Genomic DNA, 144,179 nt, shown 5'->3' with positions numbered 1-144,179 from the left:
CTGTGAAAAGGATTTGTACATCTGCAGGGAATCCTAGCAATACTTAAAGCTGTACATCACTGGCATTAAGAAAAAAACAAGTCTTCAATCTGGATCATGAACTGTGCTTGGGCTATTTCAAAGTCAAGAGTTCTTCATCATTTTAAGATGTGCTTATGGCCCTGTCTGTCTGAGGACGAGGGTAGAAGGTGACGTTCAGTGTCTGTAGCAGCAACTGTCAGTTTGTATCAATTATGAACAATACGCTCAGATTGGGCTTTATGTTACAGATTGCATCCTGCATTTCTGCACCCAGAACACTAGGAAACCGGTGACAGATGATCGAAAAATTACACACCAGCAAGGTCAACGACAGATTTAATAATTGACAATAGCCAAGAACTTTTCTGTCCAGAAAGAAATAGCCACATGACATAAAGAAACGCATAATAATTGAATGTGTGGAGGCTGTGACTAAGCGGTAACCTGCTCTCCCTGTGCTGTACTTGTGAAGCAGGGAGAACAGTTTGTAGCTCGTGACTCAACCCAAAGGCATTGTGTTGCAGTCTCGGTCACTGTGTTTATAGAGTTTTAGGTCTCTTGTGTGATTTGCTGTGGAGCTGCATGGAAATGCATGTTATTTTAAAAGAAGCGGCATTCATTCCAATAAAAAAAAGGTTTCAGGACTGATCTGGATAGTTTTATTTGATCCTTTTTAATTCTAGTGTTTTTATACTGATTATTGGTACTCCTGACAGATTTAGCGTGTGGATAAATGTTTATACTCTTCTCTAAAATAAATGGAAATAGATATATATATATTAGTATTACAACAATCAATCCGTTCTTCTAATAAAAAAACAAACAAACAAAAAAACATTCACAAACTGGTTTTGCTCCAGTCATGACTTTTTATAATGAAAGTAATCAACAGAAAGCACCTTTCCTTCAGTTATTATGGCTGTGTTTCATCTGTGAGCTTGTCTTTGGACCCTTTTACCCTGTCTGCTCATGGCAGGACTATTGGGCCATTTTTGTTCATTAGTGGTTATGTGCAATGATGAGAACATTGTTATGGTGTTTTTCTCCAGCGGCAGACAGAGAAGAGTCAATAAATGAGCTAACAAGACAGCTTAGAGATGGGAACACATCACAGTGAGCACAATGCTGCGTATTTACAAACTGCATTTTGGAAAACAACAACAGAGCACCAAGAAAGACAAATAAGTAAAATAATAAGTATTAGACTTTATTACATCCAATAAAGTCTAATATAGAGTAATTGTGATTGCAGTGTGGACCTTAGCAGCAATAAAGTCAGCAGTTTTCTTCATTTTTAAGCTACACACGTTCCTTTTTCGTAAGACAACAAAATTGAACCTTCTTGCTGCTTTTCACAGTTGACAAAAAACATTTTGACCAGCACTGCTACTCTGAATCACACAAGCCTCATGGGAGTTTGTTACGTTTACTTGGTTGCATTTACTTAAGCAACTTTTTGAAAGTGAATGAAAGTATGTAACATGATTCTAAAATATAGGAATGTAGGAAATGTACAATATATGAAGCTTCATGAGCTTTATATGTTTATAAAAGCTTTGGAAAAGTGTTTTACCTCTTCATAATTTTATTGTTATGTAATAGTGTTAAGATGTAATAATTTTTATTTTATTCTCCAAACTTCAAGATTTATTTGATTATTTTTTTTACCTGGCCTGATAACATAACTTTCATAAATTACATCAAACAGTTCCAGCAGTTAATCGGCAGTCAGGCAACTTTTTTAGTGAAAACTTTTGCTTTTATTTGATTCTGTTTTTGGATGACCACTTTGTACTTCTACTTGAGTAAAAATATACTGTTACTTGAATACAGTTTTTGGTATCCACATTTGCAGAAATCGGTTTAACAACTTTGTCATTAGAATACTTTTTGTCAGGAGTGGTGCAGTGCCTGTTTAACAAATTAATGAACGCAGCTTAAATCATCAATTTCCTGCACATATTCAATCTATTTGTGGATATTTCTTTAAAAACATTGTAAGGAGACTATATTTGACTTAAGGTTGTCTACCCTTTGTTTTGTTGCAGCATATTTGGGCCTAAAAAGTCACCCTAAGCTAATGGCTCACAGGCTATTACTAGCTCAAACAAATGTCATTCATTTGGCTCAAATACTTAGAAGAAACTTGCTCCTGCTGGTTCCTAAGATCATTGATTTAGATATGGACTGTGTGGAGAGAACAGCTTTTAATTAAATTTCTTAAAGGAAACTGAATGTCTGCCCACATTTTGAACTCACACATAAGATCTAGAAGCATCCCAAATACAAGAGCACATTTTCTGCAGACATGTTATATCTATAAACACATCTGTTGCCTCTCTGATGCAATGCTAGAGTCATAATTCATTTTGTTCATAACATGAACAAAGATCAAGTATCTTTCAGTTGCAGGGAGGCATCACTCCATAGAGCTCTATTTGTGTCAGAAAAGTGTTTTACAATTATTTCTCTTCTTAAAAAACATGATAAAAAGGCTGATGTCCATCTATGTTAAAGATATGAAGATTTTCTTACTAAAATATGACATTTATTCAATAGGGCAAAAATGATGATTTTTTTTTGCATATACAGTAAAATATTTTATTCTAAACATTCTGAAAAGTGTCATGACTTTAAAGTGACATAGCAACATCAACGTATTAACATACAGGAAACAAACAAGAATCATCCTTTTTAAGAGTCAATGCAAAGCCTGGCATAGTACATAATACCTCCAGTGTTTATAAATTCATTGAAAGTAGCATGCAACAATTGGTGAAATCATGTTGTTTCGAAAAACTTGACTGTGTGTGAATGAGGCTCCACAGGTTGGGCAAAAGATTTACAAGATTCTCATGCAAATACTCTAGCCAGGTTTAAGTCTGTAATGGGACTTTGAGAACATTGTAAAAATGTTTAAAGATTAAAGATTACTATGACTAGATGGAAAATAATTGCTGTATAACACAATGCATGTGAGCCAGGGCTTCAAAAAGGCATGTTTTCACAGTTAAAAGACACAGATGTTTACATTCAGAATGAGGCTTTTCTCGTGAATAGGTAGATACATTCAACATGCTTTATGAGAGTCAGACCTAATTACTGTAAAATGGCTACCTAAAGAGAAGAAAATGTTGCAATATTAAACCAAAACCCATCCGTGGGTGCAAATATCACATATTTCAAGTTTTTGTCAAATTCACACACACCATCACAATGCACATGTATATCATCATAATATTCAACACCTTTCTTTGAATGTGTCCTCACATGGTCTGATGCCTTATGTAACAACTCACCATCAACATGCTGTGACTTTCTTCCTCACTGACAGCTTCTCAATCACAGAATTGACTGACAAAAAGCAACATGATGACTTTTTTGATTCCTTTGATTTCTGAACCAAGACGTGTATAGATTTCCCTAAGGCAACTCAGCTTTAAAGTGTCTTTCACTTCAAATCTATACCTTAAATTTAAATAAGCTATAAAACACTTTTAATAACAAAATATTATGATATTTCACCTCCTCTTCTTATTTTCATAATCTAAAGTCTTAACGCCAACACAGATACTGCAAGAACAGAGAAATTTGTTCTTTTGCTGGAGGTAGCAATGACACACTTCTTTCAGGATGTTCAATACTTAACAAGAAGGTTTGTACATGGGAAGATATATATGAGAAAAAAAATAAATAAATACTGTCCAGAAGCTGGAAGAGATCCAAATTTAATTTGGGAGAGAGAACAAATATCTCTGTTCTTCTAGGTTATGTATGGGCCTTAAGTGAAGATATGATATGATAACACATGACAGCTCCTGCCTTAGAGGACCCATGTTACACTCTGCACAAATCAGTGCTCTTGCTAAGGACAACCTAAGAAAAATAGGGGCAAAACTTTGACTTTAAATATGCCATGTTGCACACACCTACTATAAATTCACAAGTTTAGTCTATTTATTTGAAACTGGGACTTTATATTAGTAAGTAATGTCAGCATTTATGATTATCTACAAATGCAGAATGGTTGGAAAATTACATTTATTTGAGAATCATTCAATGTTTTTGGACTTGATGTATAAAAAACTCAGTTTGAAAAATTTTATTGGCTACACAGTATTTGCTGACCTTTGTGTGGTATTAATACTAATAAATTTTTATTAGACATATAGAATGTATGGTGTGACCTTTATGTTGTTGTGGAAACAAAAATCTGTATCTCTTGTTCCAGACATCAAAAAACATATATTTAACTTATTGCCAGAAAGCGTCTGGGTGGTTATGCATAATCCATTTACATAAATGTTTTTATACTGTGGACGATCATTCTCTCTTTAGCAAATGAACTTCGAATAGATTGAAGCTATTCATGTAACGTTCTGAGATTGCTGTACATTAGCAATTTCTTCACTTTCCTTATTTAGTTAACCCCTCAGTTTTATATTCTGTTTGTATTTATTTTCTGCTGAGTTGCAGTCTTTGGTTATAGTTATTCCCTTTAGAGAATAATAATTGGCTAAAATAAGACTTTATCAACATTTCCATGAGCTCTCTGTGTATTTAAATCACGTTCCTGTTGCACCTGTTTCTAAATTTCTGTGTGACTTTTTCTATTTTTTGTTGTTAATCTTAATTCATTTTACTGGATTGTGCCCTCTTTCTGGTTCCTGGTACTCCAACCTGGTTTCCAGTGTACTCTCATTTCCATTGTTTTACCTCAGTTACCTCTGCATGTTCCCCTCACAGCTGACATCCATTCTGCTAATTAGACCCATCTGTGTTCACTTCAGTGATCACATTCCCCAGTATTTAAGTCTTGATTTTTGCTCTCATCCTGGTTCTTGTGTTTCCTCATTTGTTGTAAGTTTGGTCCCTTTTTCCCCCCCCCCCCTTTCCTTTTTGACCTCCCCTCTGCCATGCGAATCTATTTGTCTGCTGTCAATTGAGTAATCCAATAATAGCAATAATTTTTCTGCTGTCTTTAACACATTATGTGACTTTTCTATAAATGATATCAAGTAACACATAAAATCATTTTTTGAAGTATTTGCTGTCAGAGTATAAACTTGCTGGCCAACACAGAGGGATGTCAAAGAAAGGCTAAAAACAAAAGTGTCAAAAGAAAAAATTTGGACAATCAGAGAAAGCATGATTTGCTGCAGTGATCACCCAGTGGGCCTAAAAGACAGATGCACAAATTTTCTCACTAAGAAAGCCACAATGAGGCATCATTCATTCAGTTCATCCATTCCTAAGTGCAGAACCTCATTTGCTGCTGAATTATTGGCTATTGAGTCGGTGCTGTAACATGCAACAGGCTAAATGAAAGGTTTCGTGTGGTGTACATTCGGTATTAGCAAAACATTAATACTCCATCTACTTTAACCAGAGAAATATTCGCAGACAAATTCAGTCAAACAGAGCAACAAATGTGCCTGAAATGTCCCTGGATTTTACTGCTACAGCACCGTACAGAGCCTTGCAAGAGCATTCTTACCTCTTAAGCTGTTGCACGTTTTCTCAAATTCCAAACTCAAAGTTAAATATATTTTAGTAGGAATGATGGAAGGAAAATGATGCATGGTAAGCATTTGTATTCAGCCCCCTTTACTCTAGTACACGCCACAGATTTGTCTTTTTATTTGTAAAGCATTTTTTTAAAGTATGTTCTAATAAGACAAAGTTCAAGGTGTAAATATACTTTTGCAAGGCACTCTGTATGCATTAATTTCTATGGAAAACAATATGTGATGACACACATTGCTGTGTGTTTTAATATTATGGCGGAAGTGTGATTACTCATTCGGAAAATCTTGAAGACTAAGACAAATAACTCATAAAGCCCTGCTGATGCTCTATTCAGACCCAAGACATAAACAGATGGTACTTTGACTCAGGGGAAGGTTGGAGTTTGATGGCTGAAACACTTTACAGTATGGAACTATTTAGTGTGTCAAAAAGACATTCACCTTTAAAACATTATGTTCTCCGCTTTCATTTATAAATGTCCTATATAAGTATTTTAAAAAATTCTTTAAGTGTCCACGATGCATTTCAAAAATGTCCTTATTACTACTGTGATCAAAATTAACACATGAGAAGATGGACATGAGTCTTTTGTTGCCCTCATATGTCCAGTGTTTTCAATAAGGCACCAGTGAATTATCACTCAGGATAAATAGTTCATGGAGAAAGCAAAATGTCAACATTCGTCTCTTTAGTAAAGGGTTGATTAAGTGGCAAATGCAAGGCAAATAAAGTAAACAGAAGATGAGCGACGAGAAAAGGAACATTCCTTCCAGGATTTCTGCCTGTAAAGAGCCACAGGATAGACCCATGATTGATAATTTGGTGTTTTTAACTATTGGGATCATTGATCCAATCCCAGTTTTAGGATGGTTGTCACGAGGTGAGTGCAGATCCCTCTATTGCTTCTGACGTTTTGTCTTTCCCAGGGAATACTGTGGGAAAAGAAGACTAGTGTGCTGCCTGCAGCTTCAGGGTGGACTTTTATTTCCTTCCAGCTTCAGCAGTGTTTGAACTTGCGCATTAAATTCAATCTCGTTCCATTTGGCTCAGGTACAAACACATCTTCAATAAAGTCTGACTTCTTCTATAGATTCAATGCAATTTGTTTTCCTTTTTCTGTGCAAGAGATAAACATGGACAAAAGTGAACAGCTTGATGACATTTCTGTGCTTAGGTGGTTAAATCACGGGAAAACAATCTGCTTCATTCAGGTACCTCATCAATGTCTGGCATCAGTCAATGATCATTGAAGCCTCGAGTTTGTTTTCAGTCTCACAGCTGCAATGCTCAATACGGTGAATCTCCTTCATTGTACTGATACTCATTTGAGGTTTTCGATTATGGCAATTTCCTGTCGATCAGCGTAATCTGGACTGAGGCCGTTCAGATACAAGCTGCCGTTCCTGGTGAGAGCCCCTGGGACGGGACTTAGAGAAAGCGTCAAGGAGGGGTACGTGTCTTTGTCCTCGCACAGGTTGGCTGACAGCGTCCTCTTCCCAGGGGTCATCTCCTGGTTCATGGTGGCGTTAATTCCAAGCTCGGACGACAGCTTGCGCTTGATGGACGCGGCCCGCTGGAACCTATCATAGATGTCGACACTAAGTCGCCTGCGGGTCTCTTTGAACTCTGCTGAAACATTTGCCGTCCACTCAGCAGCATGGGCACGAAACTCCCCGACCTGCAGAGACAAAATGAAGATTTATGTCCAAATGGCTCTTTCTCTGTTGCTCACATTAGAAACAGATTTAACCCTAAGGAAAGATCCATTGCTGGTCGAGTCAAACATCTACTTCAGCCAAAACACACTCACAGGCCGCAATTTTATGTTTAACTTTCAACTATAAATTGAAAGTACTGAGTTATACATGTACAAATCTACCGAATATTTGAATATTCGGTATTAAATACTGAATATTTGAATACCGATTCGAATATGAATCAGCCATATACATGGTAGCAACTTAACTTAGATACATTTAAAAATCTACATGTTCAAACTGGGTATCAAAATTTGGAAGAATTTGGATTTTAGTGACTTTGTTTGTACATGGTGTGGGTGTTTGTGCCACAAACTCTTGTTTCAGTAAAGGCTAAAGCTCATTATCTCTTTCACCATGTTGTTTTTACCAGAACTGTGCATTTTACTTTATCTAAAATCAAGGCACAAAAAATGTCTGTCATCATGTTGCACCAAAACAAATAAGGATTTTGTAAGCCAGGGGTACAAAAACAACCTGGTTTTAGACTTTTCTTCACTCAGTTTTGAATTTATTGTCATTTCCATCAAAATGGACTCATAACTATTCAAACCGCTAAGAACATTACACCTAAAAACAACAGTTTTCTCAGTCATCAAGAATGTGGAAATGAGAAGTTCAGTTACAGGAAAGAAAACTTCAAGATGATTAAGAGTGCCCAAGAAGCACCAGAATGGTTTCTGCCCAAAGAATTCCCCACTGTCTCAGAAAAGATTAAGGACAGACTATAATTCAGAAAAAAGGCATGCTATGTTGTCCAAAATATTATCCTACTTATGAGGGTTTGAAAAAATATTTATTTGGTAAAGATGAGAGCTACTATATGTACTATACAGCCAAAATTAAAGCTTTATGCAAAGAAATAGACTGCTTTTGAAGAGAGAGGGTTTACTGGCACGAACAAAGGCTGGCAGCAAAACATCCTCCAAGAGCAACTTCATCAAGCAATCTGGGCACAATTTATTGATTACGTGTGCATTTTCATCATGATGGATGGAGCACTGTGTGAAAGAACCAAGATCATCAGAAATGACATTTTGTCAGCATGTCAGAGTTCACAATACAAAGCAATTTAAAATGATCCATCTTTGTAAACCAGATACGATATATAATTGTTTTACATCTGCAGTCAAAGGTCCAAGTACACTTAAGACATCTTGTTTTAATACAAAATACAAGTGGGTGGTAAAAAAAAAATCAAATATATTTTCAAAAGGAACTTTTAATCTGACAGAACAGCCTCATCATATTGAATATGACTGTAAGAAAATGAGCTATAACTAGTTCAATGTACCCAGTAAATTGAACTAGTTAAGGCTGTGACTAAACCTCAGATGCTTTGAGTGAACTATTAACATTCAAGACTCTTAGAGTGTTGTTCTGTGATCTAAGCAAACGTGGACTATCTGCTAATGGATGAAATCATGTCGAAACATTTAAAACCCTGAAGCATTTAACCCAGAAATGTATTAAGAGAACAAAAGTCATGCATTGATTGTCAGGCTGACCACGTCTAATAACTTCAGCCTCTTTAATGTGCGCAGCTGACGAAAACGTTCGCTGAGATCATAAATGGCACGTCCATTAATCTCCTCAGACAGCTGTAGAAAAGCTCTTCCCTCCAGCACTCTCCCACATGCCTTGCTCGTGCTCCAATTAGCAAACCACATGGAGGAACTTTATAACCTTGCATGCTGTTGTTCTCTCTTATTGTTCATTTATCAAAGTGGCCGACTGCAGATGTGAAGATTTGTGAAAGCAGGAAGGAAGAAATCAATATCCAAGGATGATTTTTTTGAGACTGGTGCAATAAACAGGTTTTTCTTAGAATTGCAGCTCCTTGCTATCCGATTCAATTCATGCACAGATCTATCAGGGATGTTGTGCAATATTCATAATAATACAATATTTATATTGGGGGTAGTGCCCACCGGGTTTATGTCTAAGGCCTAGAATGCCTTGATTGTGACTTTTACAGTCACTATCACCCAGTCATCACATCTAGTTTTATTATTCTGTATCTCTTACTGACCAGGGCGTATCAGTGAATAAGACAAGCCAGTTTTCTGATACAGATTTGTAAAAGTCTAAGGTGCACACAGTATGTATTATAGACACAGACAGCAAGTGCATCCATGGTTATTGAAAGGTTTCACCTTAATATTGCATCAGCCTTCCTTCTCTAGGGTCCGTATTTATTTAGCAGCCTTTGAGGTGAAGAGTGGGGTGAAGAGGCACTTGAATTGAAATTTATGGCACATGTGTCTGCACATTGGGAAACAAAGAAAAAACACCTTCTGTCTACTCGTTTTCTCTGCCTGCTCGTCATCGACGCTCGTTCCTTCCAGCAACCTCCCAATGAAAACCTCCTCTCCCAATGATTGGATTCTCTGCACAGCTCCCAGCCTCCTCAGACGTACACTTTATATGCCAGCAAGGATGGAAAAAGCTGCATACTTCCAAATAGCCACCGCTCTGTCTTATTTATGTCAAAGAAAATAAGATGGGCAGGAGTCTGAATTCAGGAGGAGAGCAGATGTGTGTATGCGGATGTGTGGCTTTTATTTATTTACTTGTTTTTTTTTTTTTTCATGTGAGTTATAAACCTGCTGTAACAGCCAGGTATTCTATTACTCAGCTCCAGCAGACGTCCAGTGTGAGACTGTATTTACTTCACAGAGCAAGGACAGGATGAATCCACATCGCTTTCAGATTCATGGCTTTAGGGGCGTAAACAATGGGGTCACTGTGGTCTGAGGCTTACTGTAAATATCTCTATACATAACATATTAGGCACACTGCCGATGTGACTGTGAAGAGATGTTTAGAGGTCAGCACAAAACAGCAGCATAACATTGAATTCTTTAATTGTCAGATATCATCATGTTTTTCATATATTATGTAGATCACTATCAGTCTTTTTATTGTTTATACAAACAAACAAACAAACAAACAAACAAACAAAAAACCCGCTGTAGCCTGGCTGTAATACTTTGTCATAAAGAACATCACCTGAATTCATAGTCCAAATAAATAGAAGCTGCCATGGGCAAACTGACATCATTTGTAACTATGGAAACATAAGGTGCGCATTAATGAAAAATAATATACATTTTCCAAAAATGAATACTTCAAAAACCAACAATTTGATTAATGATACTTTGGACATTACAGACAATATAAGCAGGCAGATCACTAGTCAGACCAAGATATGAAGCATCTCATGAAGTCCACCGACTGCTCTAAATCAGTAACTGCTCTCCAAATATTTGTCCTCCATATTTTTCCCAGTCAAATGAAGCAGAGAGAGTCTTACTGCAGCTCCAGTCTGACTTTATCTCTGATTATTTGTCAGTGTTTAAACTTCCACATGTGCAGCATGAGTCTGAATCAACTTGTTGTTTGAGGGAAACCTGATTCAGATGGATTTATAGAAACTCAGAGTTGGGTAATCAGCCAACTACAAGTCCTTAACTTTTATCTTGATTAGCAAAACACAGACTGATTATCTGGAGAAATATACGACACAGTTGTTGGGAGGCTCATGCATACCTGGATGTGCACATCACAGTAAGAAAAAAAATGACTTTATTTAGCAATGAAATCTTTATGTTTTCACTTATTTACAGGAAATTGTAAATTGTCTGTACATCTATAGAGCTTCATCAGGTACAAAGACTCCTGAGCCGCCACTACCCTCAGCAAGAAGCAACATTTTGATCTTCAGATATATTTCTTATACTTGAGCCACAACAGCACATACCTCCTCTTTAGTTTTCTTAGAGATGACTCTGAACCAGTCTCCAATCATGCTGAGCACTGCTGCAAAGTACGCCAAGCCCACCAGGATCCAGAACCACACCACCGGCTTGTAGTAGTCGAGGTACTCGAGATTCTCTGAACCACCTGTAAGACAATCAACACAACAAGTGGGATACAGTGGAGCACTCTGTTTGATCTTTTAAATTACTTGATGTAAATAAATTGGACAACTTAATGAGAGTTGGTTTGTCAGTCTTGTAGAGAAGTCATCTGTCTTGGATATTAGAACTTCATTAGAACTTTATCGCAAGAGAATGATGGACTAACATGTATAAAACTCTCATATAAAACAGGGTACCATATAACATTTAATTTTTAAAACTAAAAATGTATTCTCACAGAAAAAAATTAATATCTTAAGAGTGTTTTCAGTATCAAAATTGAGAACAATGAAATTCCTCAAACATCTTCTAAAGAAGTTAATGTTTTCTGAAAACTGGGCAAAAAATCGGTCCATTCAGTGTAGATCTAATAAGGACGACCATCAGCCAGTTTGTTAGAATAAGCTACAAGCAACGAAAACAGAGGATGTGAATTCTTCAAAAATGAATGAAGAGTGTGGAACTTTCTGAGCTGTACTTGTACATGCATCTGTATGTAAATCCCAACAATACCATATTCATAAAAGCTACAGAGCAAAAGAAGTTTAAAGTGATATATGGGTGCCCATTACAGGGCATGTTTAACTAAGAGGTTCCCAAGCTAATTAGTTTACTGTAACTACTGCAGGCTGATGCAGGTGCTGTAATCTAATCGATAATCACTAGGGCTTCTCAGGGATGTTTAATCTAGCAGCTAAGTGTTTGTGATTTTTCCCATCTGCCTCTTCCTTGTTATCTGCCAAGCAGGTCAACTTGAACTAACTGCCTACTGCACACACACACACACGCACACACACACGCCCGTATGTGCAAACTTTAATGAAGACACACCTAGTGACTCTCTTTTATCCTCTCCAGTTTTGGCTCCCATTCCGTCCTGCCAGGTTCACTTACTGCATTAGCGTGACCATATGTAGTTAAAGCTTCATACTTATCATGATGTGTTTGAATCTTGGACATAATTTGGGTTGATTTTCTTTGTTGTTTGTATAAACATATCTTCTTTGTTGTTTTTTTAGTTGCATTAGTCCCTTTATGCATTTATTACTGTCAGTGCATTTGGACTCATTTCTTTGGATTAGTGTTCCTTTCTGTTTATTATATTTTCCACTTAAATTTCCTGGTCTCCCTTCCATTAGTTCTCCCCACTTTGTTTCTTTCACCTCTTTCTTTCTGTTATTCTCTGTGATATTCCATGAATCCTCCGCGATTTGTTTCTGTTTTGTATTCTTCTGGTCAATCTTAAATATTAGTAAATTTTAGTATCAGCTAACAATATTTCTTTAATTGACTAATTCATTTATCAAATATATCCCTATCAACTTGGTCCCATATAAGAACATATTTGTAAATTTTGCTAATCGACAAATTGGTGAACCTTACGAGGAGCTGTAATCCAACCAAGTCACTCCATCAGTACTTGAAAACTCATCAAAGAAAGTCTGATTATTACATAGCATGATCATCTTAGCATGTCTTATTTAAGAGTAAAAGCTCATTTTAAGAGACATAAACTGCTGTAGACTTTTGATTAGAGGGCTTAATGACATACAGAAGGACAACTTAGACTTTGCAACGCAGAATGAGCTGAATGAGATCATTTGAAAAAAATATTTTTGAGCTCTGATTTCTAAAAACTCATTAAAATATTAAAGTCACCAGCTTCAGGTTTTAATATCAGGAGAAAAGGTCCATGCAGTGTACAATTAATCAATTCCTCCAAACCTTTTTTGGTGAGGTTTTTGTACTGATTTGATATGAATAGGATCTTGTAACTAAAAATTACTATTCAAACAAATATTCAGAATGTCATATAAACCTCCAACCTATCTCTGTTTCAGATGGATGATTTACACAGCAAGACTGAATGTTTCAAGTGGAAATGCCTTTTAATTAGTTAAAATCCAACTCTTCATCTTTTTAACCTGTTGAACTCTCTTTTAAAAACTTTAACAGCATTCGAAAACCAATTATTTTTGAAGGACATATTTCTGTTGTACTCTAGACTGCTATTAGAACTTAAAAAAAATATTTTGTATCTAGTAAATAATCCCCTAAAATGCATTTATTTTCAAATATTCAACTGTATCAACATGTTCTTTGCTTTTATTCATTGAAGTAGCACTGACATAGATGCAGAATTTAGGATCAAAATAGTAAAGCTGCTTAAAGCTTATATTGACATTAGGTATGTACTTCCTTTAAAACAGTTTCTATCCTTCCTCTGACTTCGTCTTACAGTGGAAAAGAGTCATGTTGCATGCTGTTAGAACTTAGTACGGTGCTTCACTGACTGGAAAAGTCTTCTATTTTTTAACTTTCCACTAGTCAGGGATTATCAAGTTAAAATTTGGGTGATTGTGATCAAGAGACATTTTCTAGGTGCATCTCTTGCAGAACAATGATACCAGTGTTTTGTAATGTAATCGTTCTTATAATGAGGCTCACATCATTGCTTTTAACGGAATTTTGGAATTTTCAATTAATTTTGGTACTACAAAGTTTTCAGCACATGAGGTATTACTGTAAATGTAGAACACTGTGAGCAGACTGTCAGCGATGCCGAAGCATTTTTGAGCCAATATGTGACACAAGAAACAGGATTTCACGTTGTCCAGCAGCTGTTCCAGCACCTTGTCCTTCCTTTCAATGGTGTAAATGGAGAAAGAAAAATTGTTTGGGTCTCAATGTAACTAAACAAAATTTTCCTGCAATCCTAAAGCACAAATTTTAAACTGAACCATATGTGGCTTGGGATAACGTAGCTTTGGATTTTGCCTATTTGCTTGTTTATGTGGTACAGTGAGCTTACCATACCCTGGATGTAGAGTCACAGTTGTAAATAAAAGCACATTTTATTGCACTTATTTTTTTAGTTTGATTTGATGACTCTGCTATCTCAATCCAAACAAGCCTATACTCATCACATTGAAATTTGAAGAACCATTTAGGGGATGAGTAACAAATTCAGAAGGAATCTTAGATTTAACAGATGGGAGAACTGAACATAAAGCGGCCATTTGTAGTCAGTGATGAAGTATAAGGATCGCAAAAACTGGCTGGTGGGAGATTCATTGCTACTTAGCCCATCCACTGAGTCAAGCTGTCCAGCTTTGCTATAAATACACTGACTTTAATAGAGGTGTCAGTCAGACAAATGAAAGACACGCTGCGAAACGAAATCACATACCCTCGGTCAGATGACCTTTTTCTCCGGCCACGAAGTCTCCGAAGCCAATGGTGGTGAGGGTGATGACGACAAAGTAGATGGACTCGAGCGTGCTCCAGCCTTCGATGTGTTTGAAAATGACAGCTGGCAGGGCCACGAAGATGAGGCACCCGAATAAGATGAAGAGCAGGGTGGAGATGACACGGATCTTTGTCTGGCTGACTTTCCACTTCTGATAAAAAGGATAAGAAAACGGAAACTATTGAGAAGTTTCACACTCGAACACCCCAGAGAGAGAGGCAAGGTGATTGATGGTTTGAACATTTTACCAGAGCAGAAAAGGGTTTCAAAATGCCACACCCATTGAACTTTTTTGTTCTTTCAAGTTATTTGAAAATGAATCTTGTCTTAATAGGTTATATTTGCTTCACCATTACTCATGCACGTAGTTTAAGTATTTCTAGAAATAAAGTTTTGTTTTACTATATCCTAAATCCAACACTGCAGAATTAATGCGGTATGCTTTCCTTGCTAGATGGAAGAATCCTCCTAACAGGATGAGATACAGCATGTCTCCTCATACCTGTCATCTGCTACAAAAACAATGGTCTCAGTTTGTTATTTCAGTTGCCTTCATGGTAGTAGATGTTTGAATGAGCTCAGAAGTAAGTCTGATTGGCAAAAATTCTAATTTAATGTGAAATCGGGAGTCTTTCTTTTCTTTCACAGCTGCTGCGAGTTGAAACATATTCTGCATGCAACTGATGTCTGGGGTAGCATTTCCACTTGAGATGACTTCCTTCAGCTGCTTTCATGCTGATAGCATCATGCCCCTTTCCTCCCCAGTTATGTAAGACCTAAGAACAGCATAAAGAGCATACAGACCTCGGATCAGAGCTTTTGATCCCTCCTTGGTGCCTTGTGCAAAAATTTGGAATACAGTAAATTTTAAAGATAATGTGCTATGCTAAAATTTGTTGAAAACCAAGCATTACTATTTTTCCAAGGGGGACTGATAAAGCTGAGTTGCTGTAAAGCATTATCCCCCAACAGCAGTGACAGTAGTAATCCATCTGTTTCTATTGTCTGAATGACCCTCCAACCTTCCCTGCTCCAGAGGGAGTGACAGAGCATGCAATGAATCAGTAACATAATTAACCTGTTGCTGTCAAGTATCTGGGTGTTAAAAGAAATTGCCACAGCCACTGGTTTGGCTCCAAAACAGAAAGCTGAGATCGTCTTTTTGAATAACTGCACGTGCAGAAAATGTCTGTAAAATGTTGGGCTTTAATTGGGGAGAGTATAATCTGCCATCAATCTCCAGTCAAATGACTTTGGAGTAGTGCCTGAGATTAATTGGCTGTGGCCCCAGTTTCTAATTGAAAGTCTTTATTTTCCCCACAACAGTAAGCACCAGCTCAGGGATGAAACAGTTGTGACATATCTGCAATCAGAAGGTTGTTCTTATCAGACATCGTTGCCTTTCACAGCGCTGAGAATAGTGGCATGTCCTGCCCTCCTGCTGTTTTTGTCCACAGGCTTGTTGTAGGGATCCCCCAGCCAGCAAGTCTATCAAAGATCAATTAATCAATCTGTTTGTCTGTCTGTCTGACCGGCTTGTCAAACATCCCATACGCTACCGACCATCTCGCTCAATCTGGGAAGTTGGTTGCTTCCTGAGCTGTGGGTTTGGTTGAAGAATAAGGGCTTCCTATTTCTTAAATAAAGACACATTTACTGTGAAGCCACTGTAGTTTTTGGTGGTGAGCTGAGTGATGAAGTATAAAGCATGGTGAGGGTTATAAAAGAATCTCACTGGGAAGTGGTTTCCTCTCCAACTGCTGCTCATATGGCTGGTTTAGTTTTCTCGTCGAAGAGTGGGCGAGGACAGCAGGGAATAGCATGCACTTGAATAAATCAGGCCTCATTTCAAATCTTTATCCTCTTCCCATCCTCTCAGACAAACAATATCTAGATTACAGATACAGCAAAAAAGAAAATTCCCAATGTTGCTCACCACAATCATCTTCTCGACTTTGGCGATGCCCTTCCCAAAAATAGTTCCCAACTGGTCGCCAACACCGGCCAACAGGAATCCAAACAGGGGAATGCCCAGCAGAGCGTAGAGGATGCAGAAGATACGTCCTCCTTCTGTGTGGGGAGAGATGTTCCCAAATCCTGGTAAAACGGAGAGACGGGTGGAAAATGAACAAAAACAATTCCAATTCAAGTCAGAACATGTTATTTTCACAGTTTATTGCTGCCTAATCACTGTGTACCTCTTACTGCCAGCATTGGCTGCATGGAAGCAAAACTACACAGATCTCCTACTCTGCCATTAATTCATTTGGTACAAGACCTGTTTTCTTGCTGAACAAATTTGATTTGCTCAAAATCAAGAAGTTTGTAAATGCATTTGCATATTTTAGAGAACAAAATACTGCATAGATATGAATGTTGGAGCTCCAGAGGCTGTACATGCACAGAAAGAAAGAGCAGAATATGCTGAACATGCATGTGTTCAATTTGCGTCTTGTATAATTTTAAAGTCAATTCAGTCACAAGCTGGTTACCTAGCACATGATTTAAACAAAAAACAAAACAATAAATAAAAATAATAACGATAATAATAACCTCTATTAGTTACTGTTTTAGCTTAATGAAATTTGGTAGACAGGAAAACTGACCCACAAAGTCTGAATGAAGCACATTAGGAATTCAGACAAATTCAGATAAAAATCAGCTTGATGAAATTCCAGCGGTGGAAGACAGAAGTGTGTAAGAGCCTCTGACTCACTCTAATTTAATACTCAGACCTGCAATTTCAAAGCAAAACGAATGGAATATGAAAAGAGAAAGTGAACCTTCTGCTGACTTTTAGCACTTTCAGATGAGACAAAAGTACAGATCTGTTCATGACTTCTCCTCTTCAAACCTGCTTATAAAGTGCAGCTTTACAGTAACAAGTTAAAAAGAAGCTTCAGAGATTTTTTTCCTTGCATAAACTTGACTCCAGGCATCACATAGTGTGCACTGTCGGTTTCATTAGTCAACAGCTGCTTAATGAACTAAATTTTACTTTCTTTTATTCATACATGTAGGCTACAGGGAGCCTTCTGATGACTCTCTAGTCTTGGGCTGGACCGGAATGACACCTAATGTGAGAGAAATTGTCAATCATATCTCAGTAATTCTATGATTAATTCAAGGGGAGCAGGGAAATGATAAACAGGAGACTAGGCCTGTCGTAATAAGAAATAGATCAAATAATCACATATTAAATTAAAACAAACTCAATTTTCATTTGAACAATTTATCGTTTTTCTCTTTTCTCTCTTTTTCTTCCAAAAACTAGATAAAAACAGTCTTGAGTCTGGTGCTTGGGTCTAAACTAGCCAATTTTGTTTCCAGAGACTTCATAATTTATTTTATTTGTTGTTTCTGTTGTCTTGTTTATTTATTTTGGATATTTTAAATGTCTTCCAGTTCCTGTATTAAATGTTCATTGAAATTAAAACTTTCTCGATCTTTCAGATTGTGCTTTTGCGTTATTATGCCATTACCATTATACTACTTGAAAATGGTCTCAAAACAAGACATTATGATTTATCGTAAAAACTTCTGGGATAATTTGTTATCGTGACAGAACTAGAGGGGACAAATTCTAATTCAATTCATAATTGTCTTCTTTTCATTCCTAGTGTCAAGAATCTGGTATTCATGGACAGGAAAGCAACAGTGAAATTTGGTTGGAGTGTTCCAAGTAAGAAATTCACTATGCAGAGATTTTGTAAAGCTCTCCCGGCCGAGTCTAATTTAAAAACAAACAGAACAAAATACAGTTCAACCCCGCTCCCATATTTAGTGAACTGAAACCGAGCTGCCAAGAACAAAATGTTGAAACAGAAAAATGACTTCAAAAAAACAAAAACCTTAAGCTATATAAGTGTATCTCTTTGCATCACAAAAAAATTACAGACACAGTCAAATCCTCCATCATCTCCACCCCATTGAATGATAGAATTACAGCCTTTAAAAAAAATCACATTTATCACATCCCTTTATTTTCTCTTTTTGTTCAGCAATGGCAAATTCAACTTTCTGGTGTTTTTCTAGTTCAGGCACTTGTCTGTCTGAAAAATTAGACATTTTTACAACACTTTTATCTGCCTTGATCCTTTTCTATTAAAGCAGAACTAGTTCATCTGAATACACTGGTGAGTTTCACACCTTACTATAGATGCTCCATTAATAATAAATATGATTTTCTCAGCAAAAAGGCTGATGTCGACATCCGTCATTCAATCATGTCACCATGTAGTGATTCATATACAAGAAGAGTTTTGACTGTCCATGGTAAGAGGAAATACTCGTATAATGAACATGGAAGACCAGAAAAAAAGGTAAGTCTGATATCTTCACTAATAGGTAATTTAACTATTTTATGAGATATTTAAATCATTTAATGAAGGATATGGTGTTTTTTTTATTGTTGTTGTTGTTTCCGATTAGGTTTTATTTCTGGAAATCCCAATAATTTTACACAAAGGGATTTTTATCTTAATTAGGGCTTATAATAACCAAATCATTACATTACTGCAATCCACAAAAGGTTTATTTTGCTATCAAAGGGAGACGAGCATGTAAAAACTGCTCATTCCTGTTATTACAAACTAGAAATAATAGATTCCTTTGAGTGTTGGTATTGATCCAGATAGCGTGGAAAGTAAATGGATTGTAAGTCAGACAGATTTAACACAGCGATCCCAGGTGATCTGACACAGTGAGATCAATCACATATTCAGCTCCAGGAGAGAGGAGGGAAATAACAGGAGCAGCAACAAATGCCTCATTCATATTTAATTTTCTGATTTTACAGTAGGGATGAAAGAGAGAGGGGATTTTCATTAGTTCTGGTAATTCAATGGGAATTATCTGCAAAGACAAAGAGATCCCCAGATTTTAACAGATGTTCAATAATCTCAAGCTGATCTAAACAAACGAAAACAAAAATTACATCTCCGGGATTTCTCTGACAAAATGACACACTGGCTTCAGAGATGGCCTCTGTGTCTGATTTATTTACATAACAGCACGAAGGCAACGGAACAATCAGGAAAAATTATGATTGCCCACAGACAGCACAGCAATTATGTGCCGTTTACACCAACAGGCTGCAAAGACAAAGCACACAAATCACCACCTGGGAGGGAGGTTTCTGCAGAAAAATCAAAGCTTTTGCCCACTGCTACAACCCTTACTTCATTCATGCAATTCGGCCTTATGTGGACATTTCTATAAAAACAGAAAGTCAAACAGATCTCTGTTCTTTGAAATGAAGCCATGGAGCTTTTTCCTCTGGGTCAGCGAGCTAAAAACAAAAAAAAAAACAGCAGTGCAGAAATTACTCTTTGCCTACAAAGTGACTTGCAAAAATGTTTATCACTGCTTGAAATTCTTTTACAACTTGTCACGTTACAAGCACAAACAATGCATTTTATTGGTAGTTTATGTAAAACACCAGCACAAAGAGAATTAGTGTTTATCATTTTCTTTTACCATTAGCTTTCTTCCTATCACTCTTTTCTAAAGGGCACAGCCAATGGTTGTCCAGTCAACAGATTGTTTCATCTGAGCTGTGGATTTCTTTAGATTCTCCAGATTTTTGGACACTTCTCTGATTAAAGCTGACCTTTCCTGCCATTTTAGGTGGTGGCCACGTCTTTGTGGTATTGCAATTGTACAATACTCTTTTCATTTATATACAATGGATTGCACAGTTCTTCATTATTTCACTATATGTTTAAAGCTTAGGGTATTGTATCCTAACTAAACCTGCACATCTTAATTTGTGGCTGTCAGGACAGAAGGAGGCTGACTATATGCATGCTACTCTTCTCAGACGTTTTTGAAAAACCATTTTACTTTCTCTTGCACATTATGCATAACTTTGTGTTAAACCATAACATAAATGCAAAATGTGAAATGGGGGTTGCCTGTGCATACTTTTGATGCGCTGTGGCCTTTGCAAAGATCAAAATATACATTTATAGCAATTCAGTTTTTTATGTGAAAATGTGTATCTCAGTAATGATCGCTGACAAAGCCTATATTTAATGAGCTGCAGGTGCCCACCAAGCAGATGAGGTAGAAGCCTGTGAATGTGTGTAATCCTGTTGTGACTGGTTTCAACAAAGAAACATGACTTCTCCATTGTGCAACACACACTGGAAAATTGGAAATGAGTCTGGTGAGAGTATGGGCTGCATGTGGGCTGTATAGTTTGATACTACAGTGCTCATCGAGAGCATGCTCTGCCTACACATTGTGGCCATTCATGTGAAAATACAAGCACACTCTTATTCCAAGCTGATAGCCAAATCAGTTCATTACACTTTAGTGCATTTAATTTCCTCATTAGAGACTGAGCTTTGACAGGGTGCTGGAGATGTGAAATGGAGCCCAACAACCCACTGAACAGACACAGTGATCTGTCAAGGTCCAATTGGAAAAGCCAGAAGAGCTGTCAGAATGCATGTGTGTGTGTGGGTGTGTATGTGCAAGAGTCTGTAAGAAGGGTGCTTGTGTGAGCTGTTACTTTTTTTCTGATTAGTAAGCTCTTACAGCTGCAGATGACACAAAGAGGGGACAAATTGTGTAAAAAAAAGATGGGAAGCATGGTGGACTTTCAGCCTGTGGCATTCAGATAAAGGGTAATGTGCTATAATTATAATTTGAGTCCTGCATTTAACTTCTGTTGCTGTGAATGAACAGGATATTAGCTCTGTTGCAAGAACTGATAACATTTTAGACCTGCCAAAGAGCAACTTAGTGGAAATCTCAGTTGGATAAATGAATGACCAAACTCAGGCTAGATTGAAAGAGACGTTTGATGTTCTTGTGGCTCTGTCATTCATCTGTCACTTATGTTGAATATATTGTTTTCGTTGTCTTACTGATGTTAAATAGGTTCCATTCAGTCTGGGGTGGAAGTGAAAGAGCAAATCAAAGCGCAATCTTGTAGAGGAAATGAGTTTTTTGCAACTGTTGCTGGAGTGCAGTCATTGTGCAGTCTTGGACAGGAGCTGATGTGACTATAATTTGTGTGCAGGTGCAATTTCATGCCAAAATGGTCCTTGAAATTACACAGTTATTCTGCCATTGCTTCTACTCTCTAAAAGGGGAACGTATGTTTATTTGATTTTTTTTTTAAATTTTCAGGACTCAGAAAAGAACAGATGCTATTTTCTCTTTATAAAGAAACCATTCTTCCTACCGATTGTGGTGATAACAGTCCCGGCAAAGAAGAAGGAGGAACTGAGGTCCCACAGGCTCGTCTGATTGGACAAATTTCCTGATGGATTCACTCCAGCACGAACTGCCGAAACCACTTGCTGGAGACAAAAGGAGAGCACTTTCAACGTAAAGATGGTGGCTCTCGATGGGAGTTTAACACAATACAAGTTCAGAAGCCCAGAAGAAGAATACAACATTAGTGGTGCAATAAATGACAGCTGAGGTAAACATCCAACGAAGCCAATTAAGAGTGGAGAAAAGATAATAGCATCTGTCACCTTTTGAAGATTTTCTTTTTAAGTTGCAATCCTATTCACAAAGAACCTGTCAAGACTGTTGGGAGTAAAACTCAAGAAAGCAATAAATGTTCTCAGTTTTGATGAATTCTTATTTACATTTTCGTGTTTTCCAAAGCCAAGTTTCACACCCACTTTACCTTTTAAAAAGCCTTTAATCAACATGTGGTCTCTAATGTGAACACTAAAATGCAAAGAGCTTCCTCACTCTAAAATCCATGCTTTGTCTATTGTGTTTGAGTGAAAGACTGAACATCTTAACTCTGTGTGAATTGGTGACTTCCTGCACCCTGCTGTTAAATGCATGAATGCTAAACAAGGTAAGATGAACTCAGTTTAGCTGTTTTCATTTCTGCTGACAGTTTTGACCCCTCTTGCTCTCTCGCAGTTTAAATAAACCTCAGACAAATCCTTAAAAATACAGTTTCCTTTATATTTCTCTAATCTGTTTGCTTCATCTAACTTAGTTTTAAAGAACAAATTTTCCTCAAAACGCTGAAATTTGAATAAGAGATATTCATGAGTCATTTTTCCTACATCTAAACCATGACTCAGGTCTTTGAGAGGAAAGTTCAAGTTAAGTTTTCTCAATAAATACATACCAATAAATACTTTTGACCAACAACAGCACATTACCTTAGGTTAAGAATTTAAAAGTATAATATTTACTCTAAGTCCTAATTTAATGCCAACATTTAATAGTACTTTTTGAGTCTTGCCCTAATCAACAATCCTTTAATGTTTTCGAATGTGAACTCAATATCACACATATCATGATCTGATTTTATTGTATTTTTCAGGCTCAGATCTTTCTGTTTAAACAAAAATAACAGGAATATAGCACTTGAATTTCTGTGCTTCTTATTTTAATCTTTAATAATCTTTGTCTTTAACATTATTGCATAACATAAAGACATGCTTTACTAGTAATTATTTTAAGAGCTGGATGGACTTGGGCTCACCTTTTGTTATTTACAACTGACCCTGTGTTTGGGTTGAAACAGTACAGTACATTTAAGACAAAAGGTTGACTCAGCTGGGTCTTATGATCTTTACAGAATCACTGAGACAGAAAAAAACTAAAAGCTTTGAGATGTCAGGAGAGCTGCTGTCAGACCTTTGACTCTAATGCTTATAATTGTGGGAGAACATTTTAAAATATTTATATCCTGTTTATGAGGCTTTAAAAAAAAAAAACTCAAAGCCTGTAAAATATTAAATCTCCTTTGCGCCTTTGATCAGGAGGGAGCAGCAGATGGAATAATCTCCATTAACTGAATTTAATATGAATTGACCTCCTGGAATAGAACAGTAATTTTCCATTAATGATGTTCATACACAATATTTAGGGTCACTAAAATGTAACAGGGTGTACAGTGTTTATAATTATTCATCATCATTAGTTACACGGAGCCTTCTTTCATTCACAACAGGGAAGCTGCCTCTGCATAAGACATTGAAGATGAGAGTATTAAAGTGGAATTAAAAAGACAGCAAATGAGAAAAAGCTCTTTTACAGTTCAGAAATCAGTCAGAGGGAAGACAGACAGCTAGACCAAAATTACTCTGGCTGTATAACGTTGCACTTACCAGCCACTTCAAAAGGTACACCTTGCTAGTAAAAAGGTCGGACTCCCTTCTGGCTTCAGAAAAATCTTGATTTTTTTTTTTTTTGCACAGAGGAACATGTCTGAAAGATTTCTCTGAGATTTTGTTCCATGTTCACATGGCAGCATTTCAAACTTGCAGCAGATTTGTCAGCTTCACATCCTGGATGGAAATCTCTAACACCATCATAACTCAAAGGTGATGTGTTGGACTGGGATCTGCTGAATTAACTCATTGCCAATTCAATTGCAGATGATTTGAGCTTTATGTGATTGTGCGTTTTCTTGCTGGAAGTGTCCATTAGAAGAGGTGCACATACAAGGATGGACACAGTCAGCAACAACGCTCTATACTTTAGGGAAACATCTGACCTTCCTGTCTGAATGCTGTTAGATAGAAACTCATCTGACATTTTCAAAATATGTTACTGAAACTGTAAATTGTTGCCTGAGTTTTCTAAACATAGCTGAGTTCTGGAGTGGAATCCAATGTGGTTTTCTGCTGCAGTGGCCCATAGGCTTCAAGATTCAATGTGTTTTTGTCTTTTTTTTTTTATTTACAGATTTTTCTCTGTAAATTAGAGAAAAGTTGTGCAAAAAAATTTCAGCAGTTTAGCGGTGTGGCACCAACAATCATGCCACATCGAAAGTACCTTAAATCCTCTACCTCCCTCATTCTGGTGCTTTCTTTAATTTTGACCAAGACCTCTTCATTGCATTTAGACCTCTTAGTTCCTATGATTTCTGCTAAATGACCTCCAATTGCATTGACCTCCAATTGAACTGGTGTACCTGAAGAAGGTGCAGATCAGCATTTATAGTTCAGTTTATATATAATTCATCAATGAGTGACTTTTGAGGTAGGATCTGAGACCTTTGGGGAACATTAGTTTGTTTAGGAACCATGGCCTCAGGCATCATTTTAAATTTTGAACTCTAAGTTTGATAAATCTGAACAGACCAGAAAGAAACTGAGAGCCATCATGATACAAGTCGTTTTAGTCTACGAATGCAAAAAAAAATTAAGCATCTATGCTTATTTTGTCCATGTATTGTTCTTCTGATTAAGAGAATGGAAATTATGTGCCATGAATGTTCTCAGCTGTTCAAAGCCTAAAAACAAACGTAAATGAGGTTAAAAGATAAAACATCGCATCCATTGTTCCTCCAAAGAAATCCTTTGGCGAGGGAAGGCTCAGTCATTCCCTTTTGTTTAGCACCAAGTGAGCTTATCATTTCTTCCCTGCTCTGCCATTTGCACACAAAGCTGCCCATAATAAGGCAAAATTATGTGGACGTCAAGCAGGCTGTCGGCGAGCTAAACCAAACAATTGAGAGAATCTGAATCGTCAAAGCCTCTTTTTTGATATAGCTTACCTTTTTAATTACTCCCTTTGAGAGCACACTTCTCCTTCATCCTCTGCTGACTAGCTTTTGAAAAAAGTTGTGTTTGTGCAAAGTAAAAGAGTGAATAAATGGCACCTGGGTTGAAACCGTGCATCAATAAATCATCAGAGGAAAAGTAGTTGCTTGAAAGGTTGCTTAACTCAGTCACTGACCTGCTCACTAATAGATGATAGGCAGAGCTGACGAATGCTGTAACATTCTTGTGAAACAACAAAAGGATCAGAGTAATCTTTGATTGAAAGTGAAAAGCTGTCTTGCAATTAGCCTGACAGTATGAAAAGAAAACGTGCTTCCAACATAAAAAAGTACTGATTTTGAACCATAATTAACAGAGGTGGTCTGTCCTAGAATATGTTATCTGTATTACACGACAAAGTTTTCATATGGAATTTAATGACCAATCGAAAATACTAATTTAAAACAACACAATTAGACTTGACAACCTGAAAATAATAAAGGCTAGATTTAACCAAATTTGAAAACAATAATTTTTTTCATGGGGAACAGCTGTGTTAAACAGGGAGACTATTAAGAAAAGTCTAAATACCTGATCTTAAAAGATAGATATGTTTTTTTGATCAAATGTATGTATCTCGCTATGCTTTGAGCTTCAAAAGTGAAAAGTTTTTAGTAATTGAAAGCCAATGTTCAGTTGGGCTTGAGCGAATGTCAAAGAATGTATGGTGTAGAATTCAAAATAACACAAAATAATTCTTGATCTTGAGATCAGAGTTGAAAAGTAGAAAAGAACTACACTTTATATACAGAAATATTCTGCAATTTCTAATGTTCTCTTGGTTCTGAGACATGAGAGGCTTTGAGTTTGATTTGTGTTAGTTTGATGTTTTATTCAACTTCTTGGTTCTGAGACATGAGAGGCTTTGAGTTTGATTTGTGTTAGTTTGATTTTTTATTCAACTTGTGGTTTGATTCTCTTGTTTCTGTATCGTTGTAGGATTCTGATTGATTATCCTGTTGCTTCATGTGCTTGAATCCCTCTCAGTGCTGCTAATCAGGTATCATATTTGGTATATTTTGTGGTTTTCATTATTCCCCATCAGATTGTTCTTATTGCTAGGACGTCTTCACACATTTGGAAGTGTTCACACCTCCAAATTGCACATAAAAAATTTCAAGCTGTAGTTCAAATGTAAAGTAAAATTATAACACCATCTAGGATCTCATTGAAATGTAATAATTTATTGATAATTAATAAGGTCAGTCTGAATTTAGGTCAAATTCCTTCTCAACTTGACAATTTAATCGATAATAGTATGACACTGTCAGAATCTCAGCACAGACAATGACCAAAATTCATGTCAGTGAAAGATTTTCAGCATCCCTACAAAGCTCCTTATAGACTTTCTTTAAGCTCAATATAAACGTTGCAGATCTTTTCAAGGTGACTGCAATTAAATGATGTTAATGAGCTGCTTTTCAGGTACAACGTGAAATGTTTTGTTTTTCATATGAAAACAGAAGAAAAAACATGGAGCAGCTTTTCTTGGGAATCCAGACACTTTAAGAAATAAAGCACAGACAACAGCGAAGAGACAAACAGGCATGAAGCGGATGAGACCAGATTGCCTAAATAGATACATGATGCCACTTACTAACATTCAACTTGTTTTAAAAGAGTTTATTTCATGACAAATTGAAACATTAGTGTGAGCTACAATGTAGCTACAATGGAGCTATTGTAGATTCTTGGAGATTTTAGTGTCTCTCCAAGAATGGAAAACCAATCCTGTGTGTTATGTTGACTGTTTACCAGATCATCTGCAGATGCAGCAGTGTTCTTTGTATAATGCAGTATTTGTCTCCCTGCAGCCCTGCCGTGCAGATTACTGTTGTTCAATGTGGTGAATTCATAAACATTAATCTTTACTCTGTATGTTAATGGAATCCAAACTCTTTAGAAGGGAAAGTCTAACCTTTTCCAGCCTCATGAAATCTTTCCACGAACTTAGAAATCTCATTTACTCCTGCTTAGATACCTGTCCTCATCCTTTTAAATAATATTTAACTTCCTGCTTCTAAACACACCTGATTGTCTCCATGCCAGTTAAACAAAACTGTTTTAACATTGATAGAAACTGAAACTGCCACTTAGTGGATTCTAAGAAAACACCCTTTGTTTCAACAACAACAACAAAACTACCATTTATTGTGAATTTTCTCATTTTTTTAAACTAGGCTATCTTTTTATCTATTATTTTCAGTCTAAATTATGTAGAAATCTTGAAAAATGTAAAACATAAAAAACCACTTTCAAGGACAAAATTGAATCTTTCGAGAAAAACTAACCTATAAAATTATGACTTTTCATCAAGTCCTCTTAATTAAAAACAGGATCATTTAACTAGATTGGCTCAGCGTAGTAAATGTTCATGTGTTGAGTAATACAGTGTCAGCAGAGTTCAGTTGCATTATTTTCAATCTTGGTTTAATGTGTTTAACAATCATCACAAGATTACTGGTAAGGGAAAAAAATCTTCATTATGACAATTTTTGTACCTGAACTTTACAGCATATAATGTTAATGCTATGTTATTATAGTTAGGGCTTCAAATTGGCTCATATTTGCATCTTCTTTAGATAAAAGGTAAATAAACTTTGCATTTGAGATGATGCATTCAAACTGAAAACATCACTAAAAAAATACACAGCATTTCATGCTTGAACATCTCTTTAAATGTTCAAGCATGAACATTTAAAAAGATGTTAATCTTTAAATGAACATCTTAAAGATGAAGATGTTCATCTTTCACCTTCACCTTTTTCATGAGTCTGGAAAAGGTTAGACTTTCCCTACATTTAATGTAGCAGGTTACATTGACATCTTCTTGTATCAAGCAGATTTAAGGTAGAAAACAGTCATTTCCAAGCTTTGATTGTTAAAAGATATTTTTTATGGATTAAAAAAACTAAATGTAATCATAGTGGTTCAAGGAACTTGCATTCGATTCTTGATTTCTGTCACCTTGTGGCCTAAACTCACTGGCGACTTTGCTAGGTACACCTGTTCAGTTGACTTGAACACAAACTGCATTTATTCTACAAATTATATGTTGCAATTCAATGCCTGTAAAACTATTTTGAGACAGAAAATGAAAGCAGTCCTTTTCCTACGTTCAAATGTTGCAGTTCTTATGATGAAGGACCATCATAGCAGATTATGAGTTCACCCAGATAGCTACTAGGTGAAGCAAAACATCTCAAACTAAACTCTAAAGAGATTCAAAAAGTAAAAAAAAAAAAATAAAAATCAGCTTTGTGAATGATTTTAAAACTCTGGACAACAAACATATCACTGTAGCTGAGAAATTGTTTTGTCACCTTGCCATTGTACATCTATGCATTTTGACAGGGCATAGCTGTCAATATGCTCACTATGTAAGTTAGCTCTTGTGACTGCTATTGGTTTTAACACATTTCGCTATCAAGGAGCCTATGCAGTGTTTTCCCTAACCAAGGAGGGCACCTGCCAGCAGGACTGCACTTCAAACTTCATGGTCTTAATCCAGAAGGTTTCTATTTTTTTTACTTTGACTATTCACCCAGCATTCAGATTGGTGAGCTGAGGCATGTGAAGAAAAATACATATCATCTAGAATGCGACGACTGTGATGACAGTAGAAATACTTTTTTTTTGTCCCATTATAGCTGCATGATGTAGATGACTGCCAGTTTACTTGCACTAAGACATTCTGATTGTATCTGTACATGAATTTGTAAGTCTTCATGAACCACATCTTAATAGCAAAGCCACAACATTTTAGCTTCCACAAAATTAAAGCAGAAATTGCGCCACTTGATCACATTACAAATCGTGCTCAAGTGCTTTACTGATTCCGTCACTGACTAAAATTTCTATCAATTATAAAAAAATACTAACAGCAGAATCTGATCGATTAGATTCACGTTAATCATGCCCAACAACTATTTAAATTACCACAACAAACTGCAGGAAGTTTAAACATTTATCATATGTTATTCCACAAAGTATCTAAAATAAGCAAAATTCCGTAAACAGGAAACAAACCACATTCAGACAGTGAGAAACAACCAAACAACCTTCTTGGAGGTTTATTTTTTAGTATACAAGGTGATTCATTCCACGACCAACCTCCAGCTGTGGTAATTGTTGTTTCTGTGGCAAAACAAAATATATACTGCATGTGCTCTGATAAAACTTCGTATAACCAGTGTTTCAATAAACCATTCACCTTTTTAGCAACAGTTTGCCATGGAAAACACAAAACATGGGAATAAACCTGTGACGCAATGCACATTTCAAAAGAAAGTTCATTTTGTCAGTCACTATAAGTCAGCAGAAAAAAATATATTACACCTGCCTTGACAAGATCCTCCAGCTCCGTTGAATTTATGCAGCTGTGCAAGGCCAAGAACTCCAGTTTCTCTTTCAGAATGACCGATTTCTGGTAGCTTTCGTGAGGCTGCTCCAGAGCCTGGAACACTGTTGCCCCAATGATGAGGTACAGCACCACCAGGAAGAAAATGGCCGAAACAGTTTTCCACCTCATGACTGTGGTCCGGGTGTCGCACTCATCCTCGGGAGTGTTCAGCACCACTGGTTTTGTGGAGAAGGACAGGCGAGGCTTGGAATTGTGGACGGCAGCCTTTGGGTCAAGGAGGTCAGGTGCGGCCACTGGAAGCATGGAGATGATCATTATCTGAGGTGTTCCACACTAAAAGAGCTAAAAATTATACATGCTTCTGTTAAAAAGAGCTTAGCTAACAAATTATGTGGTGATACGTAATGCATTTGACTTTGTATCAAAAGCTAATTAAATATTTTGTTGGATTATTGCCACTGCAGGCCAACTGTTTGAAATTTTAATATTAAAACTTCACCAGTAAGAAGATGACTGATTGCTTCACTGTTTTCATTTCATTGTACTTCTTTGATTTCCTCTTTCTTACTATTTTTATTCCTTCAATTTTGCAATAGATTGTGACAAAGAGCTAATGCTCCTGAAGCTGTTCAAGTAACTCTTATTTTCTCTTAGTCAAGGACTTTACACTTTTTTAGCAATATTTTCATTGTGTTTCTCCAACTTTCTCAGGGCAACAGAAAAAATTGCTTTTTGAGGAGAAGTGCATGTGCAGCACAACCAGCTTGTACAGCCATGCAAAAAACATGAGGCTCTGTAGACAGGTTGTATAAAATAGTAACTATGCTGCATTTTTCACTAGAATTTCTTTCACCTTCTACCCACAAACATTTTTACTATGTTTCTTTAGGGGAAGAACAAGTTTTCTGTGAAGAAAATATTGTTTTTTAATGTGAAGAATAAAACTTCTGCTGTTTTTTATGAGGAAAAAGCCTTTGCCTATCCATGGAGATTTAATAGAGGGAATAATGAAGAGAATATTTATTTTTCAATTAAATTTTTGTCAACTTTTAAGAAGGCGCATGAGTTAGAGAAGCTGCTCAGCATCCACAAGCTTTTCTTTAACCAACATTTACTGCATTAACTCTCAGCCTTACACAGCAATACACTAATTATTTTATTACTAACTCAAGCTGCACATGTCTGAATGTCTTACTAATAAATACATAATTAAAGCTTTCACCAGTGCATCCAGGTGAAGTCGGCAGTCCCCATTAGTTGTTGATTATTATTCAAGCTTCTGTCTCAATGATCTAACTATCTGACATATTTTTCACATTTGAATCAAGACTTTAACAAACAAAAACTCATGGCACTAATTCAAAAGACTAGCACATGCAGGCTATGAAATGAATTCTACAACATTTCTATTTAGAGCACATGTTTTTTGGGATATTATGTGCGGCACGTGAATGTGAAGTAGAAGCAAAACGACAATTGGTTTTGAAATATTTTACAAATAAAATTCTCTAAATTAATACAGCTTCCATTAACCTTTTACTTTACAGGCACGTTTCTTTTCTATCATTTTTTATTTTTTTTGCTTTTGTTGCTGCAGGTTTGGTTGAAGCTTGGATGAAGTTTGTTTTGTTTGACATCAGCCTTTAAAAGAGGACCGAACTTTGACTGCGCCTCTCTAACACATGACTTTGCTAGTTAAGACTTGCCCACTCCAGCCCCTTCTCCTTGCCAGCCTCTAGAATGTATTCTTACAGGTTTGCCTTGCATTTAGCTCCTTTCCAATCCTTCCTGATCGGCATTCCTGTACCTGAGATTGTAGTGTGCTAAACAGTACTAAGGCCTTATTTGGCAAACTGGGGCTGCTTTTTGGTCATTTTTAAATCAGGTCAAACAAAGCTCCTATATGGAGTTCCCCAAGGCTCCATATAGGAGAAGGTTTATTAAGCATCGACCTGGTTCCTCTGGCTCAGATCTTTGGAGTAGTACAACATTGTTTGACATATCTATCCTCCTGATAATACAATATTTTATTTCTCTCCCCACTTGACCATAGTTCACTGCAGTTACTGTGTCCAAAATATAATCTTAATACAGAAGAGTCAGAAGGTGGCAAGTGGCAATTGCTTCCTTGACTTGTCCAGTATGTGTGCTGTGTTTTTGCATTGGTTCACCAGAGCTGTACTGGTGCCATACTGTTGTTGGTTTTTAGGGAATTCTTGGAAGTTTTTAGCGGGGAGACTTTGCAAAACCCCAAACGAAACGTGAGATTTCTACAGATAGCCGGCTGTTTCTCTTTACTGAGCAATTTATGAGGTGTCAATTTTTATGGTTGTACCATTAGAATTACTGGATCTGCACCTCTTGTTCAGCTCCCAGTGATCTGTAGCAATCAGGAGCCTCACATTTACATGTTTTTGTGTCCTTGTATAAAAATCAAACACACAGGAAATCTTTGTGGAATAAACTCAGCCTGCCTGACACTAGGCTATTATATTTTAATGTTGCACATACAGCACTTTCTCTGCATGGCTACATTCATTTTTTTTAGTATTTCTGTGCTTGGAGCATGAGCTACAACAACAACAAAAAAATCATTAAATATTTAACAATATTTGTCACAATGATGTTTCTCAAACGTTTGCTACTCTTAGGTGATTACACAACACCCCCCAAGAGGTCGTGCTGGCCTTTTTTTTTTTTTTTTTTTTAAAGGAAACTGCTTCTACAGAGTAGTACTCACTTCATACCTCCTAAGCTTTCGCTAGCATTCTTATTTTATAAGTTACATGACTAAGGTAAGCACTGTTGTCACGATTCAGATGGTTTAAAAAAACATATTTTTTATGGAACAACGTTTGACAATAAAAAGCATCTCAGAAAACAGAGATAAAATACACAAAAATGGCATAAATTAACTGTTATCATTCATTATTCACGCAGACAATTTATAATCACCTTGGTGTCAACGTAGGCTACTTACTTCTCTACCATCTCGTCTCTGTCGGTTTCCTAGAAGGCGTTATTTTCCAGAAAAGCGCAGCACCGCTCTTTGCCTAAAGTCTGCCTTTGCCTCCCGTGTTCGCTCCAGAGGACGTGTCCGCTGTCCACATGGCTTCGGAGTGCTGATCTGCTCCCTGCTTCACAATCTCCGGAGAAAATACATCCAGCGCATCACGTCTGTCGGCACAAACGCGAGCTAAGACTGGGCGTAAAAGGAGCTGGGGGGAGAGGCTCCTATCCACGGTGCACATCCAGGTGTTTGAGGGAAGCGCGGTTTGTTGGCGTGAGAGCAAACACTTTGTTCAGAGTAAAATAACGACGGGTGCGCTGCAGTGCTCTGGGAAAGAAAGTGTGTGTGAGAGAGGAATAGAGAGATAGAGAGAGCGGAAGAGAGAGGGAGAGAGAAACCTCTAAGGTTTCTAGCGCTGAAACACCTTATGGAAAATTTCTAAATGTCACCATTCAGAGCGCAACGAATGATCATGATTATTTTCTTGAAAGTTTGAGGTGGTTTGCAAAAGTATTCATGCCCCTTAAGTTTTTTCACATTTTGTCTCATTGAAAACTTCACTCGGTTATTGTGATTTTAAGCAAAATAAATAAATAAATAAATAAATAAATAAATATGAAAAACATAATTGTGAAGTAGAAGGAAAGTATACATGGCTTTATTTTAATTGTATTTTTAAGGAAAACAAATCAGAGTGGCTGCTTCTTAAAAAGACAGTGGTCAAACTTCAAGGTGTCAAATTGTAAAATTTTATGTCATATATATATATATATATATATATATATATATATATATATATATATATATATATGTGTGTGTGTGTGTGTGTGTGTGTGTGTGGGGTGTGTGGGGGGGTTGTGCCTGAAAAATACATAATACCACCCTTTTATACACACCCACAGCATGGTGTTGTAGATTCAGTAAAGTTTTAAGTTCATGATTCAACACTGAGAAAACCATTGTGACATTTCTTGAGCGTTTTCAAGATTTTGTTCTGTGGATGAATCTAACACAACCAAAACCTTTTAGAAGGTCCATCTGGAGTAAAACTAAAATAGCGAACATCACACTGTACACTGACAACGGCCACAATACAGACTGCAGAATGAAACAGCTGGCAATTTTGCATCATCATTTTACACAAAAGCACCTTGTAGAGAAGACTGACATTTTCCTCCTGAGGTCTGCCCACCCTTGTTGCTTTATTTTCCCTCTCAAGGACAGTTTTCTGCTGTTTAAAGCAGAAAGCGTAGTGCCACGATGTCCTTGTTGGACCAGTGATTTAAATGGGTGCTGCCCCCGTCACGGAGAGATGTTGAACCTGCAGGCGACAACCAGCTTATCAGTGGGAGGAAGCAGACCCCAGGGCACAGCACTACATGCTCCAAAGCACAGGTTTGGCGCATTAATTAAATCCATCCGAATTAGTGAGACAGTCTGGGCTGCTTATGATGTGACTTTTCTTTTGTTTGTGGCATGTAGGTGTGTTCTCTCAGAAAAAATAGAGAACACAGGGGCTGGCAAGGATTTCAATTGGGTTAAAGTCTGTTCTGCCCTTGAAGATGATCATATAAGGCAGAGAAACAGTAGGATAGTGTGTGTTAGTACTGAAGTGCCCACTGTATTGATCAATATTGACTGCTCATTTACATAATGTACTTGTGGTAATTGAATGGTAAGACTCCAGAGCTGAGGTTCACTGCTTTAATACGTTTATTTATTAAGGAAAATCTTCTGAGGTACAATATTGTGACTTTTATGTTTTTTCCATTTTAGTCAGATTAAATGCCTCAGACATTTTAAGTTAATTCAAAACTATCTACAGGTCGTCTGGGTTTCAATGTTTTTCCTTTAAATCTAGCAGCATTTTAAGCTAACGCTTCTTGCAGTTGGATAGAAATTATTTAGAGCAACACAACACAAATTCTCTTTGTCGAATTCGCTGTTGTGTTTGATTCAAATGTGTGTGCTTTTTTGTGATGTCAAATTATATCTCTTCAGGCTGTTGTAGAGCTCAAGTAAACAGCCGCTTTTCACCCAATATGAACCGTAAGCTGAGCCAAATAATATTTATAAAGTATTCTCAAGGAAGGATTTGCTCCTAACGTTGTATTTATTTCACACTGAAGGAGTTTAATGTCTTAGTAAATATCATCCAATTTTATTCCTCTTGCTGCCCACAGACAAGTTCAAGCCCCATACCATGAAATCCAGCCTGCTCCAGTATTGATTTTTACAGCCACCTCCTAATTTGTTTCCTCTGGTAGATTAAGTCTTCAGCTGTATAAATGTCTTCTTTCTCACAGACATTTCGCTTGAAATTTTCTCTGGTCTTACCTCACCTCTTTCAATCCCAGCGTCGACTTCAGATGTGAAGTTACACAGAGAATACATAAATTCTCTCTCTCTTTTTCTTTTTAGCTTTCTGTGCAGTAGTGTTGATGAGCTTTGATAAAACATTAATTACATGACTAGCTCAGTGTTATAATCACTTTCACAATTTATCCAAACTGATCAAAAGACTCTTGCTTCCCGATTCCCAGTTTTTACTTTAATTAGAAATAACTGAAGTGGTTTAAAGTTGATTTTTTTTAGCAATAGTTACAAAAATTGAGAAAACGTATTTAGTCTCACTAAGGTCTATCCAGTAATGACTCAATTAAATAAAAAGACAAATTTGAAGATAAAATGTTCTAACAGTAATTCCATCGCTCACAGACAAAACGGGAGAAAACAGCTTAAAAAAATTCCAATTTAAACTACTGATGGATCTATCCTTTATTAAAAGTTTCCCAGTCTCTCTGGAGTTTAGGAAAAGGGCAGAATCTTGAATTTTTATTTTTTTGCTACTTTTGTTTGCCTATTACTTTGCTCCTGACACTGAACTCTTTTCACAACCAAATCAGGATAATCAGTTCTAAGTCCAAATCTGTGTGCACTAAATTTATAATCATCAATTTCCAAAGAAAATCTGTTTCCCTGAGATGCTTTTTATTATTATTATTATTATTATTATTATTATTATTATTATTATTATTATTATTATTATTATTATTATTATTATTATTATTATTATTATTGCCTTTAATCTTACAGTGCCTTATTAGGGAACAACTCTCAACATGTCTCATATTGAATGGTTCACAGTTTGCCTGCAGGGCAGCTTACTGACACCAGGAACATATGGTTCGTGTTACATAAAAACAGTAACCTTGTTATGGGTGACATTGCTGCATTAATGTTCCATACTACCAAGGTAATTTTGTAAAGGCAGAGCAACAAAAGAGTAATGATGCTGATGTTGAATTTCATACAAGATTTCCATGAATAAATTACTAAAAACCATTCTACTGAGTCCATGAGGGTCTGTAGGAAAGCAAAGTTGTTTAAGGCTTCTGTCATCTTTAAAATCAGTGGGATGATCTTAATGTGCTGATCTGATTCCAAACTGTTGTAGCTATTCATTTTTTTCACAAACACGTTGGCAAAATCTATGTGCATCTCACTAACGTCTAAAAAAAACCAACCCTCTGTCCTATTGTTCTCTGTTCGAGTGCAAGGTTTTTAAAAAAAATATTGCACAATTGTCTTGCCAAAATCTGTCAGGAGTTGTGTTTTTCAGAAGGTTCAGGAAACAGATGAAGCACAAAATCAGCGAACAAAACATTTTTGAGGTTTCATTTAATTATACACTTTTATGTCCACTGCCTCAGCTGCAAGCTTGCATTGTAAAGACTCTGGGGATTTGACGGTGGAGAAATAAGTTACGTCTCTGCTCCCGGTCCTGCTGAATCTAACTGAATCGTTTCCACAGAGGCTGCACTTTGCTCGTCCTGCAGAGAGTTATCAGTAAATCCACGGTGTCGGGTCCTCTATGGGGTGTTTTTACACACTGCTCTGCATGTTACAGTTGTTTCCCTGTTTCAGCAAATCTGATTTCAGGTGATGGTTGATTATCAAGCTTTTGCTGAACTGCAAACAAGTGAATCAGGCGTGTTAAATAAAGGAAACGTCAAAAACACACAAGACGGTGTGTCTTGAGGGCTAGGGTTGGGAAAAGATGCTCTGCGGGGCAAAAAGTGTACATTTTCAGACTACTGAATTTAAAATGATTCATCTCCCACCACAAATTAAATTTATTGGCAAAATTCTTACAAAATTCCAAAAGAAAAATGTAGGTTGCTTCTAAATTTAACATGAAATTGCACTTTTATAAACTTCTGCTGTCTCAAAAATTGTTCAGATCTCTGGAGAGGCAAGAGCACACGTCTATTTATACTAGATCTTTACCTTCAGGTCTTACCTCGGTATGGACTGATCAGTTTTTGGTGCAACTGTGTAATAAATGTATCAGCAAGCAAATTCAGTGTACTCTAAACTCAGTGTAAATTATGCAAGTCACTTCTAAAAGAGTTTGATGTAGAATTCACATTAAATATCTGTAAATTACCCAAGTTGCATTGTGCAAAAACTTTTCTCATCTGTCAGGCTTCAGTGGTCCCTTTTAATTGCACAATCTTTCCACAGTGGGTTTAGAAGCCATTAAAATGCACAGTTGGCTCTCAAACAGATAGTTTCAATATCTCATGTTGATTTCTTCCTCACTTTATTAAACTGTCATTTTCTTGTCTGGAAGCTAGTCACTATTTTCTGATAAGTTAAGCTATTTTGCTCCTATAGTGACTTTTTCAGTTCCTGCATGCTAATGAAAGTTGATTAAAGACAGTAATAAAGCAAATTAAACATGTTATGTTTATGTGCTCAAACACAAGCTTCTCGGTCTAAATAATTAGGCTGTACATGAACATATTCCCAGTTGTACTGGGTTTATAAAAGCCTGTGAAGACATTTTAGAGCAGTTTGTTCTGCAAGCTGTGAGAAAATAGACATAAACATATCAATGATATAATAATCAATTACATTAATAATTACACAATGTCAGAGTATGTATCTGAAACAAGGTGACAAAATGGTTTAAATAAGATTTTATTCTTGTTTCCTCTGGTAGACTAAATGAGGCTCAAAGGTCTGTTGGCAAATACTTTAATTGTGCAAAGATTAATATCTTAATAAAAAATACCTGTGGGATATCTGTGATTAGATTTCAACATCACATAATTTTTAGACAAGCAAAAAGAATATTATTAAAGTGCAGGGATGCTCTTTCTGTCCAGTTCAATATTGTTCCTTGCTCTCTCTACACAGAAGCACACACCGTTAATGGATGGAGGTGATAGGAAACATGACTGGATGAAAATCCAGAGGACTCTGCAAAGCAAGTTCCTTAGTATTCCCCATGGGTTCCTGGACATTTTATGTTTTCTTTTTTTTCTTTTATTTTTGCACTATCAAACTGTGTAAATAATATGTAAATAAAATAAAAGCAACCAGGTTCTATATTTTACTTTTATTTTTATTCTTTTTGATTTTCAGTTCTTCCATATACAAATGGAGTCCCTTTAGTGGCTCCATTTGTATATGAAATAACAATTACTATTACAATTTGACACCAATTTTTTTTTCTTTTTGTTCTCTGGTCAATTAAAATGTAATGGTTTTTTTTTATTTTTCAATTGTACAAACTGCACAATATCTGCAAGTTTTAGGAGTGTCTGTTTCAACACAGCTGATTCAAATGGTCCGACTACTTCGACTTCAATGTGACAAAACCTGAATTATCACTTGATTCAGGGGAACTAAAGCATCCAGGATTGACTTTGGACACCTCTGATTTAAAGGGACCTCTTCAGGTGCAGCACCAGCAATAAAGTAAATAAAAAAGCTTTACAGTAAAACAAGAAACTAAATTTTAGAAAATACAGTAAAGAAAATCATTGAATTAAAGTTGCAGAAACAATCGTGCTCTTTGCTTCTGATTAAAGGAGCCAGCAAATTCTTAGGTTTGCTTGGAATTTGCTTCCAGAGCTGAAAAGGCACATGAAAACCTAAGTGCTGCCTTTCCCTTGTGTATTTCTGCAAACACTGAGTTAACAAGTTTCTGATGGGCTATGGAGTCCAGATTTGGTCCCTAAATGATAAAACCTGTAGAAAAATGAGACTGAAGATTGTGTTGAGAACATTTCATCTAACTATGACTTTATTCTTGGTTCTACTTTTCCTCTACAGAGCAGCCATTGTGACAGTATGACAAAGAACTAACATGTGCATAAAAAATATGAAAGAGATATAAAAACATAAATGATGCAAGTGACATAGTAAGCTATTTTGCCATTTACAACTCTGTTGTTTTGAGAGATAGTCTTATGAAATCGGTTTTAAGAGTTTACTTCATTTAACTGCTGGCAAAAATCAGTCAGATGATGTTTTTAAGTAAGAGATGAATAGTCAAGATATATTAGCCACTACTTGATGTAGAGAACAGGAAACAGCTTTTATTTAGAACACTGAGTGAAAGCTTTAAGCACTGCATGAAGGAAAACATCAGTTCACTCCTGTACTGATGTTTCTTCTTGTCCCCTGAGTGGAAACTCAGAGAAATGAAATGGTCACGTCTCTCTTTCTGCTTCATTTGCTCATAATAGACAACGTTTGCCAGCTGGTACACTGCTGACCCTCTGATCACTCTTATGGCCACGAAAAGACAAAAAAAATAGCCTTTTTTCTGATACGTCTGTCCAGTTTTATGGCTGACCGGACAATAAGTGAAACAGAGCTAATGATTCACCTGATGTTTGCTTTAAGTAACATAAATTGGTCACTTATTTCAGAAATTTATGTTTTCAAAGAATAAATAATTAGAACTGTGCAACAGATTTTAGCATAAATATGTAGCTATGATTCTGTTATTCACCATTTGTAACTGTAAAAGAAATATAATATATATTTTTTCAGTGCCAAACTTTGAAACTGTTTATATTAAAAATCTTAGACATATCTAACATTTCTCCCAGCTTTAATTTTCTGAAACATATCCGAAGCCCCTGCCTCTGTGATGTTACTCCTGCTCATTTGTACCGGCATATAGTCAAGATTTTGATGAAGGAAAATGTTGCTTTTCTTTCCCTTTGTTCTTTACCGCCTACTGAAAAGTCCACGTCGCCCTGCCTGCTGTATTCACTGTGGCACACCGCAGCAGTGCGGTTTAATTAAGATTAATGTGAAACCTGACAGGGAACCCTGCTGACTGAGTTGGTACTGGTTTTATGATACAATGTGGTTAAAGAAGATAGCTGCAGACTTGTTGGAAAAGGCAGAATGTCATGACATATTATCCATGTGTGATTCAGTGTATGGAGGTGTAGGATTATTGTTGTAGTAGAACCTGCAAACAGGATGAAACTTGGCAAATGAGATTAAAGCAATGCAAAGACAGGCTATACCAGTTTCTCTGAGCTCTTAATGTGTTTTCCTTTGATTTTTTTTAGTGTTGGGAAAGGTTTCACCATTTAAAGATTATGGCACAAGATCACTGCATCAATAGGTCAGGCAGAGCTTTAGCTTTTTTTTTTTTTTTTTTTTTTTTTTAAAAAAAAAGAAAAAAGAAAAATCAATCAAAAGTCCATCTCAGTGAACTCAATTTCATCCTGGCTTAAATAGCCATAGAGCATATAACTGATTAAATTTGGGAGAGTTTACCATAAACACAACATACAAAAATATAGCTATAAAATTAGCTAAAAAACTTATTTGACAAACACCACATGCAGCTGACTACCAACTACATATATAAAGTATACAAAACAAAATAAGGCAAAACAAAACCAGCATCAACCTGATAGTTTGCACCATTGAGGTGGAGGATCAGGGATCAGGGAATTCCCTCCAGCTGAAGTCATCCATGAATTTAGTCCTTGGGAAGTCGACCTCAAAGACAGTGAAGTCAGTGGTCTTCAGAATTAAAGCATAACAAAACTAAAATCGTGTTAGTCTCTGTTTGTGTTTCACCTGAGTGAGGCAGATGCTTTCCAGCACCCTCACATGAAGTGAGTCTATAAAACTAAAATATTAACGATGTTCACATGGTGCATCTTCAAACAGATCTGACACTTTAATCTTATCTGCAAAAAAAGATGAGATTTTACTGGATCTTTCTTGGGAGAGGTTCTTGTTGCCATGGTTGTTTCTAAGCTTTTCCAAGATCTTGTTTCGTTGACGTGATAAAAGCACAGAAGAAACTGGAATCAGCAGCAATTCAATTCCCATCAAAGTCTACCTCTGTAGGCACCACATCTGCACTAGGATGTTTAAAAAAGTTAACTCAAAAACAGCACAGATACGTCTGAACACATAGTTTACATTTGTCAAAATGATGATGTTCCATGTCCCATTTAGCCACTTTATGTCCATGACGTTGCAGTCATTTGATTAATTGATCAAATCACAGTGAAGTGGAAGGAAGATAATACAGATCATTTTGAAATAAAATCTTAAAGGTGTAACAAACTTTTGTATTCTGCCATTCAAGACTCTGTAGAACAATCTTTGACTGTATTGTATTTTCTGTCTGTATAACGTCTCATATCAAAAACTTTAACTGTATTGTATTTTCTGTCTGTATAACTTCTCATATCAAAAACCTTTGCCAACTTATTGTTGCAAACCTCTGTTCAACTCAGTCATACTAGACACGTCATCTCTTGTCAAAGATTCTCAGTGAAATGTTTCAACACCTACTAAAAATTTTTGCCTTTTTGATAATAATGCAAAATAACTTTATGCTGCTACCTAAAAAGTCAAATTCCTTGTTCCAATTATCCCATGATTAATTTATTGTTGAGCAGGTAAAAAAAAATTACAATTAAAATAATTTTGTGATTTAAAATTTTTAAAATTGATTTCTAATAGCCCTTGTTTCCTTTCAAGCTCAAGTTTTTGACAACTTTGGAAAAATGTAACTCACTTTATGTCTCACTGTTGATCACTGTTCTGTTTTGCAACCTCCAACAGGAATGCTTCCATGATTACTCTGTTTTTATTTGCTTCTCATCGACTGAGACCAGCTTCCAACTCCTGCTGTAGAAAAGCCATTCAGAGAGATTTCCAATATAGGATTCCCACAGGTGGGTCAAAAAGTAAAATAAAGGTTTGTTGTTGTAATGTCACATGTTGAAGGAGCATGAAAAAATATTTTTGAAGACATTTTCTGTCACCAGACTAGAAATTTGTAATTGCACACACTCATACAAACCTTGAGATGAACCTTTTAAATAACAGTACTTTGTGTGATGAAATTACATGAACTATTATTACCACTGACATTCACAGATGGTGGCATTTTTTTCGCTGTGACCTGAATGTCACTGGCGGCTTTAAGATTTTGTTTCTCTGTCAGAGACAAAAACCCCCCAAAAAACCCAGACCAATCAGGAATCAATGTGTGAGAACAGACAGATGAGTCACTGACAAGGAAATTAACATTTAAAGTTCCTGAAGTTACTTTTTTAACACCACAAATGACATTCAACCACAAAATCCGTCATAGCTTTGTAATTGAGCAGTTATGAGATAACAGATATATTCTTAAACGTCTGTGGTGCCTATCATTGCATAGTGGTGCTTTTGCATAACGAGATCTTTCCTAAGGACATTATCATGTGGTTTGCCTTGAACAAAAAAATAAAATCCTGCTCAGAAGTCCTCCCTCTCTTCCAATCACTTGACTTTGAGGTTGTTCCTTTCCCTTTGAGACTTCAACTCGCAGCAACCCAACTGCTCATTATCTGTTGAATAACCCAGTCTTTTCTGCTGCATGAAGTATGCAGTACTGGTGGAGTCAGCTCTATTATTATGTTTTTGTGAAAGCATTTGAATCATCCAGATCAGATCATACAGGCATACAGGACAGACGTAAGTGGGAAGAGAACTTGAGGGTTCAGTTCACAGGCATTCAGATGTCAAAATGTCCTCAATTTGGAAAAGAAGAACAATCCCTCAATAAAATGTTATAGTTCTTACAACTGTCATAATAAAACGAGAACAGCATTCTATTCTGCCTTTAATATCAAGAATAAAATGAAAATGTCTATTTTTTCTGTCACTTACTGCATTTAAAAACAGGTTGAAGGCAGCTTTCTGTTCCCAGCTTGAGCTCCTGCAAAGACCAGAAATTAAAGGGATAATTATGTGAATGTAACATCACAGCAGATATTTTCGCCCTAATCGCAGGAGTGCAGACAATGGACAGAAATAGCTAAATTATATTTGGCTGCAGTTCATCTTCAGCGTTCTCCACTATGTACTTCATCCACATGAGGAAGGAGGCGCCATCTGGGTGGAAATTAAACTGACAGTGAGCAGATACAGACCGACCAGATGTTAGTGCATGGTGTTTACCTTCAATAGTCTCAGAATAAACAATCATCTCTATTCCACTGTTGTTGTCTTCATATCATAGGTCAGAACTGCGATTAAAGTCTTGTCATGAAAAATATCGGGCAGATATTGGAAAATTTCCGCTTATTAAACAAATGCACACACACAGTCTCCATCAAATAGCAATTTTAACTACGCCAAAATTATTAAATAGACATAACTTGCAAGTTTTGTTGTACTGTGATGGACTGGCAACATGTTCATGGTGAACCGTGACTCTCAGTAACCTGGAGATAGGTACCCCCATGTGGCCCTGCCAGTTTGAACAATGGATGTTTGGTTGGAAGAATACTTTAAGATAAAAAATTATTTCAAAACTTTAAGGCAATTCGCAAATGTTTTCTTTAGATTTATGATCTGAGATGTAATTTATCACACAACTAAAGAACCAACAAGCCAAAAAAAAACAGTGATAACCGAGAAATAGAAGACAATCAGTTGGCAGACATACAATTTTTTGTTGGACTTTTTAATGCTTTTTCTAGTAAAGTACTGTTGCTCTGTTTGGCTTCCTCACAGTCCATTAAACCTGGTGCTGCATTTGGCAGATAAACAGCAGCTCTTGTCAGTGCAGAACAGCTCTCTATGCTTGAAAGTACACAGTGAAACAAAACAAAATCAAAAATACCAAAGCTGCACAAAAACTCCAAGTTGCATCACCATTACTATACTTTAGAAGGTGGTTTATTTTTAAGGTTTAATGTTGATTAAAGTTTCAATTAATTCCTTCACATGTTTTTATCTTAACTGCATGTGTCACAAACATCAATTGCCTTAAAAACTACAGCTTGTGTTGCTGGGCAACTGGACAACTGGACCAGAACACCCCATTGCCTCACGCTGCTGCCCCCACACATTTACCATAGAGCTCTCTCCACATTTCATCCAAGGTGCACTTTTTAAGGAGGATGTCCTTTCCTTGACTCCTGGTCCTCAGCAGCAATCTACTCAAGAGGAAGCAAAAAATGGCTCCTCTGCTTCTATAAAATGAGATTTCAGCAGGAGTGTTTCACGTTGTAACAATTTCTCTAAGGATTAAGGTGAAGTGGTGCTCAAGAAAAACCTCTCTGACAATACATTTGTTTATATTGTTACGAGCTAGGTTTTCCATTTGAAGTATTCAGATGGAAACCTGATATGCAGTTTGAGGAAAACACAGCATGTCTTCCACACTGTGGAGCTGACAACAAGAATATCTGCCCAAACAAGTTTCCTGCTTGTGGCTTCCTTCTCATAGGAACAACAAAGGTCTGACTGATTAAAAAAAAAAAAAAAAAACACTTGGCTCAGAGTCTGTGCTAAAGGTGTGCATCCTTTCTAAAGGCACATCTACAAACTATTTGTATCTGGTTCAAAAGATTCTTGGAAATATTTCTCCTTTTCCTTCAGTAGAGAGGCTGATACGTCCTTTATGGCACCTTAAGCAATGTTCCTGTCTGTGCAGATTCCAGGAAAGATATTTAAATCCTAAGTACAAAATGTTCACTCTCCCTTCTTTTGTTGCCCTCATCTTAAACTGGATAAGAAACACTGTTAAGAAAATCCAAATTGCATATAACATCAGTCAATTATGTAAATATGAGTTTTTCAAAACATTTACAAATATTTCATAAGTCAGATGTGCTTTCATCATCATCAGTATTGGATTTTTCATGAACAATAGTAGATTTTTTTATGTATATGTTTATATGTACTGGGGGTATTATCTATTTCCCAGACATATATGTAGCAAAATTAAGTAGCCTATATTGCATCCAGTTGTTATGAAAATGCTGTATATTTAAAACATAGTTAATTTAATGCACTACACACAGATATAAAAATGAAAATCAGCTGAAAATGGTGTTTCTACACAAACTGGCTCAATAGTAGTTCAATGGAAGACACGGTTCTAAGCTCTCCTGGAAAAAAGCTCTCCATGGGAATTCAGGATAAGAAAAAAACAGGTATCTAATCTTGATTTGTATTTCCTGTCACACACTTGAGCTGAGAAAAAACTGACTGTTTTATTGTATTGGTCAGAAGAGGTGAGTTTCTTTTCAGAACTCGATGTATTTTTAAAGGGATTGCATTAAATTCTTGATTGGGAACCTTCACCTTGTAATTTTCCAAGATATTTCTCCACTTACTTTACTTCTCTGGCCAAGGTGTCATCAATTTTTTAGTAAAGGTTTTGCTGAAAGAAGAGAAGCTGGTAAAAGAAAAAAGTAAAAAAAAAAAAGATTTTTAACCCTGGAAACAAAAGTTTGTTCCCATGTATCAATGACAATATAGAATTTCTTCTGATAATTTCCACTCTTGCGACATGTTTAAAGTAAACAGAACAAGAAGATCTATAAATATTGATAAGAAATTTGGAAGATTTTCTTTCTTTCTTCAAGAGCATCATGATGTAGCTTATAATAAAGCTACATCATGAAGCTTTATTATAAGCTACATTATGATGTAGCTTATAATAAAGCTACATCATGAAGCTTTATTATAAGCTACATTATGATGTAGCTTATAATAAAGCTACATCATGTTCCTGAATTTCAAACAGCTCCCTAAAAAGTAAAACAGACTTTCTTTATGTCTGATAGCACAGACTGGATATAGATCTATTTGAACTCTCTCTCCATGCTGTTCAAACATTACATAAACAGAAAGAATGCAGAGCTTATGTGTTTAGACAGAGATATAAATAACAACCACATTTAAACTCATTCATCATAGATGAACCTGCTGCTCTTATGAGTTAAATTAACATCAACTTTGACAATGTGTGTTTCATGTTTTCCAACTTAACTGATAACTTGAGTTCTTTTGGGCTCATTTTAGCATTTTTATTTTTCCATGTTAAAGAGTGCAGTATTATGTGCAATAAGGCAAAAGCATATAGCAATAGAGTAAAAAAAATACTAGAATAAAATTTCATAAGTCACTCTTTGACATTGTTGAAAACTGTTTGTGTGGTCTGATATTCTTAAACCCCCTCCCTATCTACCCAAGTGGGAATAATTTGCCAAATAATTTTGCCAAATATCTCTCGTAGATATCGAAGTTACCAAAACTACATTAATATTCTACTCCGCCTTTAAAGTAAATATCTTGGTCTGAGTAAAGGGAGTATATAAACCAGCACATTATTGCATTATTATGAAACATGACATCTAAGTCAGAGCTGAAACCTTTTCCAATGTTTCTATTTTGCAAACAATTGAGCTGAGAGCAGATTAACATAACACATCTGGCAGAATACACACCATAATTTTGCTTTAATTAGAATTTATGATTGTTCCACAAAGCACTGTCACCTTGCAGCAAGAAGGTCCTGGGTTTGATTCCCGGCCCGGGGTCTTTCTGCATGGAGTTTGCATGTTCTCCCTGTGCATGCGTGGGTTCTCTCCGGGTTCTCCGGCTTCCTCCCACAGTCCAAAAACATGACTGTCAGGTTAATTTGTTTCTCTAAATTCTCCCTAGGTGTGAGTGTGTGTGTGAATGGTTGTGTGTCCTGTATGTCTCCGTGTTGCCCTGCGACAGACTGGCGACCTGTCCATGGTGACCCCGCGGCTCGCCCTGAACGTTAGCTGGAGATAGACACTAACAACCCTCCAGACCCCATTAGGGACCAAGGGTGCTAGAAAATGGATGGATGGATGGATTGTTCCACAAATCTAACCACGTTGCAGAAAATTGGATATGTTGGAAGAGTGAACTGAATCCTTTGGTACAAAGAGGAAGCCGTGAGAGGAAGTGATCTGAGGACATTTGGTAAAATATTTATCTTTCTCTAAAATGAAGGTTGCACTAGGAGATCACTTATTTTAGATTTTGCACAACTGCAGTGTGGCACACTTGCTGTACATATATTTACATATACATATCTGCATTTTTTTGAATCTCTGCAAGGACTACTCTTAAGTTGCATTTTATATTTTACAGCACTTTACAATTTTACAATTTATAGCATTTTATATTTTATTTTATCTACAACTACTACTCTGTGGTAGTTGTTACTGTGTCTTGCCTCTATGCTGCAACTGCGAATTAATTTCCCTGCTGGGATGAATAAAGTACTTCTATTCTATTCTATTCTATTCTATTCTATTCTATTCTATTCTATTCTATTCTATTCTATTCTATTCTATTCTATTCTATTCTATTCTTATTTATTGAAGAGGATACTCCTGTTCAATCTGAAATTGTTGTTATGCCATGTTAATTTAGTTGATCTTTATTGCTTTGCAAATTATGCTCTTGTCACTTTGACTACAATGAGAATGTCTCTGCTTAATAACTTGTTTATTCATGCACTGCTCTTCCATGGGATTCCCATTTAAATAGTAATTAATATCTCCTGCTGTGAGCTGAGGGAATTCCCCATTACTGCGCAGTGCTGGCAGATAAAGGCAGGAGAATCCTATTTTATTACATTTTATTAAACAAAACTGCTGAATGGAGATAAAACACACCCCACACACAGAAGCACTCATTCCTCTACTCATTAACATTATGTTATTACAAGAAGAGAGTACATCGCTGTGAGAAGAGCAGGCGGAGGGAGCTTTAGCCTTAAGAGCAGAAGTGGGAGGATATTCTTTCATGCACTGTCTGAGGGATTATGGCAATTCATTATTCACTGTCAGTCATAGAAACTGCAAGATTCTGCAGACCGATGCAAACATCCTTTCTAGTCTCCTGCTGTATTTATTTATTATTTCACCTTCATCTGAGCTAGAAGGGGACTCTCTCCTCTCTGCAAATGCATGTGTTGTTGCCATGGATACCAGGTCAACTCAAGCTAGATGCACTTTGTGGCGGCATGTTGCATTCTCAGCACGAGCTCACAACGTATGTTCTTCTGCCTAAATGTTAATGAACTTCCTTGACTTACTTATTTTATATTTGTGAGTCTAAGTCACAGCCTCCTGTTTTTTGTTACTGTTATTTATTTTTTTACGTGTGGAGGATCATTATTTTTATGAGTTGACCTGCTCTACGTTTATATCTTCGACATGGTGATGCAATCAGTGGTAATCAGCAGTCCAGTCAAAAGAAACCTCAATAATGAAAAAAACAAAACAAAAAAACCCCAGAATACTTTCTAAATGTGAGCTAAAAGATGCTAACCAAGATACATGTCATCTCTGCAGGCATAATTTTTTAAAATATTTTCCTTATTGTTATGTAAAGTCAAAATGCATATTTTGGAATTCTTGTAGTAGTATGTCTATCAAAACCATTAAGGGCAAAAGAAATTGTGAAAATGTTGTTATTAAGTGGTTAAGTGTTCTAATTACTGAATAAGACAATTACAACAAGAAAGCATCTTTTATTTGGCAGAAACACATCTTTTTCTCTCCCTGTCTGACAGTTTAAAGATTTACAGCAAAGCCTGTTTCAGAGAAAAACAGAATAACAGGACATTCTGTCGTTTCTCACAGGACATTTGCTTCCTCCCACTCCTTGTTAATCTGCATTCAGGTCTGCAGAGCTGTCAAAGGGTAATCAGCAGGACTGAACACACCTGAGACCCAGTTTGTTCCTAAAGAAAAGCACGACCTTTACGTCTGAGTGTTGTTCTTTGAACAAAGTAACTCTGCACCAATGTGATATTTCCATTCATAGCAGGAAAGTCACTTTTAAGATCAGTAACAACTAAGGACTAAGTAGTTTTTCTTTCTCTTTTTATTGTGCCAACATAAATTGAGCCATAAAGTATTTCTTGTGATAAAGTCAGGCCCTGAGCTACAAGCAACATGGAAAGCAGTAAAGCTACTTTGTGCTGAGCCCTAATTTTTAATTCATTGACATTTAACTGTTCAAAAGAGAGCAGTGATGAGACGGCTAAGTGATTATTTCAAAGGAGAGCAATTTGAGTTATTCTTTACCCAAAATGTTGCTTTGTCGTCTTCGAGTGATGAATTTATCTGAAATTAAATCTATTTACGTGCGCTACTTAAAATGAACACACTTTGCTGTATTTCTAATAAGAGCTCGTCTTTGCACGGTCTTTTGATTTGGACCATGCCGTTATGTATATGTCTGTGTTTTTAAATAGCTTGTCATGCAGGTGAACATTTTTATAATTTGGTGATTGTAAACTTAAACAGACTTTTTAAAAATAATTATTTAAGTTATTTTATGTATTTGTAGGTAGTTTCCCCATTAATTTTTACATGTCTCCATGTTCTTTCCCTGGTTAAACGTAAGTCCTGCAATAAAATTACCCCAAAAGGATAAACCTCATACGTTTTCTGACACTGTAATCTCTTTGGTCAGCTACAGATGAAGTCGTGGCTTTGAGTCAAAGTGTTTCTGGACACAGTCTCAATTACAAATCGTTCAGTACAGATTCTCTTCTCACATTTGTGTAATAATAGAGGGCTTTGACTCTCACAATGCTGTAATAATTAGCAGTATATTCCGTGGTTTGTTGAGGCCCTGCAGAAAAGCCAAAGTTGCCAGTGCAGCTGCTATAATTCAGTGAAGAAAAACTGAAATCATTCTTTGTGTGATTAAACATTTCATCCACAATGCATACAGTTATGTGACACTTGATTACACAAAACTACTCAAGTGCGACTGGTTCCTGTGCTGGGTGTTTCTTTCAGAGCAAAATAAAAATAAAAAACGTACACTGAACATAAATTATTTTCATATAATAATCACTGTAAAAAACAAAATCATTGTCATGCCAGAAAGAACTGCATATTTGCTATTTGGTCGATTTTTAAAATCAGATTTTCATTTGCATATTTACTGCACATAGTTATTAAAAGTCCAAACAAGAAGATATATGATATCAAATAAAAGTAATCACTTATTTTTATTATCAAAAACTATTTTCTTTTTAAACAAATTACAGCTAACGTCCTTTATTAATTATTCCATTGCTAAATCTTAAAGGCGCTCAAATTTTTTATGTACAATCTTGAGGCCAATGATGATAAGTTTTTTCATTTGCCTTTGACAAGTGATAAAAACTTCCTTTATTTCTTCAGGTTATTACAATCAGCTTTGTGTAATCAACAGGGAGAGTATTTTTTCTGTTTTTCACAAAGCTGTTTATTAAGAGCATGCAGCCTCATCTAGAGGAACATTGTTTTAAAAGTATTGCATTGTCAAATGAAAGAGGTCAAATATAAAAATTTCTGGTAAATTGTCACCACAACAGTTCATACTTTATCTCTAAACAGTATGTTATGTTTTTTGGAGGGTTTTTCCCCCTCGTAATCTTAGATATAGCTGTTGGGTTCTTTGCAATTGTATGAATGTTAATCACAAGGAAGGACATATTGGGAATGTCAACTTGAGTTGTGTGTTTTAAAGATTTTTCAACAAAACAATTTTAATATCTGTTTCTACTTATTGTTTTGAAACTTTAATCATTGTGTTAGCAAATTGCTCCAGCGCAGCAATCACACAGCTTTTATAAAACCTGTTCCCACTGGTTGTTAATGTGCAAATGTTACTGAGTAATTTCAAGCCATGTTATTGATTGTTCCACTCATTGTTTGTTTTTCTTGTTCTACCAACAAAGAAAAATAACGAGGTTTACCTTTAAAAAAGAAAAGACTTTGATTTTATTTTGAATTACTAACATCTGCTTTCATCTTTTCATGAGTATTTCATAATGTATTCTTGACCTTACTCATGTAATTCTCCCCCACCAAAAAAACAAAAAACAATGGTGTACTTATAATTTTTCATCCCTGAGAAACCAGATGAAAAAAAAAATTGCTTTTAGCACTTACACTTTGTCTGCTTTTATTTCTCTGGGCAGAAAAACAATATGAAGGCAGATATTTGGCTTAGAGCTAACTGCAGGGCTGCTGCGTGGCATTTCTTAATAAACATCAAGGTTATTCACAGAAAAAAAATGACTCCAGACAGAAAATCCACATCACTGTTTATTGGATGCGTGAACACCTCTGAAAAGAATAAAAAACATCAAGAAACAATTCCTGATCTTTTTTCTGATACAAAGCATTAAAAATCTATTTTATAACTGAAAACTCTGCTTCATCAGTAAAAGATGATAAAAGTCTCATTTTAGAAATCAGCAATTATTGATTTTTTGGAGTTTTGCGGTACAGACCTTAAAGACTTATTCCAGTGCAAACGTAAGTATAAGTTCATCTTGAGTGTTTGTTTGTTCTGTCAGGAATCGAGCTTTCCTCATATAGTGAATTACACCTAACTTTCTGCAATTAACACATATGTTCATGGTAGGCAGTGTGAGGGTGGCTTTTTCTTCTAATTGCCTGTAGTTATGTATGCTGGGGTTTTCTCTGGTTGGTTCTGTTTCCTCCCACACTTAGTTGATTGTGGATGCTTACACTGGATGTCGCATTGGATGTGTTGGTGCTGCCCCCTGAGAACTGAGAAATGCTGCAACGTTCCCTTTACCCCAAGCATCATAACATACAACGAAAAAATAAACACTGTGATCAGATTGAAAATGCACTTTCTCTAATTAAATTGATAGAGCACCTCCAACTAATGCATATTTTAACCATTTATTCTTTCTAATTTTTCTGTTCTGTATTCAACAACAAACACAGATGATGGAAGTGTTTTACTTTACTGTGACGGGAAAGTTCAGGTAGGTATTAGACATCAGTGGATTTCAGGAAAAGATTTGCTGGAATAATCTGGACTTCATTTGAGTAGATGATTTGGATGCACTGCACCTTTTAAAATGAGCTTGAAACGTGGGACGTTTATCACATTCTGTGTAAACAACATAAGCCCTGGTACGCTAGGTAGCTTTACAGATAATGAGAGAGATGTGTGCCATTACATGTTAGAATTTGCTGGAGAAATCATGTTTAGTACTTTGTGTTATCCACCTCCTGTAGCTCTCTTTGAGTTTATCTATGTTCAGCACTGGGGTAATAAGATTCACATGATACCACAGGGAGCAGAGTGATGAATAGAGCAGATTAAGAGTCGTGTCTCTCAGAATTTATTACAGCGAAGCGTACTCACAAACAAACATCCATCCATAAAATGGTGCAAGAAAAGCCTGTGACTGTAGATACTCAAAGCTTCATAAGTCTGTTTATATTTAATCTGTGTAAAATGTTTCCGCCAAAGGAGAATTCACAAAAATAATTCAGCTTTTGTGTTTTTTTGAGAGTTTTTATTGAAGCCATTTCAGTTATAATTGAAGGCTAAAAGCAAAACCACTCAGTTCAAGTCTGACCTGCGTTTTAAGCCCTTTATGTCTAATTTGCTGAAGAATCTTTTCCGTCTGGGCTTGATAAGCACCTTGTTTTCCTTTTTTTTTCCCCTGATGAAAATGCCAACCTTTAAAGCACGGCTCTGATCAGACACTTTATTAAGCAACTGCATCAGAGGGCAGTGAAATAACAGTTTATTTCTGGAATAACAATAAAAAAACCCCTGTAGAGTCGTGATTCATTTCTGATATTTACAACCTTCATTGTTTGGAAGTGACTTTCCATTTACCACTTTTATGCACGTGTGGACAAAATTGCTGGTACCGCTTGTTGATCGCTGAAATAACTTGAAATTGACAAAAGTAATAAAAAAATTCCACCAAAAAATCAACCAATGAAAGTGAGACACTGCTGAGTACCGAATGTATGTATGTCAGAACAGAAATCAGATTACAGGTTGTTGCTAAAAGGGCTGCATAACCACAGACCTGTCAGTGTTGAAACTGTATTTCTTGATAGGTGAAGGATGAAGACACAGAGAATAAGCACAGATGGATATCACACACTGAAATTACCTGAAAAATACCTGAAAGCAAACACAAAGCGTAAAAAACTAAACTTAACATGAAGACTGCATGATGAAACTTATTGTTCAAGGTGATACTGCAACAATTTTAGATGTGTAAATGCTGGAACTATCATGACACTCGAGACATTTTGTGTTTTAATTGATCACTTTTGATGTTTAATATTCATTAAATTTATTAATTTTATGACCTCTAGTGCTTGTGAACTGTCCTGGAAGTAATTTCATGTATTCATAATGTGATCAGAGTTGCAGGTGTTAGTTATTGTTTTTTTTTTGTAGCTCTTAAGTCTTTCTTGGTATGTTTTTTGGAGTGGGAGTTTGCCATTTTGCTTGTATCTTGATTTATTCTTCTGTCTGGTTCTTGTGCCCCAGTCTATTTTGTTTATCATCCATTTTCCCTCAGTCCATAGATAGTAAGGGAAAAAAAATTGTTTTTAATGGGAGTCTGTGGCACAAAGACACATGGAGTGCTGGTTCCAGGAGTGCTTTTCCTGATATAATGGTTATTTCAAGAGAAGGTTGAAATGGATCTGTTGTTACACAAGGTTAACCTTCAGATACATTGCTGGAAGCGACCAAAAGACATTGTATTGTTAGTCAGAGAAAAAGAGCTTAAATATTGCATTCCTTATGGAGTCTGTTCTTGTTGCTCTGCACCTCCAGCAGCACACCTACCACTCTTATCAACCCTTCAGGTGTCTTGTTACTCAACCATCGCCGCCTGCACCGTGTCTGTCAAAATGTCACATCAGTCAACCTGAACTGCTTTTAGTTTCCTGTCAGCATGGAGGAATCAACGTTTTTACCCCATGACAAATGATAAACAGAGATTCAGACTTTATGAATAATTCAGAATTAACTAGAAAAGAAAAAAATAAAGACTTCACTGTGTTGTCACTAGTATGTGTCTCAAAAAGACATTATGTCCTGTGTCTGGAGTAACATGCATCACTTTTTGATGAGTTTTATACAAATCACTCCTTTACTGAGAACACCTTCACAGGTCTGTTTTTTTTTTTTCCCCCCGTCAAAGAGCTGCTTCCATTGATTTAATGTAGGAAACTCACTTAAGTAAGTATCTGTTTAATATCAGCTTGTTAGCTTGAGAACAGTGGAAATCTGCACATTTACGACAGTCTGTCGTGCTTTAGACAAGAAACGTTTGGTTTCGGTGCCATGTGCAAGAGATTTTCATTTACTGTTTTTTAATAAGATTAAAATACTCTTTGATATATAATTGCACGTTGTGGAAGAGAAGCAGCATAATAAAATGCTGAGGAGGCAGCCAACTGACTAAGTGAGGCTGTATGGAATTTGGTGTGCCTGCAGGCGGCTCAACAGGCCCATTTGCTGGGCATGACTTAGACCTGTCTCAAATAAAACCGCAATACGGCTGTGTTTCTCTACAAATGTTTGCTTCCTGAGTAATACTGTGGATTGTTTACAGCTGCAAGTATATCCGCAAGTAAGAGACTATTGTGTTTCTGTTTTTGACCAGCTGCTCGGCAACATCTCTGAATCCACCTGGATGCACTAGTTGGCTAATCACTAGCATCCTTCCCTGCTGGTGACGAAGCAATGAGTCTACTACAAAATCTTTGGTGGGGAGAAATTCTGAGCTCACAACCAAGAAAGACTACATGCATGCTTTTGGTGAGATATTGTTGACCAGGAAGTCGAACTGATATCTTAGTTCTTAAGGCTCCAAAAGACATGAGCGACACTGCTCAACTCTCAGTATCATACCAAAATCCATTGTACAACAAACACATAATTAATGTTGTATATTTATTCACTTGCTTAAAAAGACAAATTGTTATATAAACCAAGAACACAAAAACATTGCTACTTTTGATAACTGCTCAAATATCTATGATTAAGTATCGATTTTTATGAGAATGAGTGAGAGGCAAAGTAAATTTGTGATGACCTTTTAATTAAACTTTAGATTCCACTCTTATTTTTATTGCAACACATGCATTTCTGCCCTTTTTTTTTTGCACCATCAGCATGTATTGATTTTGGAGTCAATTTCAGCTAGAAAAGTAGTTTATCAAATGCTGCGTTCTTGCTTATTTACTCATGGAGAATAATGAAAGAGAATATTGATTCTAATAGTGTTAAATAACTGCCATGAAAAAGAAACAGATCATTACAACTATATAAGTGGGGGGTGTCTTTTATAGATATGTTTTTTGCATCTTATGTAATGGAAGAAAAGGGTTGGAGTAAATATATCTACTGCCTTTCAGGTAAGTAATCAACACTTGAACTTAATGTAGCAGAACAACCCAGGTTTATTTTTGGACTGTATAGGAGATGTGGAGCATAGGGGACACTCATAAACACTGTCATAATATCCCACAGCTCTCTGTCAGCTCTGATTCCTAAAAGGGGGGAAAGGAAACTCTCAAGTTGCAGGGTGACCACAAATATTCCACAGTTTGCCACATAAGTTGTCCCATGTGTGCATCTATCACAATTTCATTAAAAGCAACCTTAAAAGCAGGAGAGGAAGGAGTGACTGTGATCAATCAGTAAGGTTGAAAAGAAAAATCACACCTAGATCGTATATCTTTCAAAATGAAGGCAAGTTTTTGCAGACCCCTTAAACTCTAATCATGACCCACTGTTTTCATTAAGCTTTTTTTTTTTGTTTTATATTATTTCCAATCAAATGGTGTTTTAATAGGATGCCTGTGCACTCTTTTGAGGTATAACAGCTTCAGGTCTTATGGACATTCTTTCCACAAGGTGTAGGAGCAAGATCTTAAGCTCATTGGTAGGGTCAGACACTAATGTTGGACATGAAGAAATGACTTGGATTGAGGTCAAGACCAAACTACCTCATCCATATTTTTATAAGCCTTGATTAGTTAATGTTGGAACAGGATGTGGCCATCACCAAACTGTTTCCGCAAAGACATGAACGTGATATTTTCTAAAATGTCTTGGAATGATGATATTCTTTTCACAGGAACTTAAGGGTCAAGACTAACTCCTGATAAACATCCTCATGACCTGATCTCCACGGCACTAAGCTTTAATCTAGACACAATCCTGTCAAGTGTGTAGTATTCTGCTGGCAACTCTCTGATTTATGAACTGTTATACAGCCAAGCATGAATCATCGCTCTAGAGGACTCATCTTCATTGTTCTAGTGGAGATCTAATTTAAACACTGCATCAACTTTATACCTGGTGATTTAAGAGTGGATCCAGCTGTTAACCCATGGAAAACCCATCCCGTGAAGCTCTCCACACACTGTACTCCAATTAGGTTTGGAGATAGGTCACTATCAACTCTATGTAGAGATGGTGACCTCTGCCTACTCAGTGCCTAAGCATCCACTGACCCCACTCTTTGGTTTTACATGGCCTTCTACTTTGATCCAGTAATGTCCACATTCTTATAGTAAGAGAACATTTTACAACTGGCTGTTTTGCACAGGTGGTATTGTATCGAGGTAAAACGCTGGAAGTCACTGAGCTTCTAAGATTGACCCATTCTTTTTATAAATGTATGTAGAAGCAATCTTCCTAGGTGCTGGACTGTTTCCACCAGTGGACATGGATGAGATTGAAATGCCTGAATGAGTGCAGTTTTTCCCTCAATAATTCTGCTGACACTCATGAGTGTCTCATACTGGAAACTGACTGAATCCTCTTTTCTATCTTTCCTTTATTTGTAAGCGTTAGGACATTTAGTTTTTTTTTTCTGATGGACAAAACTTTGTAAGCCTTAAATGTACTTTTAGAGGGTTTCATGATGCACTTACAATCTTCTAAGAAATTGGAAGGTTTTCTCAATTTAAATATTGCTATGCAGCAAAATGCAATAGTATGTAGTTTTTCGCATACTACTACATTTTGTGAATCTTATTCTTTGCTTAATTCTAACAATCAAAAACATATACATATACATAGCATATATATAACATATATATATGAACAAAGACACTGAAATAACTCCACTCTCTAGTTTTATGGAATTTTGCCAGTGTTCTTCCTCAGTGAGGATTAAAAAAACTCTAATACAAGACACGCATGAATATTTATATTAATTCACATAATGTTTAAATTCAAGGAATCAGTGAGAAGTGAGGACTTAATGGCTCTTTACAGGAGTGCTCAAATTTTTAGAGGGATATTTTAAACACTTCATACATTAAATGTCAATAAAGGACTAATTCTTAGAAATTAAATTCATTCAAGCATCATTCATTCAATGATGAGATTTCCTTTCTTGTCTAAATGCTTGGATTTTTAAAGCTTGTGTATTTAGTGAAGTGGGAAATTTTATGATTACATGATTGCAGTCAAAACCCAACTGATCAGCAAACTGTCAAATGGCGCCACCCTGTGGCTGTGCGCACACACACTCACGCGCACACGCACGCACACTCACACACACACTTCTCTCAATTGCATTTTATTCCAGATGGTTTATGCGTGTGATTTGGTTTGTATGTGGTACGTTTACAATGCAGTGGGGAAAGTAGATTTGGCAATTACAGTTACTCCACAGGAAGTGAAAAACAGAGGTGCCAGTATTACAAATTCTCATCTCTCAAGGTCTGGTCAAGAGGTCTGGAATAAATTCCATTTAACATGCTTTATTGGAATTCTAGTTTTCCTTCCCACAAAGAACCCAATGACCCCTTTGTTCAGCGGTCAGTAGGGTACAACCCAAAAAGGTCATTGTGCGTCACAGGGAAAGCCTGTGAGACACAACCATCCAAACACACTTACACCAAAGGGTAACTTAAAGAGGCTTAATTAACCTGGCATGTGTGTCTTTAAATCCGTGGGAGGATATCAGCGTTCCCAGCAAGAACCTACACTCCTAAATTTTGTTTTGTACCAAAGGACATTCCTACTTCTTCTACAATCACTGGGTTTTACGGCTCTGGGTGGGATCAAGAGTTTATTGGAAAAGTAGTGGAGCAAAGGCAATTTTAATCTAATTAGTTTCAAACCATGTTGGTGACATTTAGTTTGTAATATTTTTTAACAGTTAATTTTTACCTCTGCAAATATGTACAATGATTTTGACACCTACAACCCACCTACCATTTCAGCTTAAACTACTGACATGGGTTTTTTATACTGAAAGATGAACCACATCATTGGTTCAAGTTCTCTTCCAGGGCAATTGTGTCTATTTTGATCCTACAAACCTTTCAGACCTACTGGCACATATTCTTGTCTTAAGGGACTTCAGACTCTTTTCCTGTAAAATATGTGCAGTCTGTTAATGAGTCAGAGACAAGGGCATAAAAATGTAAAGTGCAGCTTGGGTACTGTAATAGGATCAGCACCCCTTATACTCCTACTCACGTTAGTCGTCATTACCTCTAGCTTAGTGCAGGATTACTGTGCTTGTGCAGTAGGTTATGTTTATTCGCTGTGTGTGCTGATGTAGGGGTTTTTGCTGTTGATGCTCAAGAAAAACAAAAACTCCTGAGACAGTTTCTAATATGTGAACTGTTTTATTCTTACATTAATTACTTGATCTGTTCTTTTAAGCAAATGAAGAATTATTAAGCAAAATAAATAAAACAGTCACCATTAAGCACAGATTGTGACACTCTGTTGCAGAGTGTGACATTTGAAAAAAGGAAAAACAGAAGCAATGTTTTTTTCTTAAGAAAGGCTGGTTTACCTTTATGCATAGACAATTTAAAGTTTAAAATAAAATAAATTTTCACATACAAAAAATTACTTTCTCATCTTGTTTCTATACTTCTCACTTTACGTCAGAATTTTATCACCCTATTTGTCATGCTCCCTGCCTTTTCTCAGTTGTAGTGAATCCTCTTAGAGGTGGATTATTGGACTAGGATCTCTACACCGACAGGGAACAAGGAAGACATGGGCTAAGAGAAAGCAACTCAGAAGGAGATAAAGACGAGGAGAATTTAACTAAAAATGGAGAGAACCCCCTGGCCCAAACAGAGCCATGAGGGGTTTAGAAGGTGCTGTATAGCTGGGGTGAGTACTGCACTATTTTCTTAGCTTTAGCCTGGAAATGTCATATTTGTACTCTGATACAAGTTATACTGGCCTGTTTTTTTATAACTTCTTACAACATCATCTTCCTAAAGTGTAATCAGATTTTCAATTTGGCTTAAAATGCAGCTTAACTTCCCTTTTTTTCATTCAGGGAAAGCCAGCAGAGCATCAAATGCTGAAGCGCATACTTCCACATCCTAAGTCCACCCTGAGTGAAAAGGCGGGGGACAGACGGACCCTGTGACAGTGATGGGTTTGATCTCATTCAGCCTCCTTAGCTGGAGTGTGGGCTTCTCTCTCTGCTTTCTCATCCTGCTGCTCCCAGAGGCCAAAGCAGACAACCTGAACACTTCAACTTCACGCAACGGTGGAGGTTCACAGTGTGGGGAGTACACAAACCAGGTGCTAATCCCTAAAATGTCATGTTTCTGAACATGTTTATTACAGTTAGCTGTTGCTTTTTTTCATTGTTTTTAGGCTCTCTTTGAAAGAGTATAATAACATTTATTTACCAAATGTGTTTGTTGTGGAGGTAGATTATTTAATGTATGGCATATGAAAATGACGAGAAAACATAATACATCAGCCAAGGAGGTATTCTAAACTGTAAAATATTTAAAGTCAAATTAGTACGGTGTGCAAAAGCATCACATAAAAAGTTTAATCTCTGCAGAAATGTAAAATGAAGGTGAAGTTTTACAATCCTCACCTCTCAAATTAGATAGATTCACAAATTTATTGGTCACATCAGTGGGGTCTCAAGGTAAAAGCAAGTGCAGCACTTGGAGTTGGAAAACTGCTGAAGGAACATCTGGAAACTTGATCCAAAATTCAAAATAAAAAAAATATATTCACAACAGATCATTTTTGCAAGTATTTTTATGAGACGGACAGCCATAATAAATGGATGAGAAATAACATAAAAGCAAGAAAGTTTCTTTGTGTATCATTTTGCACTTGTTTAATTGGCTTATTGGCGATGTTTGCATATGGTTGATGTAAAAGTTCAAAGCAAATTATTTCCAGCAGTTTTTCTTTTAACTATACAAATTACACTGCCAAAACTGAAAGATTTTGAAGGGATAAAAAAAAAAACCTTAAATAATCTGGTTACAGATGTGTAAATATCCTATCATAACTGCAGATGTGACTGTGTCTAGAATTAATCACTAGTCACACTCATGTTAAAAATAAGTCAGCACATACCTGCCACACTTAAAGTGTCTTTGTTAATTTTTCTATTTGGCCAAATCATTAGAGGGATCTCACTATCAAAAGGTGTCAGACAGGAGCGTGGTACAAAAGACGGTTAGGCTCCCAAGAGGTTTTAAGCAACAGAAAAGTAGCTGATTTCTCAATAGTAGTGGCTGTGTAATATACATATGTACCAATAATCTTCCATGTTACTGATAGATATGGACAAAGAAGTATAACGGCAACACAGATGACTTTGGGACTGTTTGTGCCACCACAAAACCTTCAGGGTTCTGGAAAACTGAGGATGAAGGGTAACCTATTTTAGCACAACAAAGGTCCAAACCGTGCATCCAAATCAATGACAACTTCCAATTAAAAATCTGTAGAGGGCTGTGAATAGGACAAACCCTCACAGACTGGGCAAACATTATCAATGAAGAAGATACCCAGCAAAATCGACAAAATACTCTAACAAAACTCAAAACAGGCTTAAACATAGTTTAAGAGTGCTAGCATTTCTGCATGACATTCACTATATAGGCTTTTCAAATTTTATTTGAAATATAAACAAATATTTCATCTTATTTTTAATCCAACTGTCTAGATAACATTACATATTAAAGGTGGAAAAAATCTTGAAAATATTAGTCATATTGCCATTTATCACAACACAAACTTTTTATATACACTGTATGTCAGCCAGCAGTGCATAAAACACAAACACTCAGACCAATCTGGTTCACGTGTGTGACTACATCTGGCAAAATCATATTATAGTAGCTGTATTTGATTCAGAATAGAATAGAATAGAATAATCACCATTTTTAATCTAGATAGATGTGTGAGTAGAAAAAACAAACAAAAAAAATCTTTTTATAAAAGCTTAACGGTGATTTGATCTCACCAATAAGGCAGACCACCTTATATAGATAAATTGGCACATAATATTTTTTTCAGAGCACTTTCTTCAAGTCAGTAGCACAGGGTTGCTTCAAGGTTTTGCCTTAAACATTTTAAGCAATAACTAATTTGATTGACTTATTATTTGAAACCCCCAATAAGAAATGGGTTTTTTTTAAGTAAACAAAAAAAAAAAAATTATTAAAATGAATCTTTTTAATCTGAATCTTCTTCTCTGGCAGCTGATGGAGGATGGGATGTGCCGGCTGGTGGCCACGCTGCCCCAGCTGGATGAGAGAAGATGCCCGGATATGTTCCGCTGCTCTGACGAGGTTTCTTACTGGCTCCACGAGAACGAGGAGAGGAAGCAGCAGATCGTGGCTCTGAAGGAAACCATCTCCGAGCTGCAGGAGGAACTCAGGAACCACAGGCATCGCATCAAAGTCCTCGAGCTGCAGGTGACTGAAGCAGATGTGGGTCAGCTATTAAGACTGATCCTTTTAACAGCTTTGCGTTTGTCTGCAGTGACATATGAAAATGTGAATAACAGTGTTAGTGAGTGAGACATTAAGGAAGGACTTTGGGTAGGATGTTAATTATGTATATTTCTTGGACTTATGTTCGTTTCAAATATTTGAATAGTAAAAATTTGACTTACACTCGAGAAGTGTAAAATTTTACCTCTATCCACCCCAAGATTGAAATAAATACCATGATTTGTAGACTAATCATGTAATCGAGCTGGCTTCCAACCCAAAATGTCCTTGACCTTAGTCACTAACAGGATTGGCCTCCTCCTCCACGTGTTGCATCATGTGTTCTCAGGCGATGGGCTTATATAGAAAAAGGCGCTCAGCTGGATCAGTCAGTGACCACAAGTGGATGTTAGAAAGAACTAGTGTGTCGATGGACATCTTCAGGGTTTGAGGGTCCTGATTTATGCATTTTTATTAGTCTTTGTCAGTATGCTTCACAGCTGAATTTGAATCTATGAGTTAGAGATGGTGGCTGCAGTTACCTTGCTGCATGAAGGTTCCAGGCTTGAATCCTGGCCTGGGGCCTTCTACAAGCTGCAGCACAGCTAACTAAAACAGGCAGTTACAAGTGATTTCAAAAGTAAGACATTTAAGAAGTTTCTTGTGACAGTGTTAAATAGTCTGGCATTGTTTATTTTATTTATTTAGCATTTTACTGTAATAGGATAGTCTTCTTTTTTATAGTTTCATGTAATACATTGACTGTATTGTTAGATTTATGAAGTAATCTAATGAGAAACTTAGGTAAAAATTCAGACTTTATAATGTTAAGACATTAAAGTTTGTCCCTGGATTTGACAATATCTTGTTCCACGTTCAAGCACACAGATCTAAATACAATAACTACTATAATAGTTATTTTCAATAAGGTTTCATTGTTATAATAAACTGGATAAAACATTTCAGTCATCGTACTTACAGTTTCTCTTTGTGATCCTAATCTGCTAAGCAGTTTCACTGTGTTTTTGTGTGCATTTGTCCAATATTGACACATACTTCACTCATATATCAGAGTGAAGAGAAGCTCCACCTGAATATCTCTTTGGAACAACGTTTCCATGAACTGGAGGTTCATTATGCTGAGGCCAGCTCTCTGCTGCATCTGCAGGGCACCCTCATTCTAGACCTGCAGGTACAATGTCCACCTGTAATGCCTTGTATTATTTTGGGTCGTTTTTCTGAATTGGCTAAAATTGTTACCAAATTATCTTTCTGTCTAGAACCAGTTACATAATCTGACCCTTCTGATGGATAAAGTCAAAAGAAGCTCAGACTGTTCCATCAATATAGTCCGGCCCAATCATTTGCAGAATACTCAAGAAGCCCTGCATCCAGGTACGTGTTCATGTAGTGATGCTCCACCAGAGGGAGCCAAAGATCCCAGTTTGTCCTGAGTCTTGTCTCACACCCTATCCCCGCAGAGATCCAGCATGTGGGGAATTGTCCCATTGACTGTGCCTCCATCTACTATAATGGTGTGAGGAGATCAGGTCTCTACACCGTGGTGCCATTGCTGGCAAGCATGCCGGTGGAGGTTTACTGTGACATGGACACAGACGGTGAGCAAAACCTTTGAAAAACCTTTTTAAAACCTGCAGGTTTACTCCACATAAACAGAAAGTAGAAACAAAAAAGGTATTTGCACTCTTTGAATCTATCAAGTGTTTGAACAAACTTACCACAGTTTCCCCTTTGCAGCTTCACTAAGCTGCAGATTGAACTAACATGGAATTAAGAAATCTTTGGAGGTCTTGATCTTTGTGGGTCTCCATTTCTTAAGGTGGTGGCTGGACCGTGATCCAGCGGCGAGTTGATGGCTCTGTGAGCTTTGACCGCAGCTGGAGGGATTACAGGGATGGATTTGGTGACCTGCACTCAGAGTTCTGGTTGGGCAACAACCACATCCATGAGATGAGCACCCAGGGAGACTACAGCCTCCGCATAGAGCTGGAAGATTGGAGCAACCAGCATAAACACGTCCTCTACCAGAGCTTCAGGTGAAAAAAACTACAATGCAGTCCCTTGCGAAGTATTCTAATGGGTTTGCAAAATCTTCTGTGATTCTTCTTATGCTTGTTTCAGTGTGGAAGATGAGGAGCATCAGTACCGTCTCCATGTGTCAGGTTTCAGTGGCACAGTGCAGGACTCCTTTGGTTGGTACCATGACAAGCAGCACTTCAGTACTCCAGACACTGGCAACATCTGTGCTGAGATCTCTCACGGCGGCTGGTGGTACAACCAGTGCTTCTATGCCAACCTTAATGGAGTCTACTATAGGGTAAGCACAAACAGAAACCTACTAATAGTACACTCTCAGAAACACAAGTGTTTACTTCACATTGCCAATTCCACAGGGAGGCCATTACACACCGAAAGGCCGTGGCTCACTGGGTCCTGATGGGATTGTCTGGTACTCTTGGAAAGACTCGGATTATTACTCTCTACGCAAAGTCAGCATGATGATCCGACCACGCAGCTTCCACACACGTTTGTCACCCTGAATGACGAAGGTGCAGAAAGAAGAACTAAGCATCTCTCTAAGCTTAGAGAGATGAAAGGATGAGACTGAGGAAATATGAACACTATGCTGATTGTATTCAGCATTTTCCCCCATTGGTAGTTGAACCCAAGGAGTGGATTCTGAAAAAGGCACTTTGTTCGGAACCTTTTAAACTATGCAAATGAAAAAGGACCCATGATACAAAATTTACCATAGAGATGATAGATTTTTCCACAATTATGGAAAGTGTTCATTTCTTTTATACAGTTTTGTATGTTAGCTTGGAAAACTTGTCAGTTTTTGACTTTGCCAAGTAGAGGTACATATGTATGATGAGTCCTGACAGAGGAGTTACTGTAAACTACAGTAGGAGTTTATATTAACTCCTACTGTAAATCCGATCACTCTTGTGAATGCAGATGTGTGTTTGAGCTATTTCTGTTTTTTTTTTTTTTGTTTGCTTGTTTTTGAAACCTATGTGGTTAATCCATAAACTTTAAGTGTGTATGACAAATAAACTTCCTTTATTTTGGTACTAAAGAGAATACAGTCACAGTTATAATTTTAAAGAACATATTAGTTATTCTTAATTTCAGAAAAATCATTTCTAATTTTGCTTAGATTTGAATTTATTGTGGATTTTATCTGAGCCACATTGTCCAAAATCCACATTCCCACTAATGTTTGGGTGAATGTCCCTAATATAATGTCACTCCAAACATTTTTTATAGTCATCAACCAACTTGGAGTCTTATATGACTAACCTAGCATGATACTACTAATATCATGCTTGATAGTTGGTACTTCTTAGATTTGAAACTCTCCGATTAACTCCAAAAAAATATTTATTGTTATTGCTGCTTAACAATCTTTGTCTTCTTTCATAAAACTTTATGGCATTGGTTTACAAGCAGGTGTTTCTTTCCTGGACAGCATCCTCTCAGTGAATGAACATTTAAAACTCAGTGCCGAGAGCAACGTTGATTAGTAGCAGCTTCCAGTTCATTGCAGGTCTTGTTTTTGGTTACTAAGCATCCAAAGTAGGTTTCAATCAAATTTAAGCTAGTTGATTAGGATTTGACACCATAACTTTCTAATATTTAGCTTTTTCACAATATTCTAATTTTCAGAGACACCAAGTTGTGAGTTTTCATTATCTGTAGTCCATGATTATTAAAATGAATTATAACATCTTGAAATATTTCATGCATACACATACATATGTGCATTTCAGCAAGTGAAACATACATGTATGTACATTCTGAAATTAGTGAAATTTATTTTTACTTTTTCACAATATTCAGAATATTTTAAGGTGTACTTATATGTCTGGTAGATGTTGTTAAATTATCTTTTACAACCACTGAAAAATCTTCAGTGTAGATAAATAAAAACGGTAAAATTCATCCAGATCAATGTAAAAAGACTCGCTGCTAGTTACTGCAAAAGCTTGATGACAATGGTCAATCAGTATTTAGTTCTAGAAGACAATTAGTTTTTCATGTATGGCCAACTGTGTTTGTTTTTTGCCTTATTACATAAAATTATCATTTGCATCCAAGTTATCTTTGTGTGATATTAAAATTCACGAAAACACTTAGTTTTCAAAAATCAAAGGTTTTATTGTAAAATCATTCCAGCCGTGTAAACAAAATGGACTTTGTAGGCTCAAAATGTCGTGATACTCAAGCCAAGATTGAGGCGCGCATTCAACCATATCACCAGAACTATCTAGAACTGAAACCCACACGTACAAAACGACTAACAAGATGTCTCAAAAGATGTTTTGAATTGATCGACCTGATAATTTGCATCTCGGTCTGATTTTGTCAAGCCGCTCTTTGGTCTAAATATCAAGCTGCACCTGATAGCAGTGATAGCTGAGAGCAGGGGTTGGAAAAAGGGCCCTTTCACTTCCGTCACCAGAAGAGCACAAAAACACACTTTTTACATGAGCTACCAGCTCATTTTTATGCTCTACCACGCCTACGCCAGGAGCTCCTGAAATGAACAAGGACCTCAGTGTGTAATTCAGTAAACCGATGAGAAACCAATGTAAGAATTAATTCAAACAGATACGCACTCACAAATATGAATACAAATCAGTTTAATAAATCAAACAAATTATGCTGTGCTTTCAATGACACTATATAGCAAATACTTCTATACATAAAATATAATGAGAAGAAGCACCTGGCGGGTCAAATAGAATATATATATATATATTTATGTATGTATTTTTTTAAACATGATGTGACAAAAAGTACAAAGAGTGAACAAGATTAGAAGGTGATTGAAAAATTGAAAGACAAACTTAAAACGTGACAATCTCTTCAGATGAGGACAGTTTCTTCAGAGCAACAGTTGGAAAGGAAATTTTGCAAAACCCGAACACTTGAACATGACTCAGACTTCAGTAATTAAAGAAGAATGAAAAAGAATAATGAACCACAACTTTGTTTTTTTTTTTTATTTTTCTCATTGCACATTTTGTTTCTTGACAGAGTGTGAAGTGAGGCTTAACAGTGGGTCCAAACAACATCGCTAGTTTCTAAAAGGGGGCAAAAAATGTGTGTAATGCAGGAAGGAGGTGGAGTTTCCTGTTAGCTTTTGAGGAAGCGCAGGATGAAATCGAGTAAGGCACTGCCAGCAGTGAAATTGCAGAGGACGTACAATCTGCCTTTGGCTTTGCTGAACCTCTGCTTTGGCTCAGCAAGCTGATGAACATTTACATGAAGCAGAAGCAATGACTCAAATAAACCTGCAGTCAGCTGAGAAATGTGTAGTAAAGCTTTTTACATGTGATTGTGACAGTAGAAAACAACTTTGGGTTTTGTAGACGAAACCTCAGTGCATGACTGCAAATTGCAAAGTTGGCATTAATGCTGTTTAACTCGTGTAAAATGAAAGAAATCATGGCTGCTCAAAGTGCAACGAGGATGTTGACATCCTGTGTTACAATCTGCGGACCTTGTACAGAGTGTGTTGTATTTAATCCGTCAACACTGCTTTTCCTGAAAACCCTAAACATTGAATACTTCCAGCTCTTGCACTCATTATTTGTGCATAAGCCGGTGGAAGAAAGCAACAAAATAAGCTGCAACTGTTGGCAAAGGAAGGGAAAGAAGAGATGGGGTCAGCGTACAAGAAATGCAGAAGTGAAATTTTAATTGTAGAGGGAGAGAGTAAAGATGCAACGCAAGCAAAAGCGCTTTTGGCAGGATTTGATTAAACGTTGTGTCCTGTAGTGTGAGACTGCTCTCACATTGTAGTGAACTGACCATGAGCTTGTCTCAGCTTTGCAGCAATCTGGAGATTCAGAGAAGAATGGTTACATTATTAAAAACGCTCATTTCTTATTTGTTTATTATTGTAATCTAGACTCTATGCAACTGCTTCCTAGTTAATAAAGCAATGTAAATGTCAAAGCGTAACAGACTCAAAATGAAATGTCTTTACCGTCTCGTAAAACTTGACTTGCTCCTCCAGGTACTGCTGCATGACCCGGTTGTAGTCGTAGATACGGTTGCTATGGAAGTGGTTCATTTCAGCTGTGTCACAAAAACAAGAGGGGAAACTAGTGAGTTCAGACAGTACAAGACAATAAACTGCACTGTTGGATTTCAATGGCAAACAAAGAGCGCTACCTTGTAAAGTGTAAGACATGGTGCTGAGACGTTTCGACATGGCTACTTTGTCCTGAGTGGTAATTTTGTTGGCAGCCACCAGCTTGTCCCCTTCCTTCACCTTGTCTATAGCTGCCTGGAGGGATTAAATATATAGTAAATACATTAAACAAACCAAGCACAGGCTTTGTAAAGCATTCAATAAACCCCTTTTGAGTGCCTAATGTTCAGACCAACATACAGCTCTGGAAAAAATGAAGAGACCACTACATTGAATCCTACTGAAAATCTCATGGTTATTCCACAAAATATTGATTTCTGAACTCTCCCTGAGTTAAAACATTAGTATTTCTATTTCTAAATAAATATGAACTTGTTTCCTTTGCATTATTCGAGGTCTGAAAGCAGTGCATCTTTTTCATTATTTTGACCATTTCTCATTTTCTTCTAGTTCATTGCAAATAAATTAACTTTGCAAATAAATACTAAATATTTGCTTGGAATTTCAGAGACATGTTGTCAGTAGTTCATAGAATAAAAGAACAATGTCAATTCTACTCAAACATATACCTATAAAAAGTAAATTTATAGAAATTGATCATTTTAAGTGGTCTCTTAATTTTTTCCAGAGCTGTATTTGGAAATATTGTGGTTATCACAATATTACAGTGTATATTGTGAGTTCTCAAGAAACTCCAACTGTACTCACTGAACACCTTAACACTTGCTCACCCTTCTTTTTGGTACAAATTGTGTTTTAAAACAAGGTTTGCTCATGCTGCTTCAGATTCACCATGAACTACTTCCACTGCTTTCTTCTCTGCAACGAGAAGCTTAAAACTCCACAGCAGTTACTGACAAAGCATGTTTTTAGGCAGATTAGCATAAAATCAACTGCTTATAGTAACTTCCTATATTATTCTTTTTAGACTCTTCTAATCTTCATTTTAAAGATGTTCCAATCTGATTCCATGGCTTTACATGAATGGAGACTAAACTGACTAAATTCAACACCAGAAGACTTTTTAATATACCAGCCTACATTTGTGCCCACATCTGGAAATATGGCATAGGCCATTCATATATTGCTGTGCTAACAGATCTAGGATTTCTCCTTTACAAAGATGTTTATGAGTGTATTGGGAAATATGTACCTTATGGACCCCAATGGTATCTGGGAAGCATCCAAGGAGACCCTTATATTCATTATTGGTCTCCATGAGGAAGTGAAGATCTTTCTTAGGCTAAAAAAAAAACAAAACACAAGAGTGATAAATGTAAAAAGGAAACAGGAAGGTACTCACAGAAGTAAAAAAGAATAGGAGCAAAAACACCAAACTCTGGAGCAGGAAATAAAGAGAAAAACATGATAAGGGATAACATAGGGAAAGTGACTTGGATAACAACCCCATGGCTTCAAATCGGCATTCAGCTGGCTGAGAAAATTTATGGTCTGCATAACAAATCAAACAAATATCCAGCAGGATGACCTGGTTACAGTGCACAAGTAGGTGTGGCATTGACACTTCTCACTAATCCTTGACCATGTGAGGAATTCACCTTTGTCATTATCAACATACCAGCTTCATTGGATCCTGTGATGAATCAAGAGTATGGCTATAAAATGTGTCACTAAACTATAGCCAGCAACTCACAGGAGCAAAACAAGCTTACCGAGTGAATTCCTCCTCGAAAAGCTGCTGGAACAATCAAAAAAAAGCCAAGAATTGACTTTATTACACAGAACATCAAACAGGCTACTAAAAATACCCAATCAGTTTTAATTTTCTGCCTTTTCAAAATCTGCTTCAGTAAGATCTGACAAGGCATTGAACACAGCGTATTCAGGAAATGCTTTTAAATGCGGTAAGCTGAAATGAACGATATACAAGCTTAAGAAGCTTTGAGATGTTTCAACCACCAGAGGTCTTCCACTTCTTTGTTCATGATATAAAAAAAATAAAGCTAAAGCTAAAACCACCGATATAATCCAAACACAACTGATGGAAGTGAAACGTAAACAGATGCTAGAAACTAGGACTGAGGTCATCAACCATGCCATTTTTTTCTAGACAACATTTTGCCTGTTCAACAGAAAGCAGAAGATAAAAGGTTACAGACGCCGTTGTGGTTTGGATTGACAGTGCCAGCTGCAGAGTGAAGAAGTCGCTCTATGTTAGAGATGCGTGCTGTATCAGGTGACCTACTTTCCGAAATGAATCAATATGATAGAGGATGAAAAGTTTACCTGCTCTGCCACCAGCTGGGCGATCTCCTCGTAAGTCTTTCCAGCCGCCGTCAAGGCATCGGTTAGAGTCGACTCACCTGCAGCAGATAAAAATATGTCTTCCAACAGATTCTGTCCATTTGTTTGATAACCTGCATCTGATTGTTTTAATATAGTTACTGAGTTACAAAAGTAATCTGAAAATAGTAGCTTGAGACTGACGAGCGTCTTCTGGAAAACATGAGTGTGCTGCCGAAGTGCGAGTGTCTACCTTGGTATCCACTGCTTGTGAAGACAGTAGAGAGGTTCTGCAAGGCTTTTCCTATTCTCTGGTATTCCTTTGGCAGAGCTGCAGAAGATAAGAGGAAACACTCAGGACAATAAGATTTTTGTTGTAAGCAATAATTTCAGAACTGTAGCAAACACTAATTAAGATTCCCAGCTGCGTGAACGTACGTCCTGTGCATCTCTTCCAGTGCTCGTTTCCCACAGTGAGGATTTCCTTCACGCTGTCGTCCATGGCTTTGGTAAACTTACTGAACTGCTCACATTTCTGCTCCCTGGGAAAAGAGAAATGCATGTGGCATGCGTTAACTATATGTGCTCCGAGCACATCAGTGGCTGCTTCTTTGAAGTTTTCTCTTTTCAGACAGTTGGGTTTAACTCACACTTCTAAAGGATCCAGGTCTGCAGCTTCTGGCTCGATTGTGGTGAAGATCATCACTCCAACCGTCTCATCTTTCTCCGCTTTTCTCTTCCCCGTCTTCCAGTCCTGTCACAAACAAAAGATAGTGCTTTGCAAACGTACTGTCATCTCTTGAACATGTTCACATTTTGTTACATTACAACTGATTGAGACTCTCCCAGCTGTATAGTTAAAAAGTCGTTCTATGTTAGAGATGTATATTGTCTCACGTAGGTGATCTACTTTCCGAGTATGTGCATAATTTTAAATGAGCCATAATATATGATTTTCAATCACTTTTAAGAAAAATATTTGAAAAGTGTGAAAAAAATTTGTAATTATCTAAAAATTCATGACCAAATGTGTAATTGCATCCTTGTAATATTACAGCTAAGATCTTTGAGGATCCTCTGAGAACATTAGCAAACAAGTAGCACCACAAAGAATGAGGAACAGAGCAAACAAGGAGAGAGACAACATCCCAAGCTTTAAACATCTCACAGCTCTGTTCAAACAATAATCAATAGTAATACTGAATAATTCTTGTGAATATGTTGCACAGAAAACTTGACCTTTATAGAACAGTGGCAAAAAGGAAGACAGTGGTGAGAGGAAGTCAAGTAGGAAGTCTAGTTTAATGTTTACCACAAGGCATACAAACATGTTTAAGAAGGTGCTCTGGTTAGGTGAGATGAACATTTAACTTAACTACAACTTTAAATTATTATTAAATTATTATTACATAGAACACAGAGTGTGACGAGAAGCTAAAAATGTTTCTCTGTGAAATATGGTGGCAGCATCATGGTTTGGTAAGATGACTGAAGGTAAACAGAAGGCAAACCTGGAAAAGATTGGAACAGTAACTTTACCTTCCAGCAAGATAGAAACACTTAGATAGTCAGAGCTACAACAGGATGGCTTACATAAAAGTATGTGTGCTGGAATGGCCCAGTCCAAGTCCAGACCTAAATATAAATGAGAATCTGTGGCAAGACTTGAAAATTGATGCTCCTCATTGAATCTGTCATAGCATAAGCTATTTTGCAAAGAAGAATTGGGAAGAATTTCAGGCTTAAATATGCAGAACTAATAGAGACATTCTCCTGAATGCATCCAGTTATAACTGCATAACTGGACTTTAAAGATTTTCATTAGGAAAACTTTTAAAAACAATGTATCATTTTTATTTACAATTTAAAAAGATGCTATTCTGTGAACAACCAAGTTTGCGATTGTAGCAAGATCCCAGGAATATGTATACTGAAAGCACTGTACCTCAGAAAAACAATAAAATGAGGACTGCAATCCTCATTTGCTTGTTTCCTTCGACAAAATATAGTCAGTTTGAACAGTTAAGCTTTGCAATCTAAACATGCATTTTCCTAGAAAATATAATACATTGTACCTTTTCATCTTTGTATGTGAGGAAAAGCTGGAACACATCGCTGCCAGAAATAACAGGGTGTCTGCACATCCTGGACATCCAACCCTGCAACCGCTCCATGCGCATCTTAATAAACTCCTCCTCAAAACGGCCTTATAAAAAAACAACAACAAATATTTATTGTGGTGCTTGCATTTAAAATACCAACATACTATTCTAAATCAATTCTAGCTAGCGTAGAAATGAGCTGACCTGTCACCTGCTTGTCTGGCAAAGAGGGAATTGGGATGGCCGACCCAAATTTGTCCAGGAGTCTCTCATAGAGCCAATCAAAGTGCTTGTATCGATGATTGACAGGTCGGTTTGTTGTCTGCAAACAAGAAACATGTTAAGCAAGTAGAAAAAAAACATCCAATTAAGACATTAAATGTATTATTTTCAGATGACTTCTTGCAGTCGCTCTAGTTTATTGCAGAGTTTATTTTGCATTGTGGAGAAGAGTCTGCAAACTCACATTGGGTGTGATTTGGTACTCTATGTAGCTCTTGAGGCCGTACATCTTGGACCCTTTCTTGGGATCAGCTACGATGCAGTCTATCTGGGTTTCTGGGTAAGACCATACAGGACCAACCTCACCCACCTGAGCAATGCAACACATAAACCTTTAGAAGAGAACCCAAGCACTGCAAAAACAGTCAAAGGAAAGTGACATTCTCATTATGATAGTGATGCTAAATGTACTAGGTTCTTAAACACAGCATATTCTTGAAATAAGTCAAAGATGAGATAACGAGTGCAGCTGTGGGTTGGTTAAATCAGATAGTGTTGATGTAATCTTTATGAAACGTGGCTAACATTAGGGCTCACATACATATATTGACAGCTTGTCTTTCCCTTTTGCAATCTGTTTGCAAAGAAGGTAGAGCTCAGGACCAGACTTGGAGAACCCTGGAAATCTGTTAAAAAAATAGGAATAAAAGTCTCATGATTAGAACATATCGCTACAATATAAACTCAGATGATTTAAAAATTTGAATCAAAGTCCTTTTACGGGCTTTGTTGTATTAGTCTTTATAACAAATGATTTTGAAGCCTCATGTACAAAAGACTTAATAAAACTTACTTATTGAGGGATATTTTCATTGACGAAGCATGCGTTCCTCCTCTCTGTATTCCACCAGCTTCCCCAGATTCTGATTCTGTGTAGCCTGCAGTTGATTTCATGTCATCCCATTCATCATCCCACTCATCATCCTCTGCCGCTGTGAGAGAAAGTTGGTTCAGAGTGACAAGGTCACATTTGTTCTCCAGTAGTTATATTTAAAATTGTTTCCTTTTAACAAAATTGGTGGAATCGAATCTTAAAATAGGGTTGCACGATATTAGAAAATCATGCGATGGCAATATTGCGGATAAATATAGCGATAATACCCTTTGCAATAAGAAAACATTTTCCTCTCTCATCTCATTTTCATTATTGTCCCTCCAGATGTTTTTCTGACTTTCAACATCCTGGGCACTGAGATGATGGAGTCTTTTGCATCTCACACTCTCAAAATATTGCTGGCATGCTGAGTGTGAACTCGTGACACCTTATAATAGCCAAAAATATTTCTTTGCAGTATTATTGTCACATACATGGATATTGCAGTTGCCATACATTTGTGATAAACTGAGCTGGGCTATATTAAATGAGTTGGGTCAATGTAAAGGTTGACACCCATCTCTGACAAAAGCAACTAGATGAGAATCCTTTGAGTCTCACTTTCTTGGGTCAAAATCAGAGTTTACATTTTTTAGGCCAAATTTAATTCTATTAAAAAATACACATGTCCAAGCTCAGTAAGAAAACAAAGCAAGAGCTCAGTGATGGTAAAGTAAACAGTCCTGTACATTCCAGGATTAATTTTCTAAGTTAAAGGGAAATCCTTGAGTCAGAGAATATTTCCCCATTCAATTCAGGAAATGCAGTAATAATGATACAACTTTTTTTCACATTTGAAAATATTTAGCATGCTTTCTAAAAAATAATTTGAGCACCTCAATCATCACATCAAACCAGCAGGTTAAAACTACACCACATCCATTTCACATGTTAATTTCACAATTTATTTGGAGGCATATTTCCTTTTCGGCTATGAATTATGTTCATCTACTATGTTGAACCTCAATACTTATAAAGGACTGAAACTAACAGGTGAATAAATTATGCAAACATGTTACTGCTGCCACAAAAAGATGCAGCTAACTTAATCTTGCACTTCTTTTGCAGTTTGTTAGAAATATAAGAACATGCAGTAAAAAACAGACAATTAAAATCCTCTAAAACATCACGGAGAAACCGTGTCCAGCAGTTTCTAATGACACAGCTGTTAATCTAGTGTCAGTATTGAGCTTCAAGCACATGCTTTAGAAATAAATGTAATTCATTTTGTCCCACCAGAACAAGAAAACATCCATAGGGCAATGAAGCAGATACCTGTATAATCAATAAGGTAAGGATATGGGTAGATGTCTTTGGCTAAGAGAAAGAAAAGGGGAAAGTCTGTTCATTTTTCTCATGGCAGCTCATTTCCTCTGTTCCTTTTTTGTTAAAAAAGCATCAGGAGAATTTAAAATCCAGGTGGAGTCATTTGTCCCTGTGAGTCATTAGTGAGGCTAACTTTTCCAGTCTGGCAAAAACAAAATTATGACTCGATAGGCTGCAGAAAAGCTGGAGCATTTCACGGGAGAGGAAAAGCATCAGGGTTAGATTCACTCCTACACAGACATGAATGGCATTTCCTAACCAGATGACATTTCAGTATATTATCAGAAAATCTCAGTATATTATCAGATAGTTGAAAATCTCATTTTTCAACTATTTCAATGATGAAAATGATGAAAAAAAAAATGCATAATGAGACTATACATGAATAAATGTAGTTTCATTTGCAAGGCCAAGGACTCAGAGGTTTGTGGAAAAGATTTATTATAATATCCTAGATTTTGGATATTTAGGATGTTTGGATATTTTGGATAGGCCTTTTGCAAAGTAAAGAGACCAAATAACACCAAGTCAACATGTAGCACTGAATCAAAAGGTGCTTCGACTATTAGCTTTAGTATGTGAACACTTATCCAACCAGGTATTTTAATACACAATTTCTCTCTAACGCTTTAGTTAAATTTTCTACTGTATTGTACAGAATACATGTTACATTAAGTCCTGAAAAGTGCATTTCTACATTTTGCAAGATATAATTAATAAATAAATCCAGTGCATATAATGTTTGCATGCTGTGGAGGGCAGAATATTTTATTCTGATGAAAAAGAGCATGAAACCTAAACAAATGTGTATTTAATAGGTCTGATCCGCAGATTATGAGAAATATTTACCAAAACACACAAACTGAGACCTGTTGTGAGTTGGGCTTTAAAACTGTGCCAACCAACAAATGTTGGAGCAACTGGCTGAATTCACTTACTGTAAAGGTATGCTGCCAGATGCAGCAACAGGTACAGCATTATCACCATATGAGAAGCCTGTAATTTATCTCTGACAGACAAAGCTTTTTCTTCTCTGAGGTTATATAAATCTGAAAGTGATGAGGTGTCAGAGATTTATATCTTCCTGGTTCACAATGGGAGACACTTTTTATTGGGTTTACTTTACTGAATAAGCTTCTATAGTCACATGAGTATCACAAGACTTTAGTCTTCCATTTAAATTAAAAACTTATATTTCCTCATAGTTTACAGCAAATATAACTTATTTGTTCTGGTTATTTGTGCTGCACATGAGCTAAGATAAAGGAAATAATTTGCCCCTGTAGTCTAGATCTTATTTTATTTTATCGTCCATTAATGAGATATCAACAAATAGATTTTATTCTAGAGGAAGTTATTGTAAAATCTGCTAAAATTCATTATGAGCTATCTGAGTGGCTATTTGTGTCTTCAGTAAAAGCTTAAGAAAAGTTCATTTTATGACAGATTTGTGACACAATTAACTCGGAGAATAATTTGATGGGACAAACTGTCATATTTCTGCACATGTAAGCAACTGACGGCATTATCATAGTTTTTATGTTTTACTTTAAATCATTTCAGGAATATGTAGTTAACTTCAATCGTACGACGAAAACAAAACAAAAGCCATGATGAAATACAGTTGAAACTTGATATTTACAACACAGCATTTCTTTCTCTGCCCTACATCAAATTTTATATCACAAGGTGGTTTTAACAATCAAAGTTTTCCCCAGTATATTATAAGCCTGGCGGGCCACCAGGCTTTACTTGCCTTAGACCAGACTGAGCATTGTTTATTTTAAATAGGGCTATTTGTACAGCAGTAACGGTGACAGTAAAGACAGATTAGGCTAAGTTTATAGTTGATGCATTGTACTGGGTGAGGGGTTATGTGCACCAATTGTGCCGTTCCTGCACCTGTCCTTTGGCCTCAGACACTATTATTCCTGAATTATGATGCCTTGCTTGTACACCTCCAAATGTTTGTAACTTAACATTTTTCAACACATAAACATGACGGGCTGCTGGTGGACTGCCCTAGCACCCCTACCACCAGACTTAGCAGGTTCAAAATCCTGGTACTTAATACAAAAATCAACATTTAATACATAAAGTCTAAACTGCACACACACAAAAAAAACAAAAACAAACTAGCATCTAAACACACCTTAAAGCTCCTCTGGAAACATAATTCTAACATAACACTAACCCTAACATACGCAGCTGCTGTTAAAAAAATCTGTTTCTTACCTGGACCTTGGTAAGCCTGAGGGTGACCCTGTGATAGATTGTCCCAGGGGTCAGCAGCACTCTTCCCAGTCTGAGTGCCCTCTGGATTAGACGGCCAGTTGTTGTTTGTGCCCCCTGAATTGTCTGCATTCCACGCTGACCAGGGGTCATTACCATTGCTGGCCTGAGAGAGACATACAAGAGAGGCAGTGAGGGATGAGAGGGAAGACTGTGATGGCAGAGAGGAGAGAGAACAGACACCGTCTGTTCCATGTGAAGCCGACAGTAGTCCTAAATCAACATGCTTTTTAAACGTGGTGCGGACCCGTCCTTCAGCGGAGCATACATCAAGAAATGGTCCAGCAATGACAGCTTGGTCTGTAAATGTTGTTTTTTGAATGAGCTTTCATCTAAATTAGATGAAATGTTGCAAATTTGCAGAAAGATACATGCTCAAACCTAATACACTACGCTTAGGTTACTATGTTTTCACAGCACTTATAAGCACTGAGATAAACTCCATGCCATGCTTCAAAAACTTGCATAGAGAAGCATGCAACCGGATTTCTCTGTGTGTGCGTCTTTGTAGGTTAAAATTTGAATACTGCTAACCAAACTCTGCTGACTGAACGTAGACTTTAGTGCAAACTGCTGGAAGAAGAAAATTACGTAATGCAGTTATGAAAAAAAAAGATTTTGTTTTAAATTTTTTTAAAATGTTTTATTGTATTTACATCAAAACAAGGAATTATTGCTTATGTCAAAACCGTTTTATGAATCATAAATACATTTTGCCGTCACTGAATGAATAGTTGGGATGCTTTCATTTTTGCTGCTTGGAATTGTCTCATTTCCTGATTAACAATTAATCAGAAAATGATTAATTATTTTCTGACCTGATTAAAAGGTCTGATCTACTGCTATAGAGTGAATATATCATAGCCGTCAATTGGACCACCGACAGCAGAATTACAGTTGACTAATTTTTAGATATATAAGGCTAAAGGAAGAAGTTTACTACAGACGTATGCCTGGCATTTCATGTGGTATACTAGCATTTAGACAGCCAACATTATGAATTCATCTTAGTCTGTGAGGAAAGGAAACCTCAGAAGAGAAAAGGGTTTATTACATGGAAGTTGCTCTATTTTATCCTACTGTTATTTCTGACAGACTTATTTAATCTGTCATGAAATAAGTCTGCTTTAATAAAACGTTTCCAGTCTGGCAGAAGATTTTGAGTCAATGTAGGTCCATATTTACCACCCAGGATAGACATAGAGCTGGCTCGTCTTACTTTTATGAAAGCTAAATGCTAATAAAAGTTTATGGTAAGCTCAAAAACAGGCAGTTTTGTACTTGTTTTCTCTTTGTTTTGTTAAAATACATCATGTTTAATTTTGCTGTGTAGCAGGATGCAGCATAGCGAGCTCTCTCATTCACATATCCAGGCTGTAATATTCCAATGTTGTAATAAAATATGTTATAAAAAAGAATGCTTCAATGGTCTAGTGTAATTTATCAACAAATGAAAGATATTCTAAAATGAAAATGGAAAATATTACTTTTGCAATAAACAAAGCAATATAAATTGTAAAATTTGTGAATTTTGTTGTGAAATAAGCTAAATATGATAATGTATTTTGATTAATAAAAGAAATATAATGCTGTAATTTCATAATACGTCTTTAGAAATTGTGATGTTTTGTTAAACATTGGTGTCAATTGAGATGAATACATATTTTTCTCACTGTCATTCTTATCTGTGATTAAAAAGCTTCCAAGACTTTGAGGAACTCGGGCTTTATCACCACTGCCAGGTGTGATCACTTCCTGCCGGGGAATTTCACCAAACAGCCTAAATGTATTATTGGCATGCAAATGCTTATATTGCAAATACTGCATTGCAAACAGTCTGTAGATACATTTAACAGTGCACACATTGATGATGCTATAATACAGTTTCAATATTATTTTGCAGCCCTAGAGGAGTTGAGCTGAGATTTCCAGTAACAAAAAGGAGAAAACAGATTTCCGACTGTTGATGTCTTTGCTGTAAAACTTTGAGATCAATGAGAGAAAAATCAGAATCAGATAAAATTGGTAATGTCTGGCTTTACAAAAAGTGGAAATTTGAATCAGTCTATAAAAGTGCATTCGATGCATATTTAATAAAGAATCCTGATTCACATTTTCCAGTCTGAATGATGATTTGTGTAATCTGGAACCATCCATTTGTTTGCTCAGCGGTGCAAGGTGAAAAAAGAAGGTGAGAGATCATGCTTTTTTAGACAGAACGTGAATGTGTCAAAGCAGATCAGATGACCAAGGTGAGAATTGGTGAAGACAAGACGGCTCAAACTAATGCCTCTTGTCATGCTCACAACCCCCAAGTGGTATTTACCTCCTCGGGGGATGGGACGAAAGGGGTAACTGGGGTGTCTGGGGTGTCTGGCATGGGATTCAAAGCCCCAGAATCCACCTTGAGGGGAATAGAAGGTGAGATGAGAACAAAATGCCTGCAGTGAGGGTTAAAACTGAGCAGAGAGTGGGTTAAAGTGAGGCCTCAACGTAGGCGCTTGAATAAATAAGAAGCAATGAGTGGCAAAAACTGACACATTTTCTGCAGTGACTCTTACACATACTGTGCCCCAACCATTTTCACCAATCCAGCAGTGTGCTCTTTTTTTGTGGAAGCTTCTGGCTGCTAAAGACAGAAGAGACCACTCAAACATTTCCTCTCAGTTCTGCAATACTACATTTAAAAATATGTCAGTTTGAAATTATATCTCTCACTGCAGCTGCTCTCACTTCTGCAACTGGACAAAACTGTGAATCAAACACACTTCTGCTTTTTTTTTTTTGCTTGTTCTTCAACACCACTCCATCATACAATGCCTCATCAAAATGTAAAGAATGTATTTTAGAGCTTGTTATGTTAAATTTCTAATTATTCTATTGGACAGACAAACCCAAAAATGTTCCATAATTGTGGATTTGAATAACCAGGATGAATGTTGTTCATTTTAAGATATAAAGACCTGAGGACAGTGGTGTGCATTTGTATTTATGTTTTAATTCTGACACCTCAAAAGAAAATGAAGTCACAAAACATCATAAAGACAAAAAGATAAATAAATAAAACAAATAATATTAAATTAAAAAAATTTTAAAAAACGGCAGACAACCGCAATCAAAAAACCATTGAAGAGGCCTGAAGTAACTCTGTAGGAGCTGCAGAGTTACACTGCTCAGGTGTGAGAATCTAGAGAAAATTGAGCCTTTGTATTAAAGTGGCAAAAGAGAAGCAACTAATCAAAGGTGAGAGCTAATGGGGGAAAAAGACTAAATGAGACACATGGTAATTCTCATGAAAACCTGCTAATGACTGCAAAAACATCTGAGACTAGGGTGGAGGTTCAGCTTCCATCAGGACAATTACACTAATCTTACGTCTAGAGGCGATCAGATTTAGATCAAAGCACATTTATGAGTTCAAATAATCAGGCAGGGCTTAAGAAAAATAAGCAAAATCTCTAAAGCTGGTAAGGTCAGACCCCGAAAGATTAACAATACATATGAATACATATGCACACCTTTGTGACAAGAAAACCAATATGTTTCTTTTCACTTCAAATTTAAGTGCTACTTTGTTTAAGTCTATGAAAAAAAAATTTCCAAAAGAAATTAGTTTGCAGTTGTCTTTTGACAAAAAGGTTTGAAAACCTCTTCAGAGCACTTAAAAAGCAGAAACGTGGTTGGTGAAACATGGTAGGTGGTCTGCTTGTTATTGTTGTGTTTTTTCGCCACATATGAGGAGGCTAAGCAGTGGTATTTAGCTTGGGGAGTAAACGAGAAGTCAGGTCAGCAACATTATCTTCACCAGCTTGGCACTTTACCTGGTATTGTGCAGTTGTTGATACAGGTGCAAATGTATCAAAGACAGAAAGGTCCTGATACGCGATGTTTCCTGCATTTGAAGAGGGTGCCGTCGATGCTGCTGGAAATGCAGGAAATTCATTTTTGAGCTACAAAATGAAAAAGAAGAAAAAAACCTTCTTACATCAGGTGGAAAAAAATTAATGTAATTTCACCATAATTTAATAATTTCTAAAGGTATGTGATTGCCTTCTTGTCTGTCTTCTCCAGATTCTGTTAACAAATTGTGACAGGGTGGTGACTTCCATATATGCTCTACGACTTAACCACAATGCAAAGCTTATTTTTATTTTACTATGTATTATGTTCTTTAGCATACTAAAAAGGCACAAATAGTTCCTACTTGAGTAACAGAGAGTCTGTGTTTTATCAATAGTCAAAACATGAACTTTAACTGGGATTATCATCTGGAAGATTTTAAGAGTTGGGCATGAGATCTAAACAGCTGTGGAGCAGCTGGAGAGTTAACAAAAGGTCAGGCAAGCTTGTTTGGACTGTCAGAATAGTTGAATCCATTAATCTCTTTCATGTGTACACAGAGGCGTTACTCTGGGAGTTGTTGAGGAAAGTTTTTACAGAGGAGGCTAAACAGTTGGCATCCCAGACTTTACTTTTACAGTCTGAATGTCTTTAGAGTGAATCATATCCACGGATGCAGTCAGAGAACCGGATCACGCTGGAAACACACACAAACACACACAAAAAACACCCTAATCAGCAGAACCCTGAAGGAGGAACATCCTGTTGTGATTTCAATGTCAGGCGAAGGGACAGCACCACAGTTAGCATATGCATCCTGATATCTGATGGGGAGGTCACACACTCCTCTCACCCTGACCTTACAACATGCAACTATCAACTTTTGCTTTTAATTAAACTGGGGATATGTTAGTGTTAAATAGTGTGTGAGGTGAGATGTCTCCTAAATTATTCACCACACAACTCTCTTCATTATCAGCGCTTTCTGACTTACCTCAATGTAATCTTCAGGCACCAGTCCAACTTCTCCTCTTGAGTTCTGTGCTTCAATCCAGCCTCCTCCAATACTCTAGAATGAGAGGAGAGTCAGCAGAATATTAGTACAAATAAGCACAGATTGTATATCACCCTAAACTACACTACTTTGCATGAATAGTTGATTTTCAAACCAGATAACAAATCTTCTCTCCTGATTTTCATTTTGTCACACAACAACCAAACATTGTTTTGGGATTTTATGTGACACAGAAGCACACCATAGTGCAAAATACAAAAATGAACGAAAATAAAAAATTAAACATTGCTTTCAAAGTTTTTTCAATTGATTGTATTAGAATGGTGAAGTCAAAGTCCTCGTCAAAATCTAAATAAGTATCTGCCACAGCACTTGAAAAATCAATGTTTACAGACACTTCCCGTCTGATCTGCATGAGCTTAAGCTACATGAAAAAAAAAAAGACGGTTAAATTTCCATCGATTTCCAAAGCTGGTTATTGAGGCATCATAAAAGCCTGCAGCTGTAAGTTGCTCAACACACTTACAGCTGAAAACAAATGTCGTGCTTTGTGTTAGTCTGTACCACAAAATCCCAATAAAATCTAATAAAGTTTGTAGTTGTAATGCGACGACAGGTGAAACAGTTTTTTCAACGCACCATAAGTTTATATGGAGTCATATAAGTGAGTTACATTCGACTTTTAAGGAGATTCCAGAAGATAACTTAAAAGAAAGACTAACATTTGGAAGCTCTAGATCTTCCATGAAGATTTATAAAATTCCCAACTACAGACTATTTGGCAATGACAAAAAAAAAAAAACACACACACACCAACTCTTCCTGATTTGGTTCCGACAGACTTAGATTAGAAAACTATGTAGGTCAGCACAGTATAAGTAAGCTTTGAACTGTTGGCGACTGACTCTAATGACATCATGTTTGTTCAGTCATTTGTTCCCCTCTCATCCCTTCTTTCTTCTTTGGAAGTATTTTACGAGACACCACTTGAGCAACACGAGATCATGTGATCTTGCTCTGTTTAGCCGAGTCAGTTTTCAATGACAAAATTGTATAGAGCTTCATACAGGACATCATTTTTTATTATTATTTAATTTTAAACCAAAATGATCCAAAACAAACTCCTTCCTCAGTAAAAATGCTGATAAATCTAAAACGAGTGTGACTTTTACACACAAATATATGAAAGCTTGGGTCCTGTCTACAATAACAAGATAGTTTTAGTTTTTCTTCATTTCCCCTTTTTCTTTTTTCTTTTTTACCTTGTTGGTGATAGTGATTGTCTCGCCTTCTTTCACTGTCAGCTCATTGTTGCCGGGCTCAGCGGCGAAGTCATATAAAACCTGTGCCTGAGAACAAACAAAAAGGAATGATCGATGGTTTTGTTGCTTAAACATTAATGTATGGTCAGGACATTCAATGGCCCCTGTGGCAAGTAAACAGCTGTGAAGAAAAATAAGGGTAACGACAAACAGGTCAAACTAGTTCTTTTAGGCAAGTATATGCACCACAATTCATTAGTAAAAATAAAACAAACAAAAAAAAAAGAACGCAGAGAAAACTTTCAGCGGTGGAATGTGAGGCAGAACAGAAATCTGCTTCAGTTTTAGTAAAAACTGGGATTATAACCAAGGGAAGTCACTGCAAAAAGGCCTCACCATTGGAGGAAAAGTTGCTATTTCTTTTCAAATATTTGAGAAAATGATTTGCATATTTGTTATTATGAATAACAAAATTATTCTACCTCCTATGTGAACAGTTTGGTACTTTTAGAATGCTTCATGTCAAAAATAAGGTATTTATCAAGTGCAGAAACCAAAAAGCTCATAGGCAAAAACTGGAAAGTTACTTCATGTGTTTTGTGCTTTTAAGAAAAATGTTCATAATTAATATTTTAGATATAAAGCTAAGGCTTCAAGCTTTTAAAAAATATTGGCATCATATGCTTTAAAATTGGGCTGTGTTGAGGTATGCATAGAAAATCATAACTAGAACCCAAACTCTTCTGTATTGAAAGAAACCAGATATGGTGTTTTTTTGAATCTGATTCGGTTATGTCCTTGCTGCCTCCCTCTCCTGGCCCGAACTACTCGGATGAGACCCCAGGCACACGCAGAATTTGCTGGAAGGACTACATACCGCTTTTGGCCTAGAAACACAGAATGAATCATCAGAATAAGTTGTAGAGTGTCATTGAAGAGAAGAGTTGTTGTGTTTCCATCTTAGACCTGTTAACCCAAGTAACTTGATGTCAGAAAAGCAGGAAAAATACATGTAACAGCTCAACTTTTCTCTTATGCCGTTCCTGTGATTTATAGTCAAGTTTTATGGCAAGATTTATGGAAAGCTTTAATTGGCACTCAAATGCATGCATAGTAACAGAACACACAGCCTGACTAACTTGTGTCAGCTAACATCCACTTGTTACGCTATCAAAGGCAAAATGTACAATATTCTACACAAAAAGCTTGGGAACTACCACTACATTTAATGGGAACTTAGTCCATATTTATGTTTAAACATATAAAAAATAAACTTGCAATAACTGACTTTCTAAACATTATTAATGTTATAATGAATATGGCATATCATTCAAGTTACTGAAAGAACAATTACTATTTTAATTTAAAACAATTTGATCTCTTTGATTTTCTTTGACCTCTTGTATTTGCTTAAAATACAACTAATTATGGTTTATTTGATACAGGTTAAAAATGTGACCTGTGCCTAGACTGTAAGAATATTGATAACTGAACTGTTATTTTACTTATTAAAATAATAGATTTTCTATGCATTTTTATCAAAAATAAACATGTGTAACTCATTAAATTATTTTAACTTCCCAGACAGGACTGAACTGAAAATAATGCATATCATAATAAATAATCTCTATACATCAGCTCTGCTTATTTTATTTTATTAACAAAAATAATTTTAAAAAGCAAAAGTATTATTTATCCAACAGAATTTATGTTTTGTTTTCTACTTTTATATCTAAATATATCTCACATAATTCATAAATAATGAAATGCATCAAAATAACGTTTAATATTGAGATATAAATATATATTAAATAATTTTATAAAATGTAAACAACAGCGCAAAGTTATTTAGTTTTTAATTGTATTGTTTTGATTATAAAATTATTCCTCCTCAATTCAGATAGCTGTCCTGCGGCTGAACCCGGAAGACTACATTTCCCAGAATTCTGCGGAAGTAGCAATGACCCGTACTGTGGAGGCTGTAAAATGTCACAAGACAGTTTCTTGACGATACACATTTTCCATGTTTACCAGAAGTAGATGTATCACTTTTACTCCATACACCTAAAGCAACCACGCGTTTACAGAATACTTAAAAATGAGTTCAATGTGAAATATAGTTTCACAAATATTCACAACACTTGACAAACTACAACTCTGACAACCCGAATCTATTGCTAGTACAAACACAAAAAAAACAACTGGCAGGGAAAACAGCAGGGGACAGGGCCGAGATCAACACGTCTAAATCTCTCTAAAAAGTTAACATTCTTACCTTTAACGTCATTGTGGCAGCATTGATCAATCATTACAGAAACAGGCCCCGTGTTTTTTTAAGATTCCCAGTCCTCAGCTGGTCATCTCCCCCCGCTGTTCTTCAACTGCTGCTGGCGAAGAAAACTCAACAAGTCCTCCCTTTCGCGAGTCTTCGCGTCACAGTCCTCAACAAACGATTAAAAACAGTTTAAAGCTAAAAAACAGTCGAGAAATAAAGAAAAGTGACGACGGAGCAGATTCGGAGCGAAAGAGCTAAGTTTGAACCGCGTAAGGAGCTGTTGCTGACAGCGCGGAGGAGGGAGTGACCTGAGTAGGGAGAGAAACCGGAAAGGTATTCCAGGTCCGATATGGCTCCCCACAGACTTAACTCTGAAATTAGTTAAATAAAAAAATATATATTTTAAAAGTAAAATATCTTTATTAAAAATATAAAAAAGAAAACAACTATATTTATTTATATGTTAAAGCACCCCTTTAGCCCTACTTCCTTACCCTCTTTTCAGTCAATACTACAATAACAAAAGTAGATAGGCTATATAATGGAATTGTATACGTCAAATATGTAAGACATCATTCTGGATAGAACACATTAATTCTAATATATATATATGTATTATAGTCATTTAAAATATAATGCTCTTTTAAAAGATCTATGTGCTCTCCGACTATTACTTGTGATTGTCATGGTTGCTATACTAATCTTATGGGAGCCACTCTTATTTATCTGTACATATTTCAGATAGTTCAACTGCAGCAGTTAGAGGAATGACCTCACCCATGTTCATCTTGAGTCGTTTCTCATTCCAACGTCTCCCTCTGCTGGACTGAAATTGACATTACAATGCAAGACAAGTTTTATTTAGCAAAAATTTCATATTTAACCATTTATTGTTAAAATAATTCTACCAATTAATAAGGCTATGAATATAAATGTCTGAACTAAAAATATATATCTGAATTTAGCAAATATAAATAATTTTGCGATCCCAACTGATCTTGTAATTTAAATTTGTAGTTTCAACTTTATGTCCCTTAATGCAGTTTGTCCACTTGCACTTTTTAAATAATTTTCTTCAAGGATCATCATCATCATCAGTCCTTCTTTAAATTATTTGGTAAAACTTTACTTCTTCTCCCTTAACTGATATGGTTTGTGAGTTTAAGGTCAGTAACTAGAGACCCTGCAATATTCACATTCCTACAAAATGAGGTTGTTTTGAATTATGTGTTTGATATATGAAACCATTTTGAGGAGGGAGGGAAATGGGAAAGATACTGCAGCTTTCAGCTTCACCATCTCCTCATCGCCTCCTCATATATCAAACACCTGACTCTATTTGAACTGCCAGCAGGAAAACAGTAAAAATTAGTCATTATCAAATGGTGAAGAGCTGCTGCTGTGAATGGGTAACATTTAACCAGAAATTATAATCCACTGACCAAAAGAACACAAAGGTCATTGACACAAGTTGTTGATGTGAAATAATGAGACCTTTAACAAAGGTGTACAGAATTTCAGTGTTCTGATGTAACCCAGAGATGTGGAGATTTGAATCTAATATAAACAGATAAATGAGCATAAGCATCAAAAGTTGCAGCTTGTTTTCTTGGAAATTATACAGAGGGGGAATGCAAAATGACGAAGCACTTTCTGCCCGTATCACTTGAGCTCATCTAACAGTGCAGGTGTGTCACTGAAAGGGGTAGGAGGGCGTTTGGCAGCTCCACAGCCATTGTGCTCAGTGTCTAGATTTCCAACCTCAGAGAGACATCATGTCTGCCCTGCTGAGTTTCGTCTCCATCTTACTGGCCTGGATGGCAGGAGCGTGGGCCACAGACGACAACCTGCCTTTCATGGAGTACCTGGACGAAGGCGGTTTGGTCTACCTGAAGTGGGGATTTGATAATGTGCAAGGAAACATAACATTCCAACTGACAGTCAACACCACAGGCTGGGTCGGCTTTGGTTTTAGTCCTCATGGAGGCATGGATGATGCAGACATTGTAATGGGGGGACTTGGATCCGATGGAAGCTATTTTGCAGTAAGCAGATACTTTAAATATTAGGTGTTAATATGACTTTTGTTCATGTAAAACAGAAATCAGGAGTTATTGGTGCCTTAAATGTTTTTTCCTTCTGTCTTTTAGGACTATTATTCGCTAGAGGAGGAAATGCCTGAAAAGGATGAGGAGCAGAGCTACACCCTGCTCTCCATGACTGAAAATGATGGAAAAACAATAATGACTTTTCAAAGGCCAATAGAGACCTGTGATGAAAAGGACTTCCATATCACAGTAAGACAATTTATTCTGCACAGTTATAGGCCAGCATGTCAAAATATTAAATAAGCTGTTGTATTCACTGAGCTTTCACAGCTACATCCTCCTGGTATGGTTTATTTTCAGGGTCAAATCAGATTTTACTTCTATTCTAGACTTTGTTGCATTAACCTTAAAGGTGAAAAGAACATTTATCCTTTCTGTTGCACAATATGTTGCTCTGTTGATTCTCTATAACCTATTTTTTTCTATTCTAAGTCTAGGTGTACAGCTCAGGTTTCTCACATATCACAATGTAAAATCAGCTGTCTTTGTTGAGCTTACCCCTTACCCGGCCCAACTGCTTAAGAAGACAAAAGAAGCATAAAAAAAATGCCTCAAAAGATTTGAGACAATAGAAAACTGTCTTTCTATAGAACATGTGAAATATAATACTGTTCTTGTGAGAGAAAGAACAATTTTTTTTATGTTTATTTCTGAAAAGTTTTTCTGTTATTTTTATTTTGTTGTAAAACCTCTTGTCCAACAGGCTCAGCCCATCAAACTGATCTACGCCTACGGTACAACAGATGTCATCAGATACCATGGGAAATTTAGAGGCACCAAGGAAGTAAATCTTCTCAACTACAAGCCAAAGACCATCCCACCTGATGCCAGATATCTCAGTGTGAAGGTGGACAAAGTAAGTAAGAAAGACAGCAAATTGGGGAAGAAACTGATCAATACACAAATTAATAATTGCATTCTATTTAAATGCAACTATAGAATTTCGGTAATAAGATTTTCAATGATACTTCAGAAATTGCTAGCTTGTTTTTTTTTTTAGCACATAGTAAAAAAGAGAGAGAGAGAAATAACAAAAATGGCAACTGATCACAAGAGTTTACATGATACACTGCCAAGTGTACAAACTTTAATGGAACATATATAATTTTAATTTAATTTTATTGATGACAATAAAATAATGTGTTATTTTTTGTTTCTAATTTGCAGGTCACTGTCCCTCCCAAGACAACCTACTATCACTGTAAAGTAATGAAACTTCAAAACTTGCCCACAAAACATCATATTTATCAGGTAATGTCACTTTTTTTAAAGTAAATATCATATCAGTGTTATAAATTTTAGGTACAATTAAGTCATTTATATTCATATCTCAACTGAAATATTAGGTTTTGATAATTTATGTAGGAATATCAGTCAATTGGGATTATACAAATCCATGCCACGGTGTTCATTTCTATAGGAAATGGTTTTGAAAAAGATCTTTTTCACTTCATAGTGTTGCTATATTCCATAAAATCCTATTCGAATACACTGAAGTTTGTTACTCTTTCAAAGCTGCAAAATATTACTGGTGGCTTGTGCTGCTGTGATGGTAAATACACTGTTTAATTTGAGTTAATCATTAAATAACAATTTCTTACCTTTTAGATTGTGCCAGAGATTGAGCACCAGGAAATCGTCCATCACATGTTGCTGTATCACTGTCCCTCTTTTGTGAATGAAACATATGATAAGCCATGCTACATGGGTGACATTGGAGACGCCTGCTTTGGAGTGGTGGCTTCATGGGCAATTGGAGGAAGAGTAAGGGAACATGATCTGTAGATATTCTTAAACAATTCTAAAACTAAGAGATGTCATTTTAGAAAAAAATCTAGGATTTTTTTTCCTAGAATTTTACCTTGATAAGCTAAAGGTTATTCACATTAGGCCTAATGTGACAAAATATTAAACAAAGGGAGGAGCATTTTTAGTGAGCCTAAAAATGCCCTAAGCAGGAAAGACGGTGGAGAGACTTACAAAAAGGATCCAAACATAATTCTTTGACCTACAGACTAAGTATATTTTTGTTGGATATTAAGTTTATACCTTCTTTGGTATATATTAATGCCAATATGTCTAAATATTTTACTCTCATTATCATTGAATGACCTATGATCATTGAAAACATATTTGTCTAAATTCTTAGGCATATGAGCTTCCTGAGAATACAGGTATTCCCATAGGAGGAACTCAAAGTGACACACACTACAGGTTGGAAATCCATTACAATAACCCACAAAAGAAAGAAGGTAATGTACTTTTTGAACAAAGGCTTTTTGTTTGCCATTTTAGGAGTAATTTAAATCTCTTCCTTTGGTTGCATAGGTATCATAGACAGCTCAGGACTGAGGCTTTACTATACAGACAAACTTCGACAGCATGACGTGGGCATTCTAACCACAGGAGTGTTTCCAGTGAGTCACATGAAGTATGACATCCCTCCAAAAGCAGCAGAGTTCCGCTCGCATGGCATTTGCAACACGTCTTTGTTTTCACAGGTATGAGACTCTGTATACAATAAATGAAACAGCAACTGTGTTACTTATTCTATGACTCTTGAACCGTTTTAAATTAATACAGCCACTTACCATAAACATAAATGTACAATTTTGGGATCCGAGCTTTTTGAAGGACTGGTAAGACAAAAACTGCATACATTTATGGTTTGCAACAAGCAGCCTCAATGGCTAAGAGAAAAGGTGGAATAATGTTTTGTTTAATGAGGCCTAAATTGAACCTTCTAGCCTAAAAGCAAAGTAACTAATATCATCTGTACAACACCTTGTATACAGCATCATCACTATAAAACATAATGGTGGTCGGATTATGCGGTGTGGATATATTGTTTCAACAGACAGAGGAAAATGCTTGGAAGATGGATGGAGCAAAATACATCAGTATATCAATATGATGCTGCAAAAGCTTTGACATTCCTTATAAATAGAACATTAACACACAGCAGAAGCAACAATGGAATAGTTTTCTTTATTCATGTTCATGTAGGATAATCCAGTCAAACTGGGCACCTAAATCCAATTGAGAATTTCAGGCAACACTGTCTGAATTAAATTAATTTTATTACATTGGGACATTGCATATTAATGGGAGGACAACATTGCCATAAATACAACAGATTTTGGGAGTTGCTCATTTCCATCTGTAGTCGCATAAAACAAACAACACAACACGGAAAAATAAGAACATTAATACAATATCAGAAAAATAAAAAACACAGTTTTACAATAAGAGCAACAAATTAAAACAGTTAAACAAAATAAAATATTAATTGAAGCAGAAATAAATGATCAGTGCTGATTACTGACCAACTATGCTTCAAGCTGCCACTTAAACGAGAAATAGGTGAAGCCATCTCCAATGGTGACAGACTGGCAATGTATTCCAGCAGCTATGCTTTAACAAATTGAAAATTATGTATTGCGAAGGATTTTCTGATTTGAACCTCACAGTTCTGTTCATGTCATTTTCTTCTTTATTAACTTCCTCCAAGGGAGGAGGTACCTTATCTATTGTTCACTTATAATTGAAACTGTTGTTTATAAATCATTTGAAGTTCTCTGAACTGAAAATAAAATCCTAAATTATGCAAATATGATATGACTGCAGCCCATTATACTTTGATGACTTTTTTGCAAAACTGTTCCATAGGTTTTAATGTAGTTATACACGCAAATGACGATGTTGTAAACAGTATTCAATGTGTGGTAAAATCATGCAAGATTTAGACAGGTCAGTCTTGAGATGTGGAAAGCTAGAAGAAAAAACCCAAAAGGACTTGAAGACGTGAGTGCAGCTAAAGGTGCAGCAAGCCACAGACCTCAATTTGTTATTTGATATTTTTGAGAGCCACGCACGGTTTTTCCTTCAAGCTCTAATTCATTACCATATAAAGTCAAAATAAAATAACATAAATCATTGAATATTGTGGTTTTAACATTATAAATCGCAAAAAAATGTGACTACTTTTTCAAGGCACAGTGTATTGATGCAAGTTTTCATTTCCACCCACAGCTTGTGGACCCCATACCTGACCTTCAAGTGTTTTCAGTGCTTTTGCACACTCACTTGGCTGGCAGGAAAGTCAGAGTGGGCCATTTCAGGTGAGAAAAACAAGATGAGTACTTGCTTCACACCAGCCACCCACTCTTTAACCTGAGGCATAACATCATACCAAAGAAAATACATTTGATTTCTAAAGCACAGAATATTTGGTTTTCAAACATAACTTTATATATGTGGCTGATCTTTCTAGAAAAGGAAAGCAAATAGATTTCTTGGGAGTAAATGAAAACTACAACTTTGACATGCAAGAAACTGTCAATTTAGGAAACATCAAGACAATCAAACCGGTAAGCTTTATTAACTTCTTTCAGCCAAGAACATGTTTAGTAAAAGATTGAACACTCTGGGCTCTCATGATGCTAAATTACTTGTCTCTTTCATTTCAGGATGATGAAATCATTGTGGAGTGCGTCTACAATACTTTAGATCGTACTCAATCCACTATGGTGGGTCAGCTTTGTTGTATTAACAGATGTTTACAAAAAACAAATAAAAAAAGAAATTTCTAATTCAAAGTCAGAAACGAAAACACATCAACATTGCTACAAAATCTTTATTTACATTGATCGTTAAAAAATCATGCCCTGTCAGATCTTTTAACAGAAGAGTAGTGTGGTCTTTACCACATTATAAATGATTTAAATCTGATATTAGGTGTGCAAAACTTGACATCACAATTTCTAACCTGCCATTATTTATTAATTAAACAAAAATAAAACCACAATGGAAATGTCTATAAAAAAAATAAATAAAAAAAAGGCAAAACACAACAAGAACACTTTCCAAAAATGTACAGAATGTACCCTAGTAAATGTAATTATGGTGAACTGAACCGTAAATGACCTGAACTGTTGATTCAGGTACTGAATGAACAGTAACCTGAACTGTTACTGTTCGGAAACCTGAACTGTTGATTGTTATTAGATTCTACTCCTTTGAATAAAATTAGGAAGGACAGGTTCGTTTTAGGTTCTTTTATTTCACTAATTTGATTCAAAAAGTGGATACAACATATAAATTCATTAAATACAGTGTTACATATTTTAAGTTTTTATTGGAGTTCATTTTGGTGAAACTTAGAACTAATAAATCCATAATTCAGCTTCTCAAAAAAGATTTCTTATAAATTCAGAAGAATTTTTACGACTCATGTTATGAGCTTATTGTGGTCTGTACAATCAAATGGAAGACTGCTGAAATGATGTCAATTTTAATTGAAAGTTGAGTGGAAGATAACCTTTTAGTGTGGACTGTATATATAATCAGTGCTTCCAGGCTCCACACACGTATTAAAGACATGGGCTACATCTCTGGAAAACAAAGTCACTGGAGCCCGAATTGAAGAATAGGCAGACAGAAAATCCAAACTGTCTGAGGTCCAATTTAAAATTTCCACAGTCACTGAAGATTACGAAAACAAGGTCATCTGCTGATGTGAATCCACTCTGTTTTCTAAGCAAGGGCATTTTTTTTCACGTTATGCTCTGCTGACAAACGTCATGGAGATGCTGGTTTCATTTTCCAGCAGGGCTTGCTGACATAAGCCCTGTAGAGAACCTTTGAAGTATTTCCAAAGGAAGAAATGAAAAAAAAAACAGACAAATTAATGGAGGATTTGCTTTTGTGATGCACTGATGCTGGGATTCCTGCCAAAGAAACCTGAATAAGTGTGTGCATTTATCATAAAGCACAGATACATGCTTTGAGTAGGCTCTCATTTCTGTCATAAACATTGTCGTTTTATTATTGGTCTTATGGAATATTTTTGATTTTCTGATAAACTGACTGAACACTTGTGATTTTTCACTCTGTCTGCTGGGAATCTATTACTAAGAATTTAAAGTGAAAGACTAAAGTAAACTTTTCAAAGTTATTTGTTGTGTTGCGCCTATAATGGCATTATACAGTTGCATATTACAGTACCAGACTTTAAGATAATTCCAGCATATTTTTGTTACATTAATCAATGTGTTTTAAAAATAAGGAAACTTACATTTCAGATGGGTTTGTCCACCTCTGACGAGATGTGTTTGGCTTTCCTGTTCTATTACCCGGCTATCAATATTACTTCATGCACCAGCCGCCCAAATACAACGCTTCTATCCATCACAACTAATCAGTAAGAACAATGGAATTAAACACTTGCCATTTTTGCTAAGTTTAATGGTTTACAGTGTACGTTAATCGTTTGTTTCAAAGTTGTTATCTTTTTTTTTAATGCTGCTTTAATTATTTCTGACAGAATCGCTGAGTATCAGAGCTTGATGAATGCCCTGCCACAAGTTCAATACATCTCTGATACCAATGTAAGTTAACAGTGTTTTCCCTTGGGACATTTATTTTTCTTTTCAGATTGAGCAGTCATAAGTTTAAGGAAATAGGCCCAGTCTGTCTATTCAAATGGTATGGTTATACAACTGACTTTTGTTCAGTTGTAATCAGAATGGATTTTGTCTGTCACCTCATTTTTAACATTTTTTTACACTGGTTACTTTTATTGGTAATGTAGCATATTTTATATATCTTATGTTTATAAAAGTCTACCATGTTATGTCACATTTATTTTAAAATCACAACCAGTAAGAAGATTTGTATTAACAGCTTCTGTTACCTTTGCAGTACAACTCATCGGTTTACAGATATGGCACTGTCAGAAATGTAATGGAGACACCTACTGCTGCTTGCAAAAAGACAAATGCTGCAAGCAGACTCTGTACTTCCTGGATGGTGAAAGCTGGAGGAATCATCCTTCTGCTTCTTTCAATTGCTATAATGTAGCATGGCTATATGTGAAACAGGTTCATATGCCAACTTAGAACAATTAATATTGAATGAAATAGACAATTATGAACTTAAATAATGTTTATGATCAATAGGTGTGTTAGCAAGTATAAGAAATTTTTATGAGCAGATCAAGTTATATTTCAATCATAAAGTACAACAGAATATCAGGAGCTGCAATTTTAACTCTCTCTCTCTCTCTCTCTCTCTCTCTCTCTCTATGTATATATATATATATATATATATATATATATATATATATATATATATATATATATATATATATATATATATATATATATATATATATATACATACAGTATATCACACAAAAATGATTTTCATGGTAATGAAGAGCAATGAAATGTAAATAGATTTTAGTTCCAGAAAATGTCACTCACACATTTAATTTTAATTCCTCTTCATTTCTCGCCCTTTCACGGTAAATTGATCTATATGTAGTTACAGCAGTCTGCATTCATAAATGTTTGTTTGACTTAAATAAAAAGGTTGATGTAAAACACAGATGTGTTGTATTCTTTTTTAATATTTGAAAAGAACGAAGTTAAAACATTACATTCAGTTAATTAATTAATTTATTGTATATAGCAATGCCTCTCCAGTTCTTAGTACCGTTGTTTTTCCTCAAAGAGGCGCTCTAGTTTAGACTTCACGCCGAAAGTGATTACAGAACGAATGTGTACGGCTAGCCGGCTGATAGCTTCGGCAATGTTGTCACTATCAGAATGATATCACAGCGGGACAGAGGAGAACTCGCTCGGTTTTATACAGTGACAGATCCTACACGGCACCAGAAAGGCTACACTGTGTATAAAGTCACAGCCAGGGTGAGTAAACCGAAGCTGGTGTTTGTGACAGCTCCGGAAATGCTAAATGTTATTAGCTAGCTGGCTAGCATGAGCTGTGCTAGCAAAGCCAATGAGATGAAGATTTCATGCAGTGATAACAGCAATTTAAGCAGTGAAGGACGACTTTCCTATTGTAACAATTCATATTACCTTCCTAATTTCAATGCTTTAAGTATCGGGTAGCATTTCTGAGCGGCTAGCTTCTAATTTTTAAGAAAAATACATTTATTTCAAATCAGACTGCTACATATCAAATTTAAGACATTGTTAACACGCAGTGACTGGATTAACCTACAGCTGGACAAAACAGTTGTGTTTTTGATTGTCACAATAATGTTTCACAGTATATTTGCTTTAATTGAGATCATAGACTCCTCAGGTAAGTCACAGCCTTAAGAATAGAATCACTTTCGTCTTTACCTAGAGGAAGAACTATACACCCTGTAATGAACATACATGCTATATCTGATATGTGGTGAAATAATAACCATAGGAGCAAAAATATGGTTTCTCTAAATACCATATTAGTATAGGAATATAATATTCCTTAAATCTTTGGCTGTTGTCCCATAACGTGTGTATCTGGAACTGTGTTTTTCACAAGAACATGCTGACACAACATAATTCTCCTCGCTAAAGACACAAGATTTACAAAAAATAAAAAGGAACAACAATTATTCATAATCTAGTATAATTTGCTGTACTAGCAGGCATGCTTGCTTGGGTAAAAATAAACCTAAGGACATTATGCAACATTATCATAATTAAGATTACACAATTATTTTAGAATACCATGAAAATGCAGAGAATGATTTATTGTAAAATAAATGTTTTAAAAAAAATGTCTACCAAGAACAAATTTAATTTACTACAAAATAATTTTTAAAATGTGCAACTTCTGTTGTTCTTAAATAAGGTCAAGTGTTAAACAATGGTGAGAAGATACATTAATATGAACACGCCTGTTCATTTGTTGTTGTCATATTTCAATCCAGACTTACTACATAAGTTACCGCGGCAATAACATCCCATCATGAAGTGAAGCACTTTTGTGAAACTAAAGCCCACTGCCAAACTGAATTTTTTTTCATTAAGCTACTAAATCCGACTTTAAGAACCCAAAGTGGAAATTGCTCTTGAAATGCCAAAGTATTCTCTTGTTTTAAAGAATTTTGTGATTGTTTTTTTCTTCACATTTTTCTATTTTTTTTTTCACTTCTAATTTGTTAAGCCAAACTTTTCTCTGAAATATTGAAAGCTACCCTTTCAATAATTAAATCTGACATTTATTCATTATTCTTTCAAGCATCAAAGATCAGCAATAGTTTTAATAACAGCTGACAGAGGAGTTGAGTTTGTTTGTCTCCCTCTAGCTGCCATGTTGCTTATCAAGATTTTGGAGATGTCCCGTTCTAATACACAAGTCTTTCGTCATCTGTCTCATAATGAAGTCATTGTGACACTGTGGGCTGTCCACCCCGCTCGTCCTTGCAACTGCCCGACTAGAAAGTCTCTATCACGATAAAAATCCCTAATTCTGCTTTTGCTCCTCGTTACAGTTAATCTCTCGGAAGAACCCAGAAGATGTCCAGGAGGTAAACGCTTATATTTTTGTATTTCTATTTACGGAAAAAAACATTTACAGATATTTTGCTACCAAATTGTGTCGTTTATTTTTATCATAGCATTTATTTGTATCTATTTTAAAAAACTGTAAGTAATGAAAACCAGGCAGGGACTAGGTAAAAGTAAGCTTTCTTTTGGTGTTTTTTTTGTGTTTTTTTTTTTTTTTACTTCAAAAACAAGATTTTACCATCTAAAGCTACATTGTTTATCTTACAATAGTTTTATGTAACATTTTGAGGCTTTTATAGAGAATGTTTTTGCAATTTATTTTTTTTTGCATCTTTCTAATTATTACAAGTTCTTTTTGTCAACAACAGAAATATTCAGTTCACACTCATAACTACGTAGCTTTCTGTATCATGTCCGCAAAGCTTCATCGCCTCACTTTATTGTGTATCCATTAATGTGCATTAAAAGCACAGGCATCCATTTAAAACAGAGAGGAATTCAGCGTTGTCTGGGTCCAGAGCTAATTCAGCAAGCATGATGTCAATTACATCTGTTTCTCTGAGACTAAGTTTTGCCTCGAAGCACTACATTCTTCAATAACTGAGCAGTCTTTCAGGTCAGCACTGGTGATCTGCTTAGTTTCCTTTTGAACCAACTTAAAGTGTGAGATTTTTGAAAGCCAAAATTTCACCTCAACATAAGATTAACGTGTTTTGTTGTATGGAACTTCTTTATCTGGTGATGTAGCTTGAATTTGAAGGTTTATATAGAAAAAAAAATGCAAATGAATAGATACATTTAAGTTTAAGATAAGCCAGATTTGCTAATGTCCTTTGAGTGGCTGCTTAAATTCATTACGAAATGGCAAAAGTATGCACAAAATCGATGTTAACAACTCATAATTTGTATTTGAACAATTCAGACATGCTAAAATTGCATTCATGCACGACTTTTATTTAATCAATAAACTGGTACTTTTAAACATAATAATATTGATCGGTTCTCTTTAGTTGGCTTCCTCTGCGTCTCCAGCAAATGCTCTTTGTTTCTCTTGCCACAGATAATAGTATGGAAGAGATACAGTGATTTCCGGAAGCTACATCAAAATCTCTGGCAGCTGTACAAGAATGTATGTAGCCATTCTGAGCTATTTCCACCCTTTGCGAAAGCCAAAGTATTCGGTAAGATACTAACCATTTTTACTCACTTACATCAGATGTTGACTTGTAATTATAAAACTATCATAAACAACATGGTTAAAATTTAATATTTTTGAAAACACAAAAAATTATCTGGAATCCCTTGAACATACACTTGAATGTCTTTTTTCTCTTATTAGTGGCCTTTAGTTGTTTTTGAAAAGGAAATTAAACAATTCTGTTTCTGTTTCAGTTTGTTGTTGCTGTAATTTATTTTGAGGGACTAAAGAAAAAGGGGCTAAATGTAAATGGACAGTACACTTTTCAGAATTTTATTTGTTAAATATTTTAAAAACCATGTATTTCTTTCCTTTCACCATATGTGAACTACTTTATCTTTGTATTGTGTAAAATTTCAATCAAATGCACATTTATTTGTGATTGTACATGTGAAAAAGCTGTAATGTTATAAATACAAGTTAATGCATAATGTCAGAAAACGGTGTTTTTAAGTGTTTTTGTGCATATGAAGGTCGATTCGATGAGTCAGTGATTGAGGAAAGAAGACAGTGCTCTGAGGATCTCCTGCAGTTTTCTGCAAACATTCCTGCTCTGTACAGTAGTCGACACATTCAAGATTTCTTCAAGGTATTTGACAGTTTATGCAGAAGTAAGTATTAGACCAAATAGTTGAGCTTTATTTAATCATTTACAATTTATTTTTTTGCTAGGGTGGGGAGATCCACGACGGCTCAGATCTCATTGGACCAGCTGAGCCCTTTTCTGACTTCCTGGCTGATAGTTTATCAGACTGTAGTTCTGATGGTAGGCGTATACATAAAACTCTTCCAAAATGTTTTTATTTTTGTTGTATGAAATCTCATCAGTCGTGCTTTTTTCAGTACAAAGAGACATCAGTGGTGCAGAGGAGTTGACTGTCACATCTGAGTATGGGGGTAAATTCTGTAGATGTTTTGGAAAAATGTTGTCCTACTATTTGTTAAACATTGTTTTACTAATCTATTTTGTATCTTGTCTTTCAGGCCCTTCTAGTGACAGTGACCTGACCTCCCTGGCAGTGGATACAGACTCTTTGGCTGAGTTGGATGATGGCATGGCCTCAGGTAGCACCTCCCCAAACCAGCCACAGGGGGAAGCCACCAACATCAGTAGTAGCTGCAGTCCTCGTTTGCCCTCGCTGCTTGAACGCCGTACCCCATCCCCTGCCCCCGTCCCTGCCTCTTCAGCCCCTAACCCAGAGGTCAGCTGGCCAAGTCGAACACCACTCTTCTCCCGCAATCTAAGGAAAACCAGCGGGGTCAACACTACGGACGTAAAGTCGGATTACCTCGACAAAGCCAGTGAACTGATCGGTTTTGCTGTACAAAAGGAAACTGAGCAGGACTTCCACGCAGCATTTTTATACTACCGCAGTGGGGTTGACTTGCTGCTTCAAGGAGTACAAGGTCAGAGACATCAGAAACATTTGTCTACAGGAAGTAGACTTGAGAGTTGAAACAGTTTCAGTAATGACCTTTAATGTGCCAGATATTCAATTTAAATTTTAATGTGCTGTTCTTCTTGAGGGTTTCTAAAAGTTGCTCAGTTTCTTTTGACATTTGCTTTTAAATGTCTCTCTCTATGGTGTAAACACAAAACAAGGTGTACTACCTCAGAGTAAAGGGTTTTTTCACTGACTTTGTCTTTGCCATAAAAATCCTACTTATTGAAATATTTTCAATTACCTCTTTTCAGGTGAACCAAGTGCCTCACGACGAGAGGCGGTGAAAAAGAAGACTGCTGAGTATCTGATGCGTGCAGAGCAGATTTCAGGTCTGCATCTGAGAAGCAGTATGGGTCAGGGATCAACACAGACTGTGGTAAGTGGTTACTTCCAAGCATGGTTCATACAAGAGGTTTATTTTTTTATTAAATTCTGTTAAACATATAATTTATATCCCATTTCTTTTCATTAGTTAGAATTTAAACGTTATAACTAAAATGTTGCTGTTTTTTTTGTTTGCCAAGGCCTTTGGAGCTCAGTGCTGTTCTTCTTCAATCAGAGGAGGGCAGCAGAGTCCATCGGATGAGCTGATAGCTTACAGAGTGATAGGGGTCATTAACAAGGTAAGCTTACAAGATCTGTAACCTGCATAAACTCATTTCGATTTGTTTTGATGTTCTTTAATTCCAAAATGTAATCATGAAGTGAGCATCATATGTCTTTTATAAGGTCAAGTTTCTCTGCTTAGGAAATAAATCTGTCTTTGAACGCAGCATGATTTAAGGTTAGATTTGTTTTAAAATGACAACAGTCAGGTCGAGCTAGCGGTCATTTGTTTCATCATAACCCCTAACCAAGAATGCGGATGGTATCCATCTTCAGACTTCTCCTCCTTGTGTCCTACCCCATATTCTCCCATCTCTTTTATCTGAGGCAGTAAAATGTAATAGATTTACTAGATGTATGGCAAGGGCTGAGTGTGTGTATGTTTAGCGTCAGTTATGACTACCACAAGGTCAGTTTGGGTAGTTGGTCCTCTCAAACAGCTGCCGGCGAAGCAACTTCACCACTCAGCCATGAAATGACTTGGCACTGAGCTCGGAGAATGACACACAACATTGAATCGATGATGCTCAGCCTGTGTACATACACACACACACAAACACACAGAACCCGAAGGAAAACATTGACACTGCACTAACACGTGTTATATCGCACAGTATTTCAGAAACTTGCTCAAGTGCAATGCAAAAACAATTTACGCATTATAGACCTGGTCTCCTCCTTCTACGTCCTCTGTTTTTATTTTAAATGAGGACAGAGGGGACAGATGGCTGGAGCTCCTCACCCTACTGCCCCTCCCTCACCCTTTCTCTCCATCTCCCCCTCTCTTCCCTGATGTTTATTTCTTAATTATATTAGCACCCTGGCTAGCACTGCCACTCTGTTTACTCACAGCTCCATTCATATCCATTTAGCCCGCACCTGTTTGGTCCCAGTCAGGGTCGCCTGGCGAGAACAACACACACACCGGGTCACACACATATGCTCAAGCTCTCCCCTGAGATGCTTAGAGACCAGAGCAGGAATGGAGATGTTAGGGAGGAAAGCAGGGATCATGGAGTGAGAAAATGAAGATGTTTTTAGAAAAATGTTTAGGATTGAAAACGAAGGAGAATGATAAATGATCAGACTTTTTATGAGAATGTGTACATTTCTTGATGATATAGTGATAAAATTTTCAGTACTTCCCATATGTAGAAAAGTACATTTATTCATGTTTTTTTCTAAAAGTTGTACATATTCACACATTGATAGATACTTAAATTCATACATTTGTTTGATTATTTCACCATCTAACCATCTGTTTTTATCCAACCAGTAATTTTTCAGGTTCCATATTCAGAAATGAGCTAAAAATCTTTGAAAATTAGCTTACAAGGATGGGAGTTTGACAAGGAAAATTGGTATGAAATACTGATTGGTGAGATTTATTAGTTTTTGGAATAAAAGTAGGTGTCGATTAAAATTTACAAATGCACCACAAACTTTTTGGCACTTCAACAATGACTGTATGCAACCGGAGCCCTGCAAACATAAACACAGCTCTCAAAATAAAGTATGTACAGCACACATGGTCACTGATTCAGTCATATTGCTCTCAAAGGGCCAGTAGTGGGAATCTCAGTCAGTTTTTTTAGTTTGCAAATATCATCAATTTAAGACCTTTTAAACCTTTTTGTTATTATCATAAAATACACTTCTCAGCATATTGATCACAATAAGCAATGCTATAGTTGATGTTTTTATAACCCTTGTTTGTCTTTGCCCATTCCTGTCATTTTAAAACAGGACTGTAACTTTAAAGTGATTTTTAGTCTAAGTTGTTTTTTTGTTTGTTTTCAAGTAGTAAGTAAAGATGCTTTTTCGCTGCAGGTTCTTCTGGTCATTGACAAGAGGACGCAGGAGACTTTCGTCCTCAAAGTTAGTATCATTCCTGTGCTAGTGTGGGTGTTTGTGAATGTTTTGCTGCATTCTCGTTGTCCTGGCTATGAGTGTGAAGTGTGCCAGAAGCCCCTGTGTGTGACCGGTGTAATTGATTCTAATGGGCCTGTCTCTGTCAGCTCCTCTGCTCTCAGGTGTGAGACATGTGCCAGATGCTAACGCACAAATGACTACACGCTCACACACATACAGGTGAAACCCACACATTTTCTCACAGAGCCAACTTAATGTGTGGTGCTCTTTTAAATCAGATGCCGCATATAGCTTGATGAATCCAACGACTTTGGGTTGCCCTGGGGCGCAGATGACACTTTGTTAATGGAAGGTTTCTCCTTAGCCAGTTTCTCATTTTTTGGTAAAACCCAACAGCAAATGAAATCCTTCCGTTCCTTGTCTGATCTTGTTGTGCAACACATGTTCTGTTGTAGGGACTGAGGAAAAGCAGTGACTGTGGGCAGGCTAAGAAGACTATTATGCCTCTCTCCGTGCCCCACATGGTGCAGTTGAGAAAGTTCATCATCTCTGAAGACACTGTTTTCCTTCTGCTGCACTACGCTGAGGGTGAGACATAATCGTTCTACATATAGGCTTAATCTTCTCAGCTTCTTGTTATGTCCCTTGTTCATCAGATCTCCTACCCTCTCTGTGCCCTTGTTTCAGACAGATGTTTTATTGAGATGGGTGTGTGTCACAGGTCATTATTCTGAATACCAGGTGGTGCCATGCTTCATTATCTATCGCAACACCTGGGCCTCCTTACAACCTACTTACTCTAGGATGTGGATGCATGCTATGTGAATACAGGGAAATACAGTCAAATTTTTTAACACCCTCATAACCCTTTTAGCCTGGTGTACTCCATTATTACATTTTGCTAACATTAGTAGTAAATACTCACCCTAATGCAAAGTTGGTCTCCAGTTTTGTTATTCAGTATTTTTTTCCATTGCAAGATCCCGATGTACCAAATGTGAAGAGACAGGCAATGACCTAAGTGACATTAGACCCGACAACATGTGGATGGGTTTACTTCTGAAAGCACCGAACTGCCCTGACATTATCATCATGACTGTGAACTCCATGTTCTTTTCGGCCACGCACAACAGACGCCGATTCCATCTGTCATAGCTTGATCACCAACCCCCTAAAAGTTGTGTCTGTCCTTTTAGACACACCCACAACAGATACTTTATGGAAGGACCCCTGTAGTTTATCTCTCAAAACTGCTTGGTGCTTCCATTGCCAACTCTTAAATAGGAGGCATGGTGAAGCTTTGTTAGGGATAATAATCAAAATTTCAGAGCAAAGAATTTGTTTACTTTGAACTAATGATTCTAAGACAGTGAATTTCCATCACCTTTTAGGAATGGATGTATTATATTGTAAAAATGTTTAATATTTTCTTCCTTAGCTTCTTTATTTTCCTTCCTTTTCTCTGATTTGTATTAGATTAATGTCAGAAGGACCATTAACTCTGGAAAGGTGAATCAAGAAATGAATAGGATTTTTGAAATCCCTGGGAATTTTATGAATCTTGTAAATACTTAAGATGTGAACTTCTGTTTAGTCTTCAGATTTTCTGTTTTACAGAAATTAAGATAATGTTGAAAGTGTCAGTCTTACCAAATAGCCATCTTTCTTTCAATATTTCATGAAGGATTCTCAAATTTTGAAACCAGTTAAACAACACATTAGTGAACTTCTTTACTTCCAAAAGAAAAGAAATTAAACATGAGCTGTCGTTGGCTGCCACCTAACTGGAGATGTGAAAATAGATCTTATTTTGTGTTTAAAGTTTCACAAAATAGTACCTTCAAAACCATTATTGCAAATAAGCAGTTCCACTCAGCAGGACGTATGCATATAAAAAGGCATATAATGATTTGAGCTTTTCAGAAATAGAAAAAAATGGACTTAATTAAACATTTTGTTGGAAGTTTTGATTTAGTGGAGAGTAAACCCTGTCTTCTTTGTTCTTCTTCCCTCTTGTGTAGTCCTTGTTTCTTTAATTTGAACTGTCGTCTTCTTTTCTCTTCAGGTGGGAAGTTGTGGTCTCACATCGGAAAGTACCTTCGTAATTCCAGTCCAGAGGAGAGCTTTGACATTCCTTTCATCCAGAAGAGCCACACAACGGCTGTACATTCTCCTCACCACATAATACCACAGCTGGATGCAGGTTCTACCAGCTGTGATTCAGAGCCATATGCTGGTTCAGATCTTGCTTTAGGCCTTCAGAAAAAAGGGGAAATCCCTTTCATGTCTCCTGTTAAAAGTGCCGTCCCTGCAGGGCTCCGGTACCAAATTGGAGCTCAGACTGACTCTGGTGCGACCTCTGAGGAGGAGTGCACAAACAGCTATTTGACTCTTTGCAATGAGTACGAACAAGAAAAAGTAGAACCAGATGCACTAGAAGAGGAGGTCGATGAGAGGAGCGAACAGGAAATGCTGTCTTTGGAGGTGCATAATGCAACCGCAACAGCGTCTTCATACAGCCGTTCGCTTCTCAGCAATGACAGCCTTTCTTCCCCCGGAGGCTCTCAGGAACTCGGCTTCTTGAGTGAGTTTTCTGATAAGAGCGGCCAAACCCTTGAAACGGACCAGACCCGCAGTGAAGGACAAGATCACTGTGAGGGTTTCAGTCCTTTACGATCCCCAACAGAGCCTCCCTCTTTGGATCAGTCCAAACACACACCAATGGAGTTTTTCCGCATTGACAGCAAAGACAGCGCTAGCGAAGTCACTGGCCTCGATTTGGGAGAGCACTGGCATTCTCAGAAGCAGCCCCCTCAGTTTTCTACGTCTGACCTAGGTTCAGATGTCACAGAGGAGCTACCAAAGCTGGCTCGTGAAGTAAAGGGTCCACGCTTGGAGCTGTGGGGGTTCGACAGTAGTGATAAGGGGTCTAATGAGTCAGTGCCTGTCATCTCATTTAAAGAGGCAGTAGTCGAAGATGAGGGTCATCCACCAGACTTGTTGGTCAATCTTCCTGTAATAAGTGGGACTGCAGACTTTACACAGGAGGAATCAGAACCTTCAGGGGTGTGTTTGGGCCTTGAAGTTGCAGCCACTTCTCAAAAGTGCATTCAGCCTGATGTCTTACAGCTACATAGCCAGCATGAGGACCTGGCGGAGCAGCACCTAGAACAAGAACTTTCATCTTTCTCTACAGCCTCTGCAACTTGTGACAATAGTCTTGCATGTACTTCTCTATGGGACGATAGCCTGGCATTTGGACTTGAGGCATGTGACAAAGTCTTTGATCAAGATGACAGTCAAAGCAGTGATCACCTAGAAATAGGGGTTTTAAGTGAGAAACCTCAACCTTGTATGACAGGAAACACAGACTCTGCTCCAGTCCTCAGTGACACCACCACGACCTCTATCTCAGCAATGAACAGTACTCAGGCTTGCACAGTCGTTGAGAGTTTATTAGATCTTGATGGTGAATCATCAGGAGTCAATAAAGCCACAGGTGGCAGCGACTTTGATAAAGAAGTGTCACGGCTGTTTGCAGAGTTAGACGAGCTGTCGTTGGCTGCCACCCAAGCTCATATCCCAGAGGAGTTTGTGCGATGTTGGGCAGTAGAAATTGTTACGGCCTTGGACTGTCTGCATCAAGAGGGCATCATCTGCCGGGACTTGAATCCCAATAACATCCTGCTTGACCATCAAGGTTAGATTTATTGGTTATTGATTCATTGACAAGCTTCCTTTTTTATTTGTGCTCACGGTTTTATTTAGCAGTGTAACTTGAGATTACTTGAATAACTGACAATGTACAGAAAAAATAAAAGTATATCCATTACCTGTATTATATTAGAAGCATGGCAAGTTACTGAACACACCATGCATGTCAGAAATATTCACATTTTTCTATTTACAGCCACAAACTTAAATTGCTTGATTGAGATTTTATATGATAGATAAACACAAAGCAGTACTTATGAAGTAGTAGGGAAATGATCTTGATTGGCTAGAATTGTATGGGTGGTTGTGGTAGATTGTAAATGCTTATTTTGTTTCACATCAGAATAGCTGACTGATGAGGTTGTACAGTGTTCATTGTGTTCATCAGAGAAACAGCCTGTGTCAAGAAGCTTTCTGTGGTGGCCTATTTTTTTGCAAATATTGATCTGTAGTGCTTACTTGAAGCTAATAGTTTGATCAGTTTGTGTTGTGTCCACGATGTGTGAGAATTCAAAATGTTAGCTACTCTTGTCCTGACCTGGACCCCATACAGTAGTCCAATTACTGCGTCAACTCTTTAGTCCTACAAATCTATCAGATTTTCAAGTCTTGCCACGGATCCTGAGTTCTACTACGATTAGTTTAGCCATACCGCCCAAAGAGAAGCAACCCAAAGCACAATGATGCTATTACCATGTTTAATAGGTGGATGAATTGTGTGTTCACATGGCCTGTTTCAAACAGCAAAGGGGAACTTCTTGTGGTTCTCTTTCTGTAACCGGGTGATGGATTAAGCAGTGATCAGTGAGATGTTGGGTAGTTTTATAAGCTGTCTGTGGTGCTTCAGATTTGTAAAAAAATTTTATTATGCCATATTTTGTGTCTTAAACTCCAAATAAAGTAAACTAAGTTTGTGGTGGAGAAATGTGAAAATCTGAAAACATTTCAGTGGTGTGAATAAGTTTGCAAAGCAATATATATTGCCTATTTATTGCAAGAAAAAGAAAATTCAGCAGCTGTGAGTCTTTCTTCTCATCTTCGAAGTGACTTCTTACCATTTTGTTAACCAACGATGACCTTTTATTGCTTAATCACAAACTGGTTTATTAGACTGAAGGCTCCTCTGGCTTGTTTTAGCCTGATGTCAAAATGTCCCCCAACAACTTCTTTTGTCGTCCTACAATCATCTCTCTCCACCTCTTTATCAACAAGCGTCTAATTAGCTGAGTGGCTGTTTTTGTCTCCCTGGTGGTAATTATTGTTCTAAAGGGCCCATCAGCGGCCTAGTGTGGTGCATCAGTCTGGCTAGCCTAGGCTAATGGCTACGGCTACCTAATGACACCATTAGTTCTAATGATAGCGTTAACGGGTAGCCGCTAAACAGGAGTAATCGCCAGGGCTGTTTGCTTGAAAAGCTCACAGAGAGCTGTAGAGGGGTAGAAAGGAAAAGAGGAAGGGAGCTCTTCAGAGGTCTGTGAGTAGTTTGGAAAGTTGAGTGTTTTTTTTTTTTCTTCTCTCCTTAGGGCATGTGCAGCTCACCTACTTTTGTAGTTGGTGTGATGTGGAGGAATCCTGTGACAAGGAGGCAATGGCCAATATGTACTGTGCACCAGGTGAGAGACAAAAATGTTTTAACACTTCATGAATTGCTCATCATAAGCACAATTTAGTTTTTTTGGCTACTTTCTATTGCTCATCAAGCTCTCATTCAGAGCTTGATTCAATTCATTCAAGGTTCACCCTTTCAAGCGTGAAGTAAATATTTAGATTTTTATAGAATCAGTATTACCGTAGTTTTGGACCCTCTTAACCATATAATAAATTTTTAGATTTCTGATGAAGCAAAGACATCAGTTTTTAAAATAATATTTGGGTTGCTTGCTTTGCCTGTTTTTTATTATGTTTGCTATAGAATCAAAAATAATAAGAAAATAATAAGGAACAACAGCACTAACAACATGAGGAGAAACGCATCTGTTTTATTTTAAATACCTGTGAATCACATATTATCTAATTTCTGCAGCAACATTGGGTTGATAAGACACATAAAAGAGATTTTATTCTTCTGGTCATAACAAATTTCTGGTTATCTTTGTGGTGTAAGCTGCCTATATGATTTTTTTTCTCTAAATGTTCTTTTAGAAAATTAAGCAATTTCAAGAATATCTTTGCTTCAAAGCATCTGCCTCTTACTCTTATCTGATCTTTGTCAAACAGAAAAGTGGATTTAAGTATAAGATTCATTTCTGGACTTCAAATTTTTCTTTTTTGATGAATTTAATGAACAAAATCAGTCTTTTTTTAGTATTTAACCAGCTGATCACAAAGGAAAATTTGGATTTTCTAATCACTGGCCAATTATTTAGTTTGAGGCAGAGTTGTGCTCTGCCTCAAACTAAATAAAAGATTTTGTAAAGTTCAAACTATAATCATCACATAAACTGGAACTTCTGGTGATGGCTTTCCTTCAAGGATGTAAAACTCATATGACGTCTAAATTGAATTGCATACTCGTTCCCTCTGTACCAAACCAAAGACAGATCTGTTTTTCTCTTGTGAGAACTTTGGATAAACGTTTTCTCTGAACTTCTAAATTCAATCTAATATAGCTTGAATATTTATTAATGAAAATCTGTAACAAACAACAAAACAATGGTGGTGTTTTATGTTTGGCTATTCAATCTCCTAAATTCACTTTATCTCTATGTAGTTCTTATGTTGTCCTGTAGAGGGCGGCGTTGGGCTGCATTCAGCCCTGGAACCCGTGCGTCGCCCCCAGCTGACTTGTGGCAGCTCTGGCATGCTGTTTAAAAGCTGCCCAAGACAAACTGCTGCTAGACTACAGCTTCAAGTTCCTATTTAGCACTTCTGTGTGTGTGAGGGAGTATTTTTGTCCTCTCAGGAGACTTCAATTGGTTGCTATTTTTTTCCTCATTAATATATTGCTTTGTGTGTACATCTACAAATTGCACTGCTTGTTATGTTTACGTTATTTCTGCAGATTACTCTGGATTCTGGGCTAACTGAAAACTCCTTGTTTATTCACTTTCACACACTTTTACCTCCTGCTTCTCTGTCTTATTTATCCACTCTCACCAGGAATGCTAAATCCTTATTTTGTGTAGAAGCTACATTTCTTGCAGTAGATCACTTTTTGAGAAAGATGGAAAGCTCACATTTGGAGCCTGTATATTATGATTATGCACCTTAGAGTCTAAGTGGTAATTACACATGGGTTTCTAACTACAAAATCTTGACTAAAAAAAACATGTTGTCCCCTTATGTCTGTTTTACACAAAAAATTAAAACAAAAAACATTTAATATCATAACCACTTATTTATAAGAAAAAAGCACAATACGTTCCTACTGCTTCTGATTTTTACAGTCCTATCAATGTTGCTGCTTTTAGTTGCTTAGTAGCTTTCTCATGGCTTGAGAAAAAGGAGTTTTAAAATGGCTTCGTCTTAATAAAAGTGATTATATTTTAAGTTTCCACACTGTGAATGTAAGAGCTCTTTACCTCTGTGAATATTTCTGAGCAGCCAAATTTGTCTTACTTATAAACAAAGAGAAAGTGTAGCAACCTTGTTTCAGCCAGCTGATTGTAAGGAACCCAGAAAATGGCATGAAATGGGAGCATTTACTCTGGCTTAATAATAAAAGGGCTTTGAACTGTATGAATGGTGCCTCACGACGGCCTTTTGGTAAATTGAGTGTGAAGAATGACGTTTGATTTCTGAACATGTGCATTTGATCCAACCATGCTTGTCCTCTAAATGTTGGATTTTATGTGTATCATCCAAGCAGTGCTGCGGTTTAAATTAACTTGTTTTGATTTTAATTTGACAGCTTCTGTGGATCCAAAATGAATGTCATGTTGCTATATGCAGCCATTTTAAACTGCTAGCTCTTGTGGATCCAAACAGCCCCACTAAACATTAAAAAGCCCTCATATAAGGTGTGAAGCATCTTGATAGTTACGCTTGATCCCCAGTGGATTATTGGATGCAATGCATACTATTTCCCAGCAGGGGGAGTGTTGCGATACCATAAAGTTTAAAGACCGCTACGACATTTATTGACTGGGTGACTGATTCTACTGAATCGCAGACAACTTCCTCTCTTTATCTCAATTCTCATTGTTCACGTTTACCTTAAACTTGGTGATGACGCCATATTGCAAAAATAATGCCTTTCCCATACAGATATTTTAGTCCATACACCCATACATACATCCACTCATTATATCTAAGTACAGTGGAGAACACACACATCGATGCAGAGGTTAGTGAGTGTGTGTCTCTGCTGCCCTTGTTATGTATTGCTGTTTATCCAGACAGGGTCAGCTCTTGCTATGGCTTCATTCCTGATGACAGATTTATGAGTGTTTGCCAGAAACCTAGCAGGGCGCCTGCTGTGACTGAAGCACCCCATGTGTGTGCGTGTACACGCAGGCGCGCATGTGTGTGTGGGAAGGAAGACGACATGTTTTTTAAAACACACTCATTCACACCCAAAAAAACACGGGAGTGTACTTGGAAAATATGGCGACGGGGAATTAATCTGTTTATCCTGCTCTTGTGCTTATTTATTTTCTCACTGTTGTGTCATTATAGATAAACTTCAGATGGCTAATGTTTTGTTCACTGATAAGGAAAGAAAAGGTGTTGACTTTTTTTTCTGCAGGACAACCTAGTTTTAGCAGAAAGGGGAATTGTTTATTGTTCCATTTATAAGGAAGCAAAGCTGAAACTGATTGTCTTGGTCGTCTAAGAAAAGGGAAATTCGGTTTTCTTCCTCTTTGAGGGAACAGTTACTGAGGACTTCATCATCCTTGTTTTGGATCCTTTTACCTACTCAGCCAAACATGATCTAAAAGAAGATAAAGTTTAGTTCCTCTTTTGATGCCCGACCAACAATTTCATTGTTTAGAAAGGCAGTTCAAGGAAGGCATAACCTGGCAGGACTTCTGCTTTATTTTTAACTGCATGTTCTCTTACTTCACAGTGAAGACGCATAAAATAATTTGTTAGGAACAGATAAATTATTAGATTATTATTATAGGGTTTCTCTCCAGTCATGATGAATTAAAGAAATCTCAATTTCAGGTCTTTGAAACTCCTATAAATGCCACATTTTTTCTGTCATTAGATTTAGCTACATGTGTGGTCATTTGTGCGTTTTTTTCTTTATTTCATTGTATTTATTTACTTATTCATTAGTTGCACTTCTTTCTAACAAATGAATTCTGGCTAAGCTAGGGAGTCTTGTTTTCTGCTATGACAAAACTACAAAAAAACTCCTTCCCTGTAAACTCCTGAGAAGCTTTTCTTCTTGAAACAGGGTTTGTGTGGTTTATTTAGGAAAATAAAACAAAAATGTTCTTGTTACATGATCTAACATACATCCATGATTAGGTTATAAAGGTAACTGACATCATATATTTTCTTTTACTTGTGTATGTCTTAAATTTAAAACAAGATGGGCTTAGTAGGCTCTTTGAAAATTACAGGAACCTATATCATCCTTTCCATGTAACAAGGAATTCTCAAAACTGTCTTGTTAAGCAACTAAATACAGGTGCAGATTATTACATTTGCTTAGAAAAAGGCTCCAAAGGGGCACGCTTGGTAGCAGTGTGGCCTTGCAGCAGGAAGGTCCTGGGTTCAAATCCCAGCCTGGACTCTTTCTGAATGGATTTTTCGTGTTCTCCCTGTTCACGTTGGATGAATATCATAGAAAAGTGAATTTATTCCAATTATTTAATTCAAGAAGTGAACGCTATTGCTTATACATTCATTGTAGATGGTGATGTAATTAATTCAGTTACTTGTGATGATGATTAACAGGGAATGAAAGCCTATAATTAAATTTCTCAGAAAATGTTAATATTGCTAAAAAAAATATGTCAGTGCTGTGGCCTACACAGTCACTGACATAGTTTTTGAGAAAGATCACTTAAGCTGAAGGCATGCGAATGTGTGTACTCAATCATGTTAGTGGAAAGATGAGTGGAGGGAAAATATGGCAGAAAACAGCACATTAGCAACATGAAAAATGGAGCCCTTGGAGGACTGTGAAAAGGTAACCCGGTCACAGAGCTTGGGCTGTGGGGTGAGGCTTAAGTCAGCACTTTAAGAGCGTCACACATATTAAGACACATTGAGGACTTCACCTGTCACAATGCTTGTGTTAAGCCACTTCTAAACTTCAGACAGTGTCAGAACAATTTTACATGTGTTTAGGAGAAGAAAGGACTGGATTGCTGCTAAAAGGTTCAAAGTTCTCTTTTCAGATGAAGTTTACATTTCATTTGTAATTCAAGGTCCCATAGTCTGGAGTTAGAGTGGAGAATCAGAATTGCTTTAGAACAATGAGACACCAGATGCATTGCAGATGAAATGAAAGATACTAACATGTTAGTAATGAATTAAAATTATTCTAAATTATTTCATAGAAATACATTAATATTTAATTTTTTTGAGAAAATGAATTAGAATATTGGCTTCTAATTAACAGCAATAATCATCTTAAAAATATATTACTGTATGCTATAAAATTATGTTGAAAATATGTCAAAACCTGTCAATCATCAATCAGAGCTGATAAGAGAAAAATGATTTAATTAATGTATCAATAGTTTTAAAATACTTGTCTACTTGGTGCTGGGTGGCTCAGTTGGTAGTGCCGGTGCATCATATTCATAGGCTATGTGGTTGTCCTGGTTTCAGTTCCCAGTCTTGGTTCATTTGCTGCACGTCTTCCCCCCTCTTTTTTTTAATAAAGGTCAACAGTGCTAAAACATTTTAAAAACTTGTATCCGTTTATATAGTTTAACTTTAGATTGTCTCTAAAATAATTTATGTCTTCCTTGTAAATTACATCTTTTCCTTGATTACTTTTTCCAGTAAACCACAACAAAATGTCTAAATGCTTGACAGGTGCTAACCTATTTTTGTGTTAAAAATGTTCTTGTGTTTTTTACTCATTTTATTCATCTGATTTCATTTTAGTTTGTTTAAATTGGCAGACTTTACTGTGTTAAAAGCAAAGTCTATTGTGTTGCCTTTGGTGAACGGTGTGTGCGTGTGTGTGTGTTGCCTATTGTGTCTTCACCTCTGTATATCTTATGTTAAGTCCTTTGTATTGTTTAGAAGTGTTTTGTGAAAGCTTTCATTACTTCCCACCTGCATGTAGTTTACTTCCTCTTTCTGTGACAGCCGTCAGTTAAGTTTTTAGGGAAGTCGTTCTACGAGGAAAAGAGAGAAAGTTCCTTATGGCGTCCATGAGAAATGAGATGCAGTGTGATTAAGATACAACGCCGGAGAGAAGGTCACCATTGGGTGGAAAGGGAAGGAGAAGAGCGCAAAGTTTCCAGCTTTGGAAACTTTGCGCTGTTGTGCACGTTATGTCTTTTAGGTCTGTAAAAGTCTTAATTGTTCAAGAAAACAGCAGGTAACATACCATGAATCCCTCTTGCAACAGTGGGCTCATGGATGCTGCTAATTCCCCCTTTCTACCCACTTTTTCTCCATCCTGTTTCCTCCCTTCCTCGCTCTGACAGAGCAGTAAGTGTAGCCAGCTCCACTGTACTCCCCCTGCAGCTCCTTAGACATTAATCCATTGTGATGACATCGACCTTGCTCTGAGACGCACACGCGTGTGTATGTCCAGCATCTCCCCTCCGGCTCATAACTACACAGGTATCACTGGTCCGTTCAATGACGATCTTCTCTCCTTGGCTGTCAAAACAGTGGTCCTGGGAAGCCCTAAAGACTGGTTGCTCAGTTAGCTCTGTGTGTGTGCGTGCAGCCGTGTGTGTGAGACATTCAAGTTGTACCGTAGCCCTCTCCAACCTTGGCTGCAAAGAGAGCTGCACAGGGCCCCGGAGTTTTCCGGCAGCCTCCAGGAAACGAGGGGTCTTTGTCTAAAATGCACCCCCATCTGAGGAGCCTGGTCCCTGGCCACACACAACCGTGACCCTGGGTCCCGGCCCTCTGGGTGACCAGCTCCCCTCCACCCCCATCCCTCTGGAGAGTGGGGAAGAGGCAAGCTGAGCAACACATGAGGCCATCTGGTACCCAGCGGAGCCACCATACAGCAGCTATGAATGAATGTCACTCTTAGTATCATTCAGCTGCGGAGTCCTGCAGCCTTCAGTAACGACGGCTGTCAGGCTGCTATGACTTCTATGAATTGTTCACCTATTGGAAGGTTTTGTATTCTCTTTTGCTCGGAAGACCTGACTGCTGGCGTTACAACTTCAATGTAACATAGTTTTGTCATCGTCAAGAAAGAAACCATTTATGAAACTTTGATGGAACCATAAACATATATTAAGAATAAATAAAGAAATGTGATCAAACTAAAAAGATATACCTAATATTTTTTTTCTTTTTCAAATTAAAACCTTCCTCATTTTGATGTTTGAATGGCAAATACAATTTTTAAGAAATGAATCCATTTATAAAAAACAGCCTGTATTATAAAATATCAAACACCAATCTTATCCAAAACCTTAAGGTAAAAAAAAATTAATGAAAGAAAATGACACGTATAGTGTTTGATTGTTACCATGTCTTAGTGTGTGTGTGTGTATTATATGAGAGTGTGTTTACGTTCGGGGTCAGGTCATGCAGATGGTGTGAAGTTGCAGCACAGACGGTTTCCTCAATTTAACTGCTTTTTATTATGCAAATTGCCCTTCGATGAGACACACTTGGAGTGTGTGTGTGAATAGGTTTGAGACAGAGAAAAAGAGACTGTGTCTATTATTTATATTTTATTCAAATTATATAGAGTAAGGCAAGAAGCAGAGTTTAAACTGAAGCCATTAGAAAAGGAAAATACAGAAAGGAACACATCTTAGAACCATTTTGTCTTTTGAATTATTTCGAATGTATAGTTTCTCAACATGACATTTTTTTTATACCCTTTTATTTTATTGATTATTTCTGTCTCTTCTTTTGCCATTGTCTTCAGAGGTGGGAGGGATCAGTGAGGAGACGCCGTCCTGTGATTGGTGGAGTTTGGGCTCCATCCTCTTTGAGCTTCTGACAGGCATGGTGAGTCAAAAAGTATTGACTGTGTTCGTAAGGTGTTGTGGGATTTCTGTAGGTGTCTTGGCTTTCAGCTCTCACACACTCTTTATGGTTGTGCCAGGTGGTGTGTGTTTGAGAAGGTGGAGTTAGTTGGGGGAGGTTTTCAGGGCTGTGGGTGAGATTTGTGTGTGAGGTGCGTCTTGGCTGCGGTCTCTTACTACGGTTCTCGGAGAGTGCCAAGGGGTGTCGGTGTGACTTTCTCCCCCAGCCTGAGCTCCATCTGCTGGGCCACTGGGTCAGCTCTCCCCGGTCCTCTCTGCTGGCTCCCAGAGCAGCGCTGGGCTTGGGGCACGCTGACCTCAGATCAGTATGAAAGGTGAAGACCTGGGCAGCTCTCAGGATGCTGCTGCTTGTCTGGTCAAAGATCAGAGGAACTGTTTTTCAAGACAGGCGTATGAGGAAAGGAAATGTTTCCATAAATTGAAACAAGCCTTTTTGTCAGCAACAAACTTTACTGAGATTACTGAGAATTTATGTGCGTGAACAAAACTGATTAACCTCCTTTACTCCAATTGCAATGGGAAAAAAAAGCAAATAGATCCAGTTGCCTTTAGAAGTCACTTGTGTGGACTAACCATTAACACACCATCTCCGCTGTGAGACATGGTGGTGGCAGCATCATGTTGTTCAGATGCTTTTCTTTATCAGGACATGAAATCTGATCAGAGTCTATAGTTTAATGGATGAAAACTGAATAAACTGCTGTGCTTGATTACTTTGTGTGGTGTTATCACATTGAATCTAATTAAAACATGTTGAAATTTGTGTCAAAATGTGAAAAAGACAATGTGCAAAATTCTCATTTGCAGATTCCAAATATAACCTTTTTATGAAGAACAAATATATCCACAGCATCAAGTGCAGTCATTGAGTGCAGCTGTTGTGTCTTTTCTATTTTTATTGTCTACCTATTTTGAATAAATTCTAATTCTGCGTCGGTGTGTGTACCTATCTGCTGTTCGTGTTGGATTAATGTTATGTTTTAACAATACACACATATTTACCTGGGTGGCAAAAAAAAAAAGGAAAGAAACCCCGCTACACAGATGTCTCCTTTGATGATTATGCCTTTGTGCGGCCTTGGCAGGAACACACACACACAGGCGCACACGGTGTCTCTTGATCCTTGCAGGATAAGATCTGGCCTGAAGCAGTCTTAACTGCTGGTAGGAGCGCAGCCAGAAGTCCCGGAGCATCTTTCACAGGAGAGAGAGAGAGAGAGAGAGAGGCAGCAGCCCTAACTGTTGGGGGAAAATACACATCACTTATGGCTTTTACTTGATGCTTTGCTCCAGCGTTTGTAGCTTTTTCGTTGCTGAAGCAGAGATAAGTTATTATTGTCAATTATGTTGACGGAAGGTTCATATTCTGCAGCTAAAAAGTCAAACTTTGAAAAACAACTTAAAACGCTCAGCATGGATAAAGTACAACCTGACCAAAAACAATAATGTTTTTACTCTTTCTGTGACTTTCCCTCCGTCTGACTCCCACAACAGTTCCAAGAAAGACCAACAGCAGTGAGATCATTAACCTGCTGTTTGCGTGATCAGTGTTGTTTCAGGTGCTCTGACTGTCTGGTCTCCTCCTGTCTGTCCAGCTCCGATGCTTTATTGCTGACTTAGACTCTGCGGGTGTCGGAGCATTCTGTGTTTTACATTGATGGTTATCTGCCTCTCCTCTTTCCACTCCTGCTGCCCTGTGCACAGTCGCTGCTGAGCTGCCATCCAGCAGGAATTGGCCGTCACACAGCTCTCAACATCCCAGAGTGTGTTTCAGAGGAGGCCAGATCTCTGCTGGAGCAGGTGAGAGGGAACACCTACAACAAAGCAAGGGTTTCCCAACTCTAATAATTGATTTTACCTTTAGTTTGTTCTTTGGGGGGAAATGTTGAATCTATATTCACTACTTCATTAGGCACAGAGGTTCAGTTGCTTAACACAAATAGCAAATCAGTTAAGCGTAATGATTTAAAAACGTGACATGGTTGGTACTATATGAGAATTTCCAAAACAGAAATGCGCTGGGATTTTTTTCATTTAGTCATCTTTCAGGTTTATATGGAGAATGGTTGGAAAAAGAGAAAACAATCACTTAACCGCAGTTGTTTGGCCTTCAAAGGAAAATGGATAGACTGGTTCATGGAAAAAAGGCAACCACAGCTCAAATAAACACTCCTTACAATCAGGGAATTATCCCCAAAATTGGATAATAACAGATTTGAAAAATGTGGCTTGGTTCAAGAGTTTTGATTTTGAGTACACCATTTGGATACTGTGTTAAATACCCTGAAAAAAATACATGCACCGACCACCAACAGCAGCTCAGGCACAGTTCCTGACTGAAGATAACTTCAACACCACAACCTCCTTGAGTATCATCCTATAATATAATTCTTAAGGCCAGGACTTCAACACATTCATTTCGATTAACATAAATTTTAATACTAAAAATTTAATGTAATCAACCACTTTTGCTTTGACTTGCAAGGGATATTTATTTACAAGGGACGTGGCTAGGACTGTTGTATTTGCGCATTTCTGGAAAGCCCATAAATCTGACACAAGCGATTTTTGCAAACAATCTTGTAAAGCATGTTGCAGTAAGCAGAGACTTTCTCAACATCGGTGTCCACAGTTCACATTTCTCAAGAAGTATTTTTTTTAAAGAATTTACATAAATGATCAGAGGTTTCAGAAACACTTCAAAGCTCAATAGGAATAATAACTTTTTGGACCAATCTGATGGATGAATAACCTAAACAATAGATCTAAAACAATGCAGAGTGTAACCTGGCACCAGCAAACTGTATCTAATGACGAGCCTAGTGAATTCATATTGTCAAATCTCGCTCCTCGTCATACTTTTGGTTGTTTAGCTTAATATTATTTTCTGCTTAGAAAACAGACTAGAATTGCTGATATTTTTTTTATTTCTATGAAACAAGTGCTTTTTGTTAATTACCTTGAAGTAAATATACATATATATATATATATATTTAAGCTTAATATGATTACAACTAAGAAATGGTGTGGGATGCTTTTTGTATGAAAATAAAAAACTGGGTTTAATGACTACCTTAAAGGATCATCAGTGTATGAATGTTTCCAGACAGATTAAGGCAGATAATGAAACATGGTCTCCTCTTGATGGACATGTCCTTAATAATGTTGGTGGCACCATGCTGATGTCTTAAAGCTAATTGCAAATCCTCAGAACTGCTAATCTGTAGATGTACATTAATGTGGTTAGCTTGGATTTCCCTCTACTTAATGCATAATAAATATGACACAAATGATGCGTGTTGGAGCCATGAAAGTGAATTTCCTGTTGTATGTATATATACATATATTACTTGCTGAAATTGTGTATTTTTTCTTGTTGCATTTAATTTCCTTTGCCAATTACTATCTAAATGCTGTTTTCTGTTTGTTTGTTGTGATCCAGTTACTCCAGTATAACCCAATGGAGAGACTGGGAGCCGGCGTGGGAGGAGTTGATGACATTAAGTCCCACCCCTTCTTTGCCACTGTGGACTGGGCCAAATAGATGCACAGCCAGACATTCAAATTCCCACATGCTACAGGGGATAGTTGTTTTGTTTTTTTTTTCTACACACCCTCGTGAAAATGTCAGGTTTGTTTATGTGTACAAATGAAACCATGATGAATTGTTTCAAACTCTTTCCACCTTTAATGTAACAAGTATGCTACACAATTAAACTATAAAACAAATGTGCTTGAGGGAAACATGTAAAAGAAGAAAAAGTTGACAAAATGTAGATACCCTTAAATTAATAATTTGTTAAAACATGGTTTAATTCAGTATTAGTTTTTTAGTTTGAGACGTATAGCCTGCTACATCTTAATTTAATATTTGTCTTTCCAAAAGTTATCCAAATGTGCAAGATTTAGATGACATATTTCATCTACTACTAGAAACATCAAAGACTTTCTGTCGGATGACCTTCTGAGCTCTTTGATTTCAGAATCTTAATTCTCCTCTATTAATACCAGAGGAGAATTAAAATAATAATTGTTTTGTGAATTACACTGGAAAACAAGTCATGCAGGAAAACAAAACCTTGCTTCATCTTCTGCTTTATAGCAGAAAGACTGTGGACATCTAAGCCCAGAGGATGGTGTTTCTACCACCATGTTTCAATTTGGGTATTATGATCTTTAGTAATGCTCCATGCATTTTGTACAAAACATAAATATATTTAAGTTGTATTTAACTTATTCTTCTCCTCCTACAAGGTCTAAGAAGATTTTAGCCAGACCTTGAGATTTTCTATCCAAGAATTGACTTCTTTTTTTTAACCACTTTACTGCTCTGTCCAGACATATAGAGAGGTGATTGTTGTCAAAGGACAATTAGTACGGACCAGATTAAGGTTTTAGTCTTAGGTTCCCATCTTTGTTTAATGACCGTTATAACTATGACGTGTATATAGATAAAGCTTTTTTTTTTGCTTTTCCTGACTGATATCTTTGTAAACTGAACTTTATCTAAAATATGCAAAAGGAATAATAACAAGAATGACAAGAAAATCATTTTAAAACAGGAAATAAAGCTGTACTTTATTTCAGATTTACTATAACCGATGGCAGTCATGTTTCAAAAATGTATTAGTTTTATGTTTAACATCAGGTTGTTGCAGCTTTTAAGTTTTTTTACAGGTTTCCTTTAACAAATTAATTTTTATTTTCAGTTGAATAATATTGGGTCTATGTCAAATTAACGGTGGAAAGATAACTGAAATTTTTTTATTTATTTATTTTCTTTTTTTCATCAGAAAGAACTCCCATTTTATTGGGACTGTGTAGACGTTTTACATCCACTGTAGAGCGAAATCAGATTATGCATTTTCTCACACACCTTTAATCATGTTCGAAGTATCATATCATGAGTGTAAAGTTTTCCCTCTTCACCTCATTGATTGTGAGTCGTTTTGTGCAGGGAACGGTACAACGGTACGAGGTAATAATTCACTACAATGCTGTTGCTTTTCCACTCATTCAGTCCCACAATATCTTCACTACATTAACTCTGTGTCAAGAAGACATCATTATTGACAGAGGCTTAAATAATCATCCCATTTATTCTTTCTCATTACTCAAGGAGCTCACGGACTGACTGACGTGAAACTGTGCGGCTATCATTTAAAAACCGAAGTCTAAAAACCAGCCTACGAACAGCGGCATTAAGGGACTCTATGCAAAGGTGCATAAGCAAAACACTCAGAGAAAGTCGAATTTTGTTGTTGAATTTAGTCATAGTTAAATTATTTAATAGATTAGTGCAGAGAAACGTCTCAGGAGTAGAGTCATCTCTGTGCAGAATCCTGAGAAAGCCTCAAGCGCGTATTTGTAAATGGCCCTTTTACAGTTCGAAGATATTTTTATGACTCTCAGAGAAAAATCTCTGCCCTTTGCTCTTTACCTTGCATTTTGTGCATGTTGAATTAGAATCACTGTAATATATTAAAAGCAATGAAAAGTCTGTGGAATAATAAATGGCTTTTGTCTTGTAAAAATATCTTTTTAAGAATGCTGTGTTTGGTAAAATGTAAACTTGGAAAAATCTTGATCATGTTCAACTTTGTCAATCACTTGCCAGTCAAAATCTTAATGCCAGACACTGGAGTAACACATTTACCAATTTGCCACAAAGGTTTAAATACGATTTTGATTTCTACTGTGGCTGGTTTACATTTTTCTGGTTGCTGACCTAACCATGTATCACTTCTGTCATTATGAGTTGATTCTCAAAATAGTGGAATCAGAAACATGTCTCCACTGTAAATATGACTCTCCTGCTCTTCACTAAACATGGTGAAATACATTGTAAGTTGCTAGCTTTAATCATTTTTTTTTATTAGAGACATTGTTGCTGCTGATTTTTATTATTATTGGGTTCCTTTTTGTCCATGCTCTGTGTCGTGTCAGTGCATTTTGGAGAACAATAAACCATACCTGGATGACTAAAGTGAACATTGGTGGTTCTTCTTGAGTAGACACACTGTGTGTGTGCATGTGTGGGTGTGTTTTGTTTGTTTTCAGGCTACAACTTGTCTTATCCGCTGCAGATGATGCTCCTAGAAAGCTGCTGTCACTCCAGCTGATCGTCACATCGGCCATAATGTGAGCTGAAGAACACTGTAGTTTGTACCCAGCAGTCAAGTGATGCCTCTAGGACTCGGTTAGTGTTTTTCTGCTTTAATTTATTTACCTGCTAAAAGCTATTATAAAAGGAGAATACGATCAGGTATATTTAGTTGCACCTGAATAGAAATCAGAAGATTTCAGTAATTTGTCTCTTAATGTTGATCATTGTTGTTTCTCAAAAAAATTTACAAATTATATTAAACATTAAAAAATTATTCCTAATATGTAAGACATGACTTTCACAGACATGGTAAAACTACTGACTTAACATTTGCTCATCAGACAGTCATCCTCAATGAGCACAAGCCATACCATACCATTGCTAAAAAATGTTGGGCTTTCAGAGTGCTGTTTTCAAAAGTTGTTAATGGAAGGTTAAGTGAAAGGAAAAAGTGTGGCATAGAAAGTGAGCGCATATAGAACAGACAGGGTTCACTGCACCCTTGAGAGAATTGTGATGCAATGTCCTTTCAAGACAATGGGCTGGAGCTGGAGTTGCAACAGCCACCACACAGACTTCTACAGTACATGACCTACAACTGTTGAATTTTTTTGATTGTCTGTTTCACAAGCAATCAAAATCAACTGGACTTTTCTCAGTGGTCTAAAGGCCTCTTTCAGATGAACATATGTTTTTTTTCTTAAATCAAGGTCCTGGTGGCTGGAGGAAGAGTGGAATTCAAGTTGCTTCGGATCCATGCTAAAGTTTGCACAGTAAGTGATAATTTTTGGTTTTTATTATGGTGTTTGCCAAATGTGTTTTATTAATTCAGAAGTTGGCACAGTCATCAATCAGAAAAATTATGAAGCATGGTTCTCTGCTTACAAGCTTTATGGAGATGCTGATTTTGTCATTAAACCTATACTTGGTTTAATGTCCATGCTGTTACTGCAACTGTGCTTAATTGGTCAGCAAACCTGATTTAAACCTTACAGAGAATCTATTGTCTATTGTTGAGAGGAAGATAAGAGACACCAGGCATAAAATGTATTAGCATGTCTAAGGCTCCTTTGGTGTTTTTTTTAATAGGCGTTATAAATCAAATTATTAAAATTGCAGTAGGCTACTTTTCAGTTGTTTTATAACTTGTACAAATCCACATAGATGTCTGCAACATGAACATCTTCCTTGAGTAATTTTGATTATTTTGTATTTAAAATGTTTCTATGTATTAATTAAGGGTTTAACAAAAAAAAACAAAAAAAAAAACTGAAGCAGCGAGTTATTCTCTCTGCTTCTACAGGACTTAGGATGGGAAGTAGCAGCTTGGTTGATTTAGTCATGATCCCCAAGCATAACTACCTTCATTGAAGCCAGGGTCTTTGCAGTTTGCTTGTCGGGAGCATGTGGGTTTGTCACACAATGCCAAAGAAAGACATCAGCCAAAACACTAGACAAGTAATTGTTACTTCACATCAATCTGGAGAGCACTGTGAGGCCATTTCCAGACAATCTGTGCAGTATACTGACTGATCCAATCTTCCCAGGAGAAACAGATTAGGGGAGATTTCAACCTAAGATCTGATCTTAAAACTCCCAGAAACACCCAAAAGTGTGAGAGCTTCCCACACCTAGTTTTAGGCATTGTTTAAATAACATAAAAGTAGTCTGATTCACAACGATCAGTGTTGCCAAGTCAAAGTTGAGACTTTTCTAGGACTCTTTCAGACTAATAGTATAATTTAATAACGTTCTTAACAACTTACATTTAACTTACTGGATACCTTGAATAACACCCTAAGTCCTCAGCCAGAACTACAAGTTATGGAACAAATAAATGAATGCCACCACTAAATTTCACAATAACATTCTTAAAAGCAATGGATGAAAATTCAAATGTAACTACAGGTGAGCAAGCATCGAGGATCTGGGCGTATTTAGGAGTTCTTGAGGCCTAAGATTAGGGGCATTAATTTTAGACTCTGCAGAAACCCTGTAAATTGTTTTACAGCATCTCACCAGATGGGGTCTTAAAACTGTTGCAGATCCCATTTTCAGCCACTTTGGTTGCATACATCATAATTTTTCCCTGTTCGCTCTATCAAATGTATCGTTAATAAAACTGAAAAAAGTAGCATCAGTAATGATTTTTGAAAATAAAAATCAAATTTGCTCAAATTAATTAATCTCTACCAACACCCTGAAATCAAGATGAAAAAGAGAGTTTCTCTATAAAGCGTCATGAAATTTCAGTAGCTTCCCAGGAATTTTAGGAGTTGAATTTCACTGAATGTGAACTTGTTCCTTCTTTTTCTCTTCTACCTGAAATGACACATTTATACACTCACAGGTGGAGTTGTTAGCTGTGCTGTAGCGTATTCCTTTGTGTCAGCTTTACGGCCATGGGGGTCAAGAGTGTGAGCTGATTAGTGCTCGTCACAAGACCTGTCTCACATTACACACACTCTCGGGGCGAGAGGTTCACTTCAGCTCTCTGCAGATAGCTGTCAATCTTACTCAGCCTGGCTGTGCCTTCGGTGAGTTTATGGAGGCTGCAGAAATTCCTCTGAGCACATTTTATGGTCTTCATAAAGACTACATTTAATTCATTCTCTGACATTGTGTGGTTGAGGGTTAAAAGACTTAAAGCAGTTCTATGTGTTTTAACACTTTTTGTAGCTTTTAGTATGAGAAAAGTGGATGGTTAAGTAACTGTTTTAAATGTGGACATATTTTTAGGAGTGTCTTCCATGTTGTGCGATTATAAGTCGTTCTTTTTTTTTTGTTAAATATAGAAAAAATATTTCCCCATTTGTCTGCTGATGTCATCTTTAAAATTAGTAAATGTTACTTTGAGAAGATGATATGACTAAAATACATCATCCTGAATCCTAAAACTCTCTTTGAAACTGCTTGAATCTTTTTATTGTTCCCCTCCTTACACAGAGAATCAAGGTGCATGAGCTTTAGTTGTGTCTTTTTGTGTGGAACCCAAAGATATGGGCTCCACACATCTCTTTTATCTTCTGCCTGGTCAGAGGGAAGATAAAGAGGACACGCCAAGGACTACCATGATGCAACACGGGCCTCACGTTCTGAGCCCTGCAAACATCAGCAGGGCCTGCAGGCTGAATTGACCTGTGAACCCCTTCTGAAACTTCCCGATGCCCCCTTCCTCTCTGGTTCTCTCTGTCTCTGGTCTTTTCCCACCTCGGTCTCCCCTTAAATGCAACTCCCCAACGCTTTCACGCAGAAGCACCAGTGAGCGCGGAGCAGCCAAATGGCCTGCCCTCTGCTTCATATTGCTGGTGGTCAGGTTTTGTTTTTTTGTCTTTTACGGTTTGACTTTCATTCACAAAGTCCAGGAGGACTCGGATAGCCCAGGGACAGACTCACACACATGCAAACGCACACGCCTACACACACATGTACACTTGCACCAAGCTGAAGAGTTTTGCTCTGAAACCTCGGGCATCTTCTCCAGCTTCTGTCAGAGCCATGATGTCATTATTAGGAGACACAATGCCTCTTCATCATCCCCTGTTCACACAGTCTCTCTCACACACTCACCCTTACCACAGAACAGACAAATACACACACCCACGCACGCACACAAGCTTCATGGTCAAACACATCAGGACCAGCAAAGAGCTAGACACAGGTGAACAGTGGTGTGAAAAAGGTAAAAACAAGCAGAGGTACATTAACCTTTTGGATTCACTATTTCCTATCAGTGAATCTTTGTTAATTTGAAGGAAGCATGTATGCAAGATACATCCCAAAGGCATGAAGAGGCCCTTTATTACTCTTAAAGTCTTTATAAAAACAGACACAACTTAATATCATATGAACATTCTGTATTGTATAAGTGAGTCCATTAGGGAACTGAAAACGATCCAATTAAATCATTGAACCTCAGAGTAAAATAGGCCTTTCATTCAAGTATTGTGTGATGGTCTTAACTGAGTTTGTAAGGCCTTCTGACAAAAATAAATACATAAATAAAAATGTTTTAAGGAGAACACGGAACATGCCACTATAATCGATTTAAAGCTACAGTCCTTTGTAGCACAAAAATATAGTTTTATAATAAATATATTTTGAGCAGAATTGTGCAACTATGAGAAATTAACTTAATTTCTTTTACTTTACAGGTCAATGTTTTACAATTATTTTGCACATCTCTATAACACTTATATTAAACCATAATATGACCAGTGATCCTGCTATACATTATAAAGAAGATGTAATATCAAAATCTAAGAAAATATCCAAATGTTCGCTCTGGTGCAACAACAGTAACCGAGTGGATTTGGCCCTACAACTCTAGAGAGCTTTCAAATATGTTTAAAAACTATTCCCAGTTAATGATAGGTAAGGTCTCTGGAGGTAAAAATAAAGGTCTAACTAAATCTCCTCCTGGTCTGACTTTAATTAACTGCTGTTATTCTACGTGTTAACGTGGGTTCACTGCTCTTCTGCCTTAAGGCTGTGTCACGTTTTAATCTGATCAGATGGCACAAAGCAGCTCTGTCTCTTGACTTAGCTCCTTTTATTGGATGGAACATGTAAAGCACTCCTCTTGTAATAAGGTTACCATGCTAAATACTTCATCTGTCAGCTTACAATCCATTTCTCATTGCTGTTTCAGCCACAGATTAACTATAAATTGATCATCTTTGGAACAGATCACCCAGTTTGTCCCTCCTCCTGCAGTGGTCCTTCGTTAGCTGTATGGAGGCTGAATGTGATCTGATCTTTGCCTGAAGACAACACGGCAGGTTCACTGATAGGCCACTTGAAAGTTGTTTCTTTTATAAGGCAATAGCAAACTAGTCTCTATAGTTTGTGAAATAACCCTGAATAAAACTTTTTCCGTTGTCATGCAACTGCATGACAAATCTGTTAGATTGAGAATAATAGTATTGCTAGGTACGATTTACTGCGGTTTTTCTAAATAGTAATTTTGTTTTCACAAGTGGTGGATACACAAACCTAATTGTTTCAGATGATTAATTAAATAAACCTCAAAATTGATCCAATTAAACATAATATAACACATACATTGATATGGAGAAGGAAATACATCTCTTTGGCCACAATTCAGACAAATTTCAGGACCCGGATGATGTTTGTCAATCCTACAGTGTCACAGATAATAATGATAAATCTGCTTTTTTATCACACAAGGAACATGGCAGCCCAACTAGAAAAGATAATATACACCTTTAATCCTAATCCTTGGAATAAATTATTCGAAAGTTTTCTGAAATAATTGTGTGTTTTTGCTTTGGTTTGCATTTCTGTGTACAGCATGTGTTGCAAAGGTACTCGGCCTTTTAAGCCATTTTCTCCCACTATGACCATTATTGTCAATGGATTTTCTGACAGATCGATACATAGCAGTACATAATGTTCTTATAGTAGGAGGATACAAGGCTTTCAAGGAGTTTACTAAAACAAATCTGAATTTATTTTAGAGGTGTAGCTGGAGCAGTCATTGTTGCAAGGTTAGAAATGATAGGAACATGGATGGAGCACATTGGAGGCAATTTTGGAAGAAAACCTATAAGTGGGTGTAAAAGGAACTGGAGACTTTAAAGAAAGTTCAATTAACCTAGAGCTGGGGCTAATTTGAAAAGAAGATGGGGCAAAAGATTTGTTATATTAAAGTGGTTGAAAAACACTTACAGTAGACCTTTACAGTAAAAAGTGGTGCTACAAAGGTTTGTCCCAGGGGAGACCCTTTTTATTCATACAATCACACACTTTTGGTTTTTGTGTTGGTGTATTATATACAGTACAAATGAATCTAAAAAAAATTCTTGGGGTATTTTTAAGGCACTTTCTTCTTAGAATGACATAAAGACAGGAAATGGTAGCTGTTTAAGTCTGGACTAAATGCCTGCCAACCCTTGGAGATCTCTCAATGTGCTTCAAGTCATATTACCCAGGGTGTCTTACTGCATGAAGTTGCCTCTTTCTACCTCAACTTGAAGTGCCAGTTATTTTCCCTGCTCTGAGCAATGTTCTACCTCACCTTCCCCGCCACATTGGATTTAAGGGTCTCTTTATATAACCCACATGCCTGTGTGTGAGTCATGCTAGAAGAGGCTCAGATGGTAAAGGAGTCCCAACCGGGGCCCAAAAGATGTGTCACTAGTAATACCTCCCCGCAGGCCCGAGGTGTCTCCTTTTGTTGTGCTCTTGGCCCCAATGATTTGTGTGGAAAGGCAGTGCGGCGCGGCTCAGGCATGCCGTTAGCGGCTCACTAACATAGCATTAGCTCTGCGGTCATCTCAGTGGGTCCTTGCTGTCTCAAATATTTCCTCACGCTTGACTACACCCAACCTTCTGTGGCTTCACACCACTTGTTCACCACAGACCGCCTCTGTCATAAGATCACCCTCCTCTCACTAACTTCCTATGATCATGTCTCCTTCATACCCCTTCCTACTTACTTTTGTGCTTTACCAAAGGATGCTACCAGATCACTTTCTCGTCTCAGTGTGCTTGGCATCTCCAAGCACACTGAGAGGAGAGCATTGCCTGGGGGGCAATGCTTGTTAAGGAGGAGACATTGCTGGGAATGCAACTCAAATGCTGTGCTTGGAGCTATACTTTGGACGCTTATCTGTCTGTTCCTCCAAGGGGCAAGTCTTCCTGGCAATGTTGCACATTCTCTTACTGGATTCACACACAGACACACACACAGTTAAAGTTTAAGTACCAGGCAGATGACATCTCAGTCACCCTGAGGGGAAAGAGCAATAGAGGATATTTAGAGGGGGTGGCAAGGGTGGTTGGGGTGAGAAAAGGGACAGCAGATTAAGGGAGGAAGATGACATCTCACAGATTTTTACACTGGGGGCATTAGGTGGGAAAAAAAGGGGGAAACAGAGGGGTTTGAGAAACCTGGATGGGAGAAGGCACAAGGGGGAAGAAGAGATTAACCAAAGAAGGAACCAGGTGGGGTGCCTTCATCTGCCTGAGGCTAGAAAGAAGTGGTAGTACATCAGTGATGAGTGACAGGGGCAAAGAGGAATATAGACCAGCTTTGGGACACGAAGAACTGAGGCCGCAGAGTTTAATGGACGTCACGATTTCAAGGCGTCTAAGGTAAAAGTAGAGAGCAACATATGACAGTGAGGTGGGAAGAGGGTAGAAGGGGGCTGCAGAGTGAGGTTAAGCAGGGCAAAGAGCGGTGTTCTTGAGGGGGTGTGGAGGATCCTTGGAGTCCTGGCACCTTATGGCATGGCCTGCAGTCAAACAGATGCTGCAGGCCTTGCCAGCCTTGAGCAGGGCACAAATGAGACCATTAGTAGCACAGGAGGAACGTGCCTTGTCTTACAGAGCAGTGAGGGGGCATGTGTGTGCGTGCAGACCTGTCTTTCAAAGAAAAAAAGAACATGATCTGTTTGTTGATACTATGCTAATGCATCCAATTTTCTTCAGTCAATTGTACTCAAAGTGGAAATTGTGATGTCCTGGCTCCCAACTGCCAGCAGCTTTTAGAAGGTTCTTGCTCACTGAGTACACATATACAGTGGCTAGGAGTTTATTGATTTCCACTTTTTCACATTTTTGTAATGTTATCAATAAAATTCTATGTATTTTGCTGCAACGTTGCATTAGAATGCTGCATTCCACTTCCATTAAGTGCATTAATGGAAGGAGAACTATAAGTGGTTTTCAGAACTGTTTTACAAGTAAAACAATAAAATGGGTGCTGTTCCTTGGTATTTGGCTCCCCTGAGTCAGTACTTTGAAGAACTACCCTTTCCTACAGTTCCAACTGCAAGCATTTTGGAGCATCTCTCTATCAGCCTTGCACATCTAGATATGTCAGGTTTGCACATTCTTCTTTGCAAAATAGATCAGATTGGTCTGAAAGAGTTGCTGAACATGAATTTTCACTTTGACAGATTCAAAATTGGATGTAGGTCTATTCTTTAACTGGGTCATTTTAACATCTGAATATGCTTTGATCTAAACCACTCCTCTGTAGCTCAGACTGTAAGGTCTTAAGCCTGCTGAAAGGTGAGTTTCCACCCCGTCTTCTCACAGCATAATATTTTCAGTGAAAATTGTGTGCTACCTGCTAAAGTGTTTTAATGAAGACTGACTGAACAGGACACTGTGTGCAAACCTTTATTCATAACAACTCTACCATATGACTTTGTCTTCATTGTGCTTTGTCTGGTAATGTTTTCAAAAAAATATGTTAGGACTACATTGTATAAATGGCAGTTGGTTGCACTGGTCTTTATTAGGGGTATCAGAGTAAAAGGGAGCTTAATACAAATGCATTCATATTTACAAATAATGTATTGTTAAAGTTCGTATTCAAATTATGAGCTACTTTTGATGGTTAATCCACTAAAAACTCCATAAATGTCTTGAAATTTATGATTTAACAGAACAAAATGTGAAGAAAGTTGAAGGGGTATGAACACTTTGGCAATGCACATACCTTTATATAAATATACCTTATGTCCATCCCATCTAGATTTTCACATCTTTCCAAATAACACTGGTACAATTGAAGGAGGTAGAAAAGCCAGAAAAAAAGGATCCTGAAGAATCTACGCCTCTGTTTTGGAAAATACTGACTCTAGTGGGTGGAAGCATGAAGTAAGTGGAAGAAGAGCAGCACCAACTCTCTCCTCACTGTCTATTTTCTCTCTTCCATTTCTATTTTTTCAAGTGTAAGTGATAATATCCCCCCCTTTTTCTACCTCTCACTGGCTTGAGTGATTTTGCTAAGGCGGTGTGTTCAAGTGTGTGTGTATGTGTGTGAGCGTCTCGCATTAGCCTTTTTCCATTAAAGCAATTTCGCCACCCATTGTATTCCTGAAGAGGACCTGGGAAGTCACTAATGGTGCCTTGCGTCCACCCTTGCACGTTAGCACACACACCGGCGGCGCACGCACACAGCAGAACATCTCAAAACGTGTGCTATCATCACCTGTCGCCTGATTGCTGTAAAACACACACATTAGCATAGAATGAGACACATTATCACTCCTGATTATGGGACGCTAAGAGGTTTCACAGGGAAAAAAAAGACCTCACACCTTTTCTCCACAATGCCCGCTGCTAGTGAGATAAATGCATGTTGTCCAACATCTCTGATGCTGCTGAAACAGCCTGAAGACTCTGCTGATGGATTTAATGGCCTCTTGTTGTTCATGTTCATAACTGCTCAGATTTGTCATGTCAATACAAATTTTTTCAAATCCAGACAGTGCCGTGATCCAGCTGCCACTATGAAAAACATGTACTTTGTATGTTTCTGGCTGTGTTGAAAGTGGAGAGAAAAGCATCTGGTTGGTGGTGATTTCAATAGGTATTTTAGTGAGATCAAATCAAAGCAGAGACAGAGAAGGCCCAGACATAATGGACACATCTGCTGTAAAAATAAGATGGTACATGTCCAGCAGGTGGCCTCCTCTTCTCCAGCTTTATGAGTGCAGAAAGTGTTGGCTATCCTGTCCTAAGTAGATGATTTAGGTTTTCAAAGTAAGATAAACATTTCAGCAAACCAACAAATCATCTGCAAATCATTCGACGAGGCGACAGTGGCTCACCTTGTCAAGCTCCGCAATTTATTGAATCTGGTCAAGATTTATTTCCATTTGTGGAAATGGAGGACTGCACGTGTACATGATATACTAATTAATTTTATAACAGTGTCACAGAAACTGAATTAATTTATTGTGGCAGTCAGAATGACTACTCTTATCATATCAAATGCTTTGTGGGCATCAAGAGAGATGGTGATGCTCTGTTACATTTGGTGAGATCTGCATCTGAGACAGAGAATTTTGCTAGCTATACGTGCGAAATGTCTAGACCAAAGCAGAGAAAGAGGGGATATAGAAATAAAATCTCTTGTCATGAAGGGCAACATATGTGGGACCTTTGCTTCCCCATCTTTGAGTACAGGAAGTGTTGTTCTTGAACAGGACTTCTTGAAATAGTTTCTATTTTTATGAAAAGCATGGAATAGAGACTATTGGCTTGGCTAGGCAAGATCATCTGCATAGATGGTCACATGATGATGTCACTCTGATGCTCTTAGTATTCAGGTAATCTCTGATGCCACTTCCCAAAGGCCCCAAGTCTAGATTGAAAAAGAAGCATGACAGTAGTGATGAAATCTTCAGTTCAGTCGGGTAGTGTTGGTTGTGACCTCTTTACATTTTGAGAGTAGGAAAACAGATTCTTACCCTGCCAGGTAAACCAAGTGATTGTTTGCAAAAAGATGACACGAGTACTTTTGTGTTGATGTGTTCCCTGATGCAGGTGTTTTTCAATGTAACCTGATAATCTAAGGCTATATTGAAAAGAGAAGGGGACAATGGCAAACTTAGCAACTCAGGAATTGTTGTTTTATATAACAGTGTAAGTCTGTTGGTGAGTATATAATATCTGTATACTTCCTACTACTGAATCGGTTTAAGCATGAAATTAGGAATTGTTCATCCTATCAATTTAAGTTCTTTGTGGACATCGAGAGAGAATTTTGTCGCTCTCTTATCTATGTGTTACTCTGCTTATAAAGCATTTAGAATTTTAGGGATATTTTTAATATTTTAATGTGATTGAATTAAAACAGAGACAGAGCAGACACTGTCATAAACAAATATGTCATTAGAGATTAAAAACACCACAAGTAGACGGCCTCTTACTTGTCTTAATGAGTAGAGGAAGTGCTCTATCTATCTCATATAGACAATAAGTAGATAGTGTATAGAAGTGTTTGAAGAAATTATGCATAGAGAGCCTTTGCTCAACTAGCAGATCACCTTGGCAATCTCTACAATTCTGGGTGATTGATCTAGATATACTTGCGATTCTTAGAATAAATGAGCAGGCTTGTTAATAAAAGTGTTCCCTTATCCATTTTTAGTTAGAAATGATCATTCTTTCATACCAAGTGCCTAAAGAACATTCAAAGAATATTAATGCTCTTTTCTCTTTGATGTTGTCTGCTTGTAAAATGGTAAGAATTTTGTAAATGTTTGAAGTGTTTAAGTTAGATTACATCAAAGCAGAGAGGCAGCGGACACAGACTACAGAGCAGTTGCCTGAAGAGGTGACTGTGCACGGCGAACAGGTGGTGTCCTCTTCCCCATCTTGATGAGTTCAGGATGTGTTGGCCATGTACAGCGGAGGTGGGAGACACTTGTTTGCAACAGAGGTCATCTCTTTCTCCTTTATGCACTGTTTTCTTTACTTCAGAGTATCTAAAGAGGTCCTGTCATGTTTGACAACCTACATTTAGTTCATGGGTGAAAGGTGAAAAGGAGGAAGGAGGGATGATGTTGGCTTCTATTTTCTTTTGTCTTTCCGGTATTTTTTCAGACTGGAAATGAGGAAAGGTCTTGTCTGCATCCCGATTTAGCCAGGAAAAGTCACAAGGTAATGGGTGGGGGGAGACTGAGATGGGAATTCCCTTGCGTTTGACTTTAGTTTAACTTGTGAAGAAAGGGGACTTTCCTGGCTGGCAGCGGATTTATGTCTAAAGAGACTGAAATTCATGATGTTAAAATAGAAGCAGTGCTTTGTTAAAGAAGGCCTCTGGCTCATTTGGTCTTTTAGTACAGCCTTTACTGAAATATATCTATGTACTTTGTCATCAAGGTTTAATTTAAACATTGCATTTCACACAGAGGCTCCATTTAAGATTCCTTTAATTTGAAGCTTTTGTTTTTGGCATATAATTATGTATTAAGAATCAGACATAATCATTATTAAGTACCCTTGTATTTCTTCCTGGGTGCATATGCACCTGATTTTTAGATAAAAAAATCTGATGCATATTTCAATCAAACAATCAAATTTTATTTGTATAGCACATTTCAGCAGCAAGGCATTTCAAAGTGTTTTACATCAAATCAAACACAGAAACACAATGCAACATAGAATCAACAATCAAAACACGGCATTAAGTAAAGTTCCATCAATAAATATGTAATTGATTACATTTCAAATACAATCCTAAACAGGTGGGTTTTTAGTCGAGATTTAAAGGAAGTCAGTGTTTCAGCTGTTTTACAGTTTTCTGGAAGTTTGTTCCAAATTTGTGGTGCATATTTCTATGCACCATAGAAGTATCTATGGTGCATAGATATTTCAGGTCCTTAAACACTTTTAACTAGGAAGAAAGCACAGTTGTGAAAGCAAAAATATTTACAGGAAGACAATTACATTAATATGTAATATTGCTACTTTCAAGAAAAAAAATTGCTGTTTGGAAATCATTCTGGTTGTAAGAATAATATCTTGACTCAAATATCCTTTCACATGTTTCTGAAAATTATTTTCTGAAATTTTGAACCATTCCTCTTAACAAAACTGGTACAAACTTTGTAGACCAACTTGCTCACACTCACCTTTTCAGCTCTGCCCACTCATTTTTCCCATATGAGATTACTGCATTCTGCTTTATCTTACGTCCCTATTTCCATATATCAATTCCTCACAATACCATCTAGTGAGAGCATCGTCCTCCTGTAGTAGGTCACCCTTCCATCATCATGCAACCGCTACCTTGTTTCACAGTTGATAGTTTTCTCTAGCTTATAACTTCCCATCTTCCTCCAAATGTAACAGCTGTCTTCATAGCCCATTGGTAACATTTTGACCACAAGACAAAATCTGCAGAATTTCTTCCTGGGTGCATCTGCAAACTGTAATCTGGCTTTCTAGAAGTCGTAATTTAAAAATCTATATATTTAAATAATGACTTCTACCTCACAGATTGACCTTTTAACTCGTTCAATTAAAACTAATGACACCCTCTTACCATCCTCAAGACAGAGTCTTTGAAAGGCCTTTAAGTTTTATTTTATTGTTCTTTCAATTCTGGAAACTCCTCTCAGTCACTTCATGTCCTCCAGTTGTTTAAACAAAAGTATCCTAGAAACCCTCTATATAGACACCCCTGGTTAGAACATTTTACAGTTTTGAGGAACAAAACCAATGGAAGCTGGTGGATTAAACCATGAACACAATGTTGAGGAATTTTAAAAGCTAACACAAAGAGAGTTCAGATTTCTTTGGCACTAAGTGTCTTCATTTTCCAACCTGTCACCCAGCACACACACACACATGTTCACCCACACACACTTGCAGAGGTCTGTGATAATGACATAATTGTCCCAGAGCACACAACCATGCAAATGGGGAAGATGGCTTGTGTTGCCATCTGTAGGTCTCTGCCATCTATTTCCATTATTCTAATGCACTGCTACTTATGACCTGCTTTTACACGATTAGCAGTTAGCTAGAGAGAGGCGGTAAGCAGAGAGATGATCGGAGACAGATGGAATGTGTGGTGTTTGAGAGAACCATTTTCCCATCTGTAGTTGTCCAGGTTTAAAAAAAAGTACCACAAAGGTCTAACTTTTTTTGTGCTTGACATCTTTATTTTTCGTCTCAGAAGAAAGTTGGAGCAATTGAAGAAAAAGGTTTAACTACTCTTGTCTGTCCACACCTCTGATTCCGTCCTCTCCTCTGTATTCTTCTCAGCATCTCTTCATCCCTCCATATTTTCAGTGTGCTTGCGTGTGTGTGTGCGTGTGTATGTGTGTGTGATCTTGAGAGAATGGGTTGTTGATTCTGGTCTGTTCCTTGGCTCCCCATCTCGTGGTCTTGGCCCAGGTCTGATCCCTGTGATTGGATCGGAGGGCTTTTGTGGTGGCTGATGGGACAGAATTAAGCCAAGTGGCACACAGCGAGCACGCTCCGTGGCGGGCAGATGGACGGAAAGTGAAAGAGCTGTGATTTCTCATTGTGTCCCACCATCTTTTGGGGTGTGTGTGATATCCCCAGAGCACATCTTCCGTCCAAGAGCTCTGTTCTCAAATCAGTGGCCACCGCTTCCTGAGTCCAGGGACACGCCTCTCCAAGATTTCATCTCCGTATCAGGCCACAACTGGGTTGTAAGCAGCTTAGCGAAGAATAATGTAGGGCAAGATATGGCTGCTCAGTTTTTGTTCAAGGCTCTGTCGACTCTGTCACAACTGCGACTGATTCCAGAGAATTTCAGGACTATATAATTAAATTTCCCTACATAGGTTTAAGCTTCACATTTGTAGTTGGAGTTATTATTTATAAGTTTTTGTTCTCTTTAAACTGAAAAATTAGGCGTCTGTTAATTTTGTGAATCTCAGCAAGAAACTTTTAAGTTTTCTGATTCTGTCTTGTATCAGATATATAAACACTTTGGGTATTTTTGATACCAAAAAAAATTACATTTGTCTATAACAGAAGAAAAACTTATAAACAACTGTTTATTTATTTATTTATTTTTTCAAATGGAGATCTCAATAGTGTGGCATGTATTGGTATTAAGCTTCATGGAACCATTTCACCTGCGATTGCTCCAGCAATCCTTTCCGATACAAGCTTCACACATTTAAAGATGGCACATGGGTATGTTTTGCTCTACAACAGTCCCTCTTCATCAACTCTGACCAGCTTCCCTGTCCCTGGAAAAGAAGATAATTTGTACACCATGGCATTACCACTGCCATGTTTCACTGTGGGGGTCACATGTTCAGGATGATGTGCGCTGATGATGGATTGAACAACTTTGTGTTCTTTGTTCTCATGATGCCGTTAGTTAACTAATATTATCAAAAATATTTGAATTGGTTTCTTGGGAATTTACGCAAGTGCATCAGATTAATGGAGGCAAAATACAAATGCATGTCATACTTATTAGGTTTTTATTTATAAAAAATGTTGAATGCAATTATTTTTCTTTGACTTGAATTTTGCTGAATCCAAGTAAAGATTCAATGCAATGGATTTTATTTTATCCAAATAAATTCCATTGGAGTGTGCAGCTATAATCTGACAGAATATGGAAAAATTCAAGAGGTATGAATACTTTTTCAATGGATGGGATGGGATGGGATTTTTAAAGGCACTGACATTATGGGATTTGCATTCTAGAAAATGTGCCCACTTGGTAATAACAAACTCATATGCTCTTGAGATTTGCAAAGTTAACAGATGCTCAAATTGTCTGTTTAAACATCTCCCAAACCCGATTACAAACACATAGAGGGGTTAAATGTCTGAGGCGGTAATAGTTTCCACCGATAATATTTAACCTCTTCCCTCTAACAGCACCCCTGCTGCCCAACCCCTGCAGCTTAGCCTCAATGAGATTTACACCATGAAGTGTGTGTAGTAGTAATATGATTCACTCCATTTTACTATGGGTGTATACATGTGAGTGAGTGAGTGTGTTTTGGGGAATTTTCCGATTAGAGCAGATTACTTACACCGATGTTAAAACAGGAATTAGTTCCCAATAAGAACTGCTTATAGGGCCATAAAACATCAAGGATAATCATTAGGCCAAGAGTAACATCACACATTTCATCACGTAAACATCTATTCTCTGCAGTACTCATGAAAAAATACCTCCATCATGAGGATTTTCAGCCTTTCCAATCCTTCTAAAATTTGAAAACTGGGTTGTCAGTGATTTAGAGCACTGTAAAATACCTAAAACATATTCTCCCGGAAGTTTGGATCATTGCATGCTTTTGCAGGAGGAAGAGACAGAAAAAGGTGACTATCAATGGCAACAGGGCTAACATGGCATCGCCAGTAAAGGGCTGAGTGATCTACTTAGAAGGGTGATGGCAGGGCTGACCAGCAGCAGCCAGATAGATGCCTTAGCAGGCTGGCAGAGACCCAGACAACCCCTTTAAATCTGCTACTATGGCTAATCTCTAATCTGGAGATTTACTCTATCTGTTCCCTCTCTGTTTCTCTTTCTTTCTGTTTCCACGCCTCCAAATCTAAAAATGGAGCAATCTGTGAATATTTCAAAAATGCATTTATCCGTCCCCTTGAAATGTGTTATTAAAGACCATCTAATTCCCTGTACATCTCTCAGCTCTTTTAGCCCCACCCCAACAGACTCACACACACAACCAGTATTTTGCAGATGGCCACATAATGCACAATCAGCCAAACAAGACGGCTGATTTTGGGGAGGAATGTTGGACTCCCTTGCCTTTGGAGGGCATCCTTGGTGGACATCGCAAGCTAGAGACCATTACAAAGCTGGATGCAGCATGCCAGCACCAGCCACAACCAATCCCAAATCATCCTCTAACTGAACCAGGTTTGAGTCCAGGACTGCAGCAAGGATAAGCTTCCCTGCTTGAGCCACAAACAAATTAAAATGTTTTTCACTTAGTGAATTGAGTTAGTGAAATAAATTAACTTTTCAACACTATACAAAATTATTGAATGGAATTATAAACACGCAATAATGAATAAATAATCTATGTAATCTGAGTAGGAATACAACTGTTTTGTGAAGACTTCAGAGAAGATCCATAATCTGAGAAGATAAAGAGAGTAACACATCTGCAAACCTACAAAGACATTCATCAGAGAAACAGCCAAGATGTCTATGTATTAGTAACACTCAAACTATTGACTATTTGTTCTGCATGTCACAGATCCGCTCTTTGTGGAAAAATGGCGAGAAGAATGTTATTGAAATAAAGCCATAAGAAGTCACTTTTAAAGTTTGTCACAAGCCATGTAGGGGACACATTAAAAACTAGGACAATGTTCACTTTAATAAACTTTGTGGCCTACATGCAAGCTAGTGTTGGAACATTAACATTGCACATAATCCTTAACACATCTTTACAGTTCTGAGACTCCAGGGACAGGGAAGCTGGTCAAACTTGATGGGAAGATGGATGGAGATAAATGCTGGGCAGTCCTGGAGGAAAATGTGTAAGAGGCTACAAAAGACTTGAGCGCAGGATGTAGGTTCATCTTCCAGCAGGAACACAAACATTTTGATGTGTTACAATGGCCCAGACACAGGCCAAACCTGCAGTAGATTATTTTGAGAAACTAAAACAATACATAAAAGGTCATGTTCAGGGGTCCTGATCAATTTGCTGAGAATAAGGGGGAAATATATGCAAAGCTACCAATAAAATGCCTCCAAAGCATTGTAGTGAAAGTGGTAGGTATTTATTTAATGGGGTCAATATAAATCCCTTCCAAATATGTATTTATTTTTTGTAAAAAGAATTAAAGCCATATGTAGTTTGCTGTTGGCCTATCACATAAATCCCCATAAAATACCTAGAGGTTTGTTGTTGCGTGACAAAGTGTGTAAAAGTTACAAGGGTTTTGGAAGGCACTGTTGTTGGATCACAGAAAGATACACTGTGTCCCATCAATTATGTGCATGATTACATCACCATGCATCAAATAAAATGAGAAAACATTCCTCTTTCACAGCGTTAATAATAAATCTATTAATAAATATTGCACTGATTTGGTTTGAATACATTTTAGAGCCATTCACTGCTAATAAAATCATCTTCCTCCCTGATGAATTCATCACATGGCAGTCTAGAAACTTGCATGATGAAGACATGATGTGCGATATTAATTAGGAGGTAGACAAAGACCTGCTGTTTAACATGGAAATTTATGCAGTCCCTTGTGTTCCACGCAGCTAAATTCTTGCGTTTTCTTTTATATAGCATACTCGGGGTCTGGTCTTGATCACTTTATTTTCATTGTCCCTCCACTGAGTATCTGCAGCGTTCAATGACACTAATGTGGTGCAGGTCAAGAGAGGAAGGGTCCTTCCTAATACATATCTTCTTCTGAGCTGTTCTCTGTCAGCGCTGCCAAAATAACAATGCCTACCCCCCTCTCTTGTTCCCGCTTCTTCATACTTAGACCCTCTCAGCAATTATGCCCAATCACAGGGCCTCAATAGGAAGCAACCAGGGCTTGTTTGTGCCTCTGCGGTCATTAAGAGGGAGGCGAAGAAAGGAATTAATGACTTAATTGAGGAGGAGAGAAAAAGGGGGAAATCACACAGACTCTGGGAGAGTATGAATGGGCCGCCTGGAACGCTCCTGGAGCAAGGGATTGTGGGATTGCTGAAGTGTGTCAAGATTTTGGTTGTCCTCCAGAGCAGATGGTGGCTTGTCGTTCGCATACCATCTATTCTCCTCTTTGTCAACCAAGAGCGGCGTCTTTTGTCACCCCCCTCCCCACCTCGGAAAAGTTCATGCAGAGAAACAAAAATGGAGTGGAAAAAATTATAAAAATACACAACACAACAAAACCGAAACATCTCTCTCCCCTCCCTGCTGAAAGTTTTGACCAAATCAAAAAGGATGTTGTCTCAAGTGTGGCAGTGCCAGGCTTGGCGCATTGCTATTCATTCCTGTCTAATGTGGCAGTGCCTCCCCACTGCCAAGCCTCCACTCCTGCTCCACAGACACCTGATTACTGTGGATAAACACACAGGAGGAGATCCCCCCCCTCTCCACCACCGCACCACACAGCCTCCTCTTCTGTACCTCCCTCCCCACCAACTGAGACTTAGGAGATACGCTACCTCCAGGAAATTCTGGCTCGACCCACTCTCACAATTACTCCTCCTGTCCAAGATTTCAAATGGATAAAGTAATCAGGAGGAAGCTGAAAACAGAGTGCAGACTTACTGTTTTTGTCTGCTGAAGAGAAAACATCTACTATTGGACAGGCAAAGCAAAGTTAGGCTTTGGGGTCGCCAAGCTGATGATGGCAGGCTTTAATTGTCTCTTCTCTTTCATGTGTCCGGCTTCCTGGAAGCATTCCTTCTGTATTGAAAACACAACAGAGGCCCGTTTAGAGAGTGGCTTGCACCTTTTGCAGGGCTGAATAATTAATGCGTGCTAATGTTAACAATGTATTAGTTATTCAAATGTAATCCTTTTAGACAACAGAGCTGTTTACCCCCCATTACTCCCTCTGATCATCCAGTCCAGAAGGGAAGCCCATAAAGGGAAGAAAGCAAAGGAAGAGAGGAGACACCGGCCAAAACAACAAAGAAATGCTGCAGGATTAGCATGACAGAGAATACCAGCGCTTCACACATTAATACGCAACATGAACTATAGCCATAACCCTCTGGGGGCCCAATCCAATATGCATCTCCTCTACCTCCTTCTGTCTGTCTCCGTTCACATATCTCTGTGTTTTGGTCCTCTAGCTCTTGTGTCCTTCACCGTCTTCTTTCCCACCCCTCTGCCCTTTCTCAGCAGACGTCTGAAGGGCCCTTCAGTGCAGAGGAGATGAGGACTGGTCTCACTGGGGCAGAGGCCAGTATGTGTGTGTGGGAGGGGTGGCACAGACGGAGAGGAAAGAACTGTCTCTCTGTCTGGAGGATGGAAGAATGATTAGGAGTCTGAATGTTGGGAAAAGAGGGCCTCCCATTGATATATTAAGGACCAGGTTGGCTCTACTTGAGAGCTATAGTGCTCTATCGCAGGAGGTGAGACTGGAGAGCCAGGTCATGCATTAGCATGTGTTTTGTTGTTGGCTTCACCAGCCCAGAGTCCTGAATTTGGGGGGTATGTTACAAGCTGAATGATGTAAAAGAGGAAAACTTCCACCATGTTGTCCATTGAGCAACATTTATACTGTTCGGGATTCAAAAAACTCTGACAAACGTAAATATTGTCATAAACGTCCTGTTTATTGCCAATGTTTGTCTCTTCTATCTGATGGACTTTTGCTAAAATAAATTTAAAAAAAAACAAAAAACAAATATTGTAAATAAAAGTTGAAGGGGTATGAGTGCAATAAGATGTAAAAGAGGTACAAGTTTAACTTTTTCAGATTTTTCATCTTCCGTATATTTTGTGTGCCTTTGATGTGGCAAACCAGCACACAGTGGCACATTTTTGGGAAGAGGCCGCAAAATAATAATAAAAAAGTGCAAATAAAAATGAGAAATTTAGTTGTTTGGGTGCGAAAGATTGGGTTGTAAATATATAATTACTAAAATAAAAAAATTACCATGGCAGAGGACAAACATCAATATATTTGGTAACAAATAAAATCTTAGCAGGGTCATAAACTTGATAATAAATCCACATCACTAACAGAACTGCAACACAGAAAAGAAAATGAAAAGCTAAAGGGATGCACTATGTAAAACCAACTTTTTGAGCTTAAGTTATAATGTTATTCCTTCTTCTAAAACGTACCTGGAGTGCTGCTTTGATTCTTTCATGTATGTTTGAGAAATCCTTGAATCTCCTGTGGCAACCGTTTGGGTTTTCTAAAGCACTTGGCCTCACAAAGAGCTCCCCATTTCTACATAGCTGCTCCAAGGAGCTGCAGTGTCCACCCAGATTTCTTTTCCACAGAGCACAACACTCTGCAGCTTCCCTTCTAAGCTTCTCAGGACTAGTGGCAGCAGCAATTAGGAAACACCTGGTGGAACTACAAGTCTGCTGAGTTTTTCATTCAAACTGCTTCTCAGTTCAACTCCATGGATGTGGTTGTGACAACATACTGAAAGCAAAGTGTCAGAGTATGTGCTTCTTAAAGAGACAGAGGCCTAATTTGAAGGCATCAAATTACGTCAAATTTATTTTGTCCTATGTAATATGAAGTAACATAGTTACTCAAACTGCGACAGACTGGCGACCTGTTCAGGGTGAACCCCGCCTCTCGTCCAGAACGTAGCTGGAGAGGCACCAGCAACCCTCCCGACCCCATTAGGGACAAGGGTGAACGGAAAATGGATGGATGGATGGATAGTTACTTGAAAATATACAATGCTGCCCCTTTAAAGAAAGAAACAGCTGTGCTAGAATACTTTTGCATTCCAATATACAAATTAAAACAATCACAAGCCCCCAACACTGTGCTTAATTGACAGATTTTAGGTTTGAGAAAACGCCAACTGTTGCGTGTGATCAATTTTTTTTTTCTCAACACATCTTGGAGGCATTAATTATCAAAAAATGTATTTTGACTTAGAATTGATTTTTAATTGTGTTTCAGAGTTTAAGCACTGCAAAATAATCCTAAATTATGACTATGGAACACCTGGCATGAATCCCAGCAAGAAAGATGCTCTGAGAAATTAAACACATACGTTCACTTCTTTAAATGTTTTTTCAATAACTTCCACAATGTGACTAGAGTGGCTCTACATATGTCATAATGTTTACGTTCTCTGACAAAATCATTTGTTATATATTTAGAGCTAAAGACAAACAATAAAAAAACCTGTATTTTATCTTTGTGAGGGGAACTTACTTCTCTCCTTTTTACATAAGCTTGCAAAATATGATAGATGTGATTTATTTATAATCCATTGCAGTTATGCATATAGACAACGTTGATGTAACTTAGCTTTACTTTTAAATCATAATCATTTCAAGTCACTGACAATAAAGTAATAACACAACTTTTCTTAATTTTATGTAACAGCCCAGTTTCTGTTATTTATTATGATTTTGCTATAAGGGCTACTGAAAACACAAGATTAGTATATTACGTTAGAATGCATTTAATACCTGCTTAACAGTTGTTAAAGTTCGACAAACCTCACAGCTTCTTAATTTATTAACTAAATGCAGAGATAAGCTGTAAATTTTCTATTTTCTTGTTGGAAATTTGTAATTATCTTGGGTTTTACAATTTTATTGCAATTAGGAATTATATCAAATTGTGAAGTAACAAGAAGATGTTGGTAAGAAAAAACATTTAAAACTAGTAATAGAAATTTTGTAGCAAAAGCACTAACTTTATAGTGCCTGCCTAATGTCTTACAGTTGATTAAAAAAATATATATTATTTATTATTATTTAATATGGACCAGGCTCTATATTTTATTGATTGAGCTCATTCTAGTTAACACCTCCTTTTGAACTAATCCTTACAGGGTCTCTTAAACATGTACTTTCTCACATATCAGACACGTAGCGACTCAGCTTTGCTAAGATTACCTGAAGCCAGCTCTTCAATGTGGCTCGTTCTGCCGAATGTCTTTGAACCGCCCCTGTGCTTCTCCTGCTGACACAAAAAGATCAACGCGTCTGGGAAAGTGCAAGCCCAGCTGAGTTTATTCCACTCCTCTCCTCTTTCTCTTCATCAAAGTGGGACTTAAATGAGGTGCAATTAAGGTGTTTCCACAGTCACCATGAAACAAAACCCACATGATAGGAAAGCCATGGCTTCAACGTTTACAATAATCTCCCACTAAGTTCACACAATGTCACTCAGCAGCAACAAGGTTAAAGATGTGAAGTTGACCTGTTAAAATAAAAAGTCGTTCTTGCCAATCATGACAGCAGTGAAATCCCACTAAGGGGCTCTGAAACAAAGTCATTTGAAAACTGACAGCTACACCCCTCCACAAAACCCTCTTTTTGATAGTAATATCAGTAATAGGTTATTTTGTTTAATAATGAGAACTGCTATAGTGGATAGGGAGTAATAATACATTGCTATTATAGTTTCATCTGTTGGGAACAAATGAGTGGCAATGTGTCATGCAATATTCAGCGTGACACCAAAACGCACATGCTGCATGTCTGTAATTGGGGGGCTTCTGAAGTGGACGGCCACTTCGGTCAGGCGGAGAGAAACACAGAGGTCCTTGGAGGTATTGTCGGTGGTACAACAATGAATGAGATTTGGAGTATTAATCAAACACTGCCTGTATTCACCCTTTGATGAGGCTGTTTCCATACTAATTGAGAAAGAACTAATGATTAGGATAATGAAATTAGGAGTGATTCAAGAGGATATGTTTGTGGTGGATGTAGTGTGTTTTTGTGACGCAGTTCTGTCTTTTTGCAAAAGTTGTACAGGTTAAGACCCTAGCAAGTCTACCCTAGGTATTTTTTCAGGAGTAATGTTATTTCTTCAGCTTTTTCTCAAATTTGTATCTACATGATTTTACATATGCTACACCAGCAGATGATGAGTAATGTTAAAGCTGTGCAACAGAAATAGACCAGGCAAAGAAACACAGGTATGACATGAACAACAAAAAATTGTTTCTCATGTTTCTTCTTGTAACTCCCTGCTTCCTGACTTTTACGGACTGTGTAGGAACTTGTTTGTGGCAAAAAAGGCAAGAGATAATTTTTTTGTGACTTCGAAACATGCACACCAGTGTGTTTAAAAATCTCCACTTTGCAAAGGGAAATAAAAATATCACCAAATGTTGTTTGGATGCAAACAAGGGAGCAAAGATGCAAATGTTGTTTTGTAAAAACAAATATTCCGGGATTGAAAGGACTTTCACCTCAATTCTAAATCTCTTGACTGTCAGAAAAGCAATAACTGAATGCAACTTTAAATATTTCAGAGCAGCTGGTTGAGCTTTCTGTGTTGCGGTGTGTCGAAGAACGATGAACGACTCCACAGCAAACTGTCAACTTTCTCCTATGGCCCAGCTTCCTGCCAACTTCAGCGACTCCAACCGCGAGTGCCAAAACACTGATTCACAAGCTGACAAAACTAGATGATGACAAAAAGCACATTCTTAACTCTAAACGCTGTGCCGATGCTTGAGATCGAATTTCTCTCCTTTGTGGGGTGGATGATAATGGCTGAAAACAAAGAAGCAGGGTGTAAAATGCTTCAGCTGAGCGTGATTACAGCTGTGGCCGTCATTAGGCAGCCTCTTTAATGTAATTGATGGAGTGGATTCTCATAGCAGACCTCAATAGACTGGGCAGGGTCTGCTCGTTTGTTTGGACTCATCTGCATTTGGTTTGTGTGTGTGTGTGTGTGTTTGCGTGCGTGTGTTTATGTGTGTATATAAGCATGAGGTAAAGCCAGAGTGTGCGATAATTATGACTTCACACTCTTCAGACACTTAGAGAAAAGAGCAAAACAAAGCACAGTAATCAGTGTGGATGTGTGTGTGTTTGCACATTTTAAGTGCAAATGTGGCCTTATTGTGTGTGTGTTACACACACATACATGTGTGCGTGTGCTGGCGTGTATGTGTGTGAGTAAGGGATAGAGAGACTGTTTGCATTTGCTCAAGGATCCTGACCCTTCAGAAATGACACGTTTTCTCTATCTACCCCATCCTTTCCCCACACATTAGGTGCTTAC

General features: G+C 37.2%; 5 protein-coding genes across 11 annotated transcripts; 3 read left to right on the top strand and 2 right to left on the bottom strand.

Annotated features, from left to right (window-relative positions):
- Positions 1-6,765: 6,765 nt before the first annotated feature.
- Positions 6,766-32,695, bottom strand: LOC122825494 (potassium channel subfamily K member 2-like). Of its 3 annotated transcripts, none has more exons than XM_044106925.1 (6): positions 32,365-32,695; positions 29,360-29,677; positions 16,417-16,577; positions 14,421-14,631; positions 11,071-11,213; positions 6,766-7,228 (listed from the first exon to the last, which is right to left on the bottom strand). In XM_044106925.1, coding segments are annotated over exons 1-6 (1,191 nt in total). In that variant the 5' UTR covers positions 32,366-32,695; the 3' UTR covers positions 6,766-6,871. The 3 variants fall into 3 exon arrangements, with proteins under 3 accessions (XP_043962860.1, XP_043962861.1, XP_043962859.1); XM_044106926.1 differs by lacking the exon at positions 32,365-32,695 and adding an exon at positions 21,676-21,793 and having other exon boundaries at positions 29,364-30,195; XM_044106924.1 differs by lacking the exon at positions 32,365-32,695 and having other exon boundaries at positions 29,360-30,195.
- Positions 32,696-58,749: 26,054 nt separating this feature from the next.
- On the top strand, positions 58,750-64,109 carry si:ch211-203k16.3 (fibrinogen-like protein A). The gene is made up of 8 exons (XM_044106525.1): positions 58,750-58,902; positions 60,840-61,055; positions 62,146-62,265; positions 62,354-62,468; positions 62,555-62,692; positions 62,914-63,130; positions 63,216-63,411; positions 63,488-64,109. The coding sequence occupies exons 1-8, from the start codon at positions 58,750-58,752 to the stop codon at positions 63,632-63,634; spliced, it is 1,302 nt and encodes a 433-aa protein (XP_043962460.1). The 3' UTR covers positions 63,635-64,109.
- Positions 64,110-65,723: 1,614 nt separating this feature from the next.
- snx9b (sorting nexin 9b) lies at positions 65,724-85,133 on the bottom strand. 4 transcript variants are annotated; one of them, XM_044106660.1, is made up of 20 exons: positions 84,773-85,117; positions 82,498-82,584; positions 81,215-81,289; positions 80,202-80,330; positions 78,707-78,784; positions 76,324-76,486; positions 74,038-74,079; positions 72,682-72,820; positions 72,430-72,514; positions 72,073-72,198; positions 71,811-71,928; positions 71,580-71,710; positions 70,155-70,258; positions 69,943-70,046; positions 69,758-69,835; positions 69,508-69,584; positions 68,414-68,503; positions 67,281-67,395; positions 67,093-67,184; positions 65,724-66,942 (listed from the first exon to the last, which is right to left on the bottom strand). In XM_044106660.1, the coding sequence occupies exons 1-20, from the start codon at positions 84,782-84,784 to the stop codon at positions 66,895-66,897; spliced, it is 1,893 nt and encodes a 630-aa protein (XP_043962595.1). In that variant the 5' UTR covers positions 84,785-85,117; the 3' UTR covers positions 65,724-66,894. The 4 variants fall into 4 exon arrangements, with proteins under 4 accessions (XP_043962595.1, XP_043962597.1, XP_043962598.1 ...); XM_044106662.1 differs by lacking the exon at positions 74,038-74,079 and having other exon boundaries at positions 84,773-85,133; XM_044106663.1 differs by lacking the exon at positions 78,707-78,784 and having other exon boundaries at positions 84,773-85,116.
- Positions 85,134-86,531: 1,398 nt separating this feature from the next.
- moxd1l (monooxygenase, DBH-like 1, like) lies at positions 86,532-93,958 on the top strand. The gene is made up of 13 exons (XM_044106123.1): positions 86,532-86,817; positions 86,923-87,069; positions 87,584-87,736; positions 88,048-88,131; positions 88,489-88,644; positions 89,030-89,132; positions 89,209-89,381; positions 90,913-91,001; positions 91,154-91,250; positions 91,350-91,409; positions 92,964-93,082; positions 93,206-93,269; positions 93,583-93,958. Exons 1-13 carry the CDS (start codon positions 86,548-86,550, stop codon positions 93,739-93,741), a joined length of 1,674 nt encoding a protein of 557 aa, XP_043962058.1. The 5' UTR covers positions 86,532-86,547; the 3' UTR covers positions 93,742-93,958.
- Positions 93,959-94,375: 417 nt separating this feature from the next.
- On the top strand, positions 94,376-117,856 carry rps6kc1 (ribosomal protein S6 kinase polypeptide 1). Of its 2 annotated transcripts, XM_044106841.1 has the most exons (16): positions 94,376-94,592; positions 96,173-96,208; positions 97,249-97,369; positions 97,860-97,975; positions 98,059-98,152; positions 98,230-98,283; positions 98,371-98,793; positions 99,083-99,207; positions 99,356-99,454; positions 101,268-101,315; positions 101,765-101,897; positions 103,375-105,009; positions 106,547-106,636; positions 114,007-114,089; positions 115,832-115,927; positions 117,570-117,856. In XM_044106841.1, exons 1-16 carry the CDS (start codon positions 94,491-94,493, stop codon positions 117,669-117,671), a joined length of 3,357 nt encoding a protein of 1,118 aa, XP_043962776.1. In that variant the 5' UTR covers positions 94,376-94,490; the 3' UTR covers positions 117,672-117,856. The 2 variants fall into 2 exon arrangements, with proteins under 2 accessions (XP_043962776.1, XP_043962777.1); XM_044106842.1 differs by lacking the exons at positions 114,007-114,089; positions 115,832-115,927; positions 117,570-117,856 and adding an exon at positions 107,734-108,656 and having other exon boundaries at positions 94,397-94,592.
- The last annotated feature ends 26,323 nt before the right edge of the window (positions 117,857-144,179 follow it).

The sequence above is a fragment of the Gambusia affinis genome, linkage group LG22 (genome assembly GCF_019740435.1).
Source record: "Gambusia affinis linkage group LG22, SWU_Gaff_1.0, whole genome shotgun sequence".
NCBI lineage: Eukaryota > Metazoa > Chordata > Actinopteri > Cyprinodontiformes > Poeciliidae > Gambusia > Gambusia affinis.
Note: the sequence above shows the minus strand (reverse complement) of the source record. Positions and strands in the feature narration are given on the sequence as shown.

What these genes read in the sequence shown, in the direction of transcription:
- LOC122825494 (XM_044106926.1), bottom strand. Translation starts at nt 29,699, where the DNA reads ATGATCATCTCCATGCTTCCAGTGGCCGCACCTGACCTCCTTGACCCA. An exon ending in GACTGTTATCACCACAATCG is followed by an intron (nt 16,578 to 21,675) that starts GTAGGAAGAATG and finishes CCGTTTTACCAG; the next exon opens with GATTTGGGAACATCTCTCCC. An exon ending in AAGTCGAGAAGATGATTGTG is followed by an intron (nt 14,632 to 16,416) that starts GTGAGCAACATT and finishes CCTTTTTATCAG; the next exon opens with AAGTGGAAAGTCAGCCAGAC.
- snx9b (XM_044106660.1), bottom strand. An exon ending in TTACCTTATTGATTATACAG is followed by an intron (nt 72,821 to 74,037) that starts GTATCTGCTTCA and finishes TTTCTCTCACAG; the next exon opens with CGGCAGAGGATGATGAGTGG. An exon ending in CCCAGCTGGTGGCAGAGCAG is followed by an intron (nt 68,504 to 69,507) that starts GTAAACTTTTCA and finishes TTTTTTTTTTAG; the next exon opens with CCTAAGAAAGATCTTCACTT.
- moxd1l (XM_044106123.1), top strand. Translation starts at nt 86,548, where the DNA reads ATGTCTGCCCTGCTGAGTTTCGTCTCCATCTTACTGGCCTGGATGGCA. An exon ending in TCAGTGTGAAGGTGGACAAA is followed by an intron (nt 87,737 to 88,047) that starts GTAAGTAAGAAA and finishes TCTAATTTGCAG; the next exon opens with GTCACTGTCCCTCCCAAGAC. An exon ending in ACACGTCTTTGTTTTCACAG is followed by an intron (nt 89,382 to 90,912) that starts GTATGAGACTCT and finishes TTCCACCCACAG; the next exon opens with CTTGTGGACCCCATACCTGA.
- rps6kc1 (XM_044106841.1), top strand. Translation starts at nt 94,491, where the DNA reads ATGATATCACAGCGGGACAGAGGAGAACTCGCTCGGTTTTATACAGTG. An exon ending in ACCCAGAAGATGTCCAGGAG is followed by an intron (nt 96,209 to 97,248) that starts GTAAACGCTTAT and finishes CTCTTGCCACAG; the next exon opens with ATAATAGTATGGAAGAGATA. An exon ending in GCTGCTTCAAGGAGTACAAG is followed by an intron (nt 98,794 to 99,082) that starts GTCAGAGACATC and finishes ACCTCTTTTCAG; the next exon opens with GTGAACCAAGTGCCTCACGA.
- si:ch211-203k16.3 (XM_044106525.1), top strand. Translation starts at nt 58,750, where the DNA reads ATGGGTTTGATCTCATTCAGCCTCCTTAGCTGGAGTGTGGGCTTCTCT. An exon ending in TCAAGAAGCCCTGCATCCAG is followed by an intron (nt 62,469 to 62,554) that starts GTACGTGTTCAT and finishes CTATCCCCGCAG; the next exon opens with AGATCCAGCATGTGGGGAAT. An exon ending in TTAATGGAGTCTACTATAGG is followed by an intron (nt 63,412 to 63,487) that starts GTAAGCACAAAC and finishes CCAATTCCACAG; the next exon opens with GGAGGCCATTACACACCGAA.